This window comes from Thamnophis sirtalis, unplaced genomic scaffold (assembly GCF_051295495.1).
Source record: "Thamnophis sirtalis isolate CommonGarterSnake01/CBP01778 unplaced genomic scaffold, rThaSir2_p1.2 scaffold_16, whole genome shotgun sequence".
Taxonomy (NCBI): Eukaryota; Metazoa; Chordata; class Lepidosauria; order Squamata; family Natricidae; genus Thamnophis; species Thamnophis sirtalis.
In genome coordinates this window covers 1,754,484-1,881,560 of record NW_028261396.1, presented here as the reverse complement: position 1 = coordinate 1,881,560, position 127,077 = coordinate 1,754,484, and the positions used below count along the sequence as shown (strand labels likewise).

Below are 127,077 nucleotides of genomic sequence, written 5' to 3'. Positions count from 1 at the left end.
CAAATTTTTTTGAAACCCACCACTGGTCCTTGGATATGATTATTCTACACTATCATGGTCATATTTATAAAACTCGGTCTACCTCTGTGAAAGGTAAGGATGACTACTGCGTTTGTGGTGCAATCAGAACATTGCGTGTGTTGAAGTTGTTTTAACGCAAACCAAAGATGCCTTTTAAAAAATGAGTTTACATCATATTCTTATGCATGCCAGTGCTGTGTGAGAGGTAATTTAAGGTGGTTCTGACAAGTGTCGTCGGCATCTTCATATCCGATCACATGGGCGGCAAGCCACTCCCATCCGGTCACATGGGCAGCAAGCCACTCCCAGAAAGGAGGCCACACCCACAGAGTAGGTTCGGACAATTTTTGAAACCCACCATTGGGTCATGCCCATAGCAAAGCTGTGTTGTGAAGAAAAAGAAACCATTACATTAAACGTGGAAAGAAAGAAAAAAGGGATTTTAAGCTTCTTCTGCTGGGGATAAGACAAAGGCAACATCATAAGGGCGTGGCATTTAAAAAAGAGTTGGTGGAGAATTTTTTTCTGCCTGTTAGAGAAACATGAGGATTAGCCCCCACCTGAAAGCCCTCCCACCCAATGGTTGTAACAAGGAGGAACTACCAGTTCAAAAACGGACATTGGTTAGGCTTAATCAATCCCCAAACACCAATTCATCAGAAGGAAAACTGTGATACCACTTTCCATATGCCTTCTACTTGGTCTTTTCCTGGGAAGATGGCAGGGTGGGGGGGAATTCTACGGGTTCGGACCAGTTCGGGTGAACCAGTATGTCAGGGCTGCTTCACTTAATAACCAAGAAAGAAACCACTCAACTCCATTTTGCAGAATTAATAGCAATAGCAATAGCAGTTAGACTTATATACCGCTTCATAGGGCTTTCAGTCCTCTCTAAGCGGTTTTCAGCATATCGCCCCCACAGTCTGGGTCCTCATTTCACCCACCTCGGAAGGATGGAAGGCTGAGTCAACCCTGAGCCGGTGAGATTTGAACAGCCGAACTGCTGAACTAGCAGTCAGCTGAAGTGGCCTGCAGTACTGCACCCTAACCACTGCGCCACCTCGGCTCTTAAGAGTACTTTTACTGGTTATAAGTAAATAGAAGCTAAGCAAAGCTGGATCTGAGCAAAATCGCACGAAAGCATTAGATATCTATACATGACCCATTCCCCTCCCCTTGGTAACCCCAGCCCTTAGTCCAATCCAATATCTCCACAGCTGTCAGGTGGGAGACTTCTTCAAAAATCATGATCAGGTTGGTATGCCGGACAGTTGGCCTTGGCGGGAAACTCCTCTCCTTTCCACTTGTGCAGTAGGTGGTGAGAACAACTCCCAATTAACAATCCTCCTGTACAGAATAATTCCCACTCCCAAATACCATGCCCCCCCTCCCCGTTTCATTGGCAGCCAAAAAGCAAGCAGCAAAACAGAGGCTGACACAGTAGCTCCAATGATCAGGTAGCCCCCCACCCCCGGCCCCTGTGCTTTACTAACCCATATCTTCTCAGCTGATTCAGGCAGCAGAGTGGATTGCTGCGGTTCCACCACAAATCCGCAAAGCCCTTATCCACGGAGACATAAGCGCGAAGACTAATTCGCGCCATTCGAAGCGCTAAGGAAAAACGCGACCCTACCGCGATGACATAATCGCGGAGGGCAAATCCGCGCATTTCCAAGCACTCAGTACCCTAAGCCTAACCCTAAGCCTAACCCTAAACCTAACCCTAAACCTAACCCTAAACCTAACCCTAAACCTAACCCTAACCCTAAAACAAACCCCTAAACCTAATCCTAACCCTTACCTTAATTGAAATCGGCTTTCTGCCACGGCACCGTTTTAAAGCGCCCTTCTGTTGCCACGCTGTTGTTGCAGCGGTGATGATGTGCGGTGATGACGTCGCGGCTTTAGCGACGTGCTTATGTCTCCACGGATAAGGGCTTCGCGGTTTTGTCGTGCCACGGATTGCTGCGCCCCAGCAGTAATGCAGAAGGTAAGTTTCTTTAAAATTGTGCACGCACGCACAGTGTGAGATCACCGGTTGTTAAACCAGCAGGATCGCACCTCTGGAAGATGGGTATACAGATATACCCCTACAGGTATGTAGCGATAGCATCCTACTGAAGTTACAACATTTTCCCCCCGAAGCTGTTTCTTCTCTCTGTCTCTTTCACAAACACACGTCTTACGCGTTCCTATGCCTTGCTTTCTCAAAGTCATGAAAATATTTCAAAAGCAAAGTGTCACACTAACATCACCCGCAAAGTGTATGCGCCGCAATGAAATAGCTGACAGTTTGCAACTGTTCGTTGCTTTTTAATAATATCAGAAGAGAGTTCTGCAAGACAGAGATAATATTGTGCTGGTCGAAAGACGAACATTTGACAAGAAATAAGATCCATATCAAAATCTATTGGCAACAATAAATGTAAGAGCCGGCAGACTGCTTGTTATTCTCAGATGGGTTAATCTCAGTGCCATCCCCAAGATGCCTTAAAATCTGATTCATATTTTGGGAACCAAGTGGCATGATTTTAATAAATGATGGTGATGATTTCCCCATTGTTCTATTTTTTTTTCTGATTCCACTCCCCCCAAAAACCCATTGATTTGAAGGCGTTCCCTTCTTTTTACAAAGATTATATGAAAAATGGTAATCCTTCTGTTAAGTGAAGCCCAAAGGATATTTCTCTGCCACTCGACTCCCATCCAGTAGTTCAAACACTGATTAGGATATTAGTTATGTCAATCCTGAAGGGTTTATTATTTAAGCTATTATAGAACAGGGTGTTCAGTGCTTTGAGAGATTTATTAGAAAAGGGCCTAAGAGATGCATTTGAAACATACTTTGTTCTATGCAGTTACCTGGGATAAAGTCCTATTAAACTTGAGGGGTCCCTGTAATGGCATCAGATTACAGACAGCATCTTCTTGGGAATTGCGAAACCAAGGTTAAAGGTATCAAAAGAACTCCCTATATATCTTTTTATCTGTAATATGTGAGGTTTATAGCACAATTCCAGACATATCTATTTAGGAGTGTGTTCTGACCGCCTCCCGGCCTGCGAATAAACCAGAACACAGGCTTGGCTGTTTGCCACTGTTTAATTACTGAGATAACGAATCCTTTGGCTGAGAGCCCAGGCAACTCACTTTCAATAGCAGCTCGGCAGCAACCTAGATAGCTCAAATGAAGATAACGCAGATAATCCAAACGAACAGACACGGCTAGAATACAGACAGATTTTCTTCACTACTAATTCGAGCGGTTGTTTCCTGCAAATGTCCCCTCCCAACGCCTCAGCTATAAACTCTCTTGGGAGGGGCCAATCCACAACCACCTGTGCTTAATTATCTTCTGTGAGTCTGCCTACGGAGTTGCTGCTTCCGCTTCTCAGCCCTTCTCAATCTGGTATCAAGGACAAACTCCCTTTGATCCTCCTCACTGTGCCTCATAGTGGCCAATCAGCCTCTCTGGTCCCTGCTCTGAGTCTGAACCCTGCCCAGGGTCCTCCACATCGTTCAGAGCAGACTCATATGGTTCCTCGCTATCCGAGTCCATCAGCAGCTCAACCGGATCCTGCTGGGCCACAACAGGAATGTCTTAGGGAAAGTTCAGTGGGACTTTCTCCTAGGATGTAGGCGTAGCAGCCTTTCCAAAATTAGCCATTTTCCGAATATTCTGCAAAAACTGGATGACTACTAGATGGCATAAAGCAGGGGTGTCAAACTCAAGGCTCGGGGGTGCTTAGATCTGGCATGTGCTGCTGCCCTGGAAACAGTGAAGGACTGGCCTGCGGTGCAGAGGTAGGTTCCTACCAGTTCGCACCAGTTGACCCAAATCTACCGAACCGGTTAGAAGAGGTTCCACCAGAAAGCAGGCCACACCTACAGAAGAGGTTCCAAAATTTTTTGAAACCCACCACACACACACACACACACACACACACACAGACTCACACAGAGAGAGAAAGAGAAAGAAAGGAAGAAAGAAATAAATAAAAAAAGAAAAAAGAAAGAAAAAGTGAGAGACATGAAAGAAAAAAAGGAAAAAGGGACAGAGAGACAAAAGGAAGGAGAGAGAGAGAGAGAGAGAGAGAGAGAGAGAGAGAGAGAGAACACGTGGCCGGCAAGCCACTCCCACCAGGTCACATGGCCGGCAAGCCACTCCCACAAAGGAGGCCACACCCACAGAGTAGGTTCAAAAAAATTTTGAAACCCACCACTGCTGCGGTGCCTCTACCAGCAAAAGGAGGGCTTTCTTCAACCCTTGCAAGATCCGTTTTCTCTGGCAGAGGGTTGCAGGAAGCTGTTGCAGCTGGAAACAGAGCTCAGGAGCCCTCAGGCCACTACAGGCACCCCAACATGAGTGACGTCGAGCTGTCCCTCCCCCTGCCCCGAGGTCAAACACAACCCTGATGCAGCCCTCAATGAAATTGAGTTTGGCATGCCTGGCATAGAGGAACATATTAATCTCTGCTGTGCCATTGGGCTATTGTCTAGATTTTTGCAACTGAGTAACAGTAGCCTTCTCTAAGGACCAGTAATGAGAATTCTGCGAATTGAACTAGCAATAGCAATAGCAGTTAGACTTATATACCGCTTCATAGGGCTTTCCCCCACAGTCTGGGTCCTCATTTCACCCACCTCGGAAGGATGGAAGGCTGAGTCAACCTTGAGCCGGTGAGATTTGAACTATAGCAATAGCAATAGCAATAGCACTTAGACTTATATACCGCTTCATAGGGCTTTCAGCCCTCTCTAAGCGGTTTACAGAGTCAGCATATCGCCCCCCACAATCTGGGTCCTCATTTCACCCACCTCGGAAGGATGGAAGGCTGAGTCAACCCTGAGCCGGTGAGATTAGAACCGCCAAACTGCAGATAACAGTCAGCTGAAGTGGCCTGCAGTACTGCACCCTAACCACTGCGCCACCTCGGCTCACCGCCACCTCGGTAGGCGGCTGTGTCTTTAAATATAAATGATTTTAGATAAAAACAAGTTTAAGTAACTGTAATCAAATACAGTGGTAGTAAAATACCTAAATTCTAAAATGTACAACTTAATTTGAATGAAGTATATGTAATGATTGTGAAAGAAACGCACAAAATGTATTTGTAACCAATGGACACGCTTTCTACAAGATGTAACGAAAGATGATTCTTTTTTTCCCTTTTTTGTGTGTAATAAAAACAATAAAAAATTTTTAAAAAGTACCAGGCCATCACAGCCACTTTGGAAGAGAAGCGCAAAGAGAAGGCCAAGGTTCATTATACCAAGAAGAAACAGCTTATGAAACTTCGAAAGCAAGCAGAGAAAAATGTTGAGGGAAAGATTTCTAAATGCACAGATGTCCTGAAGCATTATGGTCTCTTGATTTAAATGAAGGGCTAGGGTTCAGTTCACAATAAATAATACAATTTACAGGTTAAAAAAAATTTAAAAAAAGAAAATGTGAAGAAAGTTGGCCCATAAAACCGCAGGGAATTGGACACCGCTGAACGGATAGCATCATGATCAATAGCACATCTGCTCCAGTTGTTATATTGGAGGATGTCTGGGTTGAGGAAAACTGCCATACGCATCTTCCTAGAAGTATTGATTTCAGTGATAACCTTCAAATGCGTGAGCACAGAACTGGGCTAAAAGAGCTGTGCCATGGGATTTTTGCAGCCCAAATATGGCAGGCCTATAAAATGAATTAGACTGCAGACAGCAGTCCTTTCCCTGTCTGTGTGGTTTAATGCATCACCAAATACAGCCAGCCCTCTACTTACAACCATAACTGAGCCCCACATTTCTATTGCTAAGTGAGACATTTGTTAAGTGAGTTTTGCTCCATTTTACCACCTTTCTTGACACCACTGTTAAGTCAATCCCTGCACTTATTTATTTATTTATTAGACTTATATATCGCTTCATAGAGCTTTCAGCCCTTACAGATTTTTAGCAAATTGAGTAAGCAAATTGCCCCCACAGTCTGGGTCCTCATTTTACCCTCCTTGGAAGGATGGAAGGCTGAGTTGACCTTGAGCCGGTGAGATTAGAACCACTGAACTGCAGATAACAGTCAGCTGAAGTGGCCTTCAGTACTGCACCCTAACCACTGCGCCACCTCGGCTCAACTTGTGATATTAGTTAGCATGGTGGTTAAGTGAATCTGGCTTCCCCATTTACTATGGTTGTCAGAAGGTGGCGAAGGGTCATCCCATGACCCCCAAGTCACTGCGACAGTCATAAATATGAGTCAGTTGCCAAGCATCTGAATTTTCATCACATGATCAGGGGGATGCTGTAATGGTTGTAAGCAGTGGTGGGATTCAGCCAGTTCGCACCTATTTGGGAGAACCGGTTGGTAACTTTCTAAGCAGTTCAGAGAACCGATTGTTGGAAGAAATCTCCTTTTGTTTTTCCCCACTTTACAGGGCTAATCCTCTAAGGAAGGCAGGAAGGAAACATTCTGGTGTTGTTTCTAGCCTCATCTTTATTGCTTACAGAAACTGCCTCTCCGGTTAACCCTTATTACCATTGTAACAGCTAAGGCGAAGCGCCCATCGACCTGACTGACACAGTCACATGACCACTGGTCCACGCCTACCCAGCTGGTCATTAGGGAAGAGAACCTGTTGTTAAATTATTTCAATCCCACCACTGGTTGTAAGTGTGAAAAACAAGCATGTCACTTTTTTTCAGCAATGTTGTAACTTCAAACGATCACTAAATGGACTGTTGTAAGTCAAGGGCTACCTGTAACAGCACTGTTGGTAAATACACACACACACACACACACACACACATATGATTTCTTTTACAACCCCCGGTATGCCCAAATATGGGAGGAAGGTCACTACTTCCATTCTCTGTCCTTCGGCTCGTCACAAGAGACCATCCAGGCAGAAACCCAATATTTTTACTGTTGCCTTTTTGTTACATTTTGGTGTATTTGTGCTTTATTTATTTATCAGCACAAATACAACAACAATATATATAAATGTATGTATGTGTGTGTGTGTGTGTGTGTTGTATTTGTGCTGATAAATAAATAAAGGGAGACTAGTATAGATCTATTTCAAGCTATTTAGCTCTCATCAGCTAGCCACACCCTTACTGGATTTGGCTAGCTGATGAGAGCTAAATAGCTTGAAATAGATCTATACTAGTCTCCCCTTATTTTTTTATCAGCACAAATGCAACACAAATGTAACAAAGGCAACAGTAAAAATAATGGCTTTCTGTCTGGATGGTCTCTTGTGATGAGCCGATAGACAGAGAATGGAAGCAGTGAACTTCCTCCCATATTTGGGCATACCAGGGGTTGTGACTCTAAATACATACATACATACATACATACATACATACATACATACACACACACACAAATTGAGTGGTTTGGATCAGGTTCAAAACATCCACGCTACAGAACCTATTAATTTTTTTTTTTTTAAATCCCCAGAACCCCTGAATCAAAAGTTTTAGTGACAGAAAATTGGTTGTATTTGCACAATTTGCACCCATTTCATTGTATTCATGATGTGACAATAAAGGCTATACTATAGGACTCCCCTCCACCTTATGGAACACCACCCAATTCTCCCAGCACCCACTTTTTTTTGGGGGGGGGGAAAAACCACGGTCTGAGTTCCTATCTCTACCCTGTATCCTGTGTGTGTGTGTGTGTGTGTGTGTGTGTGTGTGTGTGTCTCTCTCTCTCTCTCTCTCTCTCTCTCTCTCGAAATCCTCTTAACACGAGTAGGTGGAATACAGACGATCCTCCCCAGAATCGCTCCCCGTTGCGCTCGGGACAGCCTTCCCGTTTTGGAAACTGAGCCGAGCTGGCGCAGTGGTTAAATTCAGCACTGCAGTTCAGCAGTTCGGCTGTTCAAATCCCACCAGGCTCAAGGTTGACTCAGCCTTCCATCCTTCCGAGGTGGGTAAAATGAGGACCCGGATTGTTGTTGGGGGTGATATGCTGACTCTGTAAACCTGCTTAGAGAGGGCTGAAAGCCCTATGAAGCGGCATATAAGCCTAACTATTGCTATTTGCGCCAGCAGCGGGGGAAAAAGTGCCAGGGGTGCATTTACATTCAAAGGGCGCGTGTGTGGGGGGGGGGCGATCCTTCCCGTTCCTCCTGGGCCGCCCAACGCGATTTGATTCCCCGCAGACGGAGAGAGGCCAACTCGGCTCCCTCGGGCCAGCTAAGCGCACTTTGGTGAGTTCGGGACTTCCTGGTAACTTCCTGGCAAAGCGGCTTGTGTAAGTGTGTGTCTGTCTGTGTGTGTGTGTGTGCGTGCGGGGTGGAGTGTGTATGTTTGTGTGTGGCGGGACATACCAAATGCGGCGCTGCTGCGGGAGGCGCTAAGCCCTTCCCGGCCGAGCCCCGGTTGGTTTTGGAGAGAGGGAGCTTTCCTTCTCCTGCAAGCGGCGCCCGAAAGAAGAGATCCCGCGGCCAGGTGAGAGACGGGCAAGCGCGGAGCCCGGCAGAAGTTTGGAGGCTTTCCCTCGGAGCGGCCACCTCCCCCTTCCCCCGCCACCCCTTCTCCCGGGCCGGCTTGTGGTTCCCGCCTCTTAATCCATTCTGCCCTGGCAGCGGCTTTCAAAGCGCTGCTTCTTTTCCGCGGCGGAGCGTAAACCTGCGCGGAGGTTGTGGCGCTTAGGCAGCGCTTCCCGAGGGGGGCCCGGGGCGGTGAGCGCGCCGATGGGGCACTGAGCGCGGCCCTTCCGAGGCACCGGAGCCGCTTTCGCTGCTGCCTTGAAAACTTCTCTCTTTCTCCCTCTTTTTCTCCTCTCTCCCTTCCCCTCTTCCTCCTCCTCCTCCTGCTGGGTGACTCCGCAGCTTTGCTTCCTCTCCGGCTGCCGCTTCTCGCCCTTCCCGCGGTCCCTTCTCTTCTGCTGCCCAAGAGGAGCGGAGCCTGGTCGCTCCTGCGAGAGAGAGAGAGAGCAGGAGCCCCCGAGCGGAGTCGTCCGTCGCCGGCCGATCCCCACGCAGGGATCCGGCGGTGCGAGCGAGAGAAAGGAGGGAGCGCGCAGCCCCAGGAGCCTGGTAAGAAGGGAGCTTTGGAAGGCGCAGCTGGCGCGGGTGACTTCGGGGCAGGGTGGGGTGGTGGTGAGACACATTCCGACGTTCCCTGCACGCCACTTTCTCCCTCTCTTCCATCCATTGTTTCCTTCCTCTCTTCCTCCCTCTTGGCATCTCTTTATTCAGGCTAGGGGGTCTCTTCGGAGACTTTCTTGGACGGAGACGTCGGAATCGGGAGTGTTGGGTCAACCAGCTGCTTAACAGAGACAAGCCAGGCTTGGGCAACAAGCCGGGCTTGGGCAACAAGCCAGGCTTGGACAACAAGCCAGGCTTGGACAAACAAGCCGGGCTTGGACAAACAAGCCGGGCTTGGGCAACAAGCCGGGCTTGGACAACAAGCCAGGATTTTCAAGCCCCCTGATGCCCCCCCCTTTTTTCTTTCCTCCTTCACCCTCTTGACAAATGTAGAACCTTTCCCAACATGGGTGAAGGCGTCTGGGCTGGCCAAGGTGTGGCGAGATGCGCGGTGCCCTTGCACGGCTTGGCCTTGCCTAGAGAAATGTTGGGCGATCCTACAAATGGCTTTTGTGCGGTGGGTGCCAGCCTATTAATCCACGTATTAATTCATTTCGCAGAAGTCTTGCTTATTTTTTGGGTTGCGGTTGGGAGTGGTGTGTTGTGATTGGTTTGCCAGCCTATTAATCCACGTATTAATTCATTTCGCAGAAGTCTTGCTTATTTTTGGGGTTGCGGTTGGGAGTGGCGTGTTGTGATTGGTTTGCTTAAAGCCAGGTACAACTTCCTTCCGTGCCAGAGAACTCATCCCGCTGGAGACAGATGTCTATTCTAATTAAGCCTTCTCGAAATACCTCCCTCCCCCATCCCCGCATGTTAAATACATGTAGTTAAACAGCCTCTTACTTTATTTACACTGTCAAAAATAGTCAGATCTTTTCTTCAGCCAGTTAGCTTCTCGATGAGTAAAACGGGTTCTGCGCATTAAACGAATGTTAAAAGTTATTGGTAGCCGGCAGGTTTTGCGTTGGGAGCAATTAATATTTGACTTGCTGTATGAACAAATGCATAAATATTAAACCCTAACTCAAAAGTGTCTCTCACTTTCTCCGTATTACTCTTGTCAAAGTCTGGTTTCTTTCCTTGTCAGTCCTAATTGTCTTTTCTGAGAGGAGATCTGATGATCTAGATTGGTATTGTTTAAAAGAAAATAGATCGCCGTATACAGTGGCGTCAAATTTCCATGGAAGTCGCCTATACCCACGTTGGGTGAAGAGGCGTCAAGTACAAGAAGTACAAGTACAAAAGAAAGAACCTATTTCATCATGGAGATTTTAAAGCATCCTTTTAGGGAAAAACATTTCCTCTCTCAAATTGGGTAGGTGGGTTATTGAGACAGCAGATTTAAAATTCCCGGCCAATTTCTGACCATTACAGCCTCTTCAAGGGATGACAACAATAAACTTTTCAAATGTTTTTCAGCACTCCCTTCCCTTAGGACCTTTCTGAGTTTGAAGCTTGCTTTTAAATTTAGGAATTGTTTGCAAATTGTTGGTGCTTTACGTAAGTTCTTCCCAGTCTTCATTCAGTGGTTTCCATTGCTGCAGAAAAGAAAAGGGAAACCTGTGATAATAGTTATATCTGCTTTGACTTTGAAGCACCCTGCTGCTTCCTCATCTCCTTTCTCCAGTCTCTGCATATTGTCCTTACCCTTTTTTTCCTGAATATTCTAGATGACTTGAACATATGCTATTCAGAACATTTTCAGATTACAAGTAAGGAAATCCCTCCATTCTTTTACAGTATATAAATGGATGCATCTTGAACTGAAACTTAAGTTGTTGCTCAGTTATTATACAGTATTGTTGATCTCTACTTTTTTTCCTCATACATTCTGTACAATTATTCCCGGTCAAGATGGAATACCGTTACGCTATATGTACCTTTAGGAAGGAACTTTGTTACCTATACAAATCTGTATTGTTCAATCGATCTTTATAAAGCCTGAAGGGAAAATATGTCTGGTTTCAAACTCAATTTTTTTAATGAACTGCTTTCACGTTCTTTGGTGGAAGTGCTTATTTGCTGTGATTTAGGCACATGTTAGAATGATTAGATCTTTTCCACTGAGAGATAAATTATTTAGTTGATACATGGAGTAATCTAGATAAGAAAAGCTTAAACTGCATTTCCCCCCCCACTAGATTAAAGCAGAAAATGTCATTTGGGTACTATAGACTTATTCCTGTGATGAAATATATTATCACCATTGAATTCAACAAATCCTATAAACTGTCCTGCGTAAGATTTTACTCCTGAAGTGATTTTATAGTCTTATATATATACTGCTGCTTTTGTAAAGGTTATACGTGTTTAATTCTGCATCCAATTCTGTGCACCTGCTGAAGTCTATAGGCTTTAGTGAGTGTAAGTGAACACAAAACACCACTTAAAATCCAGTTTGCAGAATTGATGTACCTTTAAAAATGTTCTTAACCTGTGGCTTGTTTTTTATACTATGTACGGGACTGTGTATCATAACTGCATTGGGAATGAGTCTGAAACACTTATTCTTGTTTCTATAGTTTCTAATACAAAATAAATTATTTCATCTCAGATCTATTGCATAAAACATATCAGAAATATATATCCTGTGATATATAGCGAGAAAGCCTGGTACATTATACATAGAGTAGCAAGTAATCACTTATTGCTTGCTCAGGTTGACTGTATTAATTAGATGATGTTGACCACTTCTGGTGTTTGAAATGCGTTTTTTAATTATAAAAAAAATACTGCAACCAGAAACCCACCAAATAGTAATGACCACTATAGATTTTATATGAAGTTTGGGGAATTCAATTTTTTTTTAAAGAAGCATATGTCTAAGATAACCATTTGCCTCATCAGCTTAATTCACATTTTTTCTTTTTAACAAGGCATATAGAAATTAACCTTCCGATTTCTATATACCTTGCTCTTGAGCTGTTGTATACAACCAAAGGAAAGGGATGCTCTTCTCCTCCATTCCCTGGTGGGAAAAAGTTATGTAATGCTAAAAACCATTCTTTGGGAAATTACATCATTTGGAGCACTACATTCATATCCCAAATATAAGATTGTAGATTCAGAAATCACTCATTTGGCTGAACATTGTTCTTCATGATTTCTGAATTATTTGGTACTATAAATTTGTGGAATTTGGAACTAAGGAGCTTTTTAATCCGAGAGATAAATTTATTCCCAAGAGTACTCAAAGGCATGTTGTTTCTATTAAAAAGACTGTATACCTTATAATTCGAAAGGTTGTGAATGCAAATTTATAGCCGCAAATGAAAACACCTGGGGTCCATTGATTTGTTATAGAGAAAATAACCAGAGGACTTCCAAATTTGAGTTAATGCCTTTTGTGCTGGGCAAATCATGGCTTATGTAAGCCTGTAAGCAGGTGTGTATTGAGGAAAGTAAGGAGACATAGCTGAATATAATTAAAAGCCACTTGGAAGAGTAATTAGTTGCTATAGTAGAAAGCACATATAATAGCCCCTCTTATTTTTGTGTCCTGCAGTAATGTGTAACTGGCATAGGACAGGCAGACTTATAGGTATCTCTTCCGTGCCAACAAAACACCAATGATTTATTTTATTTTTATTCAAAAGTGAGGGAAGTAGTTTTTAAGAGCAGCCTGCCATTTTTATTCCATAGAAAACATCTGGGCTTCTTAGAACCCAGTTACTTTCATATGAAGTAGAGATAACCTTATTTTGTTTTGACAAAAAACCTTGCTCCTGTGATTAAAAAAAAATATATTGAGGAAGAGATCGATCCCATAGCTACTTTCTCAGGAGGCTAGAGGGGGTGACTCTGAGGAGAACTGATATACGCTCCCGTAGAATAAAGCAGGAAGCAGTACAATTTCTGTAGGATGGAGAGGGAAAGTGAGCACATTGAAGATATAAAACTAGGTATGAATGAATTAAGAGGATAGAGTTGGGCAAACTAGACTGGGAGTGTGAACAGTGGAGAGTGGTGAAGGAACTCAGGAGGGTTAACTTGACAGGAAGGGCACAGCAATTTTTGCAGAGGTGGGTTCGCACCAGTTCGGTAGAACCGGTTCGTCGAATCTACCGAACCGGTTAGAAGAGGTTCCACCAGAAAGCAGGCCACACCTACAGAAGAAGTTCCAAAAAATTTTGAGACCCACCACTGACAGAGAGAGAGAGAGAGAGAGAGAGAGAGAGAGAGAGAGAGAGAGAGAGAGAGAGAGAGAGAGAGAAGGAAGGAAGGAAGGAAGAAAGAAAAAAGAAAGAAAGAAAAAGTGAGAGATGGAAGAAAAAAAGGAAAAAGGGACAGAGACAAAAGGAAGGAAAGAGAGAGAGAGAGAAAACACATGGCCGGCAAGCCACTCCCACCAGGTCACATGGCCAGCAAACCACTCCCACAAAGGAGGCCACACCCACAGAGTAGGTTCGAAAAATTTTCGAAACCCACCACTGAATTGTTGGGATGGCAAATTAAAGACAGAAGTTGCATTCATGGTACTGTCCCTTCTCACAGGCAAGCAAGCTAAGCTGATTAGTTGTTTTGGGGCTTATGTAGTCATACAAGAGTTTGTAGCACAGCAATTCCTCCAAATGACAAAATTTTGAGGATCCCTCCCTCCCCTGACCTCAACCAAAGGTGTGATTGGGACTAAGGTTGGGCAAGAATCAACATACCATCTAACATCAGTCATCACATTTCCATCTACGGAGCAAACAAAATAGTACAGGAGTGGAACCTGGACTCCACTCCCAAATTACATTTTTCCCCCCCAGTGGAAACAAACATCTAACTTCAAAGCCATTTCCTTCAATGAGACAGACCAGTCCCCGAAAATCTGCACCCTACTTTTAAGAAAGTCAACCTGGTTGCCTTCCCCTGCCCCATTTTATCTTGATTGGCATGTTCTCCATAGAAGCAGGAAATCTCAACCCTCCTTCTGGTTTAACCAGCCAGAGTGAACTCCCAACAGCTGGGAGTGAAGTCCAACAGCTATCTACCCCTAGATAGCACACCACACGTTGAGGGCAAGAGCCTTGTACCACAGCTTTCAGAACCTATGTCCCCAGTTGGACAGGAATTAACCCCTGGCATACACATCACAGATACTTAAGCTTGGATCCCTGCCAGAATCCTGCTAGACTATCCAGGGATTCGCTTATCCAGGTTTTGTAAGTTCTGTTCTGCTGTCCATGTTTACACTCCCTGCCAATTTTATAATTCCCTTCAAATTCCTTCATCATCATCATCACTCCTGTCTCTTCCCCCACCTGGTACTCACAGCCCACAGTTTGAAAAAAAACTCTGTCATTGAATGGTAGATTTAACTCATACCTGACAGCAAAAAAATAACTTGTTCCCTCTGCCCCCTTTTCAGTTCTGGTTTGGCCAAAAACATTTCGGTTTATAGCTTCTTTCCAAGAACTTTTAAAACGTCAAGGTGGAGGAGCTACGGGGGACGTGGCACGTGGTTTTGATGGACTTAGATGGAACAGATTTAAAAGTAGAGGCATCTTTATGCCTTTAGAGCCGAGGTGGCGCAGTGGTTAAATGCAGCACTGCAGGCTACTTCAGCTGACTGCACTTCTGCAGTTCGGCTGTTCAAATCTCACCGGCTCAAGGTTGACTCAGCCTTCCATCCTTCCAAGGTGGGTAAAATGAGGACCCGGATTGTTGTTGGGGGCAATATGCTGACTCTGTAAACCGCTTAGAGAGGGCTGAAAGCCCTATGAAGCGGTATATAAGTCTAACTGCTATTGCTATTTATAGGCACAAGTCCTACCCCTTGAGAATTTCAGCAAAATTGTTCTTCAATTCCTCTGTCACATGCTTCTGAGCTGGGCCCAACTCAGTTTGTATACGACTTGGGATGCGATCTTGAAAGGGAAGAATGATGACTAGGGAGTCCTGTGTGATGCAGTAGAGGTGTGTGGTAATCTTAAACACACACACACACACACACAAAAGAGGACAATAGGAAGTAAAAAACAGTTCCTGGGGAGAAAAAAAGTCATAATATACAGTCAGCTGACTGCAGGACATTGCAAGAGGCTGTAAATATGGGCCAGTTGCCAAGCCCCCCCACCCCAAATTCAGTCACATGACGTGGGAGGGACAACCATTGGATCTTTGAAACTGGTTCCTAATTAGCCCTGGGAAGGTCCGTCATAACTTTGAGGACTACCCGTGTTGTTTGTCCACATGCATTCGTCCCCTTAATGTGCATTTTGTATTGATGAAACTCACATAAGATGGAATTAAATAAACATTTATAAAGCAGCTGCAGGTAACTCGTTCGTGGCAAGAGAGAATATAAGATCAGAGAACAAACATATCCAAGTGCTAAGCAGGACTTCGATATGTTTGTTTAGTTTTCATCTTATTAGTAATGGCTCAGCATCTTAACTGAAGTCCTCTTGTTTTCTCAAACCCACACAAGACAAGGCGCGTAACTACAGGAGTTTCTTGCACTGCGGTTTCAGTACTAACATTTCAGCTATGGGGAATGGGGTGGAAAGGAGATAGCGTTCGTATTCTTCCATCAGAACTATCACCAAAACTGGCTTAACATTCTACCAGCTGCTCCAGAGACAGCGTTGCGTCGAGAATTGCATCAGATTTGTACATCCCGCTAAAGACTCTGTGCCGATAAGCAGTAATTGCTACCTTTAACAAAACACCTTCTTTGTGGTAAGTGATCTGGGCTCATTTACGTTCTCCTATTACAGACTGTTTAAGAGTTTTGTCGAAAGGCAAATATTGCTTTTTTTCTCTCTAAAGAACGATGGAATGAAGCAGTTGGGATAAAGAAATACATTTTGGCCATGCCTTAGAATTTTGGCATGTGTGTTGGGTAGAGTTGATTTCAGAACTGTTAGGGAGGGAGAGGAGAATGTTTATGGGAGCCAAAAATTAGATATATGTGTGGGTGTAAAGCTGATATTTACATCATTTTTTTTTAAAGTTTGCTTGGATATTGAATAATGGCACTGCATTTGAGATATAGGTACTTTTTCAATTTTGTAAAAGTGGGCTACATACAAATTCCCCATTCTGGAAGCCCTTTTTGTATGAGAGAACACAATCCTGGTGCTTTCTAACTTCTTAAATCTCTGCAGTCAGTCCTAATTCTGCTTTTCCTAGGATACGCAGTATATAGAATGTAATGTCAGATACAGAATGATTTGAATTGTGAAAATGGATATAGTATCAATATAAGCACCTTGAATTGTACTCAGAAGCACTCTGACAACCCATGTGGCTTAGAGACTAGTGGTATTACATGTGCTGAATCACCAGCGCCATTTGAGCCATGGTGGTGCAGTGGTTAGAATGCAGCACTACAGGCTACTTCTGTTACTTGCTGGCTATCAACAGTTCGAGTCTGTAAACTGCTTAGAGAGCTAATGCAAAATATGTTTAGAGTTCTCTTGTTTTTTTCTATTTGTTGCAAGTTGAATTAGTTTTGGTATGTGTTTTAAAAAGGAGACATCAGTGTGTGTGTGTGTGTGTATGTGTGTGTGTGTGTGTGTGTGTGTGTGTTGCATTTGTGCTGATAAATAAATAAAGGGAGACTAGTATAGATCTATTTATAGCTCTCATCAGCTAGCCATACCCTTACTGGGATTTGAACCTGGGCTGTATTACATATTAGGCAGTTGTGTTAGCCACTAAGCCACAGTCTCTCCTCCTTTATCAGCTAGGCCAGGGAAATAAATATTTATTTATTGTGTCACAACCCCTGGTATACCCAAATATGGGAAGGAGCATATATATATATATACACACAAATTTGTGTGAAATAAAAAAAACCAAAACTTCTATGTACTTATTTGGGAAATACAGATGTTTTCAACATAATAGCATAATAGCATTTTTCTCTGACTCTTTCCCATCTCTCTGGGGAAAGAAAAACATTGAATAGTGGGAAGATCACAAAATTTTACTGAAAATAAAGTGAATCAAAAGCTTCATATAGTACATTTTCACAGGGTAAAGGCTAACCTTTACCCTTTCCTTCCACTGTGTCAAACAATCATGAGCTTTCTTTAGCCCGTCTCCCAAATGGATAAGCGTGCAAAATCTTATTTATCTCTAAACCAGATTGTTGGAATAGCAGAACATGGTCCAGTGTTCACTCATTGGCTGCCTTCCAATTGTGTATCACAAGGGCTCTTAAGTTTGTTTGCTATTTAGGGTACGTGCAACTATTTTTGGCAATAATGTTTTATGATTTCTCTGTTACCACAGTCTGCCAGGGTGAGTGGGAAGATCAGGTCAGTAGGAATTCAGGCCAGCCCTACCCACTTGTTTTGCATGTCCTTTTTTAAACAGCAAATTGTTCTATTTTCTTTAAAGGAAAAAAAAACATATTTATCCTCCCCCTCATGCTTTCTAAATGTCGTTTTGCCTGTCTTGCATGGATAAGAGACTTCCTTAGCTTGTTCCATCTCTCTTCCTGCCTATTCCATTGATCTTTTCTCTAAATGTCTACATGCACTGCATAAAAGGAATAATCTTCAGATCCCATTCAGTGGTGGCTTTCAAAAATTGTTCGAACCTACTCTGTGGGTGTGGCCTCCTTTGTGGGAGGGGCTTGCCACCCATGTGACCGGATGGGAGTGGCTTGCTGTCCATGTGACCGGATATGAAGATGCCGACGACACTTGTCAGAACCACCTTAAATCACCTCACACACAGCACTGGCATGCATCAGAATAAGATGTAAACTTGTTTTTTAAAAGGCATCTTTGGTTTGCGTTAAAACAACTTCAACACACACAATGTTCTGATTGCACCACAAACGCAGTAGTCATCCTTACCTTTCACAGAGGCACTGAGTTTTATAAATAGGAGCATGAGAGTGTAGAATAATCATATCCAAGGACCAGTGGTGGGTTTCAAAAAATTTTGGAACCTCTTCTGTAGGTGTGGCCTGCTTTCCGGGTCCATCAGCATTGGGTGCTGATGGTCTGAAACAACTTTCAAAGTCCAAGTTATTGTTGGATTGTGTATAGTGAAAAATGCAGCCCTTTTCTTTTCAATTATTAAATTGTAAATGTATTAAATTTGCCATCTCCAAGTTGTTCTTAGAAGTATCATTTTAAACATTTCTCCTGATTTGTGGGAAGATTCAGAAATTTCAGATAAACACCAAAAACATTCGTAGACCTAATTTTTGAAAGTGACCAATTCCATAGCCAGTGGAATATTGGGAGATAGCAGAAAATTGGATACTGTAATACCAGATTGTTATTGGCTAATCTTGAAAATATGATATAATATTTACCATGTTGTCCCGAAAATAAGACAGGGAGTTATTTTCGTTTGACCCCCCCAAAATAAGCACTTGGCCTTATTTTCAGGGAGGTCTTATTATTTTTGAGGTGCAGAAGGTTTCAAGTGTGGTCACCTCATGGCTACTGCTATGTTGCATTATTTTCAGGGAGGGCTTATTTTCAGGGGAGGGCTTATTTTAGTGCATGTGCTCAAAAGCCTGATTGGGTTTATTATTTGTGGAGGTCTTATTTTCAGGGAAACAGTATTATATACATGTTAAAACATAATGGCCATTTAAGGGTTAATTACAATGTTTAAAATCAGAATAACTTGTTACGCTATTTAGCATCCTTAAGCAACTGTCCCAGTAGCCTGGAACATTTTACAACTTAGAGAGTTAAATGACATACATAAATATTCCAGTATGAGAAAAGTTGGAAGACTATTTGACCCAGTTCATGGCTGTTTTGGGAAAATTTTTTAAAGCTAGCAGAGACTTGCTGTCTGATCTGTAGGTCCTTCAGAAAAATCCTCATCTAATGAGATTTGTTTAAACTAAGAATGCATGTTTGGAATTGCAGCTTTTAGCCCAGATACTACAAAAGAGAAACATTAGTGGCAAAGTGTATCTGAAAAGGCAGAATTCAAAAGACTAAACATATTCTTCTGCTAGTGACAAAAAACGCTTTTATTTTATTATTTTTCTTTCAGTGGTTTGAAAGTTGTAAGTATCTTAAAATATGAAGTAATTTTTTTTAATTATTATTTTATTTTTAAGCATTAAAAAGCAACATAAAAAAGTTCTCATCCATTACATACAGCATGTCGTTTGGTTACAAGTATTTTTGCATCCATATTCTCAATTACATATGCAATCACAGATTTTCCGTCTAATATAACTAGATACCTCACTTTCATTGTACAACATATATTCAGTTACGATTAATATTTCTTTCTTTTCAATAAACCTGATTCCCTTACATTCTTGATTGTCTGTTTAATAACGACATACCTTTGTGAAATCACTTATCTCATTCTGAATATTTTTACAGCGTAAAAGAATTTACCAACTGTTTATATATCACTATCACACACAAAAAAAAACGAAGTTAAATTAAGCCAGAAGTTGGTATTCGATATTTTGACTGCTATTAGAATAAGAAAAATGTTATTTCAAGATAATGGTGTTAAAGCTTGGAGCAGAAATTGTTTTTCTTCAGGACTAGTCAAAACATATTGTGGTAAACTTGGTGCCAGCCGTGCTTACTCATTTCATTGATTATAAATATTTTATAGATGGGATACTTTGTATTCTGAAGTGTGCCACCTTTCTTTTTTTTTTAATTTAAATTTATTTATTTGTCTGATGCTTTTGGCATCCAACTTTTGCTAGCGACTCTGGATAGTTTAGAATTAGTTGGACGCATAAATAAATAAATCAGTTGAACATCTGTGGGCAACTATGGCAAGCTTTATCATTTCTAGATTGGCTCATGCGGTTCCACCACAAATCCGCGAAGCCCTTCTGCGCGGAGACATAAGCGCGAAGACTAATTCGCGCCATTCTAAGCACTAGGGAAAAACGCGACCCTACCGCGATGACATAATCGTGGAGGGCAAAATCGCGCATTCCCAAGCACTTAGTACTCTAAACCTAACCCTAAACCTAACCCTAACGCTAAACCTAACCCTAAACCTAACCCTAAACCTAACCCTAAAACAAACCCCTAAACCTAATCCTAACGCTTCCCTTAAATGAAGTCAGCTTTCTGCCGCGGCGCCGTTTTGAAGCGCCCTTCTGTTGCCGCGCTGTTGTCGTGGCGGTGATGACGCGCGGCGATGACATCGTGGCTTTAGCGCCGCGATTTTATCGCCGCGATTTTGACCAGCGCGGTTTTGACGTGCCACGGGCTCATGCAGTGCTCTGCCCCACAGAGGGGGATATGTTTTCAGGCCCTTGTGAAACCCACCAGGGCTTATATGCATTTTTTATGTGTCCGTCCTAAACATTATACTTCTTGAGTTCATACGTCAGCCATTCTGTTCTCTTCATTCTTCATATCTGAAAGAAAAATAGGTCTGCAACGAAGGGCTTATTGAATGCTACCATGTAAATGTTCTGAATTGTGCATCCTCATTGATACTGTGACTGGCTAGTGAATTTTCATTAAAACACTTCTGTGTGTGTTTACAGTTCACCTGAGTTTTCCTCAGATAGATATTCTCATTGTCCCTTCATGCGGAAGTGATTTCCTCCTCTAGTTATAGATTTCCTGCGCCACGCTGTATTTGAACAAAACAGATTTTTAATTAAAGGAGCCAGCATTCAGAGCTCATACAGAGTATCAGGCCTTATTGTTATTCTCATTGAGGTGACAAATTGGAGCATCTTAGTGCATTGGTTGAGCTTTTGAAGATGGTCCATCACTTCAGTCCTTGTTTAATTCTTGTAGTGATATGGTCATAAACCGGACTGGGGTTTTGCTAGGGCAAAATTCCCATGTGGTTAGGGAAGTATATAAAAAGCTCTGATTTTGTTGTGATGGGCCACCTTCCCATAAGACTCACTTAGTATGGCTCTTAAAGTTTATAGATAAGGCACTGTTGTCTTTGCTAGTTACACTCAGGATTAATTTGAGGGTTTTTGTCATTTTTGAGAGAACTGTGGGAATGAAAAGTGGGTCTATAACTAGATAAATTCAAAGTGATCATTGGTTTTTTTTTATTATTTACCTTCAATTTAGGTATCAGCAATTCAATCTAGATAGGTCTTCTAGGAGGCTTTGGAAACGGTTCCACCACAAAACCGCGGTAGACAAAAGCGCGCTCGACGAAAGCGCGTACGTGACATCATCACAGCGCGACGAAAACATCGCGCTGTGAGCGGTAAATTTAAAATTAAAGCGAAAACCTTACCCTAACCCCCCCAAACCTAACCCTAAACCTAACCCTAAACCTAACCCTTAACATAACGCTAAACCTAACGCTAACCCTTAACCTAACGCTAAACGTAACCCTAACGCTTAACGTAACCCTAAACCTAACCCTAACCCTTAACCTAACCCTAAACCTAAACCTAAACCTAAACCTTACCTTTATGTGAATTGGCTTGCTTTAATTTTATTTTTATTTCAATTTTTAATTTTTTTCGTCGCGCTGTGATGACGTCACGTACGCGCTTTCGGCGAGTGCGCTTTTGTCGACCGCGGTTTTGACGGGTCACGTTGGAAACTTCAACTGGTATACAGCACTAAATTGCTTTCAGATGCACTCCTTGATCACATTATAAAATACTGTATTAACTGCTTTGCCTTGTTATTTATTTTGGGCAATAAATAAATTACTGATCCTTACCAAAAAGTTCTACTTGTTTAGTACCAGCAAAAATCTGTTTTTTTCTATGATTCCTGATACATTTGTCCTTCTGCTTTCCCTCACCAAGATAAGCTGGGTTATTACAAATTTGGGGCAGAGTGTTCTCTGGGGTAGCATTCCAATGATAGGAACTTTTGCCAAGGAAGGTATAAATGAATTCTTCTTTGCTTCAGTTGGAAGGTTATTTTTTCCCCTCTTGACTTTGTAGAGATTTTAGATGAACCGTATTTGCGCCATTCTTTATTTCTTAGACAATTGTTCTCATATTCTTAATTTTACAATTTATTATGCTTGTAGAATTTTCTTTTCAAAGTTCAAATTGTAAATGACCTTCAAGACTTAAACTCAAAAAAGTAATGTTATAGCAAATGCACAGCGATGAGAAGGACTGGTGTTAGAACGGAGCAAAAGCTCAAAAGGTCCTGGGAATTTAGGCTATGCTTACATTCATCTTGGGAGTTTCTGATTTTAAGGATCTGCGTCTATCTCACAGTACATGATGAGACATTCGTCCACTTTTGCTAGTCTTTTCACATAATTTATATGCTGCGTAGAATGTTAAGATTTTTAAATTTGTAAATGTGTTTGAAGTTTAATAACTTCAAGCACTTTTTGTGGTTGAAATATAATGATACAATTAGTGTGCAGAGAGACATGTAATAATCCAGCCATGTTCCTTATTGAACATTTTTTTCAGCATTTCATAAATGTAAGAAGTACTGTATAATTGATTGCAATGTTCGCAGTTGCATATATATATTATTCATTGTGTTAATTTGTATAACTGCAATGCTTCATAATCTGCTTTGATTTTCAGGGCGGGTAAGTTTTAATATACAAATAGTTTTAAACCGTTTTACCTCTTATCTTTCTGGATGGCATGTTAACAGTTCTATTTTTATAGACATGTTATTCTAGCATTGCTTTATAGCAGTGATGGATACTTTTGAATGTTGATCATATTATCTGTTGGAAGCACCTTATAAGGTAATCTAAAATAACGTTAATTTGCACAACTGCTCATTTAAAAAGATAACATTTTTTAAAAAATTACATATGATACCCTTGGATGATCAAGAAGAGAGACAGATATATTTTTTTCGCATAGAAAGTTTTTATTTTCCATTTTCTTAGCATATATAATCACATGTATACTATTACATAGTCAATATCATGTTGTATTATTAAGTACTTACATCAATTAATCATACCATCAACTACCAAAGAAAAAAAAAGAAAAACCAAGTTATTGGCTCTTCTGCTCTCCATACATCATATTTATACCTTATCTGACACTTTCTTCCCCTCTCTCCTCCCCCTCTCAACATCCTTTCTTCCCTCGATTATTTTCTACTCTACTTCCCCTTCCTTTCTCCTTCTACTCTCTCCCCTTACCACTCCTCCTTATACACCTCATCTTCCCCCTTCACCCTCTCTCCTATCCCTCTCTTCCTATCTTTCTTCTCTCCTCTGCTTCCCACTCTTCCTCTAATTCACTTGGTGTATTTCAGTTTCTGAGCAAACTCCCTTTTGTGTCGATGGTATTTATAATTACAATTCAATATACATAAAAAAGAAAAAAAATAGCAGTATACATATACAATCATCCAACACCCCTCCTCCAACTTAGTAAACTCCACTCCCTCCCACCCTCTCCCCCAACCCCCCCAACCTTCCCCCACCCTGACTTCCCAGAACCAATACAAGGTATAAATCTTTAACAAAAACAGTTTAAAATACACTTAAATAGAAAGTAGAAAGTTAATAACGTCTTTGAATTGAGCTTAGCTCCTCCTTGCTAGGCTAACTATAAACAATTTGTATCATTTCTGGTCTTAATCATAAGCTATCTGGAATTTCCTAGACCCATATTTATTTTGAATATAGTCAATCCGAGAGAGACAGATATTTTGAGACTGTGCCTAAAGGATTGTACATGATGACTTTTCTCAACAAACTGCTCATTCTTGGGATGTGGTTGCCTTTCATGAAGCCATCGCAGGCACTGGTCAGCCAAATAAGGTGGCCTAAAGCACGTAGTACAGAAGATGATGGCTTTTCAAGCTAAACCATGCGTTGCAACATGAGAGAGGAATGTTGGATAAAAATACTACAAAGAAGTTCGAACGTTATTTTGCTGCCTTGTTTGGATTCAGCTCCATTCACTTTCTAAAGATGCCATCTTAATTAGTGTGACTAATTAAGGTTTGGACAGACAACAGCACTAATTATTGGCTTGGACAAGCATATCAGGCGTTAGATCCTTCCTTCTTTTACCAATTCCGCCCAGTTTCTACTCTCTCTACACTCTGTAAATCAACTGTTTTATTTTTTTGGTTAGTCCTCTAGGTTTTCCTGTGATTATTTGTATTGAGAAAGGGGACGGAGAGATCCAAAGTAAATTATCTGTACCTGAAACATGCTGTGTTATTGTGGCACCGGAATCAGAATATTCCATAAACAGTCCAGACTAGAAGTAACAGTTATGAGTTCTAACATTACATTTATTGTAAGGTTACAATATTGTAACAGAATCTCTTACAGTAACAGAATCTTGCAAATCTGAAAATGCCTCTCCCCTTCCTTTTACTCTGCTGAAAACTAGAGAGGGTTTTTTTCCTGTGGAATTGTCTCCGTCCCCACCTCTCTTCAGATTCAGATTTCACTTGCCAAACCATTATCTAGGCTAAAGTTCTTCCTTCTGTTTCGAAAAGTCATACCCACTTCCTATTACAGCTGACCACTATCAGTAGTCTTTGACTTACAACAGTCCATTTCAGTGGTGGGTTTCAAAAATTGTTCGAACCTACTCTGTGGGTGTGGCCTCCTTTGTGGGAGTGGCTTGCTGCCCATGTGACCGGATGGGAGTGGCTTTGCCGCCCATGTGACCGGATATGAAGATGCCGACGACACTTGTCAGAACCACCTTAAATTACCTCCCACACAGCACTGGCCTGCATAAGAATAGGATGTAAACTTGTTTTTTAAAAGGCATCTTTGGTTTGCGTTAAAACAACTTCAAGACACGCAATGTTCTGATTGCACCACAAACGCAGTCGTCATCCTTGCCTTTCACAGAGGCCCTGAGTTTTATAAATAGGAGCATGATAGTGTAGAATAATCATATCCAAGGACCAGTGGTGGGTTTCAAAAAAATTTTGGAACCTCTTCTGTAGGTGTGGCCTGCTTTCCGGGTCCACTGGTGGAATCTCTTCTAACCGGTTCGGTAGATTTGACGATCTGGTTCTACCGAATAGGTGCGAACTGGTAGGAACCCACCTCTGGTGCATTTAGTGACCCTTCAAAATTAAGACTGGCCCTGAAAAAACTGACTTACGTCCATTTTTCACACAACCACTGCAGCCATCCCCATGGTCACATGATCAAAATTTGTATGCTTGGCAAGTGGTTCATATTTACGACGGTTGCAGGGTCCTGGAGTCATACGATCCCCTTTTGCGACTTCTGACACGTAAAAGTCAGTGGGGAACAAGCGTTTTACTAACTGAACAAATGCAACGATTAACAACGGTGGCAAGAAAATCCGTAAAATGGGACAAGCTCACTTAACAAAGGTTTCACTTAGCAACACAGATTTTGGGCTCAATTGTGGTCGTAACTCGAGGAATGTCTGTAGTAGTTGACTCTCCACAATATGTAAAAGCTAATGAGGTAGCCGTTTTATTTTACAAGCACTGTGCTCAATTTATTTTTCCCCATATCAGAGCAAGGGAAGCATGCAAATGCATCCTTTTCTTCTTGAAAACTACAAATAATGAAGGGTTTGAATATCAAGCATATGAAGGGAAAAGAGATTCACTTGCTTTCCTTCTAGAAATACTCCCATCTGCGCTGATTTTATTTGTATAATGGAGAATATGTTGGACAATATTCTTGCGGTTGACAAATTCAAGTAGATAAGAAAGTATCTTGAATGCTCAATCTTTTATTAAGATAATGTCTACAGATTACAGATTAACAGAGTTGGAAGGGAGGTCATCTAGCCCAACCCCCACCACCCAAGCAGAACTTGCACCATTCCTGACAGAGGGCAGTCCAGTCTCTTCTTGAAAGCTTCCAGTGATGAAGCTCCCACCAACTCTGAAGGCAACTTCTCTTCCATTGGTTGATCTCACTGTCAAAAAATTCCTCCTTATTTCTAGGTTGAATCTCTCTGGTCAGTTTCCATCCAGTATTCCTTGTCTGGGATTCAGGTGCTTTGGAGAACAGCTTGACCCCCTCCAATCTGTAGGTAGCCCCTCAAATATTGTTGCTATCATGTCTCCCCTGGTCCTTCTCTTCACTAGACTAGCCATGCCCAGTTCCTGCAACCATTCATCGTATGTTTTAGCCTCCAGTCTAAATTTCTCTCCCATACCTCCAAAAAAATGTCCTATAAAAATGCCAAAAAGAAACCATAATGGCCTATAATTCACACACAAGGTCAGTGCTAGTCCACTGAAGCATGTCAGCTATTTCACCTACTTCCCTTTTGAATGAACCCCAAGGAGAGATTGGTAACATTAAATGCTGGCCCTGTTCCACTCTTCCGTTGTAAGCCAGATATCCGCTTTCCTTGATCTTTTCCATAAAAGTCCCCACGCCATTCCATTTTGCTGCAGTTCAGTGGTTCGGCCTCCTCCTGTTTTCTTTCTCTGTCAAATGCTTGGCGCAGAATGATGACAGTGAGTTGCAAGCACATGGCAGATGCCTTGTTCTCTGCCTTTTGGGGAAGGGAATGAGTAGAGCGCTGACGGGACAATTCAGTGGGGTTGAGCTTTGCTATTTATTGGGACTTGCCCCATGAAGATTAACTACAGGGGCCATAGCCAAGAAGAAAACCCCAAATCATATGAATCGATGGGGAGCAAATGCACAACGCATAGGAAATCATCAGCCTGTATTCAGTTACTGGAGTTAAAAAGGTATTGACATACATCAGGCTTGCCAAGTGGAGGAGAAATAAGATTTAGCTAGAAGAAATAATGGGGTTTTTTTTCTCCCTGGCCGATCCAATCTGCTTTTCTTTCTGGCAAAGTCGTCCTTGCCAAAATAATATCCAAGACATTTAAATTGTGATGGATGCAGTGTTCATGCCACTCCAGAGACAACTCTCGATTGCCTTTTTTTAAATTGGAGATTTGCATATTTGTTCCTATCTAAAAATATCAAGATTCTTATTTTGCTCTTTCCGGGACTCATTGAACTCTGTCCTAAAGAGTACGTGTCTGTTAAGAAAGCAGCTGTTATAAAGATATTAGGTAAATAGTAAGAGTTGTGTATTATTTGAAAATAATTTGGAAGAAGTGCCTGTGTTCTTCACTGAAGCATCCCCTCTTTTATTCAAGTCTTTATGGAAGGTGGGGGAGCGGGAAAGGATAGAAATGTGCTGTGCTTATGCAAGATCTGAAGCACCCCTGCGTAATACTTGAAGCATGCACTGTTCTATTAAATATATATGTGCTTGCAAGAATGTGTTCAATATTTGTAGGGCAGTAAACAAATGATACAATAAGCATTTTCCTAAAACATATTTCCACACCAGTGTAAACTAATTTTATTTTTGTGAGATGCTACCTTGGCAATATCTCTCGAAAGGTTATATAATTAGAATTTTTCATAAAATTGACATTTTTCAGGTTGCCTTTAATCCTCTGATTTCCAGGCTTTTGAAGCTCTAAAGCCATTTGTTATGACTTCCTACTTTTGCAAAACAAAATTTTGGGTGCAGGGAATTGGTTCCGTGGAGGGCGTTTTTTCTGCGGACCAAACGGGGCACGGTTTCATGTGCTGCCTGGATCTCGCGCATCAGGGGTGGGTTTCTCGCCCCGTTCCAACCAGTTCGGTTGGAACGGGGCCGGCGGTGTCCTCGCGCACGCATGCGGCGTGCGCGTGCACGCGCATGGCGCACACATCCGTACTAGCGTCTGTGCGATGCTCCAGCTGCTCCTGGAGGATCGCGCGGGCACTGTATGTGTCCTGCGCATGCGTGGAAGCGCAGAACTCGTCAAAACCGGGTAAGGAGCTTGCGCGGGCGCGCAGGTGGGCCCTTCGCCATTCCCGGAAGTTACTTACTTCCGGGTTCGCCGACCAACTGGTTTGCAGGGACCGCCGCGAACTGGTTGAAACCCACCCCTGTCGCGCATGCACAGATAGACTTCACTCGGTTAGTAAATGCTTGTTAAGTGAATCTGGTTCCTGGTGGCCTGCAGACTGGTGCAGCCAAGGTGGTGCAGTGGTTAAATGCAGCACTGCAGGCTACTGCTAGATCAGCAGGTCAGCGGTTCAAATCTCACTGGCTCAGGGTTGACTCAGCCTTCCATCCTTCCGAGGTGGGTAAAATGAGGACCCAGATTGTTGGGGGCAATATGCTGACTCTCTGTAAACCGCTTAGAGAGGGCTGAAAGCCCTATGAAGCGGTATATAAGTCTACTGCTATTGCTATTGGTCCACAGCCCAGGGATTGAGGATCCCTGTCCTAGTCAATACATTTTATCATGTAATGATCCTGTTAATGGAAAGAAATATAATTATTTTTATTGATTGACATCCTTCCAGTTGCATCATATTCAGATTAGATGTGGGTTCTTGCCCAGTGCAGCAAATCTCTGCTCACAATAATGCATTGGGTTGAAACAAATAGTATAGATACATAAAAAAACGGTTCCACCACAAAACCGCGGTAGACAAAAGCGCGCTCGACGAAAGCGCGTACGTGACGTCATCACAGCGCGACGAAAACATCGCGCTGTGAGCAGTAAATTAAAGCGAAACCCTAACCCCCCCAAACCTAACCCTAAACCTAACCCTAAACCTAACCCTAACGCTTAACGTAACCCTAAACCTAACCCTAACCCTTACCTTTATGTGAATCGGCTTGCTTTAATTTTATTTTAATTTCAACTTAATTTATTTTTAATTTTTTTCGTCGCACTGCTGATGACGTCAGGTACGCGCTTTCGTCGAGCGCGCTTTTGTCTACCGCAGTTTTGACGGGTCACGAAAAAAACAGCCATTTATAATGTTGCATAACCCTAAAGAAGCATTTCTATCCTTATTTCAATAAGTTCACTATATTGATAACTTCTCTCTGCTTTAATGCAATATACTTCAGAGCCTTCAAAATCAGAGAGTTCTTTCATGTTTTTTTTTAACAGCCGCCCCCTCACTGCAACAATTAAGACCTAGTATTGCATAAGATGCTATCACAACTTTTATTAAATGTAACAGTGTAAATGTTAATTGACACTTGTGAAAAAAGGGAGGGTGGGAGTCAAAATTGCATTGGCTCTCTTTTCCATGTGTCTTTTTTCAGGCCATAGTAAAAAGTCAACTTGCAAATATAATTACTATGAATATCACCTGGCCACTCCTTTTGCTGGTTACCTATTGAAGTGTTTCTCAACCTTGGCAACTTGAAGATGCCTGGACTTCAACTCCCAGAATTCCCCAGCCAGCGAATGCTGGCTGGGGAATTCTGGGAGTTGAAGTCCAGACATCTTCAAGTTGCCAAGGTTGAGAAACACTGACCTATTGAGTACGGTTGACTGGACAATTCATATCCTACAGTTACTGGAGCATGAAATATAATTCAGTTTATGAATTATACTGCTCTACTCCTTCCCATTTTTATGATTCCACTGTGACGCTGAACTATTCTATATGCCAAGTTTAACTAAGTTCATGAAATGACTGTGTAGCTCAGATAGTCTTTAACCAATCAGGCCAGAGCATCAAATCAGAAGTCATTAAGAATGGGAAGTTGTGGTTTTAGATCTTGAAATGGAAAGCTTTGCTTTTTAACTTCTACATAGTGTTTATTTTTCTTACCCTTTAATTCTCCCCTTTAATTCTCTTGGAGGAATGATGTATGTCATGATTCTCTTTTAAGAAGTTTTATTCCCAGATAGCAATAGCAATAGCAGTTAGACTTATATACCGCTTCATAGGGCTTTCAGCCCTCTCTAAGCGGTTTACAGAGTCAGCATATCGCCCCCAACAACAATCCGGGTCCTCATTTTACCCACCTCGGAAGGATGGAAGGCTGAGTCACCCCTGAGCCGGTGAGATTTGAACAGCCGAACTGCAGAACTGCAGTCAGCTGAAGTAGCCTGCAGTCCTGCATTTAACCACTGCGCCACCTCGGCTCATGCAGGAGATGTATTTACTCTTTATGTTGGTAAAATGTTTGATTAAACATTCCATTTTTTCAAAAAAACCTAAAAAAAAATATCTCAAAAGAGGGCAAATAGAAAAAAAGAGGAAAACCTCAAAAGAGAACAAATAAAATAGGAAACTTTCAGCTACTAGTTAGGATATGAATCAGTAACAATTTGTTATATTGCCTTGATGCTTTCAAGCAGTCAAGAGTTAAACAACATTCATTTTAAAAATGAAACAACATAACTTATTGGAGGAAGTAAATAAATAAATAACCAATAAATAAATAAATAAAAGTCAACACTTGGGGGGGGGGGGAAACACCAGCAATTAGTAAAGAAGTTTCTATGTTTCTATATTGCCTTTTTTCAGTAATTACATTCTTGTTAAAAATCCCCAACCTAGTGAATAATTTACTTTGTATTGGTGGAAAGCAAGGACACAGTTGTAATATTGATAACTGGATTGAATTTTACTCGCGGAGTTCTAATCTGAATACTGGTCTTTGAAAAGTGAAGTTCCATATTTTTTAATCAGTTGTAGATAGCCACTGATCTGGAAATATTATAATAAAAAATAAAGAATGTAAAAGTGACGATAAAGCAGTAACAGGGAAAGAATAGGAAAATAATTTGTTCCATTTCATTATACTCCATTTCACTTCCGTATACAAAGAATAGAACAGAAGAAAGTAGACGAAGAAGAATTTTACTAACGAAATGAGATTTAAAGTTTTCCCCCCTCTGTTTTAAAGTGATTGGTATAAAGCTGTAGGGATTTGGAAGGTTGTGAGCAGTGGGGAAAATGAATGGAAAATAATTCCTTCAAAATAGAAAAATATGTTTTTTTACAATAAAATGGATGGAGCACAGAAAAACGCATTGCCGCATATTATAGTTATCCATGAAAATAATTGCTGCAAATTGTTCTGGTAGATACTGGTGCAAATGTGTTGGTTTTTTTTAGAAAAAAAGAAAAATAATAAAATGCCATTTGTCTCTGATTATCTCATAAGACCAAATTTCTTGATTTGGTCACACAAAATCAGTATCAGCCGTTTATGGCAACTTTGAAAGTGAAAGTTGAGATTTCTAGAATCCCAGTTTCAAACACCCAGTAACTGGGGGGGGGGGGGGTGAGACACGATTGAAAGCAAAACATATTCACAACTCAGTAAACCATCACAGCGCACTGGCCATGCTCTGCTTTGATTGTGTCTGCTGGTTGTATACACAGGATTACATCTTAAATCCATGCATCGTTTAGTTTGTGGTGTTAGCCAGATTAAATTATCAATTGTGATTTGTTTTCCTTGGAACAAGCAGAGATAGAAATCATAGTTTGCTCTTGATTTATTCTCGTTCCCAAAGAGTCATAAAGCAGAGAACAACATTGGCCACAGCTGCTGAAATGAACTGGTGGTTTCAAACTGGAATGGTTTGCCACAAATGTATCATCCAAACTGACCAACTATGAGTAATCCTTGGATTACAACAGCAGTTGGTAGTGTCATCACTAAACAACATGGTCATATAGCGCATATAGCAGTTGGTAGTGTCATCACTAAACAACATGGTCATATAGCGCATATCATGTGACCATGTCACTTAGTGATGGCAATTCTGGCAGTCATGGTTGTCATCATTAAATGAGGACCCCGTGCGTTGTTAAACAAGGACTTCATCTTACCATGAGTTCCAACTGGTTCACTGACAAATGCACGCTCGTCAAAAGCACGCCGATGAAACTGCGGCCACAAAACCGCGAGTTTGAAATCGCGCCGACGAATGAGCGCAGAAGCGCGCCAACAACAGCGCGCCGACAAAAGCGTGCCTTCAACAGTAATAACAACCTAATAACCCTAATCCTAAACCTAACCCTAAACCTAACCCTGAACCTAACCCTGAACCTAACCCTTAGCTTAACTTAAATCGCGTTTTTGTGGGCGCGGTTTTGTCGGCGCGTTGTTGTGGGCGCGTTTATGACGTCACGGTTTTCTCACCGCGCTTTTGTCGTGCGCGCATTTGTCGTGTCACGGTTCCAACTGCAAGCTGGCTTCACCATTGACTTTCCTTATGGGAAACCAGCAGGGAACATAATATCACGTGACTGTGGCTTGCTGCAATGTCATAATCACAAGATGGCCACCAAGCATCTAGATTGTAATCACACAACAATGGGGAAGCTCTGACTGCCAGAAGTATGGGGACCTCATATAATACCATTTGTTCAATGCCGTTGTTAACTTTGAGGGGTCAATCAGAATAGATAAGGTCAGGAATGATTTCGATTGTTCAAAGCTAGTGTAACAGGAAGAAGCTAAGATCAATGTAGAGATGTTACTAACCTCTTTTTTTTATTTCTTTTGTCTCAATATATTTTAGACTGTGTTTGTTAAAAATCTATACCGTGTACGGGCTCTGGGAAGTCGGGGGGGGGGAGGGAGGTGGGGTTTTTGGGGGAGGGTAGGGGCGGGGGGGACATATACTATATGTTAGATTTCAACGCAAGACGATTTCACATGTATACTATCTCTCTTTAATTTCTCTGTAAAAATAGGAGAAGCTGAATACATTGACATATAGTAGAAATACACCAAGGGGAGGAGGAGAGGGATAGAAGGAAGAGGGGGAGAGAGGGCGGGAGAGAGGATGGGAGGGAGGGTGAGAAGGAAGGCAGGGAGTGGATCGGGAGAGAGGAATGGTAGAGGGGGAGGGGAAGTAGGGTAGAGGAGGAGGATGGAGGGAGGATAGAAAGTTGGAGGGGGTGGAAGAAAGAGGTGTATGGAGAGTGGAAGAGGTATATTGGGTTCCTATTTTGGGGGGTATTGTTGACAAGAGGAACTGCGGTGATTATTGTTTAATGTTGTATGGCCCCGGCTATGCACAGTATATATGTGACTGTATGAAAATGAAAAATGGAAAATAAAAACATTTTAATGGTCGAATAGAGAAGGAACCTTGGAGGTCTTCTAGTCCAACACCGCACTCAAGCAGGAGACCCTATACAACAGTGTTTCTCAACCTTGGCCACTTGAAGATGTCCGGACTTCAACTCCCAGAATTCCCCAGCCAGCATTCGCTGGCTGGGGAATTCTGGGAGTTGAAGACCAGACATCTTCAAGTGGCCAAGGTTGAGAAACACTGCTATACAATGATCGCTGAATGAATTATCATAATTCAAGGGCTATTTGTACAACTGTGCATGAAGAATCACTGTCCATATCCTTATGTTTATTGTGCTATGACTGTTAATATATTCTGGCCGACGCAGTTTAGAAATTTCAACACTTCTGCGCCTTTAGAAATGGTTAGGCATGGACAGTGTTTCCCTATCCACTTGATTTAAGTACAGGCAATATAATGCTTGCAGGCTACACAATCAGCTTATCAAGATTTCTGCTCCATCAGCACCTCAGATATTTGGGTATTTTTTTATAAAAGCAGCTTATTAATAGGAAAGAGGAGGCATAGATTACTTGTTCAGAATAAAGATTTGCTACAGAATAAACAATTCACAAATACGTAGAGCTGGGTTCTCGTTTTTCCCCTCGTCATCACAGATGGTTAAGTTGGCTACTTACTGGAATATAAACTTATAGAAGCATGCAAACTTGTTACATGAAATGGACTATATCCAATCTTTTTCCTCTTAACATCTGGGTAAATAATAGTTGACTTTATCCAGCCAGAGGTGTTTCGATCATCTGTGTCCCACAATATTGCATTATAAAAGATACTTGTTTCATGATATCAAGAACATTTTTTACGCTAACGAGAATCTCTCTTTTTTCACCCCCTATGTGTTAAATGTTTGGTTCATCTAATGACTTCTGCTTGATTTATTTCCCCTCTCCTAAATAAGGTCGTTAACTTCATGGAGCAAATAATGACACCCTGATTTCGAATGGCCCTCCTTCAATAAATTACCACGAAGCCCCCATCTGTCTTGTTAAAATCGACAAGTTCAAAATCAATTGTGTTTTTAGATTTATTTTTCTTGGCTGTTAATGGCTACAACTGTTTCTGCTTTTTTTTGATGGTACATTTGCTTTTATGCTAGATGGTTTTTATTTAACGAGTTGTCAGACAGGAAAAAAAGACACATATAAATGATTTGTTTATTTATTTTAATCACAGCCAATTTGTAGAGTGGGTTAATAGAGCAGAAAATGACGTTCCAAGGAGCAGTATTACAACTTCAAAATTTTTGTCTGGGCTTTTTGGGCAGGGTGGATAAAAACCAATGTTTTTCTTTAAAAAAATTAAATCTTTTTTTAAAATTTACATTGGATTTTTATTTCAAATCATTTTTTTTATTTTTATCAAATTTATTTTAATAAAATGCTTTTGGAGTAAAAAAATCTATCTAAAGCTAGTTTTCTGTTTAAGATAAATTAATAATTTAGTTTATTCAGCATGAAATGGAGCTTAGTTATGTAGCATGAGGCTGTATGTTCTGCAATATTCACATTTTTGGTAAACTCATTCAATGAATCCAAGCTCTGCAAGCTGAGATAACACGCACTGCTTTGAGGTTCCACCACAAAACCGCGCTCGACTAAACCGCGTCCGACTAAACCGCGTAGCTAACGTCATCAACAGGGCGACAACAGCGCGGAGACAGAAACACGCTGTAAACCCTAAACCTAAAATTAACCCCTAAACCTAAACCTAACCCCCCTAAACCTAACCCTAAACCTAACCCTAAACCTAACCCTTAACCTAACCCTAAACCTAACCCTAACCCTTAATGTAACCCTAAAGCTAACCCTAAACCTAACCCTTACCTTAAGTTGAATCGGCTTGCTTTCAAAGCGCTATTTAAAGCGCCCTTCTTTCTCCGCGCTGGCTGTTGTTGCCCTGTTGATGACGTCAGCGACGCGGTTTAATCAGGCGCGGCTTAGTCGAGCGCGGTTTTGACGGGTCACGCTGCTTTGACGCACTCACACAATTGCACAGTAAAGGTTCCCCTCGCACATATGTGCTAGTCATTCCCGACTCTAGGAGGCAGTGCTCATCTCCATTTCAAAGCTGAAAAGACAAAGCTGTCCGAAGACGTCTCCGTGGTCATGTGGCCGGCATGACTAAATGCTGTAGGCATACGGAATGCTGTTACCTTCCCACCAAAGGTGGTTCCTATTTTTCTACTTGCATTTTCACGGGCTTTCGAATTGCTAGGTTGCCAGAAGCTGGGACAAGTAATGGAAGCTCACTCTGTTACGCGGCGCTAGGGATTCGAAATGCCGAGCTTTCTGATCGACAAGCTCAGTGTCTTAACCACTAAGCCACCGTGTCCCGTTGTCCCATTACTAATTTCATAGTAATCATGAGATAAATCATAAAACAAAGTTCAGGAATATTCTTTTATCCCATTGGTTTGCAAATCTGTGTACACTACAAACTGGTTGATTCTTTGAAGAGAAGTGCATCACTATCACCAGACTCTTAAGTGTGAGGAGGATGGGTAAAAATGAAAGTGAAACCTTCTAAGCAGCCTATAAATGTAATATTAAAAAGCACCTGTCTTTTCAGATCCATCATGGCAGCGCCTTTAGCGGGGATCCACTAACCTGCTGCCTTCCACATCCCTCACCTTGTGTCACTGCTACATCACCAGCCATCCCTTTTAAATGAATAGGACTGTCAGTGGGTCAGAGGAGGATCCACTGCGGGACAGAGATGACAGTTGCTCTTTAAGAATTATGATTTATAAATCGAGTTAATTTAAATCAAATCCACCCTGTCTCTGGGTAAGCAGAAATTGTGATTGACAGCCTCTACCACTCCACCCCAATTCATTTGTTAGTAAAGATTGAGTGGGGGAAGAACCACGTGATGTTGTATTTTAATATTCCTTTAGAATTTAAATTGATTATTGCAGGTTTTAAAATAATATTAAAAGTTTGATATAATTACGATAAGTTCATGAGATACAGGCCGTTCTTCAAAAATGGAGGCAAAGTGCTCTCTACAGTCATAGCAATAGCAATAGCAGTTTGACTTATATACCGCTTCATAGGGCTTTCAGCCCCCTCTAAGCAGTTTACAGAGTCAGCATATTGCCCCCAACAACAATCCGGGTCCTCATTTCACCCACCTCGGAAGGATGGAAGGCTGAGTCAACCTTGAGCCGGTGAGATTTGAACCTTAAATTACCTCACGCAGCACTGGCATGCATAAGGATATGATGTAAACTTGTTTTTTAAAAGGCTTATTTGGTTTGCGGTAAAACAACTTCAACACACGCAATGTTCTGATTGCACCACAAACGCAGTAGTCATCCTTACCTTTCACAGAGCCCCTGAGTTTTATAAATAGGAGCATGATAGTGTAGAATAATCATATCCAAGGACCAGTGGTGGGTTTCAAAAATATTTGGAACTTCTTCTGTAGGTGTGGCCTGCTTTCCGGGTCCACTGGTGGAACCTCTTCTAACCGGTTCGGTAGATTTGACGAACCGGTTCTACCGAATAGGTGCAAACTGGTAGGAATCCACCTCTGCCATACATTCTTTCCAAGGAAATTTTGCTTGCCTGTAGGAACAAGACTGAATGAATACTAGTGACATAGCTTTTTTTGCTCGTGGTGAGTCTAGAAAGTATTTCTTGACTCCAGGTGTCTCTTTATCAACTCCTGAAAATGAATACAGGTAGCCCTCGATTTATAAGTACAATGCGGACTGGGAAATTTGTCATTAAGTAGTCCAGTTGTTAAGGGAGACATAACCATGACTTCCTATCGTGTTTCTCTGAAAATAAGACAGGGTCTTATTTTCTTTTGAATCCCCCCCAAAATAAGCACTTGGCCTTATTTTTGGGGAGGTCTTATTATTTTTGAGGTACAGGAGGCAGTGAGCATGGTCACCTCATGGCTGCTGCTGTGTTGAATATTTTCAGAGAGGGCTTATTTTCAGGGGAGGGCTTATTTTAGCACATGCGCTTGAAAGCCCGATTGGGCTTATTATCCGGAAAGGTCTTATTTTTGGGGAAACAGTATCTTTCTTGACAACTTCCCTATTGATTTCACTTGCCAGAAGCCAGCTAAACGTTGTAAATATGTGATGGTTGCCAAGTGCCCAAATCATGTAACTATGAGGTTGTTATAATGGTCATAAGTGTGAGGAGCCCTTGTAAATCACTTTTTTTCAGCACCATTCTAACTTTAGTCTTGAAACAAGTGATTGTAAATTGAGGGCTGCCTGTATATCAGTGGCAAATTGAATTGAAGCCTTTTGGGATTATCGTCAATTAATTCATATTTATGTAGCTTGGTAAAAATAAAAACACCAGTATTTATTCAAGCCTCAGGCAACACAATGTATTAATTAAGCATCCTTTTACAAGTGTCATTTGTGGATGGGGGAGGGGAATGCTGTGATTAATGTGACTGACAGCTATACAGCTGTAATCTGACATCCATTTTACTTCAGCTAGATGACAGGATACAGCTTCATGGAATTATAGCAAGATTATATTCTTCATGAAGATATAAAAGCCATCAATCATTTATATGAACTTGGTAAAAAATGTCTTATCAACGCTTCCTATTTAGTAAATTGCAGTATGGTGGATTTGGGAAGTTAGGGTTAGGGTATCTCTTCTTACAATACAATAGCAGAGTTGGAAGGGACCTTGGAGGTCTTCTAGTCCAACCCACTCCCTAGGCAGGAAACCCTATACCGTTTCAGACAAATGGCTATCCAACATCTTCATAAAGACTTCCGGTGTTGGGGCATTTACAACTTCTGAAGGCAAGCTGTTCCACTGATTAATTGTTCTAACTGTAAGGAAATTTCTCCTCAGTTCTAAGTTGCTTCTCTCCTTGATTAGTTTCCACCCATTGCTTCTTGTTCTACCCTCAGATGCCTGGAGAATAGTTTGACTCCCTCTTCTTTGTGGCAACCCCTGAGATATTGGAAGATGCTATCATGTCTCCCTTAGTCCTTCTTTTCATTAAACTAGACATATCCAGTTCCTGCAACCGTTCTTCATATGTTTTAGTCTCCAGTCCCCTAATCATCTTCGTTGCTCTTCTCTGCACTCTAGAAAGAGTCTCCACATCTTTTCTACATCGTGGCAACCAAAACTGAACGCAGTATTCCAAGTGTGGCCTTACCAAGGCCTTATAAAGTGGTATTAACACTTCACGGGATCTTGATTCTATCCCTCTGTTTATGCAGCCTAGAACTGTGTTGGCTTTTTTGGCAGCTGCTGTACACTGCTGGCTCATATTTAAATGGTTGTCCACTAGGACTCCAAGATCCCTCTCACAGTTACTACTGTTGAGCAAGGTACCACCTATACGGTACCTTTGTATTTCGTTTTTCTTGCCTAAATGTAGAACCTTACTCTTTTCACCATTGAATTTCATTTTATTAGATAGTGCCCAATGTTCAAGTTTGTCAAGATCGTTCTGTATCTTAAGCCTCTCTTATGGAGTGTTGGCTATTCCTGCCAGCTTGGTGTCATCAGCAAATTTGATAAATTCCCCATTTATTATCCAAATCATTGATGAAGATGTTGAAGAGTTCTGGGCCTAAAACAGAGCCATGGGGTATTCCACTGCATACTTCCCTCCATGTATATGCAGTTTCATTGAGGGCTACACGTTGAGTGTGGTTGGTCAGCCAGTTATGAATCCATCTGGTGGTGATGCTGTCCAACCCACATTCTTCTACTTTATCTAGTAGTAGGTTATGGTCTACCTTATCAAATGCCTTACTGGTCCAAGTAAACTATATCGACGACATTCCTCTGGTCCACTAATTTTGTCATTTTGTCAAAGAATGCAATAAGATTACTCTGGCATGATCTGTTTTTGACAAAGCCATGTTGGCTTTTGGCTATTATTTTGTTTACTTCTAGGTGTTCGCTAATTCGTTGCTTGATTATCTTTTCCAGAATCTTTCCTGGTATTGAGGTCAGGCTGATAGGTCTATAGTTTCCTGGATCTATTTTTTTTCCCTTTTTTGAAGATGGGAACCACATCAGCTCTTTTCCAGTCCTCTGGCAGTTCCCCGGTGCTCCAGGATCTCTGAAAGATACAGTTCAGTGGTTCTGAGATCTCGTCTGCCAATTCCTTCAGAACCCTGGGGTGTAATCCATCCGGTCCTGGTGATTTGAACTCGTCTAGGGTAGACAGGTGCTCACTTACCATTTTCTTCCCTATTTCAATTTGTGTTCCTTATCTGATTTTTGTGGTGCTGTTTTTGATAGGTTGGACTGTTTTATCCCTTTGTGTAAAGACGGATGCAAAAAATGAGTTAAATAGTTCTGTTTTCTCCCTGTTGCTTGTCACCTTCCTGCAACTCTCTCCTAGCAATGGACCAATTGTTTCCTTAACCTTTTTCTTGTTTTTAACATGTTGGAAGAAGCTTTTTTTTGGTTATTTTTTACTTTTGTGGCAAGCCTTTCTTCATTGTGAGCCTTAGCTTTCCTTACTTCATCTTTACAAGCTATTTGCTGATATCCTGCAGTAGTTATGGCCCCCTCTTTCCACTTTTTATACTTATCTTTTTTGCCTTTCAATTTGTCAGAGAGTTCTTTATGCAACCATGCCGGTTTCTTTGGGGAGCTGTTATTTTTCTTCTTCATTGGTATTGTGCTAGACTGGGCTTTTGTAATCTCATTTTTCAAAATTACCCAAGCTTCTTGAGTTGTTTTCCTCTTGAGGATTCTCATCCATGGAATTCTTCCCAAGCTCTCTCTAGGTTTATTGAAATTAGCTCTCTTAAAATCCAAGACGCTAGTTTGACTTTGTTCTACTACTTGTGTTTGCATAATGTTGAATTCCAATATTGCATGGTCACTTGCCCCCAGGGTTCCTATGGCTTCAACACCTTCTATCATTTCCTCTCTGTTAGTGAGAATTAAGTCTAATATGGCCGATCCCCTTGTTCCCTTCTCTACTTTTTGAGAAACAAAGTTGTCTGCTAGGTTCGTTGGGAACCTGTTGGATCTTCCACTTGGTACCGAGTTTGTTTCCTAGTTGATGTCAGGGTAGTTAAAATCCCCCATTACTATTGTGGGGTGCTTCCTACATACCTTAGTTAGCTGACTAGCAAAATGTTTATCTACTTCCTCTGCTTGATTGGGTGGCCTGTAGTATAGACCTATGGCAATGTCGTCCCCCCCCCCAACCTTTAATATTGACCCAAATGCATTCAAGATAGTTCTCATCATTGTTGTGCTCTATTTCTGTAGAGATGCAATTATTTCTTACATATAGTGCAACTCCACCTCCTCTTTTATTTGGTCTATTTCTTTTAATAATTTAAATCCTTCTAGGTGTATGTTCCATTTGTGGGTTTCATCCAACAACTATGTTACATGCACTGATAATCCTATGAGTTTTAGATTGCTGGGGACAGAAATGTTCTGTATCAATTAATCAATTAATCAATTAATTCTCTGTCTCTACCCCCCACCCATTCAGTTTAAATGTTTATCCAGAAAATCTGTGAATTTAATGCCAAGTAACTCAGTCCCTTTCTTGGATGGGTGCAAACCATCTCTTTTGTACAATTTTTCAGTGGACCAGCTGCAGGCATCATGACTGATAAAACCAAAGCCTTCCCTTTTACACCACTCCTTTAGCCACACATTAAACTCTGCTACATGCTGGCCCTTCCCTTTTTGTTCCTTATATACTGGTAAAACCTCTGAAAAGATAAGCCTACAACCTACACTACTAAGTTCATACCCCAAGCTCTGGAAATCATTCTTCACAAAAAGTACATCTTTTTGGGACAGATCCTTTGTGCCAAGATGTATAATAGCAACAACGTCACAGTCCTTACTTGCGTTCTTGACTATCTTAAGAATACGCCTCTTGTCTCTGCTGGCAGTAGCACCTGGCAGACACCTGACCTCTTTTAAAACCTCCATATCCTTTCCTAAATTTACATCCCTTACGATTGAATCACGAACCAGAAGGTGACTTCTCTTTTTACATACCTTGCTCTTCTTGTGCGACTGATGTGTGATACCCAGGTCCCCATTTCCACCTTTCCAAAGAAAGTTCTTCATTTTGGACCACAATCCCCTGCTTATTTGAGTCTTCGTTATCACAACTACCTTGACCTGTCTCTTTAGTATCCCCATTAAGGTCAGCAAGGGTGCTATATCTGTTATGCTGTAGGTAATCTGGTTATGTAGACTAGTAATTTGTTTACAAAGGGGACGGTATCCAAATTTGAAAAGAGTACTGCAAAAGACAGGTGCAAAACAGCTATTACATTGAACTAAGCCGGTCGTTTTGAAATAAAATAAAATCCCAATCTCAAGCGTACTAATCCAGAATGTATCATTGCTATTTTGGTTTATGGATATATGATTCGCGTGCCGTTAGGCGCGCGGGCTACTACCTAGTCCTCTTTGTCTCTCTGACTCCCCCCTTGTAGCCAGCAGCTCCAATCACTGGCCTCAGGGAAGTTCAAGTTCAAATTCTTCTGAGTGTATCTCTTCTTCTGAACTTGTCGATCAGAAAAGTCGGCAGTTCAGCGATTTGAATCCCTAGCACCACGTAATGGAGTGAGTTCCTGTTCCTTGTCCCAGCTCCTGCCAACCTAGCAGTTCGAAAGCATGTAAAAATGCAAGTAGAAAAATAGCAATAGCAATAGCAGTTAGACTTATATACCGCTTCATAGGGCTTTCAGCCCTCTCTAAGCGGTTTACAGAGTCAGCGTATCGCCCCCACAGTCTAGGTCCTCATTTCACCCACCTCGGAAGGATGGAAGGCTGAGTCAACCCTGAGCCGGTGAGATTAGAACCGCCGAACTGCAGCTAACAGTCAGCTGAAGTGGCTGCAGTACTGCACCCTAACCACTGTGCCACCTCCCACTTTGGTGGGAAGGTACAACGTTCCATGCGCCTTTGGTGTTTAGTCATGCTGGCCACATGACCATGGAGACGTCTTTGGACATCCCTGGCTCTTCGTCTTTGTAACAGAGATGAGCACTGCCCCCTAGAGTCAGGAACGACTAGCACATATGTGCAAGGGGAACCTTTACCTTATCTCTTCAATGGTGCCTTAATTATAGAGAGAAGACTTTCATGTAGTATGTTTCTATTTTAAAGTTTTCTTTCCCCACACCCCCTTTTCGATTCAGTTTTTTCTTGGGAATGTGCTTTTGTGTAGGTGGCCGTAAACGAGAAGTGTAATTGGACTATGCTCTTTGAGCTGTGATAATTTTTTTCAAGCATCCACTTGTAGTTCCCTCTTTTATAGGCCGCAGCAAATAATAATATGCAGTCATAGCAACAAGCAAATAATGTGAAATATGAATGGATTGTGGTGAGGGGGTGGGAGTCAACAGAATTATGATGAGCAATCCAAGGCACGGATGAGAAGAAAGTAATTTGGAATATTTTGGTAGACCTCTGAATGACTCGTGATAAGACGCCTAAGGTTTTCTGATTGCAATGTTTTTATCAGTAGTAGTAGTAACAAAAAGAGCTACAGATTTCAAATTTCGAGCCCAAAATGTATGTATAGAAATAAAACCATATATAAACCCATAATAATGAACGTATCTTAGAGACCGCCTGCTGCCAATCACCTCCACTAGACCGATTAGATCCCACAGATTAGGCCTCCTCCGAATTCCATCCGCCGGCCAGTGTCGACTGGCGACTACCCGGAGGAGAGCCTTCTCTGTGGCTGCTCCGACCCTCTGGAACGAACTCCCCGTGGAGATTCGAACCCTCACCACCCTCCAGGCCTTCCGCAAAGCCCTTAAAACCTGGCTGTTCCGACAGGCCTGGGGCTAAAGACCCGTTGCCCCTATCTCGAATGGTATGATTGTTGCGTGTTTTAAATTATGTATTGTTTTGTGTTGTTGTTAATTTGTCTGTATCCCCCTTCCCTGGTTTGAGTTGTGAGCCGCCCTGAGTCCCCCTTCGGGGGAAAAGGGCGGCATACAAATGAAATAAACATTCAAACATACATTCATTCAACATTCAAACATTTTGATCTTGAAGAAAACAGGTGCATCTTAAAAAGTCTGAATGCTTAGCAAGTGTTGATGTTGATGTTTATTGGTCTTGTATGCCCCCCACTCCCGAAGGACTCCGGGCGGCTTACAATAAACAAGAAGGGGATAAATAAACAAAACAACACTTTAAAATACACAACAGTCACAGTTTCCGTGGGGCTGGATATTTCGAAAGTGTTCTGCACTTTTCTTTCAACGCATGGTGTACAACTTTTGTGCTTGCCTGAACCCCATTGAGTGAAGAGGAATTATCTTGGGCTGCATGTGAAATATATAATATAGCTTTATAATACAAAATCATGTTTTCTGATTGCAATGTTTTTATCAGTAGTAGTAGTAACAAAAAAAGCTACAGGTAGATTTTGACCATTCAAATTTCGAGCCCAAAATGTATGTTGCTAAGTGAGACGTGTGTTAAGTGAGCTTTGCCCGTTTTTACCACCTTTCTTGCCACAGTTGTTAAGTGAATCATTGCATTTGCTAAGTGGATCTGGTTGGCAAAAGGTAGTCAGATGATCCCAGGACACTGCAATCATCAGAAATGTGCGCCAGTTGGTCAACTGTCTGAATTTGATCACGTGGCCACAGGGGGTGCAGCAATGGTCATAAGTGTGAAAAATGGTCATAATTCTTTTTTTCCCCGGCGGTTGTAAGTCGAGGACTACCTGTGGCCCTAAATCAGCTCGCTAAAACAAAAATGGAGGTACCAACGGGAGGACCAGGAATCAACTTTGTATGGAAGGACTATGAGTTCAGCCTTACACTGAAAACAAATCATTGAAATGAAGATTTGAATTTGAATTTAATAAAATTTATATGCCACCCAATCCCGTAGGACTCCGGGCGGCTTACAAATACAAAAATAAAATCAAAAACTAAAATATAGAGAAAAGAAAAGATAGATTTAAAAACAACACACCATACACTCAGTTCTAGATGGGGCTGGACCGTATCTTGGGGTCAACAGCCCCAGGCCTGCCGGAACAGCCAGGTTTTAGTGGCTTTCCGGAAGGCCGAGAGAGTGGGAAGGGTCCGGATGTCTACGGGCAGATCGTTCCATAGGGTCGGAGCAGCTACAGAGAAGGCCCTCCCCCGAGTGGTCGTCAACCGGCATTGCCTGGTCGACGGCACCCGGAGGAGGCCCAGTCTCTGAGATCTTATAGGTCGTTGGGAGGTATGTGGCAGGAGGCAGTCCCGAAGATATCCAGGTCCCAAGCCATGTAGGGCTTTAAATAACCAGTAATAACCAGCACCTTGAAGCGCGTTCGATGAACAAGATATGATGACTTTCTGAATGTTAATTGTGCCTGCCTTTCTGAGTCACTAAGTTGTAGCTGCCTCCTTTTAGCAGATCACAGGACTGTATTTTTTAAAAAAAACCAAAGTAGATTCAGGGAACTTAAACTCTTCCTATTCCCAACACACAGTGATAATGAAACCTAGCAATGTCTTATGTGCTTTCAGTTGTCTTTCTGATTAAAACTGAATGTCAAATCAGAGTTGTAAATGAGTTTAATTTGAGAATAGGTTGGCTATCACAAAGACAGTGTAAATGAGATCATTTGAAAGGCAAAAAAGCCTAATTTCTGGGTTGTGGGTAATGAGCCTTTGGGGTTGATTGTTTTTAAGAGGTAGGCAACCTGATGCCCTCCCCTTATTTTGGGGCTTCTAGTGTCCCTGAACATTGGTCATTGTTATGGCCCAGCAGGAGCTATTGGAGCTGCCACCAGACTCCGACAGCGAGGAGCCCTATGAGTCGGCTCTGGAAGATGTGGAGGACCCTGGACAGGGTTCTGACTCCGAGCAGATTGCAGAGAAACTGGTTGGGCACCAGGAGGTGCCTGAGGCCTGGAGCAGCGGTGAGAGCCAAAGGGAGCGTGCTCCCAAAGTCAAGCCTTGGAGTAGTGGGGAGGAGACAAGGGAGTGTGATCCTGACGTCATGCATTGGAGCAGTGGAGAGGAGACAAGGGAGTTGGTCCTGGATGCCCGGCAACGGAGGGCTAATAGGCGTAAACAACAGTTACGCAGTTACAGGAGATAATTGAACTCAGCTGGTGGTAATTAGGCTCCTCTCAAGACTATAAAAGGAATGACTTTCCACACACTCGTTGCAGGAGTCAACGTATTTACTAGAGCTGGAGAAGCTATCGTGGCTATCTTGGCAGGCTGGATTGCTGCCAAGGTCTGGTCTGTGCTGGATTGCTGCCAAGGGCTAGTTTGTGTGTTAATAAATCCTTGAAGTATCTTTGTCTCGAGTGCTTTGGTGTGTGAAGAGGGGGTGGTCAGAACAGGTCATACTAGCCGTAATTCCTTTGAGATGTAATCTAAAAACATATTGAGAGGCACCAGGTTGCCTATCATTGTTGAATCATGCAGAATCAATCCTTTTTTTAAAAACCAAATTATTATGTGTTACCCAGATCTACCAGTAATAAAGCTTTCAGCCAAAGCAACAATAGTTGTCTGTATTGCAAAAGACATTTGACAAGAAGTTTACAGTGTTGTGTAATACTGACTTCGTAAATTGAAAGAAAAATATTATTTTTCCAAATAGAAATAAAACCATATATAATCCCATCATAATGAACGTATCGTATTTTGATCTTGAAGAAAACAGGTGCATCTTAAAAAGTCTGAATGCTTAGCAAGTGTTCTGCACTTTTCTTTCAACACATGGTGTGCAACCTTTGGGCTTGCCTGAACCCCACTGAGTGAAGAGGAATTATCTTGGGCTGCATGTGAAATATATAATATAGCTTTATAATACAAAATCATGCTTACAATTTTGTAAGGCTGCATTACCAGCTGTTTTAAGGCTGCATGCAACCTCTGGACCGTAGGTTGGACACACCCGTTTTAACATGATTCTTTTTATATATATATATAAATGCAGCCATTTGAAAGGAACTATATATCATTTAAATAGAAATATGGAAAAATACACTTTCCCTAGTTGCTGTTGAGATAAGGATACTTAATAAGATTAATTTCAGATGGGAATAGGAGGAAAAAGTCATGGTATTTAAAACAATGCCTTGCTCATCTCTCCTAATGTAATATAACCATTCCAAATAAAAAAATTACCACATGTAACCTACTTAAAGAAGGGATGACATTTAAGAGGGCAAAGGAAAGGAGTACAGAAATATGGTTTGGAGCCATCCTTTCGGCAGCCTCCTAGAATGGGAGATGCCTCAAATGTTGATTTATTTTGTTTTGTGGGATTTGAAGATGATCAGGACATAGACTTTACCTCTTAACGTTTTTTTAATGTCTCCTTTAAAATCTGGTCTTGTCCAGATTGCTGTTGTGAATTCTTGAATTTCTGCATCCTGGGATATCAAATTTGCGGAGGCTGATCTGGTTGCATCCTTTGTGTTCACTAACAAAATCCAAATTTGTTCTGTGCTGGGGGGGGCTATGCTATTTATAGAATGTATCTAATCCAGGGGTCACCAATATTTCGGACCTCAGGGACCATTAAATTTTAAATCCCGCAGACCACTAATATGATCTGCCTAATGACCAGCTGGTGGGGTGTAGCTAGGTGGTCATGTGACTGGTGGGCATGTCCAACCTGATGTCACTCACGTCAGGGGCACCCCGCCAGCCTCTACTTGCCCCTCCCCAGCCACTCCTCGCCTGCCCTCCTGGGCTCCTTAGGGCCCCAACAGGAAGCGGTTGTTGGAGCTAAGCAGCCGCCATGAGAAAGAGTTGGCAAAACAGCTCAGTTCATATTGGATCTGACTGAGAAGGAGGCTCAGTAGAAGCACCTCACTGAGGACTACGAGCATAGGCTTTCAAAGCAGAGGGAAGACCTGCAGGAGTGCAAGGCCAGGTACCAGTGCCTGAAGGCTCAGTGGGCAGAGATCAGTGGTGGGTTTCAAAAATTGTTCGAACCTACTCTGTGGGTGTGGCCTCCTTTGTGGGAGTGGCTTGCCACCCATGTGACCGGATGGGAGTGGCTTGCCGCCCATGTGACCGGATATGAAGATGCCGACGACACTTGTCAGAACTACCTTAAATTACCTCACACACAACACTGGCATGCATAAGAATATGATGCAAACTTGTTTTTTAAAAGGCATCTTTGGTTTGTGTTAAAACAACTTCAACACACGCAATGTTCTGATTGCACCACAAATGCAGTAGTCATCCTTACCTTTCACAGAGGCACTGAGTTTTATAAATATGAGCATGATAGTGTAGAATAATCATATCCAAGGACCAGTGGTGGGTTTCAAAAACATTTTGGAACCTCTTCCGTAGGTGTGGCCTGCTTTCCGGGTCCACTGGTGGAACCTCTTCTAACTGGTTCGGTAGATTTGACGAACTGGTTCTACCGAATAGGTGCGAACTGGTAGGAACCCACCTCTGGCTGAGATGGTCAGCCAGTTCCAGGCCATGATGCAGCCCCACTGGAACAAGGCCCCCCAACTCTTCACCACTAGCGGCACTTCCCTCCAGCCTTTACCCAAAGCCCCGTACCAGGGGGCCGAAGCAGACCCCAAGTCGGAATTTCTCTCCCCCTTCACACAAAAAGACCCTGAAGTGGGAGACTCTCTGCAGCAACACAAACATTTAATTGAACGTATTCATCCCAAGGACCATGGTTTGCGGACCCCTGATTTAGTGCAATATAAAAAAAATGCAAATAATTTTTCTGCAATAGCAGTTAGACTTATATACCGCTTCATAGGGCTTTCAGCCCTCTCTAAGCGGTTTACAGAGTCAGCATATCGCCCCCACAGTCTGGGTCCTCATTTTACCTACCTCGGAAGGATGGAAGGCTGAGTCAACCCTGAGCCAGTGAGATTTGAACCGCCGAACTGCAGATAACAGTCAGCTGAAGTGGCTGCAGTACAGCACTTTAACCACTGCGCCACCTTGGCTCTTAGACCACCAAAATTTTCCCGTGGACCACCAGCTGTCCATGGACCACTAGTTGGTGACTGCTGGTCTAATCCATTGTCAAACGTCATTCTAAAGAGATACTGCTTTATTTTTATTTTTTCAAAGAATGGTGCAAAATAACATGACTTTTTAAAGTAGCTGCATCTTTAAAGAGCCAATTTTGTATTTACCCAGCTTGCTGCATTTACTTTATTACCCTTGGTTGATTTTTCTGCCTTCTTTTTTTAATTGAGCAACATAATTTCGCTTACATTCCTTTATGTTTCTTGCCTTTTCCTAGACTGCTGACTTTAAAGTAGGAATATGAAAACTTGTATCCGAAAAGTTTAAGAAAGGTGCCTCTGGATATTTTTAAAGAAGAGCTTAAAAAGACAGAAAATGCAAAGTGAGGCACCCTTTCTTTAGCAGTTGCAAATACCCTAAAAATACAGCCTTGGGGGAAATAAAAACAATTAGCTTTTAAAATGTATTTACAAGGTTAGTAACGTTGTATTAAAAAAATACTTTAATAGTCAATTCCGAATCCCACACATTTCTTACATAAATAATTAAAAGGAATAATGATTGTTTTGCTAAAGTTATGCTCTTGGGGCCTGATTACTGGAAGAGAATTTCAAATGCTGCATATAAAAATACCTTTGGTAGCAGCAAATTCTGCAATATTTGACTTCTTCCCTGAAAGAATGCTGTTTTGATATAATGGGGGGGGGGGCTTAGGTAACATCAAAGGGGCTCACGTTGTGCATCCAGTAACATAAGCTATGTGTGTTCACTCCTTTATTTAAAATATGAATATGTGATAGCTGAGAAACTTATCCATGCTGTTTAAAGTTACCCAAAAGTTTGCAGTCTTTCCTGCAGTGATTCTAAAAGAATGTTGAATGAATGTGTGAATGTGTGAATGTTGAACGTTTATTTTATTTATATGCTGCTCTTTTCCCCCGAAGGGGACTCAGGGCGGCTCACAACGCAAACAAGGGAGGGGGATACATACAAAAATTAAAGCGACACGCAACAATACATAATTTAAATGTTAAGAGCCGAGGTGGCGCAGTGGTTAAATCAGCACTGCAGGCTACTTCGGCTGACTGCAGTTCGGCTGTTCAAATCTCACCGGCTCAGGGTTGACTCAGCCTTCCATCCTTCCGAGGTGGGCGAAATGAGGAGCCGGATTGTTGTTGGGGGCAATATGCTGACTCTCTGTAAACCGCTTAGAGAGGGCTGAAAGCCCTATGAAGCGGTATATAAGTCTAACTGCTATTGCTATTGCTATAATGTTGGTTACTAGTCCTGGCCTGTCACAAACTGTTTTGGTAAATCTATTGACTTAAAATCAGTTTGCTTATGCTTGTTTATAAGCATAGCAAAACCATTATTGTATGAATGCTTGCATGTGCTTGTATGTATTTTGTTCCGTTTCCTCCGTCACCTCTGCTATTTTCTTTTAAAAGGGGAAGAAAATATTTTTGCAAGAGATTGAATACGTTCTAAAAGAATTTTTGCATCTGCAGCTGATTGCCACATCAGAGATAGTTATTAGTTAAATTTATGTATAATTTTTAGAAATTAATATGTGCATACATATTAGTTTGTTTATATGGAAACTTTTTTAAAAAATAAATCTTGGTACAACATCTTTTAGAAAGAAAGAGGAGTACCCAGAGAATAATTAACTGTTGATTTATATTATTAATCATCTGGGTTAAACAAATATACTGTATCTTGTTTTGGTACACAGTGAATACCTATGCTATATATTATATTTGTTTAGAAACTAGATTTTGAAACTTGAGTATCTGAGCAGGAAGGAAAGGAAGACATCTGTCCTTTTAAAAACCTCTGTCGTTGTTTCGCTAGTATTCTGTGGTTCATCCTGTAATAACACAGGATTACACAACACATTATTGTCCCCTGATTGATTTAGATGCACTATTTTTATCTAATCTGTATTAAGGTATCATTGTGCATCTTTGGTCTTGCAGTGTCATGATAATACGATTTGCTCCATGCCTGTGTGTATAAAAAAAATGAAATCAGCTTGTCTGAATAAATCCCATCACTAGGAAGAACTGAAAAGATTATTCATGAACTCCAGTTTTTTTCCATGTGTTCTGCTCAGTAGCAACTGAACTTTTAGGGGTGTTCTGTTTACTGTTAAAAATGGATAAAAGAGCATTAGAACGGGGTATTGATTTAAACATGCTGTGCCAGAAATATTGGATATCATTGTGCACAAAAGTCTTTGGGGGGGGGGGGAAGAGTTGGGGAAAACTGCAGTATTACTTCCAGGGAAGGTAAATGTTATTAGCAAAGGAAATCTGAGAACTGATATGGTATTCGAGATAATCCTGGGAAAATTTAAGTCCTAATCTTAAAAGTTAAATAATTAGTTCAGTGGGACTTTGAATTATCACAAAATTCTAGAACTTTTGTATGTATGTATGTATGTATGTATGTATGTATGTATACACACAAACACACACACACACACACACACACACACACACACACACACGGGAAAGGACACCATATTACTCCACAAGGAGTAATGTGCTAGTTGTCACCTACAAAGCCCTTCATGGTATTGGATCTGGGTACTTGAGAGACCGCCTACTGCCAATTACCTCCACTCAACCAATTAGATCCCACAGATTAGGCCTTCTCTGAGTTCCATCAGCCAGTCAATGTCGACTGGCAACCACGCGGAGGAGAGCCTTCTCTGTGGCAGCTCCGACCCTATGGAACGAACTCCCCGTGGAGATTCGTACCCTCACCACCCTCCAGACCTTCCGCATAGCCCTTAAAATCTGGCTGTCCCGACAGGCCTGGGGCTAAAGACCTCACCGTACCCGAATAGTATGAATGTTGTGTTTTTTAACGAAGTATTGTCCTATATGTAACTTGGTTTGTCCCCCCCCCCCTGAACTGTGAGCCGCCCTGAGTCCCCCCAGGGAAAAGGGTGGCATACAAATATTAATAAATACAAATACAAATACACAGTGGATCTTACTGAGTACATATAGACACAATCCAACTACAAATCCGAATTATTTGATGAACAGTGGAAAATCTTTTAGACCATTATTATGATGAGTATTTATAAGTATGCAACTTTGTATACACATAGTCCTCGATTTACGACCACGGTAGAACCCCCAGATTTTTGTTGCTAAGTGAGACATTTGTTTAGTGGATTTTGCCCGGTTTTATGATCTTTCTTGCCACAGTTGTTAAGCGAATCACTGCAGTTGTTAATTTAGTGAGATGGTTGTTAAGTGAATCTGGCTTTCCCATCGAATTTGCTTGTCAAAAGGGCACAGAAAGTGATCACATCACTGTCAAGCCTGCAGTCATATTCCTTTTTGGAATCTTTGGCCTGCCACACGCTTTATTATTTTACTATGCTGTTTCATTAGTGGGGGAATAGTAAGGAGTAGAATGTGTCGTAGTCAAAACAAAACATTCCTTTCTAGAAACCCAAGGTCATTCTTTTTTCTCTGCATTGCTGCACCTGACCGGAACTAGATGGGTTCCCACAGATGTGCCAACATGTCTCTCTTAATAAGTTGTAAGTTTGACGAAAGTTCTGCTTTGGGCTCTGATTTAATTTTGGATGATATTTGGAACGCTGACGATGACCGTGGGACATTGCAATTGTCATAAATATGAGTGTAACCATGGGGATTCTGCAATGGTCATAAGTGTGAACAAATAGTCATAACTCAGCCTTTTTCAGGGCCCTTGTACCTTTGAACAGTTACTAAATGAACTGTTGTAAGTTGAGGGCTACCTATACATGAGGTATGCTTATTTTATATGGTTTGTATAATTAAAAATGGTTAGGTTAATTCTTGGGTATATAGCCCACCGATCTTTTTCCAGAAACATTTTTTCCTTTGAACCAGGATGCATTTGATTCAAATCAAGTCTATTTAAATCGCGATTTAAATCATGATTTAAATCACTAGTAAAGAGGCTTGATTTAAATCAACTCGATTTAGATCATGATTTTTAAAGAGCAACTGTCACCTCCGCCCCGTAGCGGCTCCTCCTCTGACCCGCCGTTTACACACCAACTATCCCAATTTTGCAGAATATACAGCCTCCTCATGCTATATAACTAAGCTCCCTTTCATGCTGAATAAACTAAATTATTAATGTATCTTAAATGGAAAACTACCTTTAGATGGATTTTTACTCCAAAAGCATTTCATTAAAATAAATTTGATTTAAAAATCCAATTTAAATTTTAAAAAATCCATATTTTTAGTGGGTAGAGTGTAGTACTGCAGGCCACTTCAGCTGACTGTTATCTGCAGTTCGGCGGTTCAAATCTCACCGGCTCAATGTTGACTCAGCCTTCCATCCTTCCGAAGTAAAATGAGCACCCAGACGGTTGGGGGCGATATGCTGACTCTGTAAACCGCTTAGAGAGGGCTGAAAGCCCTATGAAGCGGTATATAAGTCTAACTGCTATTGCTATTGCTATTCCTCTTCGGTCTACTGGGCCTGCTGGAGAAGATTCCAGAAAAAAGGAATCTTTCCAAGTATTTTGCACTATCCTGTTTTCTAGATGGCCAATTTAATGCTGTAATTTATACTGTTCAGTACTGTGGACCAACTTCAGGGTTTTTTAAAGAGTCTTACCAGGCTAAAGCGAAGGATGATTTGCAGATAGATTGACATTTAACGGCTAATTAAATACAGTCATATAATTGGACCTACATTTTCTAACTTTTATTTGACACTGCGTTCAGGAAAAAGTACTGACATTTTTAAAACGTAAGAAATTACTTGAATTGCATTAAGAATTAAAGTAAAAAAAACCCTGCATGTTCTAACTTTTAGGTGAAACTGGATTTAGGAAAAAGTACTGACATTGGTAAATTCAGTACTTCGATACTGATATTAAAATATGAATTATTTGAATTAAATGAAACATTAAAAAATTACCTATTTTAACTTTTAGTCAAAACTAGATTCAGGAAAAAAAATACTAAGATTTTAAAATGCAATAAATTATTTAAATTAAATTTTAAAAAAATTTAAAAAGCCCCAAATGCATTTTTTTTTTAACATTGTGGCTCAGCTATTTCAGAATAAATTACAAAGACAGTTTATCGTAAACGTTTTTGCGCTGTTAAAAAATGGCTGACTTTAGTGGGACTCAATACCAATCCTGGCTAATCCTGCAAATTCCTCCAAAAAACTGGAGAGAATGTTGCTCTACTCATTAGAAATTTCTAACTAAACTGTTGGAAGTGACTTTGATTTGACATTGAGATCTTCTCTCTTCAATAGCAATAGCAATAGCAGTAGACTTATATACCGCTTCATAGGCCTTTCAGGCCTCTCTAAGCGGTTTACAGAGAGTCAGCATATTGCCCCCAACAATCTGGGTCCTCATTTTACCCACCTCGGAAGGATGGAAGGCTGAGTCAACCCTGAGCCGGTGAGATTTGAACCGCTGACCTGCTGATCTAGCAGTAGCCTGCAGTGCTGCATTTAACCACTGCGCCACCTTGGCTGAATTCTTCAGGGAATTCAGCTTCCATGCTGAAGTGTTCCCTTATTGGTACAGAATTAAGACTTTATATTGATTATGACAGCTCTAAAATGGTGCTATTCTGAAACTATGGTTGCTATGCATCATGTATATGATAGAATAACTGAGTTCATGTCTTACACTGCCTAAGGGGGCCGATATATTCAGGAACACCAGGATTTCTGCAGCTTCCGTTCTGTGTATGAAGTAACATTAGACTCATGCTTAGGAGATGACAAGCTGAAGTGAAGATAATCTTACTCCCTGATATCACAACCCTGTAAATTGCGGTCTGATGCCTCTACAAGAACTGCGGTAATGAAGGAAAGAGGATGGTGATGGCTCGAATGAATTGCAGAGTCCAATTCAAAACAGATTACAGCTGTGATGAAACTATCCCTGTTGTACCAATTGCCTTTCTATAACACCTTTTACTTCCTCAGCCAATTCAAGGATGTTGAGTCTATTAACTGCAGTAGTGTTTGCAAATACTAGGGTACAATTGCTCTGAAAACTATGTTCAGTTCAGAAGCAGCATGACCCAACAAAAGGGCGCTGACAAAACCACAGCGAGAAAACCGTGACGTCAAAATCGCGCCCATAACAGCGCGCCGACAAAACCGTGCCCACAAAAGCACGATTAGGGTTAAGGTAAGGGTTAGGGTTATTACCTTGTTTTCGCGTTGTTTGTTGATGGCGCGCTTTTGTCGGCGCGCTGTTGTGGGCGCGATTTCAATGTCACGGTTTTCTCACTGCAGTTTTGTCGGCGCGCTTTTGTTGTGCGTGCATTTGTCGGTGAACCCAGAAGCAGGAGTGCCCATGATTTCATCTTATTGCAGTTGCTTGAGCTTTTGAGTTGCTGCTGCCCAAATATCGCCAAGTTGGTCTATTCCAAAAATCTGTGTTTTAAGTTCCGCCACATGATTTTTATTCTTAGATGCCATGCAAATGTTTGGGTTAATGCTTCAGTGAAAGAGAGGAACCCAGAGACAATGATATAAGCTGCTGCAAAACCTATTTTGAAGGACTCTTCTTTGGATCTGCATATTTAAGAATGCATATGCCAATCTCAGACATTTTATTTATAAACAAGAGAAAAATCACCAGATCCTTTGGAAGGAATGGATAATTTACAATTTTCTGCATTAAAATAATGTTCACGATAAACATTGCTTTAATATCAAACATCTGTATACACTCAGCTTGTGCTTAGCCTATATTTTTTTTTAAGTATTAAGTAACGTAAGTATTACGCTTAAGCAACATTGCTCAAAAGATCAGTTAAAGTCACCCTCTTAAAAGGACATACAGCAACCACTCTTTCATAATACAAATAAACTAGAAAACTTACACCAGTATTGAAACCTTACTGTGTAAAGATTATGTGCTTATACATGCCCCTTCGTATTTAACATTTGTGCTCATCGAACATCAGGGTCAGGCTGCTGTGTTCCCATGATGTCATTCCTCTTTGGTAGCTGAGACAATATTCTTCTGATCTGGTTGTGATTCAGATTAAATTTCAAAATTTCCAGTTTGCAATGTGTTGACACTGGAGTTCTGTGAAACTTGGAATTGGGTTATTTCTCCATTCATGGAAACTTGGGAGTTGGGTTATTTCTTCATTCTGTCTGCCTGAACTCTGAGTTCTTTGTATAGTTAATAGTTTTCAGAAACAACCTTAACATAAAACCTGATTTTTATTCTTCTAGTCAGTTTCACAATCACTGTAGATGTATATGCAAGAAAAATGGCATTTTGATGGCCAAATAGCCGCGCGAGTGATATTGGGTGCACCGAGGTACACCCACGTTACACCTGTCCTCCGGGAGCTGCACTGGCTACCAATTGGTCTCCGGATGCAATTCAAGGTGTTGGTTATTACCTTTAAAAAGGTATTGGCTCCTCCGCTCTCCATACGCCATATTTATACCTTATACGACACTTTCTTCCCCCTCTCTTCTTCCCCTTTCCTCCCTCCATCCTTTTCTCCTCTACTTCCCCTTCCTTTCTCCTTCTCCTCTCTCCCCTTACCACTCCTCCTTATATACCTCATCTTCCCCCTTCCCCCTCTCTCCTGTCCCTCTCTTCCTATCTTTCTTCTCTCCTCTGCTTCCCACTCTTCCTGTAATTCCCTTGGTGTATTTCAGCTTCAGAGCAAACTCCCTTTTGTGTTGATGGTATTTATAATTCCATTTCAATATACATAAAAAAGAAAAAAATAGCAGTATACATGTACAATCATAATACCTTAAAGTCCAACACCCCTCCTCCAACTTAGTAAACTCCGCTCCCTCCCCCCCTTCCCCCCCAACCTCCCCCCCCCCGACTTCCCAGAACCAAGGAAATAGAACACTTTTATATAGTGACTTTTTCTGTGTGCTTAGGTTCCATTAGTGGAGTTTTAATGGAGGAAATATATAGACATTTGGGGAGGGAGAGCTTCAATCCATCATTGACTCCCAGCAATTGCTTGGAAAACTCCCTGCAGTTTTCTTTGTAATATTTCAGAAATGGTTTGACTTTGCCTTCTTCTTGGCAGTGAGAGTGACTATTCCAAGGTTACCCAGTTCACGTTGTGCCCCAGGCGGGATTAGAACTCAAGAGTCTCCCAGTTTCTAGCCTGTTAACCTTACTCAACGTGCCAAACTGGCTCTCTGGTTAGAAATGTACAGGAATTCAAAATGAGTTCTTGCTTGCATTTTTCTCAAGGGTGCCCCAGGGTAAGAGGCTTAATTTATGTAGCAGTAAATAAATTGCTCTGTGTGTTTGTGTGTGTGTGTGTGTGTGTGTTTAACCATGCCATGTGTTCAATTGTGTTTCTGAGATCTGGGAATCTAGGAGACTGCTTGCTTCAAACAGAATCTGCCCTCTCAAAGCATACCAGTGTTGATTGTGTTCTGTGGGTCCTTCGCCAAGCAAGGTATAACAGGAAGGGACTCAGCTTTTCGTAGTGGCGCTTCCCCCATAAACATCTAGAAAACTTGTGAAAACCTGGTTGTTTTAAGGAGGCATTTGAAGTTTTAAAGATGTACCTAGTGGGATTTGAGTACTGGTGTGTGTGTGTGTGTGTGTGTGTGTGTGTGTGCATGTGTAGCAGTGGTGGGTTTCAAAAATGTTTGGAACCTACTCTGTGGGTGTGGCCTCCTTTGTGGGAGTGGCTTGCCGGCCATGTGACCTGGTGGGAGTGGCTTGCTGCCCATGTGTTTTCTTTCTCTCTCTCTCTCTCTCTCTGTCTCTCTCTCTCTCTCTCTCTCTCTTTCCTTCCTTTTGTCTCTCTGTCCCTTTTTTCTTTTTTTCTTTCATCTCTCTCTCTCTCACTTTTTCTTTCTTTTTTCTTTCTTTATTTCTTCCTCTCTTTCTCTTTCTCTCTCTCTGTGTCAGTCTGTCTGTCTGTCTGTCTGTCTGTCTCTCTCTCTCTCTATCTATCTATCTATCTCTCTCTCTCTGTGGGGCAGTGGTGGGTTTCAAAAAATTTTGGAACCTCTTCTGTAGGTGTGGCCTACTTTCCGGGTCCACTGGTGGAACCTCTTCTAACCGGTTCGGTAGATTTGACGAACCGGTTCTACCGAATAGGTGCGAACTGGTAGGAACCCACCTCTGGTGTGTAGGCAGACAGACAGATAGATAATTTTTTTCAGTTTTTTTTTAGTTATTTTGATATGTTGAGAATTTAGCTGCTGCAAGCAACCGAGATTCTTTTTGATTTTATGCAGCCTAAAAATTCCTGTAATAAATAAATGATGATGCTACTGCATCCTCAGGATTCATTCTGCTGCAACAGACGATAGAAATAAGATTAAAGAACGTGTCATAATAGTGATGGGAGAAGGGCGTATGTTACAAACAAAAAGGCCGAGTTTCATTTCTTCACATTTCTGGCTAAAAGAATCTTGGCCTGGGAAAAGCTGTTTGGGACTGCAAAGAGCAATTCATCTGTTCCAAAAGACAATGTTAGATAATTTGACCACTGCTCTTGTTTCACTGAAAGTAGTTTTTTTGGTATTTCATCAAAGTAAATGATGACCTAGATTTTATTTTATTTTCAAGTCCACACATGAATATGACTCCAGAGGAGTTAATCCTGGCACAAAATAATTGTTTTGATATTAAAGGGTATGGTTGCAAATAATATTTCTGGAGAAGTTAATACTATTTAATGCAATATGCTAGTGAAAATCCCTGGGGTGTACAGGTAGAACTTGACTTATAACCACAATTCAGGCCAAAAATTATATTGCTAAAACAATTGTTAATTGAGTTTTGCTCGATTTTAGCACTTTCATGTTAAGCGACTCACTGTAGTTGTTAAATTGTTAAGTCAGTAACTGGCTTCCCCACTGACTTTGTCAGAAGGCTGCAATAATTGATCACATGTCCCTGGAACACCTGCAACGGTCATAAATATAAATCAGTTGCCAAATTTGATCACTTGACCAAAGGGATGTTGCCGTGGTCATAAATGTGAAAAAAACGATCATTAGTCTCCCCCTCCCCCCAATGCTGTTGTAACTTTGAATCATCACTGTTCTGACCCCCCTCTTTCCACACCAAAGCACACTCTGAGCCGGAGATAAATTATGGCATTTAATTAACAGACAAACAGGTCCTTGGCAGCAAACCGGCACAGACAAGCTTGGGCAGCAATAAACACAGATAAGGCTTGGCAGCAATCCAGCCTGCCAAGCTCACAGTAATGCCCTCCGACATTCAATCCTGCGTTGACTTCTGTAAAGAGGGGCGTGTGCACAAGGAGTCTTTTTATAGTCTGGAGAGGAGCCTAATGACCACCAGCTGAGCGCAATTACCTCCTGTAATTGCGTAATTGTTCCTGACGCCTAGTAGCTCTTCGATGGCGTGCATCCAGGAACAACTCACTACTGGCCTCCGGCTCACTCTCCCTAGTCTCCTCCCCACTGGTCCAAGGCTCAGGCGCCTCCTGGTGGCCAACCAGCCTCTCTATGCCCTGCTCATAGTCAGAACGCTGTCCAGGGTCCTCCACATCCTCCAGAGCCAACTCAGAGGGCCCCTCGCTGTCGGAGTCTGGTGGCAGCTCCAACGGCACCCGCTGGGCCACAACAGGTCACTAAACAAATGGTTATAAGTTGAGGACTAGCAGTGGTGCTTAAAGTATCGGACCAGCATTGGGGAAATAAAGGTTCATGTCTATTGACAATCACGGTGACCCACTGGGTGACATTGGGTCAGTCCCTTTCTTTTTACTTAATTTGTAAAGGAATTTAGAGCTGATCTTGAAGGTTTAAAAGTAGCTTTCCTGGAATCTCAGCCATGTCCGTCTCTTGATCTGGCTTATCTTATCTTGTTGTCCTTGTTACTAACAGGAATTCATGATTTGATTTCAATAAGGGTAATGTTGCTTATGCAAACCTTCTGGGATAATATTTGCAACCTGCTGATAAAAAAGTGCCTTTGAAATATTTAAATATAGTTTTGGTATCTTTACTAAAGTTGGAGCCAATCTTTTGGGAATTTGCTTTGAAGTGTTTGAAGTTGTGTGGTCTAAGACCTTAATGATGTGGTTCAAAGCTTTTGAAGTTAGCACATTCATGAAACTTCAATAATTGATAACTTTTGGTTATTCTGTGAACCTCCTGGATACTTAAGAGGTTAAGCAACATTCCAGGGGGGTATTGCTTTCAGAATTCACCATTTCCCTGGGTTCACTGAAGAACATGCTCAAAATTAACTTCCCTTTAAAACAATTTTTTTAAACATTTTAAAGGTAACATAAAAACTAAGAAATAACACTAATATGAAATGGGAAGAACAAAGAAAGAAAGAGTGGAAAAACCAAAATTGCAATGAAAAGGAATAAAAAGAAGTAAGTTCCTTGACTTCAATTTTAGCTGCCTATTTGTCCCAAAAAATAGAATCTTTGGTTCCAGAAAATTGGTTCACCGACAAATGCGCACACGATAAAACCACGGTGAGAAAACCGTGATGTTGAAATTGCGCCCACAACAGCGCACCGACAAAAGTGCGCCGACAAAAGCGTGCCATCAACAAACAATGCGAAAACAAGGTAATAACCCTAACCCTAAACCTAACCCTAAACCTAACCCTAAACCTAACCCTAAACCTAACCCTGAACCTAACCCTGAACCTAACCCTAACCCTTACCTTAACCCTAATCGCGCTTTTGTGGGTGCAGTTTTATCGGCGCGCTCTTGTGGGTGCGATTTCGACCTTGCGGTTTTCTCGCTTTTGTCAGGACACGCAGAAAATTAACTTCTCTTTTGGAAAGGCTCAAGTAAGTAGTTTTATATCACAAAGTATTTCTAAAAGAAAAAAAATGTGTATTACAATTATTCTTCTGTGACCCAAAAAAAGGATTCTTGTATAAAATTCTTTACATAGCAATAGTCCGCAACTTAGATTATTTAAGTGAATTTTAGTATATTTACCTATTTAGTATAAATTATGCTTTTAGTTAGAATACAAACGTGACTTTCTTTTCTTGCTCTGCCTCTAATCTGGTCCCATATTCTTAAACCTGATTTTGCAGCACTCAGGATCAAGATAAATTAACTCTTTAAGTGCCTGATTTATATTGGGGTTTTTTTGCAGCATGAGGTACAAAACTAGCAAGTGCCACAGAAAAGATCTTTTGACGTGATTACTTTTAATGGACAGAAATTAGTTGATCCGAACTATCATACTGCACTTGCCTCTTCATGTATATGCTTACACAGTGGGGGTAAAATGTCCTATCGTGAGACCTTGATAGCTGGCCTGTATGCCTCTCCTTAGAGAAAATGTAGGGCTCCAGAACTGAAGTATCTAGCATTACTTGCGATAAGGGTTAAGAGCCGAGGTGGCGCAGTGGTTAGGGTGCAGTACTGCAGGCCACTTCAGCTGACTGCTATCTGCAGTTCAGCGGTTCTAATCTCACCGGCTTAAGGTTGACTCAGCCTTCCATCCTTCCGAGGTGGGTGAAATGAGGACCCAGACTGTTGGGGGCGATATGCTGACTCTGTAAACCGCTTAGAGAGGGCTGAAAGCCCTATGAAGCGGTATATAAGTCTAACTGCTATCGCTATTGCTATTAATCTGCAAAGAGTGCCAGAAGCCTTGTAATCACCATTAATATTGAATTATTATTGAGCGTATGATTATTGAATATTCAGCCGCTAAATAAAATATTTGTCCTCTCCATCCTTCACAAGCAGAAAAAATTGGAAGCCAGTGTAACCAATTATGCCTTAGGCAAACTGTAGAATATACAGACGGTCCTTTCCAATCTCATTATAAATAGCATGACTTTGTAATGAAATTAATTTTCTTATTCACCAAATTCTGTGATTGGACTTCTGGCAATAGCAATAGCAATAGCAGTTAGACTTATATACCGCTTCATAGGGCTTTCAGCCCTCTCTAAGCGGATTTACAGAGTCAGCATATCGCCCCCACAGTCTGGGTCCTCATTTCACCCACCTCGGAAGGATGGAAGGCTGAGTCAACCTTGAGCCTGGTGAGATTAGAACCGCCGAACTGCAGATAACAGTCAGCTGAAGTGGCCTGCACCCTAACCACTGCGCCACCTCGGCTCTATTTGTGGCTCTCTCAGGATAGAAAGAATATATTTTATCTAAGGTTGCTTGGATCCTCCCTTCAACTGAAGAGTTGCTGTTTGTTTATTGCACAACCAAAGAACTGGCAGGAATATTTCAACAGACGGTTCATCTTAAGATGTGGAACTTATATTTAATTTTAGAATCTTGAAGAGTGGTTATGGCAAGGTCTGAAAAAAAAGATTACACTACAGTGTTTTCGAGTCTGCTATTTTGGGATTTTAATTTTAAGTGACCTGTTACCTTCTAGTTCTGGCCTCAAAAATATGTATCCATATTGACTTTCTCCAACACCTGTTAATAAAAATGTCTTGTATTTTATTCAACATTCTGACAATAGAGATATACAATAATATTAAAATCTAGGACTATACAATTAGAATTCTGCTGCTGCTGTTGCAGAATATATTTTAATATGCAACATGGGGCAAAAGCTTGTTTTAAATATTGTACAGGCAAGTCTCATTTGGTTGAATTTGATACTTGGTGACATCAACATAGGGTTGTTGGGGTATTTTTTGCAACAATACAAAAGTGATCTTTTGCTGCCTTCTGCTGCCAATTACCTCCCAAAGACCCATTAGATCACACAGATTAGGCCTCCTCCGGGTTCCGTCTACTAGCCAATGTCATCTGGCTACTACCCGGGGGAGGGCCTTCTCTGTGGCAGCTCCGGCCCTTTGGAACGAGCTCCCCGCAGAGATTCGGACCCTCACCTCTCTCCAGACCTTCCGAAAAGCCGTTAAAACCTGGCTGTGTCGGCAGGCCTGGGGTCGATGAGTTCCCTTCCCCTCTCGAATCGTGTGGCTGTTGGTTGTTTTAAATTCCCTGTACTTTTTGTTGTAGTTCTTGTGTTTCCCTTCCCCTCCTTTGGGTTTGTGCGCCGCCCTGAGTCCCGCTGGGAATAGGGCGGCATATAAATAAAATGAACCTCGAACCTCGAAGTATTTTCGACTTTCAGATCTAGCATTCCTTGGAGGTCTCTCATCCGAGTAATAGCAATAGCAATAGCAATAGCAGTAGACATATACCGCTTCATAGGCCTTTCAGGCCTCTCTAAGCGGTTTACAGAGAGTCAGCATATTGCCCCCAACAATCTGGGTCCTCATTTTACCCACCTCGGAAGGATGGAAGGCTGAGTCAACCTTGAGCCGGTGAGATTTGAACAGCCGAACTGCAGAACTGCAGTCAGCTGAAGTAGCCTGCAGTGCTGCGTTTAACCACTGCGCCACCTCGGCTCAGTAATAATGACGCCCAGTTCTGCTTAGCTCCCAAGCCTAAAGTTTTCCGAGTATTTCTGCCTCCTGGGAGATCCAAAACCTCTCTATGTAAATCACATGAAAATCAGGTCTATATTTACGGGAACAACTATTGTAACATAGAGAATTGCCTTACGTTGCTGTCACCATCCTAAACACACACCTATTGTGGATGTTTCCAGGAATGGCCTGAGGATGCAATCAAGGTGTTTGGATTATATATATATATATACACTTCATTATTTCTATGCTTGAGTTTTCAGAGTGATTGGATTTAATCAGAAGTAAAAAGTCTGGCTGAAGCCAAGAGGATCTAAATTCCTCACTGAGAAAGGAGACAAACCACCACAATCAACAAACTTGATTGATGACCTAATCTAGATTAAAAAAAGATGAAAATACAGTAACTAGAAGAAAGCTGCCAACATCCCTTTTACTGTATGTTCAAAATGCTTTGTAAATTGATCAATTCCAGGTGTTTTTAGATGAAGGTGATTTTTCTATCGCTGCAAAATTTCAGGCCCCATTTCTTAGGATATAAATCTCCCTCTTCCCCTCTCCTCCCCCCTCCCCAGTTATTTCTGAGCTCAGATCAAAATTGTGGTTTTAGTCTTTCTTCAATGTTCAAACCGTCTTCCACTAAGTTACTAGAATAACCTCTCTCTTTTCTGTAGTGTCTTACTTGACTTCCAAACTATTGCCCAAGATACTTGTGCATAGGCTTCAGAGGTGGGTTCCTACCAGTTCGCACCAGTTCGGTAGAACCGGTTCGTCAAATCTACCGAACCGGTTAGAAGAGGTTCCACCAGAAAGCAGGCCACACACACACACAGACTCACAGAGAAAGAGAAAGGAAGGAAGGAAGGAAGGAAGGAAGGAAGGAAGGAAGGAAGGAAGGAAGGAAGGAAGAAAGAAAGAAAGAAAGAAAGAAAGAAAGAAAGAAAGAAAGAAAGAAAGAAAAAAAAGAGAGAGAGATATATAAAAGGAAAAAGGGACAGAAAGACAAAAGGAAGGAGAGACACAGAGAGAGAGAGAGAGAGAGAGAGAGAGAGAGAGAGAACATGGCCGGCAAGCCACTCCCACCAGGTCACATGGCCAGCAAGCCACTCCCACAAAGGAGGCCACACCCACAGAGTAGGTTCGAAAATTTTTTGAAACCCACCACTGATAGGCTTCCATGAAATGAAAGAGCAAGCTTTTGGTTGATGTTACTCTATCAGTAAAATCCTCTTTCCACTAGGCCCAGCTGGCAACTCCGTTTATGATGCTTCCAGCAATAGGGAATGTCTTTTTGTTTTCCTCGGGATATTGGCAACTATTAGCAATAAAAGATAATTTATATTTTTCATATTTACATTTTGCTGCCGTTTTTATTTTAGTTTTTATTCTTTGCTGCAGGCATTTACATGGTGTTAGTATACATGTTTTAATCACTGTTTACTGCTTTTTTTAAAAAAAAAATTACCGGTACTTTGCCCAAAGAATTCAGATTACTGCCTCATCTAAAAGCGAAAATGTTTATGAATACTTTTCCTCACAGTAATTTCCATTTTCCTGTGAATTGCACAATTATTCCCTTGCTACACACATCAGATCTATCTATCTGCCAGCCTGTTTGCAAATAAGTCAGAGCAGTGTGCAGGGAAGTAGCAAACTCATTCTTCCTGCACAGTGGTGGGTTTCAAAAATTGTTGGAACCTACTCTGTGGGTGTGGCCTCCTTTGTGGGAGTGGCTTGCCGTCCATGTGACCAGATGGGAGTGGCTTGCCGCCCATGTGACCGGATATGAAGATGCCGACGACACTTGTCAGAACCACCTTAAATTATCTCACACGCAGCACTGGCATGCATAAGAATAGGATGTAAACTTGTTTTTTAAAAGGCATCTTTGGTTTGCGTTAAAACAACTTCAACACACGCAACGTTCTGATTGCACCACAAACGCAGTAGTCATCCTTACCTTTCACAGAGGCCCTGAGTTTTATAAATAGGAGCCTGATAGTGTAGAATAATCATATCCAAGGACCAGTAGTGGGTTTCAAAAAAGTTTGGAACCTCTTCTGTAGGTGTGGCCTGCTTTCCGGGTCCACTGGTGGAACCTCTTCTAACCGGTTCGGTAGATTTGACGAACTGGTTCTACCGAATAGGTGCGAACTGGTAGGAACCCACCTCTGTTCCTGCACTGCTTGAGGTCACTTGCATTAAAATTTACTTCTTTTTTGAGAGAGGCAGCAGGGGTGAAGGGGAAGGAAGGAAGGGAGGGAGGGAGAAAGAAGGAAGGAAGGAAGGAAGGAAGGAAGGAAGGAAGGAAGGAAGGAAGGAAGGAAGGATGGATTACAAAAACAGACTTTACTTTCTATATGAGTGTTTGTAGAAGCAAATCTTTGTCCCCTGTTGTCATAAATAATTTAGATCTTAGTACCTTTTATAATTATTATTTTGCGGCATCTGTGTCTTAGCAGATTCATGCCAGATCTCTGTACAGGTAATCTTCATTTCCCATCCATTTGTTCAGCCATCATTCAAAGTCACCCCAGTGCTGAAAAAAGGTGTTTTTCTGAAATTCTGGTCAACCTAGAACCCCCCCACTAGCACGTGATCACAATTTGGGGGCTTGGCAGCCAGCTCATACTCAGAATGGATGCCCCGCCCTGTGGTCATGTGATCTTCACTCGCGTCGTCCTCTGCCGGCTTTTCACACGCAAAGTCAATTGGGAAACGGCGGTGGAAGTTACATGCCGCTTTGGTGAGTCGCTCCCACCTTCTCCAGCCCAATAGCACTGCCCACCCACGTGCTACCCAGTAGTAAACTCCCCTGGCCCTGCAGTACCCACATTGCCAACCTGTTTGTGAGCCACTTGGGACTCCCCTTGATCTGCAATCCTCACTTCATGGTAGCAATGGGTAGTGCCAAGGAAAGTGATGTGGTCATGTGACATTGTGCTTTACAACTAGCAATAGAAATTCAGGTCCCAAATTACCATTGTTAGCTGAGAGTTACTTGTAAGTGTTTACCTATCTGCCACATTTGCTAGCTAGCATGTGCTTATGGGGGTTGCAGTTGTGTGGAGTGTCAGGTTGGTGGAGATTGGCGTAGATCAATGGATGTGTACCACCAAAGAGTACATGCATTCCCTTCATGCATTAGTCACTTGCTACTACATGAGGTATTATAACATCAAGCCCATATGTGGAATGGACACGTCAGTTTTTAGTTCTCTGGGTACTTGAGAGACCGCCTGCTGCCAATTACCTCCCATAGACCCGTTAGATCGCACAGGGTCGGCCTCCTCCGGGTTCCGTCCACCAGCCAATGCCACCTGGCTACCACCCGGGGGAGGGCCTTCTCTGTGGCAGCTCCGGCCCTTTGGAATGAACTCCCCGTGGAGATTCGGACCCTCACCTGTCTCCAGGCCTTCCGGAAAGCCGTCAAAACCTGGCTGTGCCGGCAGGCCTGGGGTTGATGAGTTCCCCTCCCCTCTCGACTTGTATGGCTGTATGATTCTTGTGTATTTTAATTACGTGTACTGTGTTTATGTCCCCTTTCCCCCTTCTGAGTTGTTCGCCGCCCTGAGTCCCTCCCGGAGAAGGGCGGCATACAAATAAACTAAATCTCAAATCTCAATCTCTCCCTGGAGCTTCTCTAGTTAACTTAACACATTGAGTGGAGTTTTCAGCCACAACAGTACAGCTCTAATACTTTAATTGTGTTCTTAAATGCTCTTAATGCATTGAAAGTAAATTCTGAATATGCCATACTCGTTCTTAATGTGAAGTTTAATGCAGCAAAAAATACTAATTTATTTGTTTTGTTTCCTAGCCAAAACCCAAAAGTTAATATATAACCATTCCATAGCTACCTTCATTATGTTAAGTTTACCAACTTACTGAGCCATCACTTTGATCAACAATAACTGGTTGTAAATTATTAAATTTCCAGTCTGGAAAATCAACAGAAGTTGCATTAAAAAACAAAACACCTCTACACCCCCAGTTTCTAAATATATATATATTTTTGAAGGATACCTACGCAAAGTGAATCAAGATGGAAAATAATTTTATTGGTCTAAAATACTTATATTAAAAAAGAACCTTGGGAATTGGGGGGGGGAACCATTCTGGGAGAAGGGTAAATGGTTTCTGCAGTGTAGCCAAGAAAATTACCTGGGTATGTCCCGGGAGGCTCCAGGAATTACTTGGTGCTAAAATTTTGAGTTTGAGTTTTGAGTTTGAGTTTTATTATTATTTATAGGCCGCCCTTTTCCCTGAGGGGACTCAGGGCGGCTTACAAAATATAGGGAGGGGGGTACAAAACAGTAAACACGAAACAATACATGAGTAAAAATAATACACAACATTCATTCATCATTCGGGTGGGGACAGATTACGATCTTTATCCCCAGGCCTGACGGGATAGCCAGGACTTGAGGGCTGTGCGGAAGGTCTGGACGGTGGTGAGGGTACGAATCTCCACGGGGAGGTCGTTCCAAAGGGTTGGAGCTACTACTGAAAAGGGTCTCCTCCGTGTGGTTGCCAGTCGACACTGACTGGCAGATGGAACTCGGAGGAGGCCTAATCTATGCAATCTAATAGGTCGCAGGGAGGTAATTGGCAGGAGGCGGTCTCTCAAGTACGCAGACCCACTACCATGAAGGGCTTTATGGGTGGTAAGTAGCACCTTGAAGCGCACCCGGAGATCAACAGGTAGCCAGCGCAGCTCGCGGAGGATAGGTGTTACGTGGGTGAACCGAGGTGCACCCACAATCACTCGCGTGGCCGCATTCTGGACTAGCTGAAGTCGCCGAATGCTCTTCAAGGGCAGCCCCATGTAGAGCACATTGCAAAATGTTCCTTGCAAAGGAAGTTTGCATGCTACTGAGGGATGCTGTTTTCACCAAGCCTGGAGATGCTTAGTTAATGGGGAAAGATCTCTATCCTGGCAAAAGGAGATTTACAGTAGATTAGAAATGCAGCTACTGCTGGCTCCAGGGTCACACCAGGCATTACATAAAACAGGCAAGCATTTTCTTTTTCTTCCTAGCAGTCCCCCAAAAGTACAGTGCCCACTTTTTTTTTCCAGCTCAAACCAACCGTTCATCCATTGGCTTCAGCAAGAATTGACCAAGTGAGAGAGAAGGACTGGCCCGAAGTTCACCCATCTTAAGGCAGGACTAGAACTCAAAGTCTTCTGCTTTTTAACCTGGTGCCTTAACCCCCTACACCCACGTTACACCTATCCTCCGCGAGCTGCACTGGCTACCGATCGGTCTCCGGATACGCTTCAAAGTGCTAGTCGTCACTTATAAAGCCCTTCATGGTATTGGACCTGGGTACTTGAGAGACCGCCTGCTGCCAATTACCTCCCAAAGACCCGTTAGATCGCACAGGGTCGGCCTCCTCCGGGTTCCGTCTACCAGCCAATGCCACCTGGCTACCACCCGGGGGAGGGCCTTCTCTGTTGCAGCTCCGGCCCTTTGGAATGAACTCCCCGCGGAGATTCGGACCCTCACCCCTCTCCAGGCCTTCCGGAAAGCCGTCAAAACCTGGCTGTGCCGGCAGGCCTGGGGTTGATGAGTTCCCCTCCCCTCTCGACTTGTATGGCTGTATGACTCTTGTGTATTTTAATTACGTGTATTGTGCTTGTATCCCCTTTTGAGTTGTTCCCCGCCCTGAGTCCCTCCCGGAGAAGGGCGGCATACAAATAAATTAAATCTTAAATCTTAAGCCAAAGTGGCTCTTTACCTAACAGGTTATAAGGATGTTTTTCAGTTGGGGCTGGACCTCAACAATGAGGTCAACAGCCCCAGGCCTGCCGGAATAGCCAGGTCTTGACAGCTTTTCTGAAGGCCATGAGAGTGGGTGAGGTCCGGATTTCTGGGGGTAGTTCGTTCCAAAGGGTCGGAGCAGCCACAGAGAAGGCTCTCCTCCGGGGAGCCGCCAGCCAACATTGTCTGGCTGATGGCATCCAAAGGAGGCCGACCCTGTGGGATCTTACCGGCCGTTGGGAGGAGTGTGGCAGTAGGCGGTCTCGCAGGTATGCTGGTCCTGAGCTATATAGGGCTTTAAAGGTAATGGCCAACACCTTGAATTGCATCCGGAGACCAATTGGTAGCCAGTGCAGCTCGCGGAGGATAGGTGTAACATGGGTGTACCTCGGTACACCCAATATCGCTCGCGCGTCCGCATTCTGGACTAGTTGCAGTCTCCGAATGCTTTTCAAGGGTAGCCCATGTAATCCAGACTTGAGGAGACATGGCATGAGTGACAGTGCACATTGTTAAGATTTGTTTCATATGGCATTAATATCTGAGATTGTAATCTGATTATGATGTTCCACACTCTTAATGAATTTCTTTCATTGTCACTATGGTTGCCTTCTTTCCAGGCCTTCCCAAATGGCAGCTATAATACTTTGAATTACCATCTTTATCTACTAAGCAGAGGCTACGGGCAATTATTAAGTCTCCCCGTTCTTATAAGTCACATCCTTTGAATAATTGTTCTAATTTAAATAGAATTCAGGTGATAGCGCAGCATTCAGTGGAAGCAACAGATAAGTAAATCCTTTTTACCCTGTCAAAAGGGATCATATTAACAGCAGCACATTGAGTGTTTATAAGGATCGCTTTAGAGCTGCCTTGGGGATTTCATAGGATTAATGTGACCGTTGGTGGGATTGGTTAATTTTGGCTTTTTTCTAAAACCCCAGAAATGGCCCGTCAAGAAATAACATTTCATTGAAACAGAATGTGGTTTAGCATCTAAAGCAGTGTTTCTCAACCTTGGCGACTTTAAGTCCCGTGGACTTCAACTCCCAGAATCCCCCAGCCAGCTAGAGCCCCCAGCCAGCGAGATTCTGGGAGTTGAAGTCCACAGGACTTAAAAGTCACCAAGGTTGAGAAACACTGATCTAAAGAAACAAAAAGTTGAAATTATTGTTATGTAATGCACTGTCCTGATTCTGTTTATGGCTTGTTTATAGATTCTTAACCTAACAATCTGACTCGTTAAGAAATTTCCTGAAATGTGTTTCCAGTACATTCAGTAATTCCGTGTGTGTCTTGTTTCTGTGTCATTGGTTAGAGGATTTAGACTTTAATTTTCTTCATTTATTATGGATTGTGGACAGAAATGGTGTTCCAATCCTGCAAAATTGACAGATGGATAGAAAGCCAGTTTGGGTGACTTTGGGCCAATTTCTCTCTCTCTCAGCCCAACCCACCTAAGGGTTGTTGTTGTGGGGAATATGAGGAAGAAGTATGTTTGCTGCCTTGAGTTATTTATAAAAATAAAACAAGAGGATAAATACATAGCTGTTGTGGCCCAGCAGGAGCCATTGGAGCTGCCACCAGACTCCGACAGCGAGGGGCCCTCTGGAGGATGTGGAGGACCCTGGACAGGGTTCCGACTCCAAGCAGGGCGCAGAGAGGCTGGTGGGCCACCAGGAGGCGCCTGAGCCTTGGACCAGTGGGGAGGAGCCAAAGGAGAGTGAGCCGGATGCCAGCAGTGAGTTGTTCCTGGATGCCCAGCACCGGAGAGCTAATAGGCATAAGGAACAGTTGCGCAGTTACAGGAGGTAATTGCACTCAGCTGCTGGTAATTAGGCTCCTCTCCAGACTATAAAAAGGACTGCTTGTGCACACGTCCCTTTTGCAGAAGTCAACGCATTAACGAATGTTGGAGAACAGGATTGTGAGCTTGGAAGGCTGGATTGCTGCCACGGCTTATCTGTGTTGGATTGCTACCCGGACATGTCTGTGCCAGTTTGCTGCCAAGGACCTGTCTGTCTGTTAATAAATCCCGTAAAGTATCTTTGTCTCGGAGTGCGTTGGTGTGGGACGAGGGGGGTCAGAATACATAGCTATGATCATACATGCTTGGAAGGTAAATTAACTCCAATCAATGTAAGTAGTTTACCATATGTAAGATAATGTTGTTCTCCTATTCTGAATCATATCACTTTTCCTGTAGTTCTTGCAGCTAGAATGGCAATAATTTTCATGTACTAGCTCAGAGCCGTGATATAAAAGGCTCTTGTTAGTTTTAGTTGACTAGGCTAAAATGGAAACTCTCCATGCAATAGAATTCCAGCCTAGAAACAACAAAGATATTATGACAATTTAATTGGCTCTTGGAAGTACTGAACATTATTTAAATTAATGAGCAAGGTATTAAAGTTTTTTTTAAAACCTGATCTGTTAGCCAGCTTGATTTTACCTTGCCTTGTTTTCTGAATGTGTTTAAACTTTGCCTGCCGACAGAAGTTCTAAAAACAATGGCAATAGCAGTTTTGGATTTGGATTTGGATTTATTAGACATTTATAGGCCGCCCTTTTCCCTGAGGGGACTCAGGGCGGCTTACAATCCAAAAGGAAGGGGAGTGTAGGACAATACAAAAGAAAGGTGCACAAAAATAAATTAACCAGTAAAACTCAACATTCACTCAGCATTCGGGAGGGGCAAAAATAAGATTATCCCCAGGCCTGACGGGCTAGCCAGTTCTTGAGGGCTGTGCGGAAGGCCTGGACGGTGGTGAGGGTACGAATCTCCACGGGGAGATTGTTCCATAGTGTCGGAGCCGCAACAGAGAAGGCTCTCCTCCGAGTAGTCGCCAGTCGGCACTGACTGGCGGATGGAATACGGAGGAGGCCAACTCTATGCGATCTGATGGGACGCAGGGAGGTAATTGGCAGAAGACGGTCTCTCAAATAGCCAGATCCACTACCATGGAGCGCTTTATAGGTGGTGAGTAGGACCTTGAAGTGCACCCGGAGATCAACAGGTAGCCAGTGCAGCTCACGGAGGATCGGTGTTATGTGGGCGAACCGTGGTGCGCCCACGATCACTCGCGCGGCCGCATTCTGGACTAGCTGAAGTCTTCGGATGCTCTTCAAGGGCAGCCCCATGTAGAGCACATTACAGTATTCCAGCCTAGAGATCACAAGGGCTCGAGTGACTGTTGTGAGGGCCTCCCGATTCAGGTAGGGCCGCAACTGGCGCACCAGGCGAACCTGGGCAAATGCAGGTAGACTTATATACCACTTCATAGGGCTTTCAGCCCTCTCTAAGCGGTTTACAGAGTCAGCATATCACCCCCAACAACAATCCGGGTCCTCATTTCACCCACCTCGGAAGGATGGAAGGCTGAGTCAACCCTGAGCCGGTGAGATTTGAACAGCCGAACTGCAGAACTGCAGTCAGCTGAAGTAGCCTGCAGTGCTGCATTTAACCACTGCGCCACCTCGGCTAGAGGTCTAAAGTGTTGCTAGACCATCAAAGAGAAAGAACTCGTACTTACTTTAAACTTGCTAACTGTGTTGCTTGAATACTGAACCGGAGAATATGAAATATAAAAAACCCTTTTACCTGTATTTTTAAAAAATTATTGCATAATTTAAAAGCAAAGAGAGAATGCAAATAGTATAAAATATTGCTTTCCCCAGATGCACTTTAACATTTGAAGTTTCAATTAAGACTTATTTCCAACACTGTTCACTTCTGTATGCATCAGACCAAGCAAATTCCTTTTAAAGTAATAATGTTATGCCTCCTTTCCTCCCAATAGAAAACTTGTACTTGCACAACAAAAGAAGCTATAAAATTTGCTAAAATATACAACCCTTAGTTCTAGGAATAGTTTTCTAAAATTACTTACAAAAGAAAAACAAGTTACATAGCAGAAGCTTTTTGTTATAGTCCTGCCTCGAAAACTGAAGGACGTGTAGGAGGAAAACAGTTTTTGTTGTAGTTCTCAGATTTATATTACTTCAAGAATTCAAGATTGTGTACAAGACGCACTCTTACCCTGTTTCCCTGAAAATAAGACCTCCCCGGATAATAAGCCCAACTAGATTTTTGAGCGCATGCGCTAAAGTAAGCCCTCCCCGAAAATATTGCAACACAGCAGCAGCCATGAGGTGACCACATTCACCACCTCCTGCACAGTGGTGGGTTTCAAAAATTGTTCGAACCTACTCTGTGGTTGTGGCCTCCTTTGTGGGAGTGGCTTGCCACCCATGTGACCAGATGGGAGTGGCTTGCCGCCCATGTGACCGGATATGAAGATGCCGACGACACTTGTCAGAACCACCTTAAATTACTTCACACCCAGCACTGGCATGCATAAGAATAGGATGTAAACTTGTTTTTTAAAAGGCATCTTTGGTTTGCGTTAAAACAACTTCAACACACGCAATGTTCTGATTGCACCACAAACGCAGTAGTCATCCTTACCTTTCACAGAGGCACCGAGTTTTATAAATAGGAGCATGATAGTGTAGAATAATCATATCCAAGGACCAGTGGTGGGTTTCAAAAAAGTTTGGAACCTCTTCTGTAGGTGTGGCCTGCTTTCCGGGTCCACTGGTGGAACCTCTTCTAACCGGTTCGGTAGATTTGACGAACTGGTTCTACCGAGTAGGTGCGAACTGATAGGAACCCACCTCTGCCCCTGTCCTACAGAGACCATGAGTATAAAGTAATCAGGAAGTCAGAGGTGTGAAGGCAGCAATGGAATGAATATGAACAGACTGGGCCTATTGCTGGAAATAATGAGCTCCCTTGCTTTTCGGAGGAAGTAAAAAATGTAATAGCTGAAGCTCAAGAACTGGATCAAACCAACTACGTAATTCCCTATCTTTACGGGATATGTACTACTAAGCTACTTACTACTGTCCTCAGCTTTCATAAGAGCTCCTTTATGCATGCCACATTCTTGGATTAATCCTTTTGCCTCTTGTTGCCCTGTAGCAGTTTTCTTTGTTGCTGGATGTGTCCAACATGCAATAAACAAAGTTTTAACATTTCTGTGGCGGGTGTGTTTCACAAAGACGGAGCAAGTGGCTCCCAGGTAAAACTGTATATATCAACCTAAACAATATTTCATGTATTTCAATATTTCCTCTCTTTTTTTGCTGATACTGCAAATGCAACAAATCAAAGCATCAAAAGTGGTGGGTTACCTGCTTCGCATATGACAACAGTTGTGATTATACTTTAAATGCAGAACATTGCGGTATCCCAAAAGGTTACCAGCTAAAAAAGATAATATTCTGGCAATATTTTTTTTTAAAAAATCTTCCCCAAGATGCAACAGGCGAAGAAGGATATGTATAAACTTCCTGCTTCCTTGGAATCTGTAGTGTGTAGATAACAAATCCACTTCCTGTTTTTCAGTCTGAATTTTGAAAGTCATGTCTTTTTTTAAAAAAAGTTAACAATATATTACCATCTATTGCAACAATTATTTTTCTTGCTTAAAATTTAGGACAGTAGCATAGCCAAGCATGGTGGAGAAAAAGGGGTTCTTGTAAATTATTATGTCTGTTATGTGAATTAAGGGTCTTACCTATTCACAGGTTTATCATTGTGAGTCATTCTGTAAATAATAATTTGCTTTTATGTTTAGGATACAAATGTAATTATTATTGTGATAGTTCTAAAACAGCTGGTATGTCAAGTCATAATTCAAAACCAAAGATCACTTTACAAAAATAATGCTTGACTTCTAATGGATTAGTTAGGGGTGTGATAGTTCAGCGGTTAAACACCCTGAGTTTGTCCCTTTTTTAAAGAATTTAAACCCTTTTTTAAAGGATTTAAACCCAGAGATCCGGACCCTACCCACTCTCATGGCCTTCCGAAAGGCTATTAAGACCCGGCTATTCCGGCAGGCCCCGGGCTGTTGAACTCATGATTGAGTTCCAGCCCCGATTAGACTGGGTGTATGTTGTGGCTTTTTTTAACCTATGTTTCTGTGTTTTTAACTTTTCCTTTTTTTAAAATGTATTGTTGTAAGCCGCCCGGAGTCCTTCGGGATTGGGCGGCCTATAAATTCATTAAACATCAACATCAACATTTAAAGCTAAAAATGAAACTTTTGCCTGGAGAAGCAGGATTTACACAGCATCCAGACAAAGAAAATCTAGACTGGAATTCCACAAACTTCCCTCTGTTGATAATTTAAATCAAGCAGAAAATGTTAATTTAGTAGGCACTTTTCTTGATGCAAAACAACTCAGACAGCTCCCAAAGTTATTCTGTCTTATTTACAAATGACTGGCATCCTCTTTTCTTCCTTTTCTCCTGGTTCAGAAAAATCAAGAGATGCTGCTGGTTAAATATAACTTACATTTTTTTTCTTGGCAATCAATAAATGGGAGAGTGGGTTCGAGACTCAAGCTCCCCGCAACGGGGGGAGCTCCGATTACTTGCCCCAGTTCCTGCTCATCTAGCAGTTCCAAAGCATGCAAATGCGAGTAGATAAATAGATACCACTTCAGTGGGAAGGTAACCAGGTTCCATGGGCCTTTACTGTATAGCCACAGAAATTGTCTTCAGTCAACGCTGGCTCCCACAGCCCAGAAACGGAGATGAGCACCATACCCCCTAGAGTTGGATATGACTGGACAGGGAAACCTTTACCTTTGCTTTACTTCTAGTGAATTAATCAACTAGCTCAGTGGTGGGTTTCAAAAATTGTTCGAACCTACTCTGTGGGTGTGGCCTCCTTTGTGGGAGTGGCTTGCCGCCCATGTGACCGGATGGGAGTGGCTTGCCGCCCATGTGACCGGATATGAAGATGCCGGCGACACTTGTCAGAACCACCTTAAATTACCTCACACACAGCACTGGCATGCATAAGAATAGGATGTCAACTTGTTTTTTAAAAGGCATCTTTGGTTTGCGTTAAAACAACTTCAACACACGCAATGTTCTGATTGCACCACAAACGCAGTAGTCATCCTCACCTTTCACAGAGGCACTGAGTTTTATAAATATGAGCTTGATAGTGTAGAATAATCCTATCCAAGGACCAGTGGTGGGTTTCAAAAAATGTTTGGAAGCTCTTCTGTAGGTGTGGCCTGCTTTCCAGGTCCACTGGTGGAACCTCTTCTAACCGGTTCGGTAGATTTGACGAACCGGTTCTACCGAATAGGTGCGAACTGGTAGGAACCCACCTCTGAACTAGCTGCTTTCTTAAGCAATAGGGATATAAGAATCAAGGAGAATAAAGATGACTTTTCTTCCTCTGGTATTTCTGGTTTTCCAGAATGAATTTCAAAGCAATTGACTATGAGCTCATGGTTGAAGTAAGCTTGGGATACTTTATCATAGTTCATGTGTTCTTTGCTAGCCTGTTAAAAAAAAACTTGAGAAACACTATAAATTCATCAGTGCTGTGATTCCAAGTTTTTGTTTTCCTTTGATCATACTTGGTTATTAAAAAAAAATGGATAGCTTTTATTGGTCCCTTTTGAAACAAACATAAAATAAAAATTATAGAATAATGGAGACGTTTACTTATCTCCAAGATTTTTGAAACACAGATTGAAAGAAAACTTGATCTGGATCACACTACTCTTTTTTTTCAAACTTGTTTCCTAATTAAAGTCTAGTTAAACAGCCTTTGCCCTCTTGCCGGATTATTAAATAAGTCACCATAGATTTTCACAAATCTACCATAGTAGTCGAGGTGGCGCAGTGGGTAGAGTGCAGTACTGCAGCCACTTCAGCTGACTGCTAGTTCAGCGGTTCAAATCTCACCGGCTCAGGGTTGACTCAGCCTTCCATCCTTCCGAGGTGGGTAAAATGAGGACCTGGATTGTTGTTGGGGGCGATATGCTGACTCTGTAAACCGCTTAGAGAGGGCTGAAAGCCCTATGAAGCGGTATATAAGTCGAACTGCTATTGCTATTGCTAGTAACTATAACTTTAAACATACTCACTTAAAAATCTCTCTCTTTAGTGCAGATCTGGACACTTTGATTGCAGCCAAAGACATTTTCTTTTCCGCTTATCTATTTTATCTGTGATTTTAGCTTCTTATCTAACAAAGGGTGTGGCTGCTGACGGAACATTACTAAAGTGAATGGGGGGGGGGGGCAAATATGTTCAGCCTTCTAGGGGGCTCTTAAATCCCCCTGCTGTAAATAACCCCAGATAGAGCCGATCCGTTTTGTACGAATCATGACAGATGTTCTCTGATAACATTTAAAGGACTTCTAAACATTACAGATGGCCCTGGATTTACTATAATATAATTCCGTATGAACCTGATTTGATCAAGAATGTAGGCTATCATAGTAATTAGGTTTATGAAAACTGAACATTTAGAATGTATTGATCCTTCAGAGGTTTCCAAGGTAAGACTTCTAGAGGCTATCATCATTGATTTCCATTGCCTGGGAATTGTCGTTCCATAATGTCTGGAAATTTACTGATTCCCGCCTCCAAATTAAATTACTCTGTTTAAAATTGATTTACACGGTATTGTTACCACCACTACCACCACTCCAATAAAACCCAACCCCAGATGAAGATGAGTCATGTGGGCACTGGACAGGAAAATAATTATTCTTGCTTTTATTGGGACCAGTCTGTTCATTGCTAACTCTAAACAGACTTCTGTTAACAGGATTTTCCTTCTGGGTGATTGGGCTCCTAAGTGTTTAAAATTTGTAGCTTATAGTTAATAGTTATGACTAAGCTACTTTTTATTGTTTCTTGAGAATGGTCTTCAGTTTACGTCTGGTAACTAAAGGACTGTATTCGGCATGAAGTGAACAGCGTTAGAGGCATGAAAGATTTTCCCATACTCACCTAGTGTAAGCAGGAATATAGAGCTGTGTTCCTGGCTGGGGAATTCTGGGAGTTGAAGTCCAGACATCTTCAAGTTGACAAGGTTTGAGAAACACTGGACTAGAATTCAGTCTTACCCCCATCTCGTCCAGTACTTTAACCACTAGGCCTGGGGCTCACAGACAACTTAAGGATTTGCTCTAACAGCTCTCTCGTTGATTTCATTTTTATTTCCCCCTGCTGTGGTATTTTCTGCTTTTATGTCAAGGATGTTTATAGCGTATATCTTCATTTTTATTTATTGCCTTTATCTGATTATTGTTGGTCAGCCAAAGCCGATGGGCAGCTCTATAAATTTAATAAGCAAACAAACTGAACTAGCTCTCAGTAAGAAGCTAAACTGTGATTAAAAGAGAGCTGATATTCTGCTCCTCTTTTCTTTAAGAGGAATTTTATTTCAAAGTCTTGGTAGAACCCAAACTTGAACGGATGTTTTTCGTGTGACCTATTTAAACTTCACTCACTAATTGCAAAGGATTGCAAAACAGAGAAATGAATAGGCTATCTTTAGGATTAAACTTCCCATGTATCTTCCAGATGTGAAGGACTCTGATTACGAACTATAGTTATATCTGCAGGGCCACAGGCTCAGAAAGAATTATAATCAGGTCCGCAACTTACCGTAGAGCAGATTGTGAAGATAATTAATTTGGTGAGAAATAAAGACTTTCCATTAGAAGCTCTAGTTTTCTAGTATTTCCCCCCCCTTTTACCCTAAATTTTAATTGAAAGTTTAATATCTACAACATTGAAGTTCTATTACATAAGAAGCAGAGGTGGGTTCCTACCAGTTCGCACCTATTCGGTAGAACCGGTTCGTCAAATCTACCGAACCGTTTAGAAGAGGTTCCACCAGTGGACCCGGAAAGCAGGCCACACCTACAGAAGAGGTTCCAAAAATTTTTGAAACCCACCACTGGTCCTTGGATATGATTATTCTACACTATCATGCTCCTATTTATAAAACTCAGTGCCTCTGTGAAAGGTAAGGATGACTACTGCGTTTGTGGTGCAATCAGGACATTGCGTGTGTCGAAGTTGTTTTAACGCAAACCAAAGATGCCTTTTAGAAAACAAGTTGACATCCTATTCTTATGCATGCCAGTGCTGTGTGTGACGTCATTTAAGGTGGTTCTGACAAGTGTCGTCGGCATCTTCATATCCGGTCACGTGGGCGGCAAGCCACTCCCATCCGGTCACATGGGTGGCAAGCCACTCCCACAAAGGAGGCCACACCCACAGAGTAGGTTCGAACAATTTTTGAAACCCACCACTGATAAGAAGCGTTTAGGTTTGTGTCAGCAGCCTTCACAATATGAAGCTTCAAGAAATTTAGGAGGGGGGGAAATCTAACAGCAAGGCATTGATGTACTCTTTATTCCAATTATCTAAACTCTTGGCATTTTAATGGATAGAGTAAAGTAAGCTGGCCTCATCTGTCTGTTAGCATAAGAGTATGTTCCTTAGTCATGGTGTCCAACTCTGCTTTTTACATTCCATAAAAAACTAAATATGACAAGATAGTAAAAGTTAACATGCTATAAATAAGCTCAGTGGTTAAAAGTCAGTTTTATGACATACAATAATAACAAAGCTTTCTCAAGAGCAAAAGAACAAACAGTATCTGACATGGAGACCATAATTCCTGCTCTGGATTATCTTGACAATGGTCAGATAAGATTGCTCTTAACTGAACATTGCGTTGGCTGCAGCTACTCCTCCTGTTAATCAAAGTTATTCTCACAGCCCATTAGCTTTTCTTACATTAATAACTTGCTGAAAAAGAGAGAGAGGCTCACACAGAAAAAGAGTGTGTGTTTTTGTGCATTGGGGATTAATAGTTTAGTCCCGTGATGGCGAACCAATGGCACCCATGCCAGAGGGGGCACATGGAGCCATTTATTAGGGCACATGTACCTTATTTTGAGGCCGTCTTTCACCCTCCAGAGGCTTCCTTGAAGGCTTCCTTCTAGGAGCCTGGGGAGGGTGAAAACAGCCCCCCCCCAGAGACCCTCTGGAGGCTTCAGGAGCACAAAAAAACCATCCCGATGGGCAAACTTATGCCAATTACCTCCCAAAGACCCATTAGATCACACAGAGTAGGCCTCCTCCGGGTTCCGTCTACCAGCCAATGCCATCTGGCTACCACCCGGGGGAGGGCCTTCTCTGTGGCAGCTCTGGCCCTTTGGAACGAGTTCCCCCGCAGAGATTCGGACCCTCACCTCTCTCCAGGCCTTCCGAAAAGCCGTCAAAACCTGGCTTTGCCGGCAGGCCTGGGGTTCATGAGTTCCCCTCCCCTCTCGACTTGTGTGGTTGTGTGATTCTTGGTTATTTTAATTATTTGTATTGTATTTTGTGTCCCTTCCCCCTTGAGTTGTTCGCCGCCCTGAGTCCCTCTGGGAATAGGGCGGCATATAAATAAAACAAATCTAATCTAATCTAATCAAACTGGAAATTAGGGAATTCATTTCATTTCACGAGTTTCATTTAAATGCTGCGTGAAGCCCAGATATAGTTAATTTCCAGCCATTACTGATTCCAAGTTGAGTGACCATCTTCTAATATGGCTGATTCTTAAATACGCCTAAAATTATCTCTATCTCCTTGGGTGGGACTGGGAACATGGAGCCACACTGCAGATCAGATTCTTAGCTTCCCCACTGCCACAGAAAACAAGCTAGTTTCAGAGGTATTTTTTAATAAATTTATTGAAAGGTAAAGGTTACCCTCGCACAGATGTGCTAGTCATTCCCGACTCTAGGGGGTGGTGCTCATCTCCGTTTCAAAGCCAAAGAGCCAGCGCTGTCCAAAGGCTATGTGGCCTATGTGGTTATGTGGCCGGCAAGACTAAACACCGAAAGCGCACGGTGCACTGTTACCTTCCCACCAAAAGTGGTTCCTAGTTTTCTACTTGCATTTTTACATGCTTTCGAACTGCTAGGTTGGCAGAAGCTGGGAGAAGTAATGGGAGCTCACTCCATTACATGGCGCTAGGGATTCGAACCGCTGAACTGCCGAACTTTCTGATCGAAAAGCTCAGCATTTTAGCCACTGACCCAGCCTTGAACTTCCCACCGCATTATTGAAAGAGGAGGGAATAAAATTTCAAAAATCTTATTAACCTATTGTTTGACGGGGTTTCTGCATTTTTAGAGAAAATGATAAATTACTAGATAAAGTAAATGAAAAGTATATGAAATTGATTATAACTGGGAGCTTTTAATGGGCTTTTGCTGATTAAGTTTGAATGACGAGGCTTTGCTAATAGATAAAATATGAGATATGGGATGAAGCGGTTTAGGTTGAAATTTTAAGAGAAGGTGACAAATATAATGCTATTTTTTTTTATTCCCAGTAATGATTATGTCAGAATGAAACATTATTTCAGACAGTCTACTTAAAAATGTGGAATCATTTGATTGTTAGAAGTTAATTTTATTTTTCTTTCAGATTTTTTTCCCCCAAAGGGCTTCCTGGATATTTTTAATTTGTGTTTTTATTTCTTAAAACAGACAGTGACCTTTGGAAAAAGTACATTGTAGAAATTCATAATGAATTTAGATACCTTATGAATAAAGTTAATATGTAGCAGCCTCCGTTACCTACCACTGCACAACTAGCAGAAGGAATTTTTCTCTACTGGATTGTGAAAATCCAGCCATCATTTATTATACTTGCTGCTACATTTATTGGTTATGAGTGATAAAAAGTAATTATTATAGCGAAATGTAACAACAAAATTCTGATATGGTTGAACAATTCTCCTCCTTCAAGTATGTGGGTAATACTTTTATTAGGCTAATTTGAAATTTGCAAAAATATGCAGATCTTTATCCCCAGATCTCTTTGTTAGATGCAGAAATGTGAAGTTGCTCGTTTTTTGTGATTTTTAAATCAGTGCAGTTTCCTTGCTTGAACTATGCCTCCAAGACAAAATAATAATCTTGCATGAGATATTAATGCTCCAATATTGCAAAGAATGAAATATATATAATACAGTTAAGGATCTCTTCCTTAGTAGTTAATATAAAGCATGTCTTTGAATTGGGATTAGTGTTTATGATAATAAACTAATTATATACTTTGTTGTTTCCAGTAGTGAAACCTTACAAAGATGGGATTCTGTGTGATTAGAAAATGTAGCATACCTTGTAAAGAAGTAAATGTAATACACAATTGTATTAAAATACGAAATCACTATTACTTTAATTTATGTTGGTGATTTTGTATATGGAAAGCAAAACGCTTTGAATATCTTGTGTGTGCGCATCTGTTTTATGTCAACATGTCTCCCAAAAATTAATATGCCTTGTGTAAATAAGTTTGAGATAACATTTAAAAAAAACCTGACGCTAATGAGGTGGAATCAATAATTCTCACACCAGAGAAAGCCATTTTATGAACAAGAACAAATGGCAGAAATCTTCAAGGCTAGCTGAGAAACTGCCATACAGTCACTGACCTGGAAGGGCAGGAGAAACTCAGGATTCAAATCTTGGGACTGACTGATATAATAGCAATAGCAATAGCAATTAGACTTATATACCGCTTCATAGGGCTTTCAGCTCTCTCTAAGCTGTTTACAGAGTCAGCATATCGCCCCCAACAACAATCCGGGTCCTCATTTTACGCACCTCGGAAGGATGGAAGGCTGAGTCAACCTTTGAGCCGGTGAGATTTGAACAGCCGAACAGCAGAACTGCAGTCAGCTGAAGTAGCCTGCAGTGCTGCACTCTAACCACTGCGCCACCTCGGCTCTTAAAATGACGTAGTATTTTTGAGTTTTATTAGGTTGGTAATGTGCTGTACACATGGCTTCCTAATTCTCCGGAGTAATTCTATTTATCTAACTTGGTTTGAGAGAAAAAGCAATCCTTCTATCTCAGTGGTGGGATTCAAAAAAAAAAAAAATTACTACCAGTTCTGTGGATTGTGGCTTGGCGGGCGTGGCAGGGGATACCGTAAAATCTTTGTAGGCCTACAAAAAAAATAATGTGTGGGTGGGGAAGAGGTAGAGAGAGAGAGAGAAGATTTAGATTCAGCTTTTAATTCTATATTTTCTTAGGGAAGAAAGCCCTAGTATATGTATTTGATTGTAAATAACGCTGTGTGGGAAATTATGTGACATTAAGTAGTATTGTCCCAAAGATGCTTTTTCAAGAGGCAACTGGACTTTGAAGAAGTTTCACTTCTCATCCAAGAAGCTTCTTCAGATCTGAAAATAGTATTAGGTAGTGTTATTCTCCCCACTCTGTTCTTTGTGAAAATAAAACCAACAAATATTAAGGATAGTTTATATTTTAAAAATCTGTTTTAAAAAGGAGTATGTGTTTCTATGTGGTGTAGCCTAGCTTACAGAAATTCTGCATTAATTTCTTTTGAACACATTTTAGTGCCTAATATGTTTATTCGTTATCCTTGAAAATTACTCACTTCGTATACATGTTAAGGGGTTTCAAGAGTTGCATAAATAGAATCCAAGTAAATCTGGGTATTAAATTGTTCTGGTGCATTGCAGGGAAATTTGCAGTGGCAATAAGAATATGCCCGGGGAAATTAATAAATGAAAGATTGCTTGCATAGCTTGTCCCCTGTCATTGATTTTTCTCTTGAAAATAGTTGTTCCGCCCATGATAAATATTTTACCTCACTCTCTTTGCTCCAAGACACACATCGTGGAGGAGGGAAAACAGCTGCAATGAGGCAAGTTCATCTTGCAAGGAGAATTAAAATTTGTAGTGGAGGAAAAGTTGAAATCTCTTCTGCTCACTGAGTATATTTTACGGAATTCTCAGGTCATCTCTGTGAACAAACCTTTGTTGAGCAGAAGTATAACTCTACACTAAGGTTTCAAAGATAAAATCTCAGTTCTTATCCAAGAGAGTTGCTAACACTGAAATGTTTTTGGGCCTGTTTGTAAGATTCATTCCAACGTATTAGATGTATTTTCCCCTCTGTTCCAATTCTTAACAAAATGAATTGGCCTTTTCGTTTAATCTTATCTTCAACTTATGCCAATTACCTCCACTAGACTGATTAGATCCCACAGATTAGGCCTCCTCCGAATTCCATCCGCCGGCCAATGCCGACTGGTGACCACCCGGAGGAGAGCCTTCTCTGTGGCTGCTCCGACCCTCTGGAACGAGCTCCCCGTGGAGATTCGAACCCTCACCACCCTCCAGGCCTTCCGCAAAGCCCTTAAAACCTGGCTGTTCCGTCAGGCCTGGGGCTAAAGAACCGTTGCCCCCGTCTCGAATGGTGTGACTGTTGTGTGTTTTAAATCATGCATTGTTTTGTGTCGTTTTGAATTTTGTCTGTATCCCCCCCTTCCCTGGTTTGAGTTGTGAGCCGCCCTGAGTCCCCTTCAGGGGAAAAGGGCGGCATATAAATAAAATAAACATTCAAACATTCAACATTATCTAGCGCTCCTCAAATGGAACTCTTGAATTTTATACATATATAAAATTTGTTGTACAGGGACATTCTGGCCCTGTTTATTGACAGTCAGTGTGAAGTTCAAAAAGTTTGCTTTTAGAAACCATACACATTGCAGGTCAGGGTAATCTGAGAAAGTTGGTTAAGAAAAAAATCAGTATGAACGGATACGGAGAAGCTTTGTAGTAGATCAAGTAGATCTTCCATCATCACAAATAACGGTCCTGAAGAAAGTAACACACAGAGACCCAACCTACATCCAAGTGTGTTTCCCTTTCATAGCACCAAATCTACGTGACCCGACAAATGCGCGCCCGACAAATGCACGCCGACAAAACCGCGCCGTCAAAACCGCGACGTCGAAAGCGCGCCCACTAAAGCGCGCCCACAAAGGCGCGGTTAGGGTTTTTAGGTTAGGGTAAGGGTTAGGGTTAGGTTTAGGTTAGGGTTACTAACGTTATTTTCGCATCCCACTGTTGTTTGCTGATGGCGCGCATTTGTCGGCGCGCTTTAGTGGGCACGCTTTCGACATCGCGGTTTTGTCGGCGTGCATTTGTTGGGTGCACATTTGTCAGTGAACCCCAAATCTATTGTCAGATAGCAATAGCAATAGCAATAGCAGTTAGACTTATATACCGCTTCATAGGGCTTTCAGCCCTCTCTAAGCGGTTTACAGAGTCAGCATATTGCCCCCAACAACAATCCGGGTCCTCATTTTACCCACCTCGGAAGGATGGAAGGCTGAGTCAACCCTGAGCCGGTGAGATTTGAACAGCTGAACTGCAGAACTAAAGTCAGCTGAAGTAGCCTGCAGTGCTGCATTTAACCACTGCGCCACCTCCGTCTTTGTTACACGGAAACAACAGGATTGAACTATATTTTCCGTACTGCATATTTTACTTATTAAGTATTCTGTTGCTTTTTTTCAAGGCATTCTTAAGCATGGTGTGTGTGTGTGTGTGTGTGTGTGTGTGTGTGTGTGTGTGTGTGTGTGTGTGTGTGTAGCAAATTGTGGGAATTTAGATTAAGAACTACCTGGAAGATTTTTTTTTTTTTTATTTGAAAATTGAAACGATCACCCTAATATAGCTACATTTTCTCTTTGCCATAGACCTTAATTTTCACGACTGTCCTCGTGATTCAATTTTTGTCCTCCTTTAGCAAGGACATATCTGGAAAGAGCAGGACAGCATTGTTATCTGTTTTTTTTTTCTTTCAGAGAATTTGGCTCTTTCCATGAGTGGAAACTAGAATTTATATGATGCCATATTCAGCATGGCTTTGAATTTTTCACTGACGTCAAAGAAAGATATCACAGAAAGAAATGATTTGGAATCATTTTCCAGATTGGAGCAACAGCAGTTAAATGGTTTTGTTTTGTTTTAAGATAGAAAAGGCTTCTGTCTTCAGTTTTCTTGTTCGGTTTAATAAAGGATGATACGTCTGGGGCCTCACACAGAGCTGTGCTTATCTGGTTTCAAGTACAAATAAATATGTCAGACTTATCTCAAGGTTAGGCTCTATGCATCATAGCCTCACAATAAAATTATTCTTGGAAGCATCAAGAAAAATAAAGATAAACTGAGTGTTTGTTTGTTTATTAAATTCATATCCTACTTTTCTATCTGACACTGATATAATTAAAAACAAACGAGTATGATTGGATCTCCTGCAATAAAGTCATGTATCTTATCTATTTTTTGCATAAACAAAGTTGAGACCGAAAAACGTACTACTTTGTTAAAATGCGTGGCCTAAATAAATTGGATTTTCATGCTATATTTCATGTTGTCTCCATACATCTTTGAGGCTTGAAAACTGAACTTAATAGAAAAGATGAGCAAATAACAATGCAGAACACATTTCCTTTTTCACCAAAACATCCAGTCTATATTATATAGTATAGCATGCTTAAAAGGTACTGTTTTATTCAGGTTAGGATTCCTGCCCAGAGTGGCAAAATGTTGGAAGTTTCTGTTACTTCTCTATACCTCTGTCAAATTGTTTTCCATTTACGAAGAACAACATGCTTCGAGCTTCTTGACTCTTGGGTCAGAAATGTATAAGATTTGAATGAATTTGAATTGAATCTTGTCAGTCATATTGTTTTCTTTTTCCACTAGTGTGCAATACTTTGAAATATGAACAAAACAAATGTTTCATTATTTTACGTGGCACGACAAAACCGCGGTCCACTAAAGCGTGCCCGATTAAAGCGCGTCGCTGATGTCATCAGCAGCGCGACAACAACGACCGCGGAGAAAAAAGGGTGCTTTAAAAAGGGCTTTTAAAGCAAGCCGATTCACGTAAAGGTAAGGGTTAGGTTTAGGGTTTAGGGTTTAGGGTTAGGTTAAGGGTTAGGGTTAGGTTTAGGGTTACGTTAAGCGTTAGGGTTAGGTTTAGGGTTAGGTTAAGGGTTAGCGTTAGGTTTAGCGTTAGGTTAAGGGTTAGGTTTAGGGTTAGGTTAAGGGTTAGGTTTAGCGTTAGGTTTGGAGGGGGTTAGGTTTAGGTTTACGCGTTAATTTTAGCTTTACCACTCACAGCGTGCTTTTTTCGTCGCGCTGTGATGACGTCAGGTACGCGGTTTCGTCGAGCGCGCTTTAGTCAACCGCGGTTTTGTGGTGGAACCATTATTTTATGTATGTCTAGCAAGTGAAGAAAGCTGAACTGAAGATATAAGAATGAAACAAAATAAATAGGTGCTGTTTAAAGTACCGTAGGACTTAATTAAGTTTTTCTTTCTTTGCCTATTGGATATTCATGACATTCTCAGTTTAAAAATCTCTCTTAAGATTTAAATTGGTGATTTAAAAATGCTCAAGTTTGACAATAGGAAAGAGAAAAGCTAAAAACCTTGATTATAAATGAAGCATTTCTGTTCTCCATTCTATAAAGCAGAGGTACTAGAAAGCTTTTTTTTTCTGAATGCAAAATAAATTGTACATTACATAACACAACAACAGTAGCGTTGTAACTCTGTTCAGTTAGAACAGTGTACTTTTCATCAGCCATTGAAAGAATGATTGTTTATGGCACTTTATCACATCACCATCATATCAATGAGTGTTTTAAACTAATATGCAATGATACTTTGTGCTTTCATTCTGGATATAAATGTAATATCAGGAATCATTTTTGACTCTTTCTAGAATGTTCTGGAGGAGATTGGTGCGAGAATGCAATACATTTTCTAACTTCTCATCTGAAAAATTACTCATCTGATTTTTCTTTTTGATAGAGAGAGGATTCAGTTTAATTAAATATAACAACAAAAATGCTATGTTAATATTTCCGTAGCATATAAAACAAGGCAGGACACCATTTAAAAAATGAACTGGAGAAAAAGTTTCAAGGGACAGCTTAAATATTTTTTTCAAACATTTGACTATCCAACTTCTGAGGTTAGAACAAAATGTGGCTGAATTCCTCCAATTCTTCACGACACTCAGAAGCACAACGTTTAGGTCTAAAAGAGTTGACTCCTCCTTTAGCAGTTCAAAATTGTGGAATGCTGAAGATGGAAAATCCATTCTGGCGTAGGAAAAAAAAATAACGCCTATGTACGCAATTGAGTTCCAGTAATTCCATTTTATTTCCATGCTCAGTTTAGCACGACAATATAAATTTTTAAAAACCCTAAATTGTACAGTCTGAGTACTTGTAGACTGCCTTCTAGAAGTCGAAAACAGACTGAAGACGTTGCAGATTTTCTTGCTTGAAATAGCTGCAGGAGTCTTGCCAAAGCAAATTCCTTCCAGATAGCTGAATTGTATTCCCATTGTAGGTGGCCAATGTGACATTGAGTGGTGGAGAAGCTATAATTCAGTGGAGAAGCATGTGGTCACTACCTCATTTATATTTTCCCTCTCTCTGCCTCTACAAGGTGGAATATTTTGTTACCTATGGTGCTCCTTGGACAATCTAGACACTTCAGGATACATTTCTAGGACTTGCTGTTTGGGACTGGAGTATCTGACCATTTATTTATCTCATCAAACTTCTAATCTACTTCAATCTCGGTTGCAACTTTAGATGGCTCACTAAGTATAATAACTAGGTTTAGAACAGCATTCAAGAAGGAAAAGAAAGTAACAAGAAATGACAATAGAATTACCAAGCACCCATTCTAGACAGAAAAATACAATAGGTACAAGGCCAGACTTTAGTAGGCCTGCTGAAAAAAAACAGGACTTTTTTAAAAATGCATTATAAAACCACAATAGATTTGGATCTGTAGGGACTTCGTGGGGGGGGGGATGCTGCTCCAGAGAGCAGGTGTAGCTACAAGGAAGGCCCTCAGCCCACTATCAGTATTCATAATTAATAGCAATAGCAGTTAGACTTATATACCGCTTCATAGGGCTTTCAGCCCTCTCTAAGTCAGCATATTGCCCCCACAGCCTGGGTCCTCATTTCACCCACCTCGGAAGGAGGGAAGGCTGAGTCAACCTTGAGCCGGTGAGATTAGAACCGCTGAACTGCAGATAACAGTCAGCTGAAGTGGCCTGCAGTACTGCACCCTAACCACTGCGCCACCTCGGCTCAATTAATGCGGTTTCATGGTGATTAACTACAGCATTATCCTCGTTAAGAATTGGAAAATATAGTATTAATATTGTACGAAAGGTAGGAATTGGATATGTATAGGTGCTGATCAGGGGTGGGCTTCTGCCAGTTCTAACCTCTTCTATAGAAGAGGTTTGACAAATCTATCACGCCGTTTAGAACCGGTTCCAGCTCCCTCCCCCCCACCCGTCCGCACCACGCTTGCCCCGCCCGCCGCTCACTGGCTGGCTCACAAATTGCCCCGCCCACCTCTAAGAGTCCTATCTAAACCTTAAAGTTTTAAAGCTGTCAAGTTTGAACATCCCTGGCATGTTTTTTTTTCTAATTAGGGGTGCAAGGATCTTGTAACTTGGCAGCTTTAAGACTTGCAGACTTCAATGCCAGAGTTCCTGATCCAACATGACTGGAAGATGAATTCTGGGAGTTGAAGTCCACAAGTCTTAAAGCTGTCAAGTTTGAACACCCCTGGGTTTTTCTTTCTAAAGGGTTAGAGGTGCAAGGGTCTTGTAACTTGACAGCTTTAAGACTTGCACACTTCAATGCCAGAGTTCCTGAGCCAACATGACTGGAGGAGGAATTCTGGGAGTTGAAATCCACAAGTCTTAAAGCTGTCAAGTTTTAACACCCCTGGTTTTTTTTTTCTAAAGGGTTAGGGGTGCAAGGGTCTTGTAACTTGGCAGCTTTAAGACTTGTGTGCTTCAAATGCCAGAGCTTCTGAGCCAACATTTAGTTGCTAAGTGAGTTTCACCACATATTGCAAGTTGGCCATGCTCACCCAATCACATGACTGCCAAGCCACTCCCACTCGGTCACATGCCTGGCAAGCCACTCCCACCCGGTCACATGGCCGGCAAGCCACTCCCACAAAGCAGGCCACACCTACAGAAGAGGTTCTTAAAAAATTTGAAACCCACCACTGGTGGGTGATAGTAACTATATCATGAAAGGGATTAATGTGTAGATAATTTGACTGACCACACATACCTATGTAATGGATACAAACTGTTATTGTTATAAGATCAAAAAACTCCATGGAAATGACTATGCTAGAAACGTCAAACTGTGTTCAACGTTTTTAATGTTTACCTAATTGGAAAAAAAAATATTTTTTTCAAAGCTACAGCATTATCCTTGGCATTTTACAGACATCATGGATATTCCGATCTGGCCCCATTTAAACCCGCTTCTGACTTGCTTCTAACTTTCCTTTACTCGAGGCAAATTGTGTAAGCAGTTCCTCGAAGATTCCTCCATAATTCTCAAAAGAAAACAACGTCATTCTACCACCCTAGCTTGAAAGTTCTCTAAGAGGGAAAGAATTTTAAAAGCTAAGGGCGGGTGTGTGTGTGTGTGAGTCTTATTTCTGAAGACTGACAATAAGATTGCATTGTAAAGTCAGACATGGAGTGGGGGCCGGGAGGGATGAATAATGTGCCGATAATATTTTATTGTGGAAATTTGCAGAGGGGGAAGTGACCACTTTTATTTGTCTTCATGCTGTCTGGTACTCAATAACAGAAGCCCAGTACCACAAAATCTCTGGCTAATGCACCAAGAATGGGGATGTGTTTTGCTGACAACTCCTAGATACGGATATACACAATAGTTTTCAGTGACCCCGTAGTCAAGAATGCTAAGCTCTAAAGAGGCTTTGATGCAGACAGTTAGGAGACATCTGGCAAGGGGAAGGATATGAACAATGTCATGAATTATATAATAACTCTTTCTGAATTTCCTCAAAAAGCAAACACAAGATACCTGGATTTAGACTCGTGTTTTCTCCCATCGTATTTTGTATTTCTGCTCACTGTAGTGCTGTTCCCTGTCATTCCTTTGTTTTAATGTTAACAGAAACCAGTAGGTTCAGTTGTTGCCTTGCTTACGATTTGTCATCTCGTTGATATTTTTCTTGCAATGTTTTTTTTTCTATTCTTGAGTGATGTCCCACAATGAAAACTCTTTCAATAAAAAGCATTAATTGGGGGGACCAGATCCTTACTCTACTTTTTATTTGTATCCCACTTTTTACACAGAGCCAGGTGGCGCAGTGGTTAAATGCAGCACTGCAGGCTACGTCAGCTGACTGCAGTTCTGCAGTTCGGCTGTTCAAATCTCACCGGCTCAGGGTTGACTCAGCCTTCCATCCTTCCGAGGTGGGTAAAATGAGGACCCAGATTGTTGTTGGGGGCGATATGCTGACTCTGTAAACCGCTTAGAGAGGGCTGAAAGCCCTATGAAGCGGTATATAAGTCTAACTGCTATTGCTATTTTTATTCTTTTTACAAATAACTTCCTATTCTCTCCACAACAACCAGTGGTGAAATTCAAGATTTTTTTTACTACCGGTTCCGTGGGCATAGCGTGGCTTGGTGGGCGTGGCTTGGTGGGCGTGGCAGGGGAAGGATACTGCAAAATCTCCATTCCCACCCTACTCTGGGGCCAGTCAGAGGTAGCATTTGCCGGTTCTCCGAACTACTCAAAATTTCTGCTACTGGTTTTCCAGAACCTGTCAGAACCTGCTGGATTTCACCCCTGACAACAACCCTGTGAAGTGAGTTGGGATGAGAGAGGATGACTGGCCTAAAGTCACCCAGTTGGTTTTCATGCCTAAGGTGGGACTTGAACTCACAGTCTCCTGCTTTCTAAGCTGGTGCCTTCACCACTAAACCAAACTGTCTCAGTTGCTGTCCAGCTGAAGGCATATACCAGTGGTGGGTTCCGGATCCTGATGCAACCGGTATGGTGCAACGAGGCTTGGTGTCCACACCACATGAACACACGCAGCCCATGCATGCATGCTTAGCAATGCTCCGCAACACCTCCGCGATGCTCCAGCTGCTCGGTGGAGCATCGCGCAGGCGCCGTACACTCTGTGTGCATGCACGGAAACCCCAAAGAGCTCAAATACAGGTAAGGACGGCGGGCGGGCAGGCCCTCCGGAGCACCGTATCGGAACGGTACCTGTAACATTCCCGTGGTCCGTCCATGAGGCCAATGTGGAGAAAAGACAGGACACGAACTTTCTCGGGATGGAGCAACCCAGATTGGGGTCTGAGAGCCCCTTTTATTGAGATAGGACAAAGGCAGGAGGAGCAATAGGATGTGAGTAAAAACAGCCTGTAAAAGTACAATTTCTAATCTACTGCTCAGGATAGTTCTGTCTATATATGGTCAAATCCTGGGCGTCATTGGTAGGGCACATCTCAGACTGTTATGTTATGCACTATCAGGATGTTATGGCGTTTTAGGAGTTTGTTTTCTCCTGTGTGGTTCAGCGTGGCTCTGCATGCCCTGGTACAAACTGGACCATGGGTGACACAAACCTACACAAGGAACTATATTACAACAGGTACCGGTGTCCCCAGCAGGCACCAGTACGCCCGTTACCGGGACATGCCAGTCGTAACCCACCAGTGGCATATACTATCAGAAGCATCTTTTTAGCGCCAAGCATTTCCTGGGAGCATTTGCTGTCTCCAGTTCCGTGATTAGAGCATTTCTATTGGGATAATGATTCATGTATTCAATTTACATCACCTGAATGATTCTGGGCAGCTGACTTCACTAAAGCAACAAGTAAAAATAGAAGCAAAATTAAAGCTGTTTAATCTGTTAATTAAAACAATACAACTAATTTGTGGGAGAGCACAATAAATTACTTGCAAGGCAGGCAGCCAGCAATCTCCCTGCCCATCACTGGAACCCAGGCACGATGGCCAAACCGTGGCTTCAGGCCTTTCCAGGCCAACAGGGTCAAGAACTAACTTAACCTCTCAGATTCCCAGACTTTCAGTCAATGCACATGTAATAGTCGTGAGAACAGTTCAGTGTTGCTATTTCTGTGATGGCTGGTGTCTACTTTACAATAAATACATTGTGTTATAAACAGGAGCTGACAGTTTGCAGATTGTTGAAAAGCTGCTTATGGAAAAATAAAGTGATTACTGTCAATACAACCATATTATATTTATCACTTGGTGATTCCGGCATTTAATACACTTCTACCAAGGTTGTGTTTTGGGGTCTCCTATTGATGTTCTGCATCAGGGACTTTTTTAAAAAAAAATGCACCTATGAAGATGGTCAAACATTGACTTTAGGTTTAAATGTTTCAGTACATTGACTGGCAAATTAAGCACCCTGTAGATGAGTCAAAATTGCATTTCTACCCTCCCTGGGGAGGGTGGGAGGGAGGGATGTATATTAGGCTTGACGAGGGGTGTTAGATTTTAATGTAATATGATTGCACATGTATACTGTCTTCTCTTATTTTTTCTTTAAAACTAAGATATGTTAAGTATATTGATATGGAAGCATAAATACCATCAACATAGATTGGAGTTTGCTCAGAAGCTGAAATACACCAATGAGAGGAAGAGTGGGAAACAGAGGAGAGAAGAAAGATGGGAAGAGAGGGATAGGAGAGAGGGTAAGGGGGGAAGATGAGGAGGATAAGGAGGAGTGGAATGTAGAGAGAGGAAAAGGAGAAAGGAAGGGGAAGTAGAGTAGAAAAGGATGATTGAGGGAAGAAAGGAGGTAGGAGAGAGGTAGAAGAAAGAGGTGTATGGAGAGCAGAAGAGCTAATAATGGGTTTTTATCTTTCTGGGCGTTGACGACAAGAGAAACTGATGTAATTACTACTTAATACAATAGGATACTGGCTATGTAATAGTATACATGTGATTGTATGTTATGAAAATGGAAAATAAAAAAGTATATTTTGGGGAAAAAATTGCATTTCTACAAGGCTCGAAGACAATTCTGTACTATTTACCTGGGGGCAATTCTAGTTGCACACCATGAAAATATTTATATAACTTAGATGGTAAATGAGCCTTTAGATTTTCATGTTATCAGTTGAAAATGATACTGTTCAAAGTAGAACTAGACTGGTGGTGGGATTCAATTTTTTTTGCTACCGGTTCGGTGGGCATGGCAGGGGAAGGATACTGTAACATCTCCATTCCCTCCCCATTCCATTTCCTCCCAATCAGCCAGGACTCGGGAGGCAGAGAATAGAGGGGGGGCAGGGCCAGTCAGAGGGGAGTATTTACCGGTTCTCCGAACTACTCAAAATTTCCGCTACCGGTTCTCCAGAACTGGTCAGAACCTGCTGAAGACCACCTCTGAACTAGACCCATAGAAATCTGACTCAATCCAAAATGTGAATTTTCCTGGTCATAAAGACAAAAAGTCTTACATCTGAGAAGCAAAAAAAAGTTGTGTGTTGATTATTGTTCCACATGAACTTTTTTTTGAAGATATAAGTCAATTTCTTCCAGAGCCCCATAATCATCTATTGTACTCCCCCTTTAAAAAAAATATCTTAGCAGGGAAAAATGTCAAGTGCTACAACAGGAAAGGAAAAAGCTTTTTCTTTATCACTGGTGTCTAAAATAAGGACCCATTACCCATTTTCCTTCAATATCCAGTATCTCAGAATCGTATTGTTCCATTTTGAAAAAGTTAGTGATTTTTTTTTTAGACAAGCTTTTTACTCTTTGTGAACTTAGTGGTTTTTAGATAAGCTTTTTTTGCTCTTTGCAATTCGGCAGTAAAAGTGCTTGCTGTTCTGTTACCTTTTCTTCTCATCTTTTTAAAGCAAATCCTTTCCAAAGCTGCCTTCTCCTAAGTGGGGCCTTTCAGATATATTAGACTACAATTTCAATAATCCTCAATCAGCATAAAGTGTTACTTGCAGTGTAATAAAATGGTCCCAAGCTTTTTGCTAAGAAAAGTGAAGCTTAGTATTCCATCCACTCCTCCGCGTGATCCCCGTGTTAGAATTGATTTGATTTAATTTGATTTAATGAATTTATAGGCCGCCCAATCCCGAAGGACTCCGGGCGGCTTACAGAAAATAAATTTTAAAAAGTGAAGAGTTAAAAACGGAGAAAGAACAGATTTTTTTAAAAAACCACATCATGCACCCAATCTAATCGGGGCTGGACCTCGGTCATGAGGTCAACAGCCCCCAGGCCTGCCGGAATAGCCAGGTTTTGATAGCCTTTCGGAAGGCCATGAGAGTGGGTAGGGTCCGGATCTCTGGGGGTAGTTCATTCCATAGGGATGCATGGGAATTTCCTCCTTGTTAATTTTCTGCATCCCTTTTTATGTGCTGGATCGAAATTGTAGAGGGAACTTAATGTATATGAGATTAGAAGCTAAGTAGGATTGTATCTGGTTAGTGCATGGAATACTAGGACTGCAGGCTAGCCTAGGAAATAAAAAATCCATGAAGGAGGCAGTGACACACAAGTGTATTGCTGTCAAGAAAGCTGCATGATGTTATACCCATCAATCTCCTAGGAATCAAAATTCAACTCAAGGGTATCTTTAAGTTTTAGGTGAAGGATTAGCCCCTAGAGATCTAAATGGAATTTAGAACATGATTGACTTGCCCTTCTAATTTCAGTGGGTTAGAATGCAACTAAATTAGTCTTAATTTGACAAAAGTAATGTTCTTGTTAAATTAAAAAGTAATATTCTTGTTAAATTAAAGATATTCTCATTGGCAGATAGCTGAAGGTATCATCCAGAAACGTGGTCCTAATGGCTACCAGCGTAAAATCACATTACTATAAGGCAGTGGTGGGTTTCCAAAATTGTTTGAACCTACTCTATGGGTGTGGCCTCCTTTGTGGGAGTGGCTTGCCGCCCATGTGACCGGATGGGAGTGGCTTGCCGCCCATGTGACCGGATATGAAGATGCCGACGACGCTTGTCAGAACCACCTTAAATTACCTCACACACAGCACTGGCATGCATAAGAATATGATGGAAACTTGTTTTTTAAAAGGCATCTTTGGTTTGCGTTAAAACAACTTCAACACACGCCATGTTCTGATTGCACCCCAAACGCAGTAGTCATCCTTACCTTTCACAGAGGCACTGAGTTTTATAAATAGGAGCATGATAGTGGAGAATAATCATATCCAAGGACCAGTGGTGGGTTTGAAAAACTTTTGGAACCTCTTCTGTAGGTGTGGCCTGCTTTCCGGGTCCACTGGTGGAACCTCTTCTAACCGGTTCGGTAGATTTGACGAACCGGTTCTACCGAATAGGTGCGAACTGGTAGGAACCCACCTCTGCTATAAGGGCTTAAGTATATATGCAGGAGCATTCATTTATGTTTCTCTATTAAGCTAAACCATGACGTAAAAGCAGCATGTATTGGCAGTCTGATTTCATATCTAAGTATCATTACTATATGACAAACAGCTCTGCTTGCGGTTTGTGTATGGGAAAGAAAGCCAAATCCTCAGTTTAGCTGACGCAATTTGCAACCTTTAAAGGGGACATTTGGACGAGTGAAGCATTTCCTTGCTTATTTGCAGCCAAACTCTTATCATGTTTAACTTGGTGTGACCAGTTTTGTGTACAATTAACTTTTGGTCAGGCTTTCCATCTGCTGCCCTCCTTGAAAAGCCACAGTTAAAAATTTATTTTAGGTGTTTGATAGCAGTAGTGGCAGAGGTGGGTTCCTACCAGTTCGCACCTATTCGGTAGAACCGGTTCGTCAAATCTACCGAACCGGTTAGAAGAGGTTCCACCAGTGGACCCGGAAAGCAGGCCACACCTACAGAAGAGCTTCCAAGTATTTTTTGAAACCCACCACTGGTCCTTGGATATGATTATTCTACACTATCATGCTCATATTTATAAAACTCAGTGCCTCTGTGAAAGGTAAGGATGACTACTGCGTTTGTGGTGCAATCAGAACATTGCGTGTGTTGAAGTTGTTTTAATGCAATCCAAAGATGCCTTTTAAAAAACAAGTTTACATCCTATTCTCATGCATGCCAGTGCTGTGTGTGAGGTAATTTAAGGTGGTTCTGACAAGTCACCTACAAAGCCCTTCATGGTATCAGATCTGGGTACTTGAGAGACCGCCTGCTGCCAATTACCTCCACTAGACCAATAAGATCCCACAGACTAGCCTCCTCCGAATTCCATCAGCCGGCCAGTGTCGGCTGGCAACTACCCAGAGGAGGGCCTTCTCTGTGGCTGCTCCGACCCTCGGGAACGAACTCCCCGTGGAGATTCGAACCCTCACCACCCTCCAGGCCTTCCGCAAAGCCCTTAAAACCTGGCTGTTCCGACAGGCCTGGGGCTAAAGACTTGCTGCCCCACTCGAATGGTATGATTGCTGTGTTTTTTAACTGTGTATGGTCTTTATGTTTTGTAATTTTGTCTGTTGTTCCCCTCCCTTGAACTGTGAGCCGCCCTGAGTCCCTTCAGGGAAAAGGGCGGCATACAAATAAAGTAAATTGAAATTGAAATTGAAGTGTCGTCGGCATCTTCATAGCCGGTCACATGGGCGGCAAGCCACTCCCATCCGGTCACATGGGTGGCAAGCCACTCCCACCATGGAGGCCACACCCACAGAGTAGGTTCAAACAATTTTTGAAACCCACCACTGAGTAGCGGGGATGGGAACCTGTGCTTACACACCTTTTCACACACCCCTTGAAATCAAATGTAAAGTAATTTTACAGAAATGGGAGATGAAAAAAATTAGATAGATATGTTTTGCTGTTTAGGTTGAGGATTTTGAAAATTGAATAAATCTGACTTTTAAATATACGTCTTCACCTCCACTACAAGTGTCTCTTTAGAATTTATCTGCCCAAGAATTTATATACATTGGACAATATAAAAATGCAGAGATGATGCAGATAATTTGAGAATCTCAAATGGAGACCAAATTCAATTCACCCCATGTTTATTCCCCAATAATGCCTTTTCAACATAGCTCAAAAATAGAGGCAAAAAGTTACCCTTTATCTTTTTTTATGGAAAATATAATAGAACACTTATACATGAAGGATTATGCGTATTTGATTCTGGAGAAATAGAAACAATCGAGTTTCTCCTCCTTTATTGCAAGTACTATCCCAAGTTTAATTCTAAACTATCGTTATCAGGTAATAATCAAAACATCACAAGGAGAGATGCCTCCTATTGCTGGATATATGACATCAGCAGATACCCTCAACTAATTTTAATTTTGTTCCATAATTTATATTTCAAATTCTATTTTTTCTGATCTACGATTGTAATAATAATAATATATTTTGACCTTGTGTAATTTTTGGAAGGTAGAAAATAATGTTTGTTAAGTCAACGCAGTACACCAATATTGGCCTGCATATATTCTGTGCCAATAATGCTTCGGGCCGCGGGTAGGTGAGCAAATGCTTCCAGGAGTTGCCATGGCAAAATCAGAGAATGAACCTGTGGGAACTGATTTGATGAATGCCACTTAGAGCCATTGACCGAAATGTTCCTTGGATGCCAGCAGCAAGGTTTTCTCTTTCTCATGATTAATGAGACATTTTGGCCATTTAATTTTGTAGAAACTGTCTGGAGCCATGTCTATGGGCTATCACATTAAATGTGCCATAATAAATTAATGAATGTCACTTGTTTAATTTTGTTTTAATACATGAATTACACAACAGAAGATTTATGCCGTCCTAATGCAGGAAGAAATCTACTTCCTTCAAAGAGAAAAATGAAATATTGAACACCAATGTTTAAAGAGTTTTAAATTACTATTTAAAAGGCCTTAGATTGCTTCGACTGCATAAAAATACAAAACATAATTTTACAGTTTTTGTTTTTTTTAAAAAATGCCCTCGTTACCGAAATTAATTCATAATTAATGCCCAGGCTGTCTTTTCAGAGCCGAGGTGGCACAGTGCTTAAATGCAGCACTGCAGGCTACTTCAGCTGACTGCAGTTCTGCAGTTCGGCTGTTCAAATCTCACCAGCTCAGGGTTGACTCAGCCTTCCATCCTTCCGAGGTGGGTAAAATGAGGACCCGGATTGTTGTTGGGGGCAATATGCTGGCTCTGTAAACCGCTTAGAGAGGGCTGAAAGCCCTATGAAGCGGTATATAAGTCTAACTGCTATTGCTATTGCTATTGCTATTTTCAGGTTTGAAATCATTCTTCAAGTTATATGAAATAATTTGGTTTTGAAATTCATTTTAAATGAAACTTAATATTTCCAGAATTCTCACGAGCATCAAAGAATGTATCAAAGTGGCCGGAGGATATGTATGAGCATCCTGTCTTCGATTCTACATATGTCACTTTTGTAGTTTACAAATATGCTGCCTTCCCATGCTTCCGTTTCCACTTTAGTCCCATGGGAAAAATCATGTGGGAATTCTCTCCGCCACCTACCCACCCACCCCCATTTTTTTTTTCAGATCAGAAAGTTTTGTTTTCTAGAAAGGCAGCACCGTGGTAGATCCTGTATGTAAAAGGAAGCAGTAACAATAGTCTCGTGACCCCCTCACAATAAGCATCAAAACAACTCCAAGTATCTTGAGAATCCAGCTTCTGCCATAGGAGGCTGTTGTGGCCTGGCAGGAGCCGTTGGAGCTGCCACCAGACTCTGACAGTGAGGGGTCCTATGAGTCGGCTCTGGAGGATGTGGAGGACCCTGGACACGGTTCCGACTCCGAGCAGGGCGCAGAGAGGCTGGTTGGCCACCAGGAGGTGCCTGAGCCTTGGATCAGTGGGGAGGAGACAAGAGAGAGTGATCCAGAAACCACCTGTGAGTTGTTCCAGGATGCACACCGTCGAAGGGCTACTCGGCATCAAGAACAACTACGTAATTATAGGAGGTAATTACGCTCAGCTGATGCTCATTAAGATCCTCTCCGGATTATAAAAGAGACTGCTTGTGCCACGCCCTTCTTGCAGAAGTCAATGTTAGGGACTAACGAGAAACAAACTTGGCAGGCTGAGTTTGTTTGCATTGCTGCCAAGGTTTGTAAGACCTGCTTATCTCTTTGTTTATTTGGCTTTCAGCCAACGAGAGTCTGGACTTATTAAAAAAAACATTCTCATTTACGTTTTTCTCGGCTTTCGTTCCTGGACGGAGGAGGGGGGTCGGAACAGGAGGCCAATTAATAATTTTGGGCTAGTCAAAAGATCCCAGCCTAGGACCACGGTTCAAAGAACTGTAGTTTAAGCTGAATCTCGTGCTTGTATTAAAATGATATTTCACCGACATATTCTTCAGTGCATCAATTTTCACGGTAGTTAGCACAAGGACTGAGTCTGTGACTTTAGGGTTGTTGCTCCTTCCACTAAAATACTGCGAACTAAGTGGGGCGACACGCTCAGAGTGCAAAATATAAGAATGGTTTGGACCTACCTAGGAACACAATGTATTAGCCATATTAAAACTACTTTAGCAAACTGTTAAGAATAATGAATGATAGTAATTACCTTGGGAACGTGAAAAACCAGTATAGGTTGGAAAAAAAATATATAAAAGGTTAAATTTTCTTTGCGCCTGCATTGGTAAGGAGGAATTTAATTACAGACGCAATAAGAATATCTTATCTAGAGCCTCTAGGGCGAGGAAGCTCCTAAATCCTACAACTACTTATTTTCCCTGAAAATAAGACCTCCTTGGATAATAAGACCAATCCAGCTTTTGACTGCATGCGCTAAAATAAGCTCTTCCCTGAAAATAAGCCCTCCCCTAAAATATTTAACTGCATGCACAGCCAGTTCCCGCCAGTTCTTGTGGGGGAAAGGGGGGGGGATAAGCCCCACATGCACCTTCAGGGCCTTCTCTGTGGCGGCTCCGGCCCTTTGGAACAAACTCCCCGCAGAGATTCGGACCCTCACCTCTCTCCAGGCCTTCCAAAAAGCCGTTAAAACCTGGCTGTGTCGGCAGGCCTGGGGTCGATGAGTTCCCCTCCCCTCTCGAATCGTGTGGCTGTTGGTTGTTTTTAAATGCCCTGTACTTTTGTAGTTTTTGTGTTTTTCCCTTCTCCTCCTTGGGTTTGTGTGCCGCCCTGAGTCCCGCCGGGAATAGGGCGGCATATAAATAAAATGAAACTCAAACTCACCTGCCATCCATGCAGAATGGCCTCGTGGAGGCCTCTCGCGCAAACGCTAGCTACTGCGCCCCTTCTCTTGGTGGTGGCTGCAAAAAGAATGGCAGGCCAGTGGCACTGGGGCTGGCAAGAGTGTGCCAGAAACAGAGACAGAACTTCCAGCCCTCTCTGGATCAGCTGATCCGCAGGCCGCAGGCTGAGGTTAAGGGGCCTCCGGCACCTCAAAAATGATAATTCCTCCCTGAAAATAAGTATTTTTAGTAGTATTTTAGTATTTTATTAAGATTTATAGGCCGCCCTTTTCCCTGAGGGGACTCAGGGCGGCTTACAATCATTAGGGAGGGGGTGCAATTCAAAATAAACAATATGTGAACAAAATAAAGTAATAAAAACACAACTTGCATTCAACATTCAACACTCGGGTGGGCAAATTAAAGACTTATCCCCAGGCCTGTTGGGAGAGCCAGGTCTTGAGGGCTGCGCGGAAGGCCTGGACGGTGGTGAGGGTGCGTATCTCGACGGGGAGATCGTTCCACAGGCTAAGCGCTTATTTCGGGGGGCCAAGAGAAAATAAGCCCCTGTCTTATTTTCAGGGAAACACAGTGGATAAATAAAGTGAATTAACTGAGCTTCAGCCAACTTGAGCCGAGGTGGCGCAGTGGTTAAATGCAGCACTGCAGGCTACTTCAGCTGACTGCTAGTTCTGCAGTTCGGCTGTTCAAATCTCACCGGCTCAGGGTTGACTCAGGCTTCCATCCTTCCGAGGTGGGTGAAATGAGGACCCAGATTGTTGTTGGGGGCAATGTGCTGACTCTGTAAACCGCTTAGAGAGGGCTGAAAGCCCCATGAAGCGGTATATAAGTCTAACTGCTATTGCTATTGATAAATCGCCAAACAAACAAAAAATTGAATAATAGAAGATAAATTCTCAACTGGACAGCACTTACTTTGCTGTGCGTCTCCCCAAAAATATAGTTCCCATGAACCCCCCAAATTGCATTGGAAGCCCAGAACAGCTTCTCAGCCAATCAAGAGCTTTTTTCCTGTTGTACCTGTGTGCATGTCTGCCAGACAATTTAAGCCAGCCCATGATGGCAGGGGACTGAGACCTGGTACCTACTTCAGTGGATGAATGAATGGATTTAAACTGTTTGTACCCTGATCATTTTCTTCCTTCCCCTTCCCCAGCTCTCAGAGAAGTTTAATAAACCTATGAGACACAAAAGCCGCGGCTGACGGTTTGATGTATATAAATGGGTTTAGAGCAGCGTAAAAGAAAGAGAAGCTACCAGTGTGTGTTTCGTGATGAACCAAAATTAGAACAAAATAAGAGGGCATTTGCATTAGAAAGAACCACATTCTTCCCTTGGGTGACTGTCAATCTTGACTTCCATTGTAGTTCGCTAAAATATGTAAATATTTCCCCCCCTCCCTTTTTCCCTGTGGCTGATTTTTACTAACATGAATGAAAATATAATACTGTTCCCAATTCGTTTTAAGCCAAGTTCTAGGTGTAGTTGTATCCTATCTGCTGGGATCATGAGGTTTCTAGCTGGACACATATAGAAAGTTCAAAGATTTTTTTCCAGAGGTGCTCTGCCCTTGCCTTCTTCCCAGGGTTGAGACAGAGAGAGAGTGACTGGCCCACAGCCAGAAGAATTAGGGTCCCCTGCAGTGGTGGGTTCCAGACTCTGGCACAGCCAGTACACTACTCACAGGACCGGGCATCTTAGACAGGTACGGGCGCTGTGCACGCATACACCACCACCCTGCAACCGTGGCACGACAAAACCGCGGTCCACTAAAGCGCGCCCGATTAAAGTACGTACCTGACGTCATCAGCAGCGAGACAAATACGACCGCGGAGAAAAGGGGTGCTTTAAAAAGCGTTTTTAAAGCAAGCCGATTCATGTAAAGGTAAGGGTTAGGGTTAGGGTTAGGGTTAGGGTTAGGGTTAGGTTAAGGGTTAGGGTTAGGGTTACGTTAAGCGTTAGGGTTAGGTTTAGGGTTAGGTTAAGGGTTAGCGTTAGGTTTAGCATTACGTTAAGGGTTAGGGTTAGGTTAAGGGTTAGGTTTAGGGTTAGGTTTAGGGTTAGGTTTGGGGGGGTTAGGGTAAGATTTTCGCGTTAATTTTAACTTTACCGCTCACAGCGTGATGTTTTCGTCGCGCTGTGATGACGTCAGGTACGCGCTTTTGTCGAGCGCGCTTTAGTCTACCGCGGTTTTGTGGTGGAACCCCCTGCAACATCCAGCTGCCCAGTGGAAGTCGCTCAGGTGCCTCACGGTGTGCACGCATGCGCAATGGGCCGGTCGCATTGTTAAACGGCCATGAAACGCGGGCGGGCGGGTGGGCCAAATGAGCCACTGAACCGGTACGGTGGCCTCTTCTCCCGGCTACTCCCAGTACGGCTGTACCAGGCCTTACCACCTGGAACCCACCACTGGTCCCCTGGTTTTTCGTCTGTAACTACTTCACCAAAGTAGTTCTCCAATAAATGCCATCATTTCCCTCTTTTAAAAAACTGGTCTGTTTCAAAACCATTTGTGCACTCTTTCCAGTGGTGGGATTCAACCGGTACAACAACCAGTTTGATCAGCGCGCCTGCAGTGCATTTGAAAATAGCTCAAAAACTTACCTTGTACTGCAGGCCCGGTGAGTAAAATAGCTGAGGTGCAGAAATCCGCTCTGCCGTGCCTATTAGCTGGGCTTCAAACAAAGGAAATATAGGTAAGTATAGCGCAGGGCAGAGGTGGGTTCCTACCAGTTCGCACCTATTCGGTAGAACCGCTTCGTCAAATCTACCGAACCGGTTAGAAGAGGTTCCACCAGTGGACCCGGAAAGCAGGCCACACCTACAGAAGAGGTTCCAAACTTTTTTGAAACCCACCACTGGTCCCTGGATATGATTATTCTACACTATCATGCTCTCATATTTATAAAACTCAGTGCCTCCGTGAAAGGTGAGGATGACTACTGCGTTTGTGGTGCAATCAGAACATTGCGTGTGTTGAAGTTGTTTTAACGCAAACCAAAGATGCCTTTTAAAAAACAAGTTTGCATCCTATTCTGATGCATGCCAGTGCTGTGTGGGAGGTAATTTAAGGTGGTTCTGACAAGTGTCGGCACCTTCATATCCAGTCACATGGGCGGCAAGCCACTCCCATCTGGTCACATGGGCAGCAAGCCACTCCCACAAAGGAGGCCACACCCACAGAGTAGGTTTGAACAATTTTTGAAACCCACCACTGGAACAGGGGCAGGAGGTCAGGCCCACCTGATTGTCGGAGCAAACCAGTCCGCTCGAACCATTCCAAACCGTCTGAATCCCACCCCGGCTGTTTCCATTGGTTTACCCTATTATTTTCCTCATTCCTCTAGCTACCCTTCAAAAGCTATGAGAATTTAATAGGTTGGTTTCTTTCCTCCATTGCCCCATTGCAAAATTAACATATATGGTGCAGTACCGTAAAATAAAGTTAGGGAGCAAGGGTTTGCCTCGTTTATCAGTATGTGCAATTAGCTGGAAAGCTCCTCCGTGCTCTTTACATGGCTTACAGCTCTACCAGCTGGGAGCCTAGTTTAAACATTTCAACATTTTGGAAGCCAGAAAAACCTACTAGAGCAAACAATGATCAGAAATAAAGCAGGAAGCCTGGAGTATTTATGCTTCCCTCCAACACAGAAGTAGCTAATGAGATAAACACAGGTTTCTGTTTAAACCTGATGTGTTTTATTAATGAGCAGCTGGTTGCTTTTTCCCTTTCAGTCTCTGAGAAAAATCGTTAAGCAGAGCACAGATTGTGTACAGAGGGTGCAGTTTCTGATAGTCCTCTCCAGTTATGTCATTATCTCGCATTAGTGCTTCTCCCCCTTCTTACAGTTTAGAGGGCTATAAGCTTCTTTCATCTCTCTCTGCTTCTCCGCATATTACATTGGCTGGTAATCATTACGTAAGCTCGGTTTACGCTGGATAGTCTATAGATACTAATGTGATTAAACTATAAATACTGGGGAATTTCATAATATTGGGTGGAATTGGGATTAACGGTCTTTGGATTTTTCTTTTCAAAAGAAATTCACAGTGCGGCATCTGAAGTGGCTTTGAATCTTTTGAATTGAGGTCTGGCACTAGAACCCAGAGATATGGGCACAAGATCCAACCAGTGGCGTTGGTAGGAAGCAGTGAAAATGGGGAAGGTGATGGGTGGAGCATCATGGTTCAAGTTCCCACCCCTTGGGCTTTGTGTATACATGTCCAGAAGAAAGAAGAGATGGAGGAGGAGGAGAGGAGGAGAGAGAGGAGAAGATCAAGGGCTGTAAAGCACTGTAAAGGAGTATCTAAGTCTACTGTATTTTTTGGATTATAAGACGCACTTTTTTCCCTCAAAAAATCTGAAGGCTGAAAATCTGGGTGCGTCTTATACACTGAATGCATTACAGTGTTCTGTTCATTACTTTGTCTTGTTGACTTGTGACTTTATCTCATGTATGCTGTTGTATATCTCGTGTTTACGTGTCTACTGCATCTCACTTATTTTGGCCATGTCATGCGAGGGAAATCACTGACGAAAGCAATTGTGTTTGGAAGAGTTAGTGGTAAAAAGAAACCAGGCCATCAAAGAACATGGTGGCTGACACCAGCCAGAGCATAGAAAAACTCAAGTAATGCAAGATCAGAAGATATGGAGAGACCTGGCCCATAGAATTGCCAAGAGTCAGACACAACTGAATGGATAGTGTTGTGGCCCAGCAGGAGCCGTTGGAGCTGCCACCAGGCCCTATGAATCAGCTTTGGAGGATGTGGAGGACCCCGGACAGGGTTCCGACTCCGGGCAGGGTGCAGAGAGGCTGGTTGGCCACCAGGAGGCGCCTGAGCCTTGGACCAGTGGGGAGGAGACAAGGGAGAGTGATCCGGACATCAGCAGTGGTGAAGAGCCAAGAGAGTTGTTCCTAGATGCCCGGCACCGGAGAGGTAATAGGCATAAGGAACAATTATGCAATTACAGGAGGTAATTGCACTCAGCTGGTAGTAATTAGGCTCCTCTCCAGACTATAAAAGGAATGTTTGTGCACACGCCCCTTTTGCAGAAGTCAATGCATTAACTAATGTTGGAGAACAGTATTGTGAGCTTGGCAGGATGAATTGCTGCCATGGCTTATCTGTTCTGGATTGCTGCCAAGCCTTATCTGTGCTGGATTGCTGCCAAGGACCTGTCTGTCTGTCTGTCTGTCCATTAAATGCCGTAACTTATCTTTGGCTCGGAGTGTGTGTTGGTGTGGGACAAGGGGTGTCAGAACAGGATGATATCATCATCATCATCATCATCATCATCATGTTGGGTCCATCTATAATCACACAACAACAAACAAAATCTTGTTCAGGATCTTGACAGGGATGAAATTAAGGATGAAAGGAATGCAATTATCACAATTAAATAACAGACATACATTTGCATACTTGCCCTCTGCTTGATCTGAGATTGTCCTCTTCATTTGAAATAAGAAATTCTTGGGGTTTTTTTTTCTCCAAATAACTTTTTAGAACAGTATTGAATGGAATCCGCTCCAATTCAATTTGAATTAAGGATTTGAGGTTCAGAAATGTCAATCTGAATTAATTCAAGTTGAGACTCAATTTTTTATGGGGGGGGGGAGTGAAGATTCACTGATAAGTTGTAATGAGAAAGCGAAAAAACAGAAGCCAGAGCTAAATATATGAGTGGTCAAAAACAGCCGGGGGTTCAATGAACCTTTAGGGGACATTAACTCTGCCAAGTTTCAGCTGGATGCTTCCAACTGTTCACTAGAATATATATTTTTTTAAATCCATCTTATTTCTTTTAAAGCAGATACAGCAGAGGTGTGAAAAAGACAGCCCTGGGGCCTCCAGACTGTCCAGCAAAATGTTTTAATTTGCTAAACCTACTCAGCAGGTATCTGCTCCAACTTAAAAAATAAAAATTAATGCATAAAATACCTGCATATCTTAAGGACCATTCAAACGAGAGATATAAACGAGACTGGGAAAAATGGATCGATTATATACAAAATAAATATGGGACTAAGAAATTCCAGATAGCTTATGATTAAGATCCGGAATGATATAAATTGTTTAAAGTTAGCCTAGCAAGGAGGAGCTAAGTTCAATGTAAAGATGTTATCAATTTTTAATTCTTTTTTCCAATATATTCTAGACTGTTTTTGTTAAAGATTTATACCGTGTATGGGTTCTGGGAAGTCTGGGGGGGGAGGGGGGAGGGAGGGATGAATATTAGGCTTGACGAGGGGTGTTAGATTTTAATGTAATATGATTGCACATGTAGACTGTCTTCTCTTATTTTTTCTTTAAAACTAAGATATGTTAAGTATATTGATATGGAAGCATAAATACCATCAACATAGAATGGAGTTTGCTCAGAAGCTGAAATACACCAAGGAGAGGAAGAGTGGGAAACAGAGGAGAGAAGAAAGATAGGAAGAGAGGGATAGGAGAGAGGGTAAGGGGGGAAGATGAGGAGGATAAGGAGGAGTGGAATGAAGAGAGAGGAGAAGGAGAAAGGAAGGGGAAGTAGAGTAGAAAAGGATGATGGAGGGAAGAAAGGAGGTAGGAGAGAGGTAGAAGAAAGAGGTGTATGGAGAGCAGAAGAGCTAATAATGGGTTTTTATCTTTCTGGGTGTTGATGACAAGAGGAACTGATGTCATTACTACTTAATACAATAGGATATTGGCTATGTAATAGTATACATGTGATTGTATGTTATGAAAGTGGAAAATAAAAAAGCATATTTAGAGGGGAAAAATAATAAAAATAAAAATAAATGAAAACCTGCTGAAGGAGTATGCTCCTTTTACTTACTCTATGGTTACCAGATTTGGCATGATACTGAAAAATAACCAAACCCTTACAAACAGGATAGAATTGCTACGTCTAGTGTTGCTACGTCTAGATCAGTGGTGGGTTTCAAAAATTGTTCGAACCTACTCTGTGGGTGTGGCCTCCTTTGTGGGAGTGGCTTGCTGCCCATGTGACCGGATGGGAGTGGCTTGCTGCCCATGTGACCGGATATGAAGATGCCGACGACACTTGTCAGAACCACCTTAAATTACCTCACACACAGCACTGGCATGCATAAGAATAGGATGGAAACATGTTTTTTTAAAAGGCATCTTTGGTTTGCGTTAAAACAACTTCATCACACGCAATGTTCTGATTGCACCACAAACGCAGTAGTCATCCTTACCTTTCACAGAGGCACTGAGTTTTATAAATAGGAGCATGATAGTGTAGAATAATCATCTCCAAGGACCAGTGGTGGGTTTTAAAATTTTTTGGAACCTCTTCTGTAGGTGTGGCCTGCTTTCCGGGTCCACTGGTGGAACCTCTTCTAACCAGTTCGGTAGATTTGACGAACCGGTTCTACCGAATAGGTGCGAACTGGTAGGAACCCACCTCTGGTCTAGATGTAGGATTCTCTGATGTTGTGGAAGGACTAGCAAATTTGCCCCCACCCGCACCCCCCAAGGCCACCTCCTCCACTCATTTCAGTGTCAGACTGGGTAGCACCCATTGGCAAAAATTTAATCTCTTCTCAGCAAGACTTAGAAAAACGGAGACTGGTTTGTATTTAAGGAATGGTGTAATTTTGCTACTTCTGATCACTGGGTTCGGGTGCCAGAACAGTGGCATGCCACGGCTGGTTATCCCTCCATAAAGGCTACCCATCCCTTTGCATCACTGAATCATTGGGAAGATCCAGTTGTGTCATAATTGTGGCTTGCAGGCCCATGCGACGCTTTTGCAAAACCTGTTGCAAGAGGAATCAAATAGTAATCCCTTGGTTGACATCCATAATGGAAGAGCATGTGTGTACATGCCTAACGCTATGTTTTTTTGTCACCATTGCTATCTCTACAGGATATCTGGGTTGATATGAGCATGATATTTTATGGTTCAGCGACAAAACCGCGAAGCCCTTATCTGCGCCGACATAAGCGCGGAGGGCAAATCCGCGCCGTCCGAAGCGCTAAGGAAAAAGGCGACCCTAGTGCGACGACATAAGCGCGGAGGGCAAATCCGTGCCTTCCGAAGCGCTCAGCACCCTAACCCTAAACCTAACCCTAACCCTAAACCTAAACCTAACCCTAAACCTAACCCTAACCTAACCCTAAACCTAAACCTAACTCTAAACCTAACCCTAACCTAGCCCTAAACCTAACCCTAAACCTAACCCTAAACCTAACCCTAAACCTAACCCTAACCTTAAACCTAACCCTAAACCTAACCCTAAACCTAACCCTAAACCTAAGTCTAAACCTAACCCTAACCTAACCCTAAACCTAACCCTAAACCTAACCCTAACCCTAACCTTAAACCTAAACCTAACCCTAAACCTAACCCTAACCCTAAACCTAAACCTAACTCTAAACCTAACCCTAACCTAACCCTAAACTTAACCCTAAACCAAACCCCTAAACCTAATCCTAACCCTTACCTTCATTTAAATCGGCTTTCTGTAGCCGCGCTGTTTTAAAGCGCCCTTCTGTCGCTGCACAGTTGTCGCCGCGGTTATGACGTTGCGGTGATGACATCGCGGCTTTAGCGACGTGGTTTTGTCGCCGCTATTTTGACGAGCGCGGTTTGTCGGGCCACGATATTTTATATGTGAGGGCATCTGCCACCTTGCTGTGATATCGACGTCACCTCCTTATTGTTTGTTGAGGATCCTCACAACAGAGCCTCCATCTTGGTGCCAATCTGCCACTTGAGACATGATGTCAGCATAGTCATAGTCCAAATAAGAATCACACCCTGGAGTACCAGCTTTGTGTTTGTTGTAAGATTACATTAACAGAATCTTGCAAGTCCAAAAGTACATCTCTTTCCCCCTTGCTTTCACAAGCCAAGAAACTAGGGAGGGTCCCTTCTGAGACTTCGCCACACCCAGACTCCTGCTGCAGACTTAATTGCCTCTCATTTGAACATGGACTAGTCTGGGTCTCTTCCTCCTCTCCCAAGGCCATTTCCATATACCACTTACACATGCCCAAACTGAATCAAAGTGATCCAACTGGAAAATTGATGTTTTCCATTAGAACAAGGAATAGGCTGTATGTCACACAGAAAGATAAGGTGGCTCAGTGGCTAAGACGCTGAGCTTGTCGGTCAGAAAGGTCGGCAGTTCGACGGTTCGAATCCCTAGTGCCACGTAACAGAATGAGCTCCCGTTACTTGTCCCAGCTTCTGCCAACCTAGCAGTTCGAAAGCAGGTAAAAAATGCAAGTAGAAAAATAGCGAATGCTGGCTGGGGAATTCTGGGAGTTAAAGTCCGGACATCTTCAAGTTGCCAAAGTTGAGAAACACTGGCCTAGGTTCATCTGCTCCCTCTTCAAGCTGCTTTATTATATTTTCCTAATAGTAGGAATATTGTGATGTTTTGAAATCTATATTTAGTTAACCAAATCGCTTTTTAGGCTCACCAATGCACCTTCCGAGACAAAAAACTGCTTGAAATAGTGAGCACAGGGTGTTGCCCTATTAAAAATGGGGGTGGGAGTGGCCTTTTGATAGCTTTTGCAGGTTTCCTTTTATTTCCTGTTTTTTCTCGCTTACTTGTTTTGGAATTCTTGAAAGAACTTTCCAAGCATTTCTAAAGTCTTTGGCTAAAAGAGTGGGTATATTACCTAAAGCAGAATAGAGAACAACGGGAAATATTTGATAAATATCTTAATATAATGAACTGGAAGACTATCAGCGGTGGGATTCAAATAATTTAACAACCGGTTCTGTGCCCTAATGAACGGCTGGGTGGGCATGGCTCAGTGGTCATGTGACCATGTGGGCGTGGCCAACTCAACGTCACTCACATCGATGGGCTCTTCGCCTTAGCTGTTACAATGTAATAAGGGTTAACCGGAGAGGCAGTTTCTGTAAGCAGGTCAATAAAGATTAAGCTAGAAACAACACCAGAATGTTTCCTTCCTGCCTTCCTTACAGGATTAGCCCTGTGAAGTGGGAAAAAACAAGATTTCTTCCAACAAATGGTTCTCCGAACTGCTTAGAAAGTTACCAACCGGTTCTCCCGAATAGGTGCGAACTGGCTGAATCCCACCACTGAACACTATGGAAGAACGTGTGGGGTAAAATGGAGAAGATACCATTTTGGTCCTGGAAATAACAGGGGGAACACAGTATACTGTCAGTCTCAGGCCTTGTGTGCAAGAAAAACATTCTAATGAAACAAAGCTTCTAGAATATTATGCTTATATAAAACAGTGGTAAATGAGGAGAATATTTGGCCTCCGAGCTCAATAAACCTCTCTAAATATATTATGTAGAGAGAAATATGAGAATTAATTAAAGCAAGCGTGTACAAATTCCATTTCGCCTCCTTTTTTTCTTTTTGGCACGGACGAAGGCTGCGTTTAGGAAGAGAAATGAAGAATTACTGTTCAAAGGGGTTGTAATCATGAGGATAATGTGTGCGGAGGGTTTGGCAATGGAGAGGCAACAGAACGGCCTTTCTAGCTGTTCCACTAAAAGGTTGGGATGGAATTTGCAATTTGTGTTTGCAGAAGGCTTTCTGATATTGCTTTATTGCTTTAGGAAGGGAGATTTCTGTTAATGATTGGGCAACGTTAAAGAGGCTGCACTCCATTTGCAAAAACTGCCTCTTCTCTTCATCGCTGAAAACTCTTCTAGATCAAGAATCCCTTTGCGGTGGAAGGGCGATATTATTTGGTGGAAGGCCAATTATGAAAACAAACTATAAACTCTATACTAATAAAGCAAGAATGTATTTGCCTGGTGGTCCGTATTACCTTCTTTCTTCCCCTCGTAGTTTAGTTTAGTTTAGTTTTGGTTTATTTGTATGCCGCCCTTCTCCAGGAGGGACTCAGGGCGGCGAACAACTCAAAGGAGAAAGGGAACATAAACAACAGTACACATAATTAAAATACACGAAAATCACACAGCCATACCAGTCGAGAGGGGAGGGGAACTCATCAACCCCAGGCCTGCCGGCACAGCCAGGTTTTGACAGCTTTCCGGAAGGCCTGGAGAGAGGTGAGGGTCCGGATCTCCGCGGGGAGTTCATTCCAAAGGGCCGGAGCTGCAACAGAGAAGGCCCTCCCCCCGGGTAGTAGCCAGATGGCATTGGCTGGTGGACGGAACCCGGAGGAGGCCGACCCTATGTGATCTGACGGGTCTTTGGGAGGTAATTGGCAGCAGGCGGTCTCTCAAGTACCCAGGTCCAATACCATGAAGGGCTTTATAAGTTACGACTAGCACTTTGAAGCGTATCCGGAGACCGATCGGTAGCCAGTGCAGCTCGCGGAGGATAGGTGTAACGTGGGTGTACCAAGGTGCGCCCACAATCGATAAGAGCCGAGGTGGCGCAGTGGTTAGGGTGCAGTACTGCAGGCCACTTCAACTGACTGTTATCTGCAGTTCAGTGGTTCTAATCTCACCGGCTCAAGGTTGACTCAGCCTTCCATCCTTCCGAGGTGGGTGAAATGAGGAAAGCCCTATGAAGCGGTATATAAGTCTAACTGCTATTGCTATTGCTATTGTATCTATAATAACCTTCTCTACAACAATGCGGAGAAAGAAATGTATAGTATTCCATCTGAAGAAATCATTTATCCATCCAATTTATTTAAAATGAGCATCAGGCTTGGAAATGCTGACTATTATAAGGAACCCGTTTCATCCCTTCTGCTGTGTACACACTTAATAGAGCTACATTTTGAATGTCAGCTGTGAGACATTGTGAGACTCCCCGTGGAGATTCGCACCCTCACCACCGTCCAGACCTTCCGCACAGCCCTCAAGATCTGGCTATCCCGTCAGGCCTGGGGATAAGTCCCTAATTTTGCCCCGCCCGAATGTCGAATGAATGTTGTGTTTTATTGGTTATTTTCTTTTATTCACATTTCTTTTGTGTCCTGTCTCACACACCCCCTCCTATGAAATGTAAGCCGCCCTGAGTCCCCTTAGGGAAAAGGGCGGCCTATAAATGTCAATAAAATGACTCAAAAAAATATGAGAAGAATGAACTAATTGTTTGCCTTGTTTTCAGCTCTTAGGGAACAACCAGGAACAGAAATGGGGAAACAGAACAGTAAATTGAGGCCTGAAGTGCTCCAGGATCTCCGAGAAAACACGGAATTCACAGATCATGAGCTTCAAGAGTGGTACAAGGGCTTCCTAAAAGATTGCCCCACTGGCCATTTGACTGTTGACGAATTCAAGAAGATTTATGCGAATTTCTTCCCATATGGGGACGCCTCAAAATTTGCAGAGCACGTGTTCCGCACCTTTGACACCAATGGAGACGGGACGATAGACTTTCGGGAATTTATAATTGCGCTAAGCGTTACATCTCGAGGAAAGCTTGAACAGAAGCTGAAATGGGCATTTAGCATGTATGATCTCGATGGCAATGGTTACATTAGCCGTGCTGAAATGCTTGAAATAGTGCAGGTAAGTCAAAAAAAAAACAAGCATATTAAAGCATCTCATTAAATGTTAAGGCGATTTAGTCAGTGGTGAAATTCAATGTCTTTTACTACTGGTTCTGTGGGCGTGGCTTGGTGGGCGTGGCGTGGCTTGGTGGGCGTGGCTGGGGAAGGCTACTGCAAAATCTCCATTCCCACCCCCATAGAGCCGAGGTGGCGCAGTGGTTAAATGCAGCACTGCAGGCTACTTCAGCTGACTGCAGTTCTGCAGTTCGGCTGTTCAAATCTCAGCCTTCCCTCCTTCTGAGGTGGGTAAAATGAGGACCCGGATTGTTGTTGGGGGCAATATGCTGACTCTGTAAACCGCTTAGAGAGGGCTGAAAGCCCTATGAAGCGGTATATAAGTCTAACTGCTATTGCTATTGCTATTCTGCGCTTCCACGCAGGGGCATGGCACATACAGCGCGAGCAGCTGGAGCATCACGAGGCGCTAAGACGCATGCGTGAACTGCATGCATGCACGAGGACGCCGTACCGGTTGAAACCCACCCCTGCTTCATATATAAATCAATACATGCAGAATATGGGAATCTATTAGATGCAAATCACAGCGCAGGAATTTTTTTTAAAAAATGCACAACTTTTTGAGGGTTCCTTCAGTATTTGCTTTTGTACGTTTTAATATATTTCACTGTAATGGCCTCGGTTTTGTTTTGTTTTGTTTTTTAAGTTTGGATTTCCCCCCCAAAAAATATGTTAACCTATTTTCTTATATGTATTGCTGTCCCTATAAAGGCAATCTATAAAATGGTGTCTTCAGTCATGAAAATGCCAGAGGATGAATCAACTCCAGAGAAACGAACAGATAAAATCTTCAGACAGATGGATACCAATAATGATGGTAGGTTTCTGCAATAAACTTTTGTGATGTGCCTACCAAAGATAGGGGCAATGGTAGTAGACATCTGTTTAACACTGTTTAATCTAGAATCAAGAAATCTGCACAGGGAGAAATTCTTGCATTTTTTTTTAAGTCCAAGAGTCTTACCTGTCCATTAAAAAAAAAATTAAATTATAAAGTATCAGGTCCTAAAACCAGACCATTAAGTCTTCCCTTCTTTATAAACTCATCTCCGTGCACACTTATTTTCCGGAGATTAATCTTTTTTTCTCTTGCATTCTGTTTTTCCCTTCCACTGACAGTCTCTGCCGAGCCATATAAAACTTTGCAGATAAATGTTTTGCAACAGAAATGAATTATTGAAAAGTACTACATTTATTCTAATTTGTACAGCTCGTTCTAGCTGCTAACCCTTTTTTTAACTCCACAAATGGGAAAGAGACATTGATTTGCACAAATTTTGAACAAAGTCCATTAGAATTTCAAAGGGCTATTAAAATTGTAGATGACCGTGTTGCTTCGGATTGGCAAGCGTTTTATCTCTGTTCCTCCAGCTAAATTGCTAAAAGCAAAGATAGAATTTCTCCTTTTTATATCTACTGCATTTTGCAACAAGAAAATGCTGTAGAGGTTGCCTTTGGAAGCAGTATCTTGCTTCAGAAACCTTTTGATCCAACAAGGTTAGGAGGGAGAGAAGAAAAAGGAAAGTTAAGGTTCTTTGTAGTGCGGAAGCTACTTAATGAAGTCATTAGTGTTGAAACAGGTTCCTGCTGTTTTTTAGTAGTGGGTCAAAGTAGAAATGTTTCCTTGGTTATTGCTTGCTAGCAGGACATGTGTCTATTTCCATGGAAATATATTAAAATGAAGTACCTTACTATGAACTGGTAAGGGGGGGGGTGGGAGGTTTGGGGCACTATTTCCTCAGCCAGTGATGATTCAGAAGATACTAATATATCAAAGTATAACAAGAAATGGGTTCTTTGAAGCAACTTATCGCCATTGTGGTCCAATACCCTCTGAAACAAAGGTGAAGTTGCCGTACAATAACAATAAAATAGGAAAGGCATTGGTATTCTTCACAAGAGAGGTCTATCAGAGTACCCTAATTCCAGAAGGATTTAGGAGCCGAGGTGGCGCAGTGTTTAGGGTGCAGTACTGCAGGCCACTTCAGCTGACTGCTATCTGCAGTTCGGCGGTTCTAATCTCACCGGCTCAAGGTTGACTCAGCCTTCCATCCTTCCGAGGTGGGTGAAATGAGGACCCAGACTGTGGGGGCAATATGCTGACTCTGTAAACCGCTTAGAGAAGGCTGAAAGCCCTACGAAGCGGTATATAAGTCTAACTGCTATTGCTAATATATATTCACAGTACTATTTACAGCCTTGGGTGATAACTTGATCAGCCATCATTACGTTTTGCTGAGATTAATCTGAGCTGAATCAAGGAAGATGCGGCCCATTCAAAGATCACTATCACCACCACCAGAGGTTTCTTACCTTCCCGCCAAGACTAGATATAGTCATCTTGGGGAGAAGAATACCTTAGCACTAGTGGGGGATTTTAATTCAGACTGAAGTCTGAATTGCGACCGCTTTGGTCGCACTGACCGATGATCTCTGGAGAGGTCATTCCTCCATCCTAGTGCTCCTTGACCTCTCAACAGCCTTCGATACCATCGACCATGGTATCCTTCTGCGACGGTTGCGAGAGGTGGGGGTGGGAGGCACCGTTTTTCGGTGGTTCTCCTCCTACCTCTCGGACAGGTCGCAGTCGGTGTTAGTTGGGGAGGAGAGGTCGACCCCTAGGCCCCTGAAATACGGGGTTCCTCAGGGTTCGGTCCTGTCCCCCCTGCTATTTAATATCTACATGAAGCCACTGGGTGAGATCATTCGACGGCACGGGATAAAACACCATCAATATGCGGACGATACACAGCTGTATCTGTCCGCCCCGTGCCAACTCTATTCTATTCTGAAGTGGTCTATCTGTATCACAGCAGCTATTTTGGCTGGCTTTGGATTCCCTATCAGGAAACAACGATAGAAATGTCATTGACTGAGGATCTGGTTCTCATTGAGAACTTCTGCTAGCTGTTGCTCCCTCCTAAAGGTGAGGGATGATTGCCCAGGAAGCAGAAGTGTCAGCTAGTAGATGATTGATGTTTTGTGTTCTTGGGATGGTTTTGTGAGTGTGCATATTTTACAACTACAATCTCTTTTGAGACAAATAGTCTACATCAATGCCTCTGGGATAAGCCTCAAATAGCTTGCCTGTTCCTAATTAACTCAGTTGTGAGAGAACTTAAATAAAAGGATAAATATGCACAAACCATTAAAGTCAATGTGATCGCTGAAAATCATTGTTTTCTGGTAATATGATAGGGGGAAAAATAGAAAACCAGAACTTAGTACAGGTAGTCCTTAACTTACAACCAGTTGTTTATCTGCCATTTGATGTTTTGATGGGCCTACCTAGCAAGCGTGACCCGACAAAAGCACGAACGTCAAAAGTGCGGCGACAAAACTGCGGTGCTAAAACCACGATGTCAAAAGCGCGGCGACAACAGTGCGCCGATAGAAGCGCGATTTAAGTTAAGGTAAGGTTTAGGGTTAGGTTTAGGGTTAGGTTTAGGGTTAGGTTTAGGGTTAGGTTTAGGGTTAGGTTTAGGGTTAGGTTTAGGGTTAGGTTTAGGGTTAGGTTTAGGGTTAGGTTTAGGGTTAGGTTTAGGGTTAGGTTACAACGCGCTTCTGTCGGCGCACTGTTGTCGGCCCGCTTCAGCGCTCATTCGTCGCCGCGGTTTTGTCACCGCGGTTTTGTCACCGCGGTTTAGTCAGGCGTGCTTTTGTCGTTCGCGCATTTGTGGTGGAACCACCTAGCAAGTAGTTAGGATCCAGATTTGAAGTTCCAATGGTCACCCACCTCCAGTCATGGGACCGTGCTTTGGACAGTTGGCAAACCGGCTACAATTGCATTGTCCCATTGTCATGGGACCGTGATTGGTAACAATTTTGCTTTCAGTTTTTGGCAAAACTATGCCTATAGCAAACCAATGCTTGACCAGAGCAAACCAATGCTTAACAACCATACTGCTTGCTTAACTATCTCAGCGATTGTTTTAATGATCACCGCAAAAAAGTTTGCAAAAATTTTAAGGCTGTTTTATGATCATCACCACTGCGATGGGCTCCAGTAAAGTTTTAATTTGAGAGCTATCTTGCACCCTTGCATTGTTACACTTTCCGGCCTAGAGAATTTAGGTGGTGCAGTGGTTAGGGTGCAGTACTGCAGGCTACTTCAGCTGACTGCAGTTCTGCAGTTCGGCTGTTCTAATCTCACCGGCTCAAGGTTGACTCAGCCTTCCATCCTTCCGAGGTGGGTAAAATGAGGACCCGGATTGTTGTTGGGGGCAATATGCTGACTCTGTAAACCGCTTAGAGAAGGCTGAAAGCCCTATGAAGCGGTATATAAGTCTAACTGCTATTGCTATTCAAGCAGAGATGGTCTCCTCAAATAAACTGTTTATAAAAGCTTATTGTGACTTGTCCAAATTATCATAGAAATATATCACATTCGTCTGCTTCCTTCTCTTTGCCCATTTAAGAAATTAGGAAATGAGAAAGAATAATAACTTAGGGCAGTGTATTTCACAGAGAAGATAAGGGCTTGTTACATTCCGCCATTGTCTGCCTTTCCAATGGGAGCCAAAGACTTTGAACAAGTAATTCAGAATCTTGATCAATAAACTCACAACGTATCAAAGAAAATGAGTTCTACATGTTGCCTCAGAATGAGTGAAGATTGAAAAACGTTTTTCTTCCAGTGGCATTCTCACGTTTTTCATAATACAGAATTCTGCCCTGATTTAATAGCAATGGAAGCCATTTGTCCCACCCATACCTAGCTTTTTATGAGGAACAATATGTTGAAATAGACGAATTCCACAAAGCAAGTCACTTAACTTCGATTGTAATTGTTAGGAATAGGCTTTTACTTTCGTGGAAATAGAGGTATCAGGGTCCATCAAACAGTCCACGTCGTACACGGATAAGACAGTCGGTCATCAATGTCTTTCAATTAAGGGATAATCCAAATAGCATAGCACAGTATCATATAATCAGTTCAGAACTCAAAGTTTGCTAGCAGTTGCAAAACTTACAATAGCTCACGGCACTCAGATCAAATCAGCCCAGCATCTAACGAACAGAGAGCTAACAGTCGTTCTAGCTCCCTCTTATGGCCGATTGAGGAAAACAGCAACCAATCACATTTTACAGTGTCATTTCATTTCATTTATTGAATTTCTATGCCGCCCAATCCCGGAGGACTCCGGGCGGCTTACAGAAATGAAAAAAAGATTAAAAAGAATTATTAAAAACAATGGGACACAACAAAGTTAAAAAGGAACACAGCAATCACCCAATCAGAAGCGGCTGGACCTCAATTAAGGGGTCAACAGCCCCAAGCCTGCCGGAAAAGCCAGGTTTTAATGGCTTTGCGAAAGGCCATGAGAGTGGGCAGGGCCCGGATCTCTGGGGGCAGCTCATTCCATAGGGCCGGAGCGGCAACAGAGAAGGCCCTACTCCTAGGTGTCGCCAACCGGCATTGTCCCGCTGAAGGCACCCAGTGTGATTTAAAGATGTAGATGTAGATGTAGATAAATTTATTTATAAAGAAACTGGTATAGCATTGTTACATGATTTATATATTGCCAACCCAACCGTTAGATTATATTCCTAACAGTAATGTTCACTTAATTTCAAATATTTGGCATCAAAAGTTTGTAATGTTTTTTAATCTAGCTCAGGGAGGAAATTGTATTGAGTTCAAAAATGTGTCTGCCTGAAATTCAGCCGCCTGCCATTTTTTTCAGCAAGAAAAAGGAAGCTAAAGGAAGCAACAGATCAGCACCAAAGTTATATTTGTTTTCATCTCATTTTCATTCAAGGTTTTGCGTTTTTCTTGAGAGCTTTGAAATTGTAGCAGGATGTGAGAATTTCGTCTGGTTCTTATTCTGATTGTATTTCGGAAGTCTACATTATATCAGAGTTTCCTCAGCTAACCTCCCCCCCCCAAAAAAAAAAAGCATTTTTGGTTCTTTGGAACAAGGGTGGATATCTTTTTTGGCAGTCTATCAAATCTCATGCATAGTTCTTTTTACACCAGCTGGAAATGAAACAGACTGCTCTTCCTATTTCCTATGTGGCAGATCAGATTCACAATTTTGTCTCTCTCTCTCTCTCTTGTTCCCTTCAAGGTAAACTATCTCTCGAAGAGTTTATAAAGGGTGCCAAGAGCGATCCTTCGATTGTGCGGTTGTTACAGTGTGATCCAAGCAGTGCAAGTCAGTTTTAATGAGACTCTGGACAGTTTGCAAAGAAAATTACTGGCTTGTTCAAGCTTTGCTCGTAATGGATGCCTTCAACCATTCCTCGTTGGTTAGTGGATGAAACTCCGTGGCTGGATTGTCTCTGTATCCAAGTGGGGGGGGGGGGGGGAAGAGAGAGCCTGTGATACGATTTTTCTTTCCAATATCCCAATTCTCTTTTTTTCACTGCACATTATTGTTAGGACTCCCCGTACACATTTGAGTGTAACCGAAAGGTATGTTTACATGCAAGTTAAAAGAGGGGGGAATGGTATTCCTCTCGGTTAACCTAAATGGATGACTTTAGTAACGCCGAAAAGATGCCGTATGTCAGTGGTTCCCAAACTTGGCAACTTTAAGACTTGTGGACTTCAACTCCCAGAATTCTCCAGCCAGCTCTGCAGAGCTGGCTGGAGAATTCTGGGAGTTGAAGTCCACAAGTCTTAAAGTTGCCAAGTTTGGGAACCACTGCCGTATGTAATTTTTGTCTGCTACGGCAGCAACGAATGACAGGCAGTTTATATCCCAGAAAATCACTATGAAATGTGGAATAAATTAAGCAGGTTTTGTTTTTGTTTTTAAAAGTGTCATGTCTCCAGTTTCCTTCTCAATGGGGAGAATTGCTTGCCGCTTGCAAAGCAGTGGGAGGAAAACCGGAGTCATGCGGTTTTTAAGAAACAAAATAGATATGCACATATAAAACACACACATACATATACATAGTTAATGCGTGTGTATGTTTGCGTGTGTGAGTGTATACGCACACATATTTTACATAAATATTTAGGTCATATTTAATATATGAAGTAGACTTCATCCTTCGTTTCTTCTAGTTGTCCATGATTATTATTTTTTTAAGAAAAGGATTATGATATTTATACATAGTCAAGTTGCCATTAAGGCACTGCATGATTAGCTGTTTGTGGGTATATCACTGTTTTAATTACTGGTTGCAAACACTTTGTCCATTTTTACTGTGGATTGTTCCAGCATTTACTGTGTTTAATGAAGACTAAAGAGGAATCATTCTGCTTCCGTGTTTCACAGCGAAGCGCCACTCACAATGGCTACAACATTTTAACAGGCTTTTGAGTGAGGTGAGGTAATTTGACAAGCATTTACTATGATCCTCCTACCAATTCATGGCTGTCCATCTCTGTTTAATAGTCTTGTGCATTCCAGTGTTATTTAATATCTGCCTAATGCCAAGAAATGCTGATTGAAATAAAGGTGAATTTTCTTGTTGATCTATGTTATATTTTAATTATTGGATGCCTTGAATCTGCACACAGCATGATTTCTTTCTCAAAAAAAATAAAACAGTGAAAGGAAATTTCAAGAGCCAGTTTAAAATGAAGTGTTCACACAAATTGCACATGAGTGGATATTATTCCATTTTTCCACAGATTTTTCGAACAGAAACATTGTTCCCCAACTGGCCACAAATGCCATGCACGGGAGTATTTTCGTTTTGTGATCAAAAAGAATTTTAAATGAACATCAGCCCAGATCAGCAATATTATTTTTATTCAGAAATATAGCTAGAAGTTCTCTTCTTTTTCTTTTTGTGAAACGGATTTTTTTTTAAAATATAAAACAACATTACATATCCTGACATAGATACATTATAGGAATTGGAATAAGGCAAAAGATAGTACTGGCAGTGAAGCTTTGTACTATGGGTGTAGAGTAAAACCCACTAAGTAAGAATGAACAGCACAAAACCAGCTCCTGAGAATTCAGATCTCATCCTTAAAAATGTCCCCCTTTCATTCAGCTTGAAAAGTGTAACAGCTGTGGTCCGAGGGTTACAGTACTTCACTTTAAAATAAAGATAAAGGTTTCATTGGGTGGAGTTCCAACTACTGGTGACTAAACAGACACGTTGATATATTTTATTTTGTAATTTGTAATTTTAATAGATTTGTATGCCGCCCAATCCCGAAGGACTCCGGGCGGCTTACATAAAAGCAATTTAAAAAATATTTAAAAAGATTAAAACACAAGACAGAACGACTTAAAAACAGAAAGACACAACATGCACTCAGTTGTAATGAGGCTGAAGTTCAGTCAAGATCAACAGCCCCAGGCCTGCCGGAACAGCCAGGTCTTAACAGACTTACGGAAGGCCAGGAGAGTGGGGAGGGTCCGGATCTCAGGGGGTAGATCGTTCCAAAGGGCCGGGGAAGCAACAGAGAAGGCTCTCCCCCGAGGAGCCGCCAGACGGCATTGCGTGGCCGACGGTACCCGGAGAAGGCCCGCCCTGTGCGATCTTATTGGACGCTGGGAGGTATGTTGCAGGAGGTGGTCATGGAGATATCCAGGTCTTAGGTATTGTATTGTATTTGTATTTATTTGTCTTGTATGCCGCAGACTTCCAAAGGACTCCGGGCGGCTCACAATAGACAAGGGAAGGGGGATAAATAGACAAAGACAACACTTTAAAAAAACGCAACATTCACAGTTTCCGTGGGGCTGGATGTTTCACAAGCTCCCCGGCCTGCTGGAGCAGCCAGGACTTGGTGGCTTTGCGGAAGGCCGGGAGGGTAGTAAGGGTCCAGATCTCCACTGGGAGGTCATTCCAGAGGGCCGGAGCTGCGACAGAGAAGGCTCTCCCCCGGGGAGTCGCCAGCCGACATTGGCTGGCAGATGGAATCCGGAGGAGACCTAACCTGTGAGATCTAATCAGTCTGAGGGAGGTAATCGGCAGGAAGTGGTCTCTCAGGTACCCAGGTCCGATGCCATGTAGGGCTTTATAGGTAACAACCAGCACCTTGAAGCGGATTCGGAGACTAATGGGTAGCCAGTGCAGCTCGCGGAGGATAGGTGTGATGTGGGTGTAACTGGGTGCACCCACAATCGCTCGCGCGGCTGCATTCTGGACTAACTGGAGTCTTCAAACACTCTTCAAGGGCAGCCCCATGTAGAGCACTTTATAGGTAATAACCAGCACCTTGAAGCGTGTCCGGAGACCAATGGAAAGCCAGTGCAGCTCACGGAGGATAGGTGTAACATGGGTGTGGCTAGGTACACCCAGTATCACTCGCACGGCTGCATTCTGGACCAAATGTAGTCTCCGAACACTCTTCAGGGGCAGCCCCATGTAGAGCGCGTTACAGTAGACGAGCCTTTTGGCAGTATAGTATGGAAGCGATTTGTCATTGCCTTCTGGATTTTCCATGAGGCATGAAAACCAGTTTGCGCCAGTCCTCCCTCTCTCAGCTCAATCCACTTTGCAGAGTTGTTGTGGGGAAGATAGGAGAAGGGAGGAGAATTAGGCATGTTCATCGCATTGAGTTATTTTTAAAAATAATAAAGGTTAATTTTTTTTTAAAAAAAATCAAATAAATTCTCAATGCAGCCTAAAACACGGATAGAAGAACAAGAACTGTTTCCATAGCATTGCCAGGAAAACAACATGGATGAGATCAAAGTCAGCCAAGAGTGACGTAAAAATACATGAGCTTTCTTCCAGGTAGCAATAGCAATAGCAGTAGACTTATATACCGCTTCATAGGGCTTTCAGCCCTCTCTAAGCGGTTTACAGAGAGTCAGCATATTGCCCCCAACAATCCGGGTCCTCATTTTACCCACCTTGGAAGGATGGAAGGCTGAGTCAACCCTGAGCCGGTGAGATTTGAACCGCTGAACTGCTGATCTAGCAGTAGCCTGCAGTGCTGCATTTAACCACTGCGCCACCTCGGCTCAGGTAAACCAGAGGTGGGTTCCTACTGGTTCGGACCGGTTTGGCCGAGTAGGTAGTAACTCAGCCTGTCGCGCCTCCGAACCGGTTCTATGGGCGCCCTAGGCAGCACATTTTTAAAATACTGTGCATGCATGTAGCACGCATGAAGCATGTGCGCGCCCGAAGCACATCCCTGAGCGAACCAGCAGTAGCAAAAGCCGGAACCCATCCTTGAGGTAAAATTTGTCTAAACTTGTGCCTGTATTAGCTGAAGCGGGTTATTATTGGCTGTTGACGTCATTTCCATGCTCCTTTGAGGTACCCTTTCTATCAACAACAACAAACCTTGACTTTTGTGTAGAGTATACAGCGTGCTGAAATTTCCATCGTGCTAATCTTTAGTTTAGCATGATGGAATTTGAAGTAGTTTGAATGGGACTCAGCCAAAGTTTGCATGGATGAAAGAGGCTTCATTCATCTGCAGAAGATTTAGGGTTGAGTCAACTTTTTCACCTGTTGAACCCTTCATTCCTTTTGACATGCATTCAATTCTACAGCTCCAACATCTGTTCTGGAAAGCCTGGGAAGAGGAGGAGGAGGAGGAGGAGGGGGCTGGAAAGGGAAGAAAACTGGTACTCCCCCTTCCCATAAAGAGACATCTTTCTGCTGTCTACTGAAAGCAGTATTTTCTGAAAAATTAGCACTTAGAATCACAGAAGTGTTTGTGTGTGTGTGTGCATGCATGTACAACAGCACTTATGTAAGTCCTTGTGTTTTGCAACCAGACTTGAAAGCATTATCTTTGAGGTCAGCTGTGAGTTTATGAAACATGTAATTTAGATGCTATACTGGCCACTGACCTGTAGGAGACACTGTCGTACCTGTGGATTCAAATCTTGTTAAATGCTCGAACATAGAGCGTTTAAGTGGAAGAAACCTACACTAAGAAATGAAACTAGCATAGCGCCCACTACTGGTCAATAGCTGACATCAGGAGCCCACAATTGAACAGAAGGAACTTCTGTTAGTAGGAGACCCAGAGCTATAAAAATCACAATATTGTCTAATATGAGAGTATATTGTGGGGGGGGGGGGGGTGACTTGGAAAACATGTCTTTTCCCCCACCCGGCTTGGCTTTTGAATGAAGTAAATATTGCATTTCCTCATTTTTAATTAAGACAAAATTGGAGGCAGGAATATATTATTAGCATCGGATTAGCATGAGCCGTGATGGCGTCACAGTTAGAATGCAGCACTGCAGGCTATTCCTGCCTGCCTCGCTGCCTGCCGGCTGCCTGCAATTTGGCGGTTCAATTCTCACCAGGCTCACGGGTGACTCAGCCTTCCATCCTTCCGAGGAGGGTAAAATGAGGAGCTAAATAGGCTGACTCTGTAAACCGCTTAGAGAGGGCTAGCACTACAAAGCGGTATATAAGTTAAGCGCTATTGCTATCTACCTCTAAGTCCAATTTAACGAAGTCTTTGGGGTAGGCAAATATGGGACTGGCCTAAGACTCGTTCATCTGAATGATGGGGATTTGATTTGCCCTGCTTTTTTTTAACGGTACTATGGTTTGACTTGCTAAAGCAATGAAGTGCAGAAGGACTTCGACTTAAAAGAGTAATGGAACCTGTCCATTACAGTTGTATCCACGTGGTTGCCATACTCAATGACCACAACTCCTGTGCTCCCTGTTGCAACTGTTAAGTGTCTCTGAGTGGGGGAGGCCTTGGGAGACCTAACGCAGGCCCAGGTTCACACCGCCACATCTTCCCATCTCACACATGCCCTGGCCCAGGCCTCCCAAGCCCTCCCCCTCCACTCCAGAAACACTCAGTTTCCTACCCAGTAGGTCCCCACGGTTCCATCACAAAACCGCGTTCGACGAAACCGCGTAGCTGACGTCATCAAGAGGGCGACAACAGCGTGGAGACAGAAGCACGCTGTAAACGCTAAACCTAAAATTAACCCCTAAACCTAACCCCCCCTAAACCTAATCCTAAACCTAACCCTAAACCTAACCCTAAATCTAACCCTAAACCTAACCCTTAACCTAACCCTAAATCTAACCCTAAACCTAACCCTTAACCTAACCCTAAACCTAACCCTTAACCTAACCCTAAACCTAATCCTAACCCTTAACCTAACCCTAAACCTAATCCTAACCCTTAACCTAACTCTAAACCTTAACCTAACCCTAAACCTAAACCTAACCCTAAACCTAACCCTTACCTTAAGTTGAATCGGCTTGCTTTCAAAGCGCTATTTAAAGCGCCCTTCTTTCTCCGCGCTGGCTGTTGTCGCCCTGTTGATGACGTCAGCGACGCGGTTTAATCGGGTGCGGCTTAGTCGAGCGCGGTTTTGACGGGTCCCCACAACCCTTGAGCCTGATTCCCGCCATGAAGCGTCTCACACTCTCACCCCCCTCCATCACTCCACGGTCCACTTACCTGTTCTGTAGATTTGGGAAGCAGGCAATCCGCCCTGCGGCCTTTCTACATTGAGACCATGTGGAAGCAAACCTTATATTTGGGGGGTGGCTGCAATTCTTGAATCGGCGTGCCTGCAGTCGGTTGTCAAGCATCCACATTTTGTTTACATGGCTGCGGGTGCTGAAAAAAATGGTATTTTTTGCCGTTTACAATAAATAGAAGTAAATGTTCTGGTGATACTATGGGACCCAATCTTAGATTCTCCACATATTTCAAAGGCATCTTCAATTAGAGCACCATTGGAGTAGCTTAATGCAGGCAATGCTACCCAGAATAGCAGTAGCAATAGCAATAGCAGTTAGACTTATATACCGCTTCATAGGGCTTTCAGCCCTCTCTAAGCGGTTTACAGAGTCAGCATATCGCCCCCAACAAGAATCCGGGTCCTCATTTCACCCACCTCGGAAGGATGGAAGGCTGAGTCAACCCTGAGCCGGTGAGATTTGAACAGCCGAACTGCTGAACTGCAGTCAGCTGAAGTAGCCTGCAGTGCTGCATTTAACCACTGCGCCACCTCAGAACACAATGCTTTTTCTCTGGGTTACGGGAAAGGTAGTTGATGAAAACCCCTTAAGTGCCACCTGAGCACCAACGAGAAGACCACGGTGTTACCCACAACAGGCCATGACACTATTCTAGAAACAAACATATTCCCAAACATTTATATTGCTCAGGTTAAGCATGTGCTTATCTGATTTTTAGATTTTAATCCACTGTCTTTGATGAAGAGGTGGGTTCCTACCAGTTCGCACCTATTCGGTAGAACCGGTTCGTCAAATCTACCGAACCGGTTAGAAGAGGTTCCACCAGTGGACCCGGAAAGCAGGCCACACCTACAGAAGAGGTTCCAAAAATTTTTGAAACCCACCACTGGTCCTTGGATACGATTATTCTACACTATCATGCTCCTGTTTATAAAACTCAGTGCCTCTGTGAAAGGTAAGGATGACATCTGCGTTTGTGGTGCAATCAGAACATTCCGTGTGTTGAAGTTGTTTTAACGCAAACCAAAGATGCCTTTTAAAAAACAAGTTTGCATCCTATTCTTATGTATGCCAGTGCTGTGTGTGAGGTCATTTAAGGTGGTTCTTTAAAGTGTCGTAGGGTTTCTAGTTTCGAGTTTAATGAAATTTGTATGCTGCCCACTCCCATTGGGACTCTGGTCGGCATCTTCATATCCGGTCACATGGGCGGCAAGCCACTCCCATCCAGTCACATGGGCGGCAAGCCACACCCACAAAGGAGGCCACACCCACAGAGTAGGTTCGAACAATTTTTGAAACCCACCACTGCTTTGATGGAACGAAGAGAGTTGGGCATTAAATCAGCTTAATAAAACCTGTCTCTGATTTCGCTCGGTACTGTATGCTTATATAGATGTTGAAAGCATAATCTCTCCCCCTCTCCCTCTCTCATTCCCACTTCCTCCTTCTCCTGCTCTCGCTCTTTCATACACAAAATAACATAATATGAAGTTCACAAATTGAAGCAATAGCCTCCCAATAACATTCTCGGAGATCCAGCAGCTTTCAGATTCAGCGAGTGCCACCTCAAAACAGTATCACCACAACCCTCGTGGTGGCAATGTAATTCAGACATTATGGGTCATCACATTAAAAAAAAAAGCTAAGAGATCCAGATCATTTAGCAAGGCTGTTTCCTCCTTCTCAAGCACCAATAACAGTTCAGGGTTAAATTAGAATAACTAAAGCTGAACCCAAACTCCGTCTCAAGCAAGTTGTAATATATCTATGTGATCCTTCAAACTTGAGTTTTATGATGCACTTTTAATACCTTGCCAAAATGAATAATAAGCTGGAAGTTTAGACAGAGATATTTCTGAATCTGATATAAAGACTTTCCCAACACTTTGGAGAGTTTGGATGCAAACTTCTTCAAACCTGTTGGATGTATAGCCTTGATTTGTGATTTTCTAATATAGCAGCTATCTGAGCTCAGAAAAGAAGCATTGGGAGTTAAAGAATAGAATTCGATCTCTCCTGTGGCTGGAGCGTGGTTTATATCTTCAGAGGAGGAAATCCGATGCACACTAATCTCCCTTTGATCCACCAGATGTCACAGGATTATAGTAACCCAAACATTTTCAGTTGTTAATTTATCTCTTTTGTCACCCGGAAAATGAAAAAGTTTCTGCTGTGAAATGTCACATCAGTTCAGATCCCATGATAAAGTGGGCTCAAAATATTGAAGAACCAATAATGTTGGATACATGAGAAAGGATTTTGGTAAGAAATGTAAAATTTACACAAGCCCAAAACTTGAGAGAAAACTTTTACAAGATGTTTTATAGATGGCATTTAGATCCTAAAAAGTTGGCTTCTATGTATCTGAACTTACAACCCAAATGCTGGAGATGTGATTCTCTCGACACTACATATTTTCATATATGGTGGACTTGCATAAAGGTTAAGGCATTTTGGATAAAAATATG

General features: G+C 42.2%; 1 protein-coding gene across 1 annotated transcript; it reads left to right on the top strand.

Moving 5' to 3' along the window:
- The first annotated feature begins 8,329 nt into the window (after positions 1-8,329).
- On the top strand, positions 8,330-118,566 carry HPCAL1 (hippocalcin like 1). Its single transcript, XM_087702714.1, has 5 exons — positions 8,330-8,469; positions 8,853-9,059; positions 111,802-112,205; positions 112,976-113,081; positions 118,336-118,566. The coding sequence occupies exons 3-5, from the start codon at positions 111,828-111,830 to the stop codon at positions 118,431-118,433; spliced, it is 582 nt and encodes a 193-aa protein (XP_087558840.1). The 5' UTR covers positions 8,330-8,469; positions 8,853-9,059; positions 111,802-111,827; the 3' UTR covers positions 118,434-118,566.
- Positions 118,567-127,077: the final 8,511 nt, after the last annotated feature.

Excerpts from the sequence above, each read along its gene's own strand:
- HPCAL1 (XM_087702714.1), top strand. The coding sequence starts at position 111,828 with ATGGGGAAACAGAACAGTAAATTGAGGCCTGAAGTGCTCCAGGATCTC. Across the intron at positions 112,206-112,975 it reads AAATGCTTGAAATAGTGCAG|GCAATCTATAAAATGGTGTC; the intron begins GTAAGTCAAAAA and ends GTCCCTATAAAG. Across the intron at positions 113,082-118,335 it reads GATGGATACCAATAATGATG|GTAAACTATCTCTCGAAGAG; the intron begins GTAGGTTTCTGC and ends GTTCCCTTCAAG.